The 144179-nt window shown below is 49.0% G+C and overlaps 1 protein-coding gene and 2 pseudogenes across 1 annotated transcript; 2 read left to right on the top strand and 1 right to left on the bottom strand.

The window, feature by feature from the left end:
- The first annotated feature begins 15924 nt into the window (after positions 1 to 15924).
- On the top strand, positions 15925 to 17916 carry LOC149338195 (uncharacterized; annotated as a pseudogene).
- Positions 17917 to 66895: 48979 nt separating this feature from the next.
- LOC149338194 (uncharacterized) lies at positions 66896 to 68055 on the bottom strand (annotated as a pseudogene).
- Positions 68056 to 70993: 2938 nt separating this feature from the next.
- On the top strand, positions 70994 to 132969 carry LOC149338193 (uncharacterized). Its single transcript, XM_089550120.1, has 6 exons — positions 70994 to 71124; positions 72023 to 72104; positions 72662 to 72736; positions 76997 to 77127; positions 82766 to 82874; positions 132690 to 132969. The coding sequence occupies exons 1-6, from the start codon at positions 71109 to 71111 to the stop codon at positions 132967 to 132969; spliced, it is 693 nt and encodes a 230-aa protein (XP_089406246.1). The 5' UTR covers positions 70994 to 71108.
- Positions 132970 to 144179: the final 11210 nt, after the last annotated feature.

The following is a 144179-nucleotide window of genomic DNA, read 5'->3' as shown; positions in this document are numbered from 1 at the left end:
CACTTTGTTCATTGCCCTTGCCATTGTCTGTTTGTGTTCACATTTTACACTCTGATCATTTTAAGGAAAGGAAGCGTTGCAGTGTTTTAGAGCCAGTGTTTTAGAGCGTTGTAGTGTTTTAGAGGGAGCCCTTTGGCGCGCGTTGACATTTTACTCAGATCATTTTAAGGAAAGGAAGCGTTGCAGTGTTTTAGAGGGAGCTCTTTGGCAGAAAGGTTGCCCTTGCCATTGTCTGTTTGTGTTCACTTTGTTCATTGCCCTTGCCATTGTCTGTTTGTGTTCACTTTGTTCATTGCCCTTGCCATTGTCTGTTTGTGTTCACATTTTACACTCTGATCATTTTAAGGAAAGGAAGCGTTGCAGTGTTTTAGAGCCAGTGTTTTAGAGGGAGCCCTTTTCACTTTGTTCATTGCCATTGTCTGTTTGTGTTCACTTTGTTGGCATTGATGTTTTACACTCTGTTGATGTTTTACACTCCGATCATTTTAAGGAAAGGAAGCGCTCATAACTGGCTCCCTGGGTCAGTGCACGCCTGAATCCCACAGGAAATTACTGAGGAGGTTGTGCCAAAATGAATTTGAGGAAAGGAAATTGTTGGAGGAGGTGGTTGTGCTGTGGCACTAGCCTGGAAGAGAGGCCACAGTTGGCACGATTTCAGCGCAAGCACAGACACTGTGAGCATGAGCCATTAAAGGCTTTCACTCTGGAGATAAACAGCGCTTAAAACGGCGTCGTTGCCATAGGCCTGGCTTACTAGCCCCAAACCGAATCGGTTGTTTAGGATTCCGGACACCTTGACCTGCAAAGCAACCGCCAGCACGGGCAGGGTAAACGGCGCGCGAATATAATTTTATTTACCTGAGCTAATTTCACAAACGAATTACGGACTTCTTGCACGTGGTGCTGCCAGGGAATGGACACCTGACTTACTACCCAACGTGCGAGGTACTGTCGTGCTCTTACCTCGCACACAGTTGGCGTTGCTTTGGTTTTGCCTGGCTAGTTATGGGGTTACATCTTCACAGCGGTGCGGCCGGCGTCCCCTCGCTACTCACACCTTTCACAGCTGTACAGAGCAACGCGTTCTTCCACAGCCTGCCTTAGGTGCACCCGCGTGTACGCTGGTGCATTTTTTTTTCATATATGCTTGGGTGTTAAATTCTTGGTGCGCATTTACGTCAGTACCTTCTTGTTGGTTTGGCTGCAACAATTTTCCGAATTTTAAAATCCACTGGTTGGCGGGTATTGATTCTTTTTTTTTTCGGTCCTGACATAGTATATTCGAGATTCTGCAGCACTCTTTTGACGGTTTTGACGAACTGTCGCCAATATGATGTTTTCTTTTTTTTTCGGAACTGAAATTGATGACAGCTAATTTACTGCAACTACTGTTTGTAGCAGCTGCCACATATCTATTTTTTTATGAACTCTAGCAAATATCTTTAGCGCGATTGCAGTCCTTTTAAAGAATTCTGGCCTGTAGGATTGATGATCAATATTTCTGCAGTTTTTGGGCGAGTTGCAAACAAAATTGCTCTCAGTCGCATTTAAATGTGGCCAGTGTGCTTCCAAATTGCCTACAAATTGCTCCATACCTGCTCCAAAATTAGACTTTTGCTGATCCCGTGCCTGCTCCAAAAAGCTGGAGCCTGCTTCCACCCCTGCGGGAAGCATTTTTCAGGAAATAAACATGATTGTGCTCAAGTAAGGTGTTTTTGATGTGCTCTGGAATGAATACGCATACATAGCCAAACAGTCAGCTGCTCAATAACTAGGCAATGACTGCAGTGCAGTAAAATCTCATTAATTTGAAGTCTTTGGGATCACAAGGCGTGCCTTGTGGTGCCATCGGTTTGTGGATAAATCGGGATCGGACATCCTCGCATGGCATTAAAGATATTCGAATTAACTGGCTGCTGCATCGAACTGTGTGTTCAAATTTATATTAGGAATTGCAGTACCGCAGAAATCCGTTGAATTATCCGGGATTTTCAATTAGTAGGTCTAATTATTGGGTTTTACTGTATATTCATTCATTATGCCACGACAAGAATGCCGCACAACAGAAGACAGGACAACACAATTACAACAGCACAGACAACATGAATACGACACAACAGAAAACAGGACAACACAATTACAACACAAGACAGACAACATGTTTACGACACAACAGAAGACAGGACAACCCAAATAAGACAAGACAGACAACATGTTTACGACACAAGACAGACAATAGAAATACGACATGCCAAAATACGACAAGACAAGTTTTTTGTTGTGTTTTTATTGTCTTTTTCGACTGGGACGCCACGTGCCGATAGCTTAGATAAACGGTACAAAGATTAATGGCACCGCCCCCCCCCAACCGTTCAATGAAGCATCAGCTCGATGCTCCAAAAATAAGCTCAGAGAATGAAAACTCAAGCGTCTGTTGGCGTACATATTACGGCCTGAGGCTGCCTCAGGGGCAACACATCCACAACTTTTAAGCGTGGGCCGTTCCGCTAAGATGCAGTAACACCACAGGGGTCGAACGTGTAGCTAGGTTCTCCGACTGGACGAAGAATCTTGTACGAACCGAAGTAGCGGCGCAAAAGTTTCTCACTGACAGGTGAACGGGCACCCACCCTAATACACGCTCACCTGGCTTGTTATCTGTGTGGCGTCGGCAAAGATTGTAGCGTCCAGAGTCGGTGCGCTGTTCGTCCTTGATCCCTATTCAGGCAAGTCTTCTGGTTTCGTTTGCGGGCTGGAGATAGGCGGCGATGTCAATGTTGTCTTCATCGGTGACGTTCGGTAGCATAGCGACAAGCATAGTCCTTCTCTGTCTGGCTTACGCGACCCTAAAAGCTGTCAACTGGGTAGTGTCCTACACAGGGATCTTTCACACAAAGACGAAGTAAGGAAGGATGGCATCCCAGCTCTTGCATTCTGCGTCTACCCACATGGAGAGCACATCAGGGAAGGTTATGCTCAGAGTTTTTAAAGTCCGCTGGCCTGTGTGTGGTAAGCTGTAGTTAGACACTGGCTTACTTGGCTGTGGATCTAAATGGCTTGGATAAACTCTGCCATAAATGCTGTTCCCCCATTGGAGACTAGAATGTATCGAGCACAGTGGCGCGAATGTATCTCTTCGATAAAAAGTTTTGCCCTTTCGGCCACTGTTAAACTAGAATCGTTTTTTCTTGGACGTAGTGGGCCAGGCATTTGGTCGCCACGATTACCCAGTTGCTGGCCGTTGTTAACGTTGGGAAGCGGCCGAGACGATCAATTGCAGTCCGTTGAAAGGGCTTGCTTGGTCGTTCTCAGCTCTTCAACAGTCCGGCTGGCGTGATATGTGGCATCTTTCGGCGTCGACACTCAGGGCAAGTTTTCACGGACCGTGCGACGCCGGCAGACAGTCTCCGCTAGTAGTATTTGTCTTGGATGCGGTGTGAGTGCAACTCCGAGGTTCTCTGCTGCTTCCTTGTCTTCCGAAGGGTACAGAATTTCTTTTTGCAAGCTGTTCGGAACAGCGAGGAGGTACTCGATTTTGCTGAGGGCGAAGCTGTTCACGAAGACCCCATTTCACAGACTGAAAGTGAGAAACCACGTTTTAATGATGCTGGGGCTGAAGAAGTCTTCCGTTCCAGATGCTGGAAGAGACTCATTGGGTTCGATCCGAGTGTTAGTGTTGCATAAAGTCGTTGGTGCTTATTGGCTCCACAAAAAAAAGCATCTTCAGCTTCCTCTTCCAGGGGCCTATCGACAGGGGCTCGAGAGAGGCTGTCGGAATCTGTGTGCTTGCATTCAGATTCGTAGACGACGGTGATGTCACACACCTGGAGGCATAGGGAAGCCAGCACACTGCGTGGCGATCGCTGTTAACATTGAATGGTCCCCCCACAGGTAGGGGCTGAGATTTGATGCAGCCCATATGATGGCGTGGCACTCCTCGGTTGTTGAATAGCTAACTTTGACTTTCGACAGGAAACTGGTGGTGCACAAGACTACATTCTCCAGTCCATCGTTTTCTTTTAGAAATACAGCCACAATGCCCCGCTGCTTGTGTCGCTATGAATTTTCAGTGTGCAGCGTTTTTATCAAAGTTTCCGAGGGTTGGAGAGGACCATAAATGACGCTTAAGTTCCTTTAAGGCTTCCGTTTTCGGTGCATACCATTTACAAAGCGCGTCTGCCTTTGTGATTTGGGTGAGAGGCTCGGAGACGCCCAAAAAATTTTTGAGAAATTGTCGGCAATATGCGCACCGTCCAGGGAGGAATGCACAGCTGCTTTCTGCGGCTCTTAGCGTACTCTGTACTCAGTGCCCAAACTGTCCACACACATATGCAGACACAGAACACTGCCCTACACAGTGCCACGCAGCCTTCCAGTCGCCCGCCTATCCCTTCCCCCCACCCCACCGTGGCCCATCTAGCTCGCCTTCCTGGATCTGAGGCTGCAACGTGGCCTCGTCACTTTGGCCCAGGACGTACTGAACGCCTAATAGGAAAGATGTTCCAATAAAAGTGTCACACCACCACCACCACCATTGGTTACAATGTGGCCTACAAACCCAGACGCTGTCCTTTCTAGGCGAAGTAACATTACTCTGATTTCAAATTTAGCTCAGACGATTTAATTGCCTCTAGCAGCATTTAAAGGCTTTGAAGGAGGTCATCAATGTTCGAGACGAAGAGAACGAAATCATCTAAATGAACTTGAGAAACCTGCCGCTTCAGACCTGCCATTACTACATCCATTAGTCGCTGGAAAGTCGTAGGCACAGAACAGAGCGTAACTGGCAGCAACTTGGACTAAAAGAGATCATCCGGTGGGGTGGATTCTGTATTGTCTCGGCCTCTTTAATCGACTGCGATTTACCAGTGGCCTCTCCTGAGTTCAACTCAAGAGAAATACAGTCGTTGCAGTGGCGGTCCAGTGTATCATCTGTAGAAGTGCTTTTGAAATTATTCAATAAATTATGGCAGTGTGAAAAAATTCCAGAGGAATAGAAAAAGGCCGTGGTTGCGCCTTTCCTCGTATCTGAAAAACCGACAACTTCGGCTGGTAGTTACAGGTCAATGGCACTTACGAGTTGTCTTGCTAAAGCTTTTGAAATCATGATAAATATTAGGTTAATGTTCATTCTTGAATCGCGCAAACTTCTTGATATCCACCAATGTGCATTTGGTAAGAGATGTAGCAATTATCATCTTGTCCGTCTTCACACACAGCATTCATATACAAACAGCACTGCCTCGCAGCACTTTAATGCGTCAGCAATACTACTGTAGGCCCGGCGGTGGCCAGAGTTGACCTTCAACAGCGTTGGTTCAGACGCGCTCCTCCAGATGGCAGCGGCGTTGGCGCCCCGCCGAGCAGTTTGCTGTGTCTACTACAGATGGCACCATTAGGAGGTCCGCCAGTTCTCGGCTTTGAAGGCTGCGTGAGCAGCACAGTCGCGCCGTTCATCAGTGGCATTCGAAGGATGTGGGTTAAGGAATTAGCGTAATTTTTATTCAGACCACATAAATAAAATATAACACCGTGTAGGAAATTGGTCGAGTGTGGGAATCGAACCTGGGTCTCCAGAGTGCAAGACGAGCACGCTAACCACTCCGCCATTCCAGCTTTTTTTTCTTTATTACCGGCTTGGCCGGGCAAACAAAATAAAAATACAATGACATGACAACGAAAGTACTGGTCAGTTTCTACTCCGCCATTCCAGCTTGATGGTTTGCATTGAACAAACGCGCGTCTAGTGAATACGGTGTCTTTGTTCTCTCCCATCTTTCTTCCCGTTACGGCGAGGTTCAGGTGTGCACCGAGATGTGCGAGAAGATACATTTCCTTCCCACAAAATCCAATTTAGCGACGAACAAGGACTCCTTGGCAGCGTGGCGGAATGGTCACGTGAGCAAGTATGGCGGCGCCCTTGCTCCCTCGCTGTAAAGCGTCTTTAAATGGACGCTTGCCTTGGCGTGAATGCTTTGCTAGGCAGTCCACTAAGGAGAAGTGGCAGCAACAGGAAGAAGAGCGAAAGGGACAACGTGCACAAGAGACACCAGAACAGCGTGAAGAACGTCTTGCAAAGCGTCGAGTTAAGGATGCAGCTCGGCGACAACGTCACATCTCGCAGTGGTTCCATGTCATCGGTCACCGATGAATCTCGACACCTGACTGCTCAGGAACGCCGCAATGCTACCAGGCGAAGGCAACGAGCCGAAGAATCACCAGATGAACGAGCGCACGTTTGCTTATGCAACTTACCCGGTTTAACATGAGCAAAACCACTGCGAATTTTTTTAACTCGCAAAAGGCTTATGATACCACCTGGAGTTTTGGGATTGTTCGTAACATCGTGGATGTAGGTATCCGGGGCAGGACGCTGAACTTCTTAAAAGACTTTCTTTCTGACCGTTCATTTCGTGTGCGTCTAGGTTGCAGGCAGTCGAAAAAATTAATTCAAGGAAATACTGTACAGCAGGGGTGTGTTCTCAGTACCTCACTATTTATTGCAATAATGAATTCTATACCGCAGAGACGACGTTGAAATTTCATGCACATCATCCAGCTTATCAGCATGCGAAAGACAGGTACAGCTTACACTACACAAACTAGCGGCTAGGGCCGACCCAAATGGATGTATATTCTCTGCACGAAAAACAGTTTCAGTCCTTTTGTCACTCAAAAGAGGCATGCAGTTTGATCTCACGCTGCACTAGAATGAAATTGTTCTGCAAGTATAACTAGAGCATAAATTCCTAGGTACAACTTTTGACACAAAGCTCACTTTCTTAACCCCCCAAAACACCCTCAAAAAAGAAAGCTTCCCGATCTCTCAAAATCCTGCATCCCCTCAATCGCCTTCGTACCGTTGCATGAAAATTACCGAAGGCACTTTGGAAATTCGAAAGTGGGCTTGGCGAAAACCTTGCGGTGAACCCACCGCCGCTTTCCCGAACCGGTTGGCACGTGGCGGGCTTCCCGCATGTTTGCGGTTTTTATTGTCTTTGGTGACTGCGGTCTCTATTTTGATCGGAGTGTTTTCGGGCGAGCTCTTTGGCGCCCGTTTCGCGGCGTCGCCGTTGTCTTTCGGCGTTCATTGTGTTCATTGGCTTTGTCGTTGACGTTTTACACTCCGATCATTTTAAGGAAAGGAAGCGCTCATAACTGGCTCCCTGGATCAGTGGACGCCTGAATCGCGCTTTTGTGTTGTTGTTGCGGGTTCAAGAGCCGTTGCCTAGCAACCATCGCGGTGGACACCCGACCGCACCGTACAGGAAGGGAGGCAGTGGTAGTGAAAAAAGAAAGGCAAAGAGGAGCCGTAGTGGAGCAAATGAAAATTCTACTTCAGGAAAGGAAATTACGCAGTAGTAGTAGTAGTAGAAAACTTTTATTGAGATCTTTTAAGAGATTCGCGGATTCGAAGCCTCCGTCGTCTTTCGTGGCGCCGGCGACTTGAGGCTTCTCTTCAGCAAGGTTGGGCCCCTAGTCCAGGGCTCCACTGAGTCGCGCTGCATCAGTAGCGTGCCGCACTAAGGCCCTTTGGGCCGCGAGCTCGCTGCTGGTGAGCCGGCTCTCCCATTGCTCCGCACTCGGGAATTCGTGTTGGTGGAATGCTTTATTTCGTTCGCACTCCCATGTGATGTGGTATAGTGTGGGTGTGTCGCCGCACCAGGGGCAGTTTGCTCTGTATTGTGTTGGTGACATCTTGTTATAGATGTACAAGTTGGGGAACGAGTTTGTTTGTAGCCTACGCCAGCCGACTGCTTCCTCCCTCGTGAGGGCTTTGTGTGGTGGTGGGTACTTGAATCTAGTCCCCCTGTATAGTTGTAATGTCTCTGTGTATCCCCCCTCGCATGCTAGTAGCTGAAGCTCCAGAACATCTGACATGCCTGCTCGGTATGTAAGCCCTCGAGCTAGGCTGTCTGCTCTTTCGTTCCCCGCTACGCCTGCGTGGCCTGGGACCCAGATTATGTGTTGTATGGGTGTGTTCTCAGCAGAGGCTGCTGCCCCACTGATTATCCTGAGGGCCATGCCGCTAATTCTGCCCTTCGTATAGTTTTTACACGTGTCTTTCGAGTCTGTTAAGATGTTTAGGGATCGGCCTTTCCTATAGCCTTCTGCTACCGCCAGCGCGACGGCAATTTCCTCGGCCTCCGTTATGCCCACGACCTCCACTGAGGCGCATGTGGCCATGTCTCCTGTGCTATTAACTACCACCGTAGCGGCTAAGCGCTTCCCTGCATGTACGTACATGGAGGCGTCCGTATAGACTGTGTTCTCTGATCGGCCTAGCCTCCTTTCTATCTGCTCGGCCCTTGCTTTTCGTCTGTCCTCGTGTAGGTTAGGATCCATGTTTTTAGGCAGGGGTCCTACACGAAAGGTCTTTCTAAGGTCGTCCGGTACGTCCGCGTATCTGTCTACCAGTCCGCACGTGTTCCGACCCAACCTTCTCAGGAGCGCCCTTCCCGTAGAGGAGCCTCTGAGTCTGATGAGTTGTGCCCCCAATTGAGCCTCGGCAAGCTCATCGAAGGTATTGCTGATTCCGAGTTGGAGTAGCTTCTCGTTTGATGCGTTTCTGGGCAGGTGTAGAGCAATCTTGTATGCCTTCCTGAGAATACAGTCGGCTTGCTCTCGCTCCGCCTTTGTTGTTGCGTGGTAGGGCAAGGAGTACATAACTCTGCTAACGATTAGGCTGTTGACGAGTTTGAGGGTATCTTCTTCTTTCATCCCGTACCTTCTCTGAGAGACTCTACTGATCATTCTGCCAACCTGCTCCGCGGTTCTTCTCAGCAGGCTGATGGTATGGCTGCATTTTCGGCTGCTCTGCAGCCACATGCCGAGGATTCGTACCATGTTCTGTTCTTGTATCAGTTGCCCCTCTAGAACTACTTCCAGCGAGGCTTTGGTAGGATTTCTTCCGATCCTGATGATTTCCGACCTCAGATGTTCGACGGAGAAGTCGGAAATTACGCAGTAACTGTCTCGCATCTCTCGGTGGACGCCTGTCATCCGTTTGCAGATGAAGGGAGGAAGCGTGAGTGAAAGAAGGAACAGAAAGAGGGCTCGTAGGGAAGAAAATGAATTAGAGGAAAGCAAATTACGGAGGAGGTTGCGCCGCTGCGAGGAGGAAAGGCCACAGTTGGCGCATTTCCAGCGTATGAACGGACACTGCGAGCATGGACGGACATCGCGAGCATGCGCCATTAAAGGGTTTCGCCTTAACATACTGAAGGCACTCACGGAAACACTGGGGGTCCGATAGGTTAAGCCTTTTACAGATCTACCAGTCCGTAGTACGGTCCACTTTGGATTATGAATGCATTGTGTATGGGTCTGCAAGACCATCGTCCCTCAAAAAACTGGATCCTCTGCAAAACCTAGGTCTCTGTCTATCAACAGCTGTATACAGAACATCCCCCATAAACAGTCTATATGTAGAAACAATGAGCCATGTCTTGAAAAAAAGAAGAGCAATGCTTACGTCTGCATATGTACTTAAAATAAGATCTTAGTAAAACACTATTGTTACCCTATAGTTACCAAGTGCACATCTAGAAGACTGTTCAATAATAAACCACAATCAACCAGACCTTTGTTATTACGCTTCGAAGATACATATAATGACTGGGAATACAAGATGCTCTACCTAAAATTACCTCGAGACACGAGCCATTGCCGCCATGGTACTGACTTTCCGCTGCTTATGACTTCATGCTAACACATTTTCGTCAAAAATGAACACCACATGAACACCCACTACAAGAATATATGGCTTTCGCTGTAAAATATTCAAGCTACATAGAGTTTAGCAAGGATGGCTCGAAAACAGCGATGTATGTTAGAAGGGCCGTAGCATAGGGCAAATTGGAAAAACTAGTAAAAGTGCCAAGTTATGTATCAATATTTACTCCCGAATGCTATTCTGTGTGTATAGCTGTAGACAAAACAGTACATCAGAACATAGGAAAAAGTATATTATACACCAATTCCCTGAGACTACTCACAGCGCTGCAGTCAAGAAATGCGGTTGGACGCTTACTAGGCAACATCATACGCATCATAGAAAAAGTCACAACACAAGGACATATGATATGATTCTCGTGGGTCCCGAGCCACGTCCGCATAGAAGGTAATGAGAGAGAATACTCAGCAGCAGTACGAGCTCAAAATGGTCAAACCAAAATGTGAACATACCTTTTAAAGACTGCATGAAGTTTATACATAAATTAAAGAACAAGTGGCAAAAAGAGTGGGATAATGAACTAAAGAACTAACAACACTTCATAACGCCCACCTTGGGGGCATGGAAGTCATGCATGCACCAAGAACGTTTCACTGTAGTAATCCTATGTCGCCTTCGCATAGGACATACACACCTGACACACAACTACTTGCTTAAAAATGGAGGCAAACCTATTTGTGAAATATGCGGAAACGAACTTACACCAGCCGCCGCGGTGGCTCAGTGGCTATGGTGCTCGGCTGCTGGCCCGAAAGACGCGGGTTCGATCCCGGCCGCGGCGGCTGAATTTCTTTGGAGGAGAAATTCGAGGCCCGTGTACTGTGCGATGTCAGTGCACGTTAAAGAACCCCAGGTGGTCGAAATTTCCGGAGCCCTCCACTACGGCGTCTCTCATAGCCTTAGTCGCTTTGGGACGTTAAACCCCATAAACCAAACCAAACCAAACTTACACCAAACCACATCTTATCTGCATGTTCAAACCCAGAAAAACTAATAAAGTGTGAAGAAGAAGATGGACCCCTTCTCTGGACGCCGACGAAAAAGGAGCAGTTGTGGAAACAAAATAATGGCTGAGGCTTAGCTAAGGTTAAGTCTAGTCAGATGCGAAGCATATTGATGGCTAGGCTTGGTAATACATGGCTTTCCTTGGTTGAATACTTGGTCATTTTAATACAACCACTAGAAGCCTTCGTCGTGGGGGAAGACAACGGCATGGCTACAGCGGAACGCCGACTAACCCCGAGACGAGCGTTGGGTGAGCGCCTGGATTGCCACGGAAGCCGCGTCCGCCTGCCCGGTGGAGCGAGTGTTTCACCTACACCGAGTGTGAACGCGCGTTCGAAATGCGCGGGAGTGTGACGTCATCATACCACGTGATTCACATGGCGTGCAACCGCAGCGACGGCACAAGTTCGAGCCCCGTATGTCATCTGTCGTGACGTCATTGTGTCACGTGGTGTGACGTCACCATACCACGTGGTCTGCACGGCGTGCAACCCAACGTTTTTAGATCCCTTTCAGTTTGAAAGCTGCGGTGCGCGGATGGTCGCCTTTCCGTTTCCTTCCGTGCGGTGGCGCTCGCCACGCTGTTTGCCCGACCAGCGTGGCCCTTCGCGTCTACGCCATGGTCGCCGCCGCCTGATTTGGAGCAGCCAGCAGATATCAGCATGGAAGATATCAGCTGTCCTGTGCCAGTTGTTGGCAGTGGCGCTTATCTTACAGTATACAAAAGCTTCAAGCAAGGGTGCTTAAAGCATCCCACCAAAAAGATGCTAGAGTTTACCAACATTGTAAACAAAGCAATCCCGATTTCTTTAAAAGAAGGTCCTGTTTTTGAAAGGGACGTTTTTTGGAAGCTGCTAGACGAGCTTGCATTGCAAAACCTTGTTCGGCTTGGATGCGCAGAGCATATGGCCACTTTTACATGCCAAGTGCTGCATTTTGTCATAGTGACACGCGTCCACTTCTAGGCGAGAGACGTGAACCGTCGGCTAGAGAACAGAGAAATATTGTCATTGCAAATAAAAAAGCTCGCCTTCAAGTAGCCATTCCCTCCATGCTTCCGACTTAGTGTGTCTGCATTTAATGCTTGTCTGCGTTCAATGAAATTAACATTCTAATAATGAAAGTGCAGTACGCTGCTCCTGTCTGTGCTATCATTGCAAATAAAAAGCTCTTCTATAGTTATTCCCTCCCTGCATCCAGCTAAGCGTGTCTAAATTTATACTTGTGTTCTCTGAAATTGGAATTCTAAAGGACGTGCAAAATGCTGCTTGCATTTGCGGTGCTTCGTTGATAATATAGCGCGGAATTTCGTGACTGATCTAGAAGCGGACGGAACATCGCTAGTTTTATCCTTTCATTAATGTTTCGTGCATTCTCCCGAAGAAATATTGATAGCTCTACTCCAACATACGCATATCATCAGCGCTAAACGTCGCAAACGTGATGCGATAAAGCGCAATGCAAACGATTGGTTTTTTGCGAACTGGCATCAGCCTGCTCTTTATCTCACCCTTACTAGTCAGGCGAAACAGTTCTTCAACCATGAGACCGAAGTTTCAACGTGACAGCTCCAAAAGTACAGCAAATTTGAGTTCGACGTGTTCGCTCCGAATGTTATCGCGGATGAGAACAGGCTGTCACAGCAACTGCCAAGCGCGAGCGCTCCGGCGCCTCCGGGCCGACAGCGACAGCAGCGCCGCGTGGTGAGTGGAAGCGGACGGGGGCCGCTTTCTCGGGCGCGGCGCGGGGGAGCTTGCAAACTGAAAGGGATCTAAAAACGTTGGTGCAACCGCAGCGACGGGACAAGTTGGAGCCCCGTCTCTCATCTGTCGTGACGTCATTGTGTCACGTGGTGTGACGGCACCATACCACGTGGTCTGCACGGCGTGCAACCGCAGCGACGGCACAAGTTGGAGCCCCGTCTCTCATCTGTCGTGACGTCATTGTGTCACGTGGTGGGACGTCACCATACCACGTGGTCTGCACGGCGTGCAACCGCAGCGACGGCACAAGTTGGAGCCCCGTCTCTCATCTGTCGTGACGTCATTGTGTCACGTGGTGTGCACGGCGTGTAACCGTCACGAAGGGCTTGGGTTACCTATTGTAATATGCTTCCCATAAAAGAAGATTGCTATCGCGATGATCGCGTTGTCCTTGATCGTCCAGCTCCCTCGCCGACCTCGATGCCATCCCCCACGGCCTTCTACTTTTCGTGGAGGTGCGGCCTGATATCCTTGCCTCACGTATGGCAAGACGAACTCGTATCGCTGAAGACAAACACTCACCGGCCGCCCCGATAACCCAGCCGGTTTTCGGCTCTGCCTCCTTACGCCAACGCGACCCTGCGCCCCTCAGCGGGACTGACGACACAGACTGTGACGACTGGCTTGCTTTGTACAAGCGAATGGGTTCATACAATAAGCGGGACGACGCCGCGAAATTAACAAACGTCATCTTTTATTTGACCGGGTTGCCAACAAGTGGTATCTTAATCATGAAGACGATATAATGACATGGAACTCATTCAAGGCTTATCTTACAACCGTGTTTGGTCGTCCTGTTGTACGCAAACTCCGCGCCGAACTATGCCTGCACGATCGATCACAGCGGCTCGGCGAAACATTTACAAGTTACATTGAAGATGTTGTCCATCAATGCAGTCGCATCAACGCACAGATGTCAAAGAAAGACAAGGTAAAACACATCCTGAAGGGCATCGAACATGGCGGGTTTCAAATGTTAACATCCTGGGATTTCACTGTTGTTGCCCAAGTTGTCAACCTTTGCCAGAGCTATGACGAGTTCCGCAAAGCGGAACCACTTTCTGGTCTCTCCTCTACATCTGGGAGCTCTACGCTGCTGCAGCTGCACAAAGACTTCATCCGGGAGGAAGTTGCTCGCCTGATATCGTTACTTCCCACGAACTGCAAGTTGTCCCAAAATTTGGCGCTCCTTCGACATGTCATCGCCGACCGCGCGGAAGAAGTCCTTCCCTCTGTCGCTGTCTCAGCGCCCATGCCTCAGCCCGCACCAGCCCGCACCAGACGCCGCTTCTAGCCGACCTTGCCAGCCTCTCCGTCTTTGACCCTGTGGCGTTTATGCTCGACGTCAGTGACATGACCGCCGAACAACGCAAGAACCCATGGATCGCCTCTCTTACTGACTACCTCTCCAACCATTCGAAGATTACCCCTTCACGCACCGTTCGCCGACAAGCTTCCCACTATGAGATTCGGGATAACCTCCTTTACCGGTGCAGCTGCACTTCAAGTGGACAGAAATGGCTCCTCGTGGTCCCGCACCATCTATGGCCCGAAATATGTAGAGCTTTCCACGGCGGTCACGCCGGAGTTTTCAAGACATACAGTAGAATCCGTCTTCGCTACTATTGACGCGGTATGTACAAGTCAGTTCTTGGGTACGTTCGATCGTGCCTGGCTTGCCAACGCCGCAAACCTGCCTCTCACCGTTCGGCTGGTGAGTTACAGCCTCTCATATGTCCGCTTTGACCACATTGGCATTGACCTCTACGGCTCTCTTCCGAACACGTCTGCCGGCAATCGCTGGGTCATTGTCGCGGTCGACCATCTGACGAGATATGCCTAAACCGCCGCTCTCCCAGCTGCAACCACCCGTGACGTGGCCGGTTTCTTATCGACGAAGTTCATTCTCCGTCATGGTGCTCCTCGCGAATTTCTCAGCGACAGAGGCCGTGCTTTCTTATCTGACGTCCAAGCCCTGCTCGCTCAGTGCAACATCATTCACCGCACTTGGACCGCCTGCCACCCGCAAAAAAACTGAACGATTTAATCGCACCCTCGGTGACATGTTCGCGAAGTGCGTCGGATCCGATCACACCAACTTGGACATTGTGCTTTCTTATATCACGCATGCATACAACACTGCTACGCAATCCAGCGCAGGTTTCTCTCTGTTCTTTTTGCTTTATGGTCGGCATCCATCTGCTTTCTTTGATACTGTGCTCCCCTACAACCCTGATGCATCTCAGTGGCAGTCCTAAGGGGGGAGGGGGCGGAGGGGGCGGTCGCCCCTCCCCCAAAAGCCTTTGCACATCTTTCCGAACGTCCGTTTTCGGGCTCTCAAAGGGCTACATGTGATTTTTGACTTAGAACTGGAAAGCTTTTACTTTTCTGATGTGTCAAGTAGTCGCCTATTTTGTACGTTCACCGTGTTAGCGTCTGTCTTATTTCACACAATTCTACGTTCTAGAGGGTACACGAGTAAAATTCGTAGTTATTGTCGAAGTATCGGGGTCCTGCAGTGGCCCAATCGTTGTCTTGCCTTAGCGCCGGCGCGCCGACGACGGCGGCGGCGGCGGTGGTGCCATTCACCTGTGGTTGGGATGGCCAGCAACCTCGTCGAGGCGGCTGGGAGCCGCCCATTCATGTCTTTATCCCCCCATGGGCGAGCAGGTGGGCTTGACTTTCAGGTTGCTCTTCGCCAGGTAGTGCACGCGTGACGTGTATGCTCCGTGGGTGCTACCTCGGACAGTGTCGCGGACAGTACGCGACAGTACCTTAAGCCGTTCTACGACCCCATTGTATCTTCGTTCTCTTAAGACGCCAGGGTGCCTCCTTTTTCTTTGGGGGGCATTCTGAAGAAGAAAATGGACCCCTTCGCTGGACGCCGACGAAGAAGCAGTTGAAGAAGCCAAGCTCATGCATCGGGCGGTCTCGGTACACGGCGCCGATGAAGTCACCAGACGCATCAATGACAAATACCTGCCCACTACACCCACCGAACAACACGCGCCGTACGGCGGCCTACCCAACGCGAAACTCGATCGTGCCATCGACGTCGAGGAGGTCCGCGCGGCCCTGCACGCCCTCAACAGCCGGTCGGCAGCTGGCCCGGACCTCGTCACGAACAAGGCGCTCAAGAACCTCGACGACGGCTCGATTGAGAACCTCGCAAAATACTTCAACAAGTGCTGGAGAGCGGCCGCGCTACCAAAGCAGTGGAAGACAGCCAAGACTATCCTGATACCCAAGCCGGGAAAGCCACCGGACACGGACAACCTTCGGCCCATCTCGCTCACGTCCTGCGTGGGCAAGGTGCTGGAGCACGTCCTGCTCAACAGGTGGCAAGACTACCTGGAACGAGAAGGGCTCTAGCCGGCCACGGTGATCGGCTTCAGACAGCACCTCAGCACGAAGGACGCGATGCTGGAGCTCAAATGCCAAATCATAGACAATGGCGGCAGCGCCCGCGACAACAAGGCAATCCTGGGTCTCGACCTAAAGAGCGCCTTTGATAATGTGAAACGCTCGGCGATTCTGTCCCAAGTCTCTAAGCTGAACATGGGCGAAAGATCCTAGAACTACATCAACGACTTCCTCACGGACCGGACCGCCGAGCTACGAGCAGGCGACCCACAAACGCAAGAGAAGAAGCTCGGGAGCACCGGAACACCGCAGGGATCGGTCATTTCGCCGATGCTGTTCAACCTGGTAATGATAGGAGTGGCCGAGAAGCTCGCGGACATCGAAGACGTCAGGCACACCATCTACGCGGACGATATCACACTGTGGGTGACCGGCGGCAGCGACGCCCACATCGAGGGCGCTCTGCAAGCCGCCGTCGACGTGATAGAAGACCGCCTGGAAGGCACCGGCTTGAGATGTTCGCCGAGCAAATCGGAGCTCCTCATACTCCCACCTACCAACAATGGCAGATGCAAGACCAGACAACGCGAATGCGAAAAAATCAGAATCGTAACCAAATCCGGCAACGTGATCCCCGAGGTCAGCAAAATCAGGATCCTAGGCATGGTCATCGAAAAGCATGGAAGAAACGGCGAAACCATCGCCCGTCTCACGGCAAAAGCGGCCAACGCTATGCGACTTCTCAAAAGAGTCACTTCCCGGAAGGCTGGCATGAGAGAGGAGAGCCTAATCAGGCTCGTCTAATCCTTCATCATTAGCCACGTCGCGTACGTTGCAGCCTACCACAGATGGCTGCGACACGAACGCAACAAAATTAATGTAATCATCAGGAGAGCGTACAAGGCGGCGCTGGGCCTGTTCGAGTCCACGAGCACGACCCGCCTCTTACAACTCGGGATGCACAACACGCTCGAAGAAATAGCCGAAGCGCAACGGACCTCTCAACTGGAGCGGCTGTCCACGACCAAAGCCGGGAGGAAGATACTGGACGACCTGGGAATAGGACACTCGAACGAGGCGGAGACAAAGCTCCCCGTCCCCGAAGAGCTCCGAGGCCAGACCAGAATGGACCCCATACCCAAGAACATGAACCCCGAGTATAACAAGGGAAGAAGAGCGGCGAGGGCCAAGGCTCTCATCGACCTGCACGCCAACGACGAGCACGCGCGGTACGAGGACGCGGCCGAATACCAACGGAATGCCTTCGCAGCGGTCGTCATAGAGGCGTCGACCGGCGCCACGAAGACGGCAGCGAGCGTGAGAGGCGCCGGAGCGGAACAAGCGGAGGAGGTGGCCATCGCCCTGGCCATCGCCGACACAGACGGTGCTGAGTGACTCGAGATAGGCGGTGCGAAACTTCGCCAAAGGCCAAGTCCGCAGGGAGGCTGAGCGCGTACTACGAGCGACTAAACTGCAAGACAGAAGAGTAAGAATCAAGTGGCTTCCGGCGCACGCAGGCGACGCGTCGGAACGCAGTGCTAACCACAATGAGACGGCACACGCAGCGGCGCGAGCGCTAACCAACCGCGCCCCGGCAACACACCGTCCGACGTGGTTCGGAACCAAGGACCGCATGACCGACTACAGCGAAATCACGAAGGCCTACCGCCTGGCTCGCAGGACTCTCCCACCCCCGCACCCGAGGCTTAGTCGAGCGGAGGCGGTACTACTGAGACAGCTCCAGACCGGATCGCTCTCGAGCCCGGAACTGATGCATCGCATGTACCCCGAGACCTACCCGACCGATACGTGTAGAGTCTGCCGGAGGGAGCCGGCAGACAACACGCACATCTTGTGTGAATGTATCAGAAATCCAAAGGAAGAAAGATCAGGAACAATCCCGCCGCGGCTGGAGGCAGCCGCGAAGAGTAACGACCATGACCAACAGCTATGGGCCGTCAGCAGGTCCTCGGGGCGCTCGAAAGGCAGGGACTCAGCGATCCGGCAACGGCGAGCGGAGACCCGCGCCGAGTAACGGCAGCCTCGTAGACGACGTAGGCCCTCGTCGGGGCGCGCGAGCGCCCAACTGCAGGCACAAATAAAGTTTGCTGCAATCCAATTCAAGCAGTTGTGGGATTGCCATCGCGCAGATCGTGTTGATCTTGATAGCCCCGCTTTCTCGCCGACCACGACACCATCCCTGACGTCCTTCGTCTACAAAATTAGTATTTGAATCAATTTTACAATGAATACATTCCATTTCACCCAGCGGTACTCCTGAGTGACAGTGCAATTGTTGACATATCTTATGTTTAAGTTTTTACAAGAGGATGTTTGTCTTAAACTCTGAACGCCTTACTTTTCTTACATACACATCAGCCAAATCTCACTATGAGAGAAAGCTGGTGACGATGCATTTGGTCATGAAGACGGGCAGGAACGCCGGGAAGGGCTGGTTTTTATTTTGATTAGGCATTGTTAGGCTTGAGACATGGATTCGGCCGTAACAATGCGACTGTTTACAAAGCAAACCTCAAAGAAATGCTGGGAAAGTTTATGTACCAGGTTAGCAAAGGTCTTTCAGTTGCTTTAATGTTTTTGAAGTGAAGAATTTGCTGTTGACAAAATTTTATCTGCGAACACAACAGTGGCTGGGCGTTTCCTATAAAATCTCTGAATTTATTGTATGCACAATAGCGTACAAACTGCCTTAAAAGGTTAATGTCGTTTACGAGCTCGTGTAGACGATCAGTGATTCATAGTCCTTTCTTGTTGGTGAACTCTTGGGGACAAAAATCCCCAGCACACGCGACGTGCAACCAAGAAGTATAGCTTAGTAATGATTTGATGGCTGCAGACCACACTTGCGGGTGAAAGCAGCTCTTCGGCATTTTATCGCGTGCCAGTGAAATCAGCGGAACATTGGCACACTGCGTCTACGTATGCACCGTGATTGGCAGTTGCGTGTCCTGCAGACGTTTTCCCCGATCGCAAAAATTTTTTCACGGAATACAGGATTACTGTAAATGACTTACTCTTTTTTTCCTGTATTTTGTATCTTTGTTCTTTCGTGGTCTGCTCTGGGTGAGAAAAGCACTGTAAAGCTTACTCCACTTGCACCCGTAAATATATATGACGAAATTTGGTAAGAAATACAGCTATTGCGTATTTTGAAGAACTTAGTGAATTCGTGGCAGAGCACGGTTGTCCGAAATGCCGACATCAGTGGTAGCACGGACCACTACCATTAAAACCGACGTGAAGCCGAACCTCCCGTCCAATCGGAAACTCTGCCTGGAGAGCATTATCGAATCTTTCCACGACAGTTCTGCCTTGACCTCCAAGGTTAGGCAGACTCCGCTCACAAAGCACAGCGTTATAGTTGACGCAAACCAGCGACCGTTATGCAAGCTGCCTTATCGGGTCTTTTTCGAAGGAACGTGGTGCCAATCGCCCACGAGTTCAAGAAATGCTCCAGGAGGACGTGATACAGCCGTCGTGAGCCCGTGGGCATCATGTGTTGTTCTAGTGGCGAAAAGAAATGGAATCCTACGGTTCAGTGTTTATTACCGGCGCCTAAACAAAGTCACCAAAAAAGACATGTATCCTCTGCCACGCATTGATGACCCCCTGAATCTGCTATGCCACGCCGCGTACTCACCGTCGCTAGGCTTACGCAGTGGATATTGCCAAATAGAGGTGGACGAACGCTGCGCCTGCTGTACGCCATTTTCTTCGATGAATTTTTTAAAGCGTGCAACCTAGACGCACACGAAATGAACGGTCAGAAAGAAAGTCTTTTAAGCACTTCAGCATCCAGACCCGGATACATACATCCACGATGTCATGAAGAATCCCAAAGGTGCAGGCGGTATATGAGCCTTTTGCGAGTAAAAACAATTCGAAGTGGTTTAGCTCTGGTTAAACCGGTTAAATTGCATAAGCAATGGTGCGCTCGTTCTTCTGGTGATTCTTCGGCGCGTTGCCTTCGTCTGGTAGCATTGTGAGGTTCCTGAGCAGTCAGGAGCTGAGATTCATCGGTGACTGATGACATGGAACCACTCTGTGAGGTGGAACGCTGTCGCCGAGCTGCATCCTTAACACGACGGTTTGCAAGACGTTCTTCACGCTGTTCTGGCGTCTCTTGTGCACGTGGTCGCTTTCTCTCTTCTTCCTGTCGCTGCCACTTCTCCCTAGTGGACTGCATAGTAAAGCATTCACGCCAAAGCAAGCGGGCATTTATAGACGCTTTATAGCGCGGGAGCAAGGGCGCCGCCATATTTGATCACGTGACCATTCCGCGACGCTGCCAGGTTGTCCACAGAACGTCATCGCTCGTTCGGCTGTACACCTTGCTCGTCGCTATATTGGATTTTGAGGGAAGCAAATGTATCTTCTCGCATATCTCGGTGTACACCTGAACCTCGCCGCAACGGGAAGGAATAGCGGACGGTTTGGAGCGAACAAAGGGAATTCCAGCTCGACGGTTTGGAGTGAACAAAGGTCCGTCTAGTGAATACAGTTTCTTCGTTCACTCCAATCTTCCTGCCTTCACTCCAAACCGCCGAGCTGGAATTGCGGAGGGAGAAAGACGAAGACGGCGTTCCGAACGGTCGTGTTTTTGATGCTCTCCGCAGAAATGGATAAATCGGCCCTAGGCCGAGGTACTGTTGCGGGTTCTGTTGCCAGTAATACTTACCGTACTGTTCTTACCCGTCTGCCTGCTGGTAAGCTGGTTTTTAACTCCGTATTTCTGCATGCGGAGCTTGCTGGCCGTCCCTATCGTGCCCAGGACTTTAGAGATGCCTTATGGGGTGTCATTGGCCTCTGTGACATCTGCTCTATCGGACAGTTTCAGATGTCTCACGTATGGATGATAACATGCAAGACAGCGTTAGCGAAAGCTAAGCTCGTGAGCACTCAGGAGTTACAAGTGAAAAACCGCCGTTGTCTAGTGATTGACCCGGAACCGAAGACAGTAAAGCTCAAGATACTGTGGCTCCCAGAACATCTTTAAGATTTTTACATTCGGGACGCCCTTCGCGCTTGCGGAACGATTAGGTTCATCACAGTGGAGCACTGGAGGGTTCTAGAAATGGAGGGCATACGCACCTTGAATCAAGACGTTACCTTGACTCTTGCTGATGGCGTCACTGTCAATGACGTGCCTCACATTTTGATAATTTGCGGTGTACAATGTCTGGTTTTAGTGCCAGGAAGGCCACCAGTGTGTCTCCGTTGCCACAAGGTTGGCCATATACACCGTCATTGCCGCACTCCTCGGTGTGATGAATGCCGGCGTTTCGGCCATACTACAGAGGAGTGCGTAGTGTCGCATGCTGATAAGCTACGCGGTGGCACCCGTGCCATGGACGACGCATTGCAGGAGCACTTCATGGACGCAACAGAAGTTTTTGATGCTGCTGGTGGCACGCCAGCCGTTGCGCCCATTGACTCAGCGACTACTGACCCGCTGTCTGGCCCCGTTCCTGCTGTGCAGCATGAGCCTACCCAACCTTCACAGATGGAGCAGCTGTCTGCAGATGATGAGCGTAGATGCCTGGCGGAGCAGGCTCCAGCTATATGTAGTGTCAGTGATGGCACTCTTGGCGCACGTGCCTGTGCTGTGCGTGGGCTAGAGGAAGACAAGGACGACGGTGTGGCTCCGGCGCCGAATGCCTGCACTGCTACATCTTCTGAGGCTCCTGCCGGATGTGCCTAACAGGTAACAGAGTGCCAACCTGGCACTTCACTCCCCGACGGCAACTGTGATGCCGATGAGCAAATTTTAAGTGTGGCCTCGAAGCGCGGTGTGTCTCCGAGTTCTGCCTCCTCTGAGGAGGACAGTGTCCCCGCCAAGCACAAGTTCCGCCGCCGAAAGTCAAAGAATAAGAAACCTCCTCGGCGCTCCAGATCAAGGAGAAAGGGCGTCAACTCTAGGGAGGTCTCACCTTACGGAGTAATGCCCCGTGGATGCCTGATTGAAGCTCAAGTTAGCCACCATGGCGTCTAACCAGCAGCTGACTGTCGCAACACTCAACATATGTGGACTCCGTTCAAGGCAGAAACAGGTACAGTTACGCCGATTGCTTTGGGGCAATCGGCTACACATTGTCGCTATTCAAGAAACTAAGATAGAAAGTGAAGTGGACACAGAGATAGCCCTGCGACCTTTCCTAACAGGTTACAACGTCTGTGTGTCGCACTCAGTGGATCTTTCGGCAGGTTGCTTTCTTTTCTTAAAGAAGAATCTACCTATTTCTGACTTTAAGTACCAGGTTGACATAGAAGGGCGTCTGATATGTTGTGACTTTCGACTGCATGGCGAGTCGTGGAGGGTTATCAATGTGTATGCTTCAAATAATCCGGTGCAACGAGCAGTTTTTTTTTCATGCAATTGCAACTCTCCTAGGATGTGATCGTTATGTCGTTTTCATGGGTGACTTCAACTGTGTGTGCGACCCACGCGATCGCACAGGTCCTAACCATAACGCCGATAAGAGCTCTGGTATATTATTGTCTATTACCGAAAATGCAGGTTTAATTGATGCCGGATTGTCATCCCCCTTCACATACATGAGAGGAGCCTCACATTCACGCCTTGATCGCATTTACGTTTCCGTAGATCTCCTTAAACGGCACATTTCACGTGATGTCAAGCCTGTTTCTCAGATCATGCTATGGTCATTGCGCGGAGTGGAGAATGCGCCAGTCCCAAATTTCAGCCGCAGTGGGAACTCTGGAAGCTTAATTGCTAGCTTCTAAATGATGAGCATTTCCAGAAGCGAGTGATGACAGCTTTGGAATCTTGCTTGGTCATGGATGTCCCATTATTTGCAGCTTGGGAGATCGGCTCCTTGAAGTCTTATCTTAAGCATGGTGAGGAGAAACGGTTACTTCAGAGTCGTTATAATCTGCATGCGTTTGAATGTGAGGCTCCTGGCTTGTACACAGAGGAAATTGGTGCTGTTAAGTGCAACCTTCAGAAGTTTGATGCAGAACGCTATCGTGCGGCCCGTGTACGATCCCTCAGCAACCATGCTCTGCACTCTGAGCAGCCTACTAGACAGGCCTTGCTAGATGATCGTCGTCATGTGGCTTCCAAGCCAATTTCTGAGCTCTACTGTGGTTGTGCCCTGGTCACAAGTACAGATGTCATAGTTACCGAGTTTGAAAACCACTATAGCTCTCTGTTTGCTGCCACGTCTAGCACTGCTGATGATGATCATATAGCGCGATTGGTGTCCATGATTAACCCACTCAATGAGGATGAGTGCAAGGCGCTAAGTGGCTCTTTAAGCTTCGGTGAATTGCAAGATGCAATTGATCAATTGCCACTTTCGAAAACCCCGGGGCCTGACGGCCTCTCAGGAGAATCTTACAAGGCATTTAAATCCGTTCTAGCCCCTGTCCTGCTCCAAATTTTTGAGACAAGTATTGATGTTGAATTTCTGCCTCAGTCATTTACGAAAAGTCATATTGTATTTATACAAAGACCGAGGATTAGGAAAAACTTCGATTTGTAGATGGCTACAGACCAATCACGCTTTCTAATGTAGATTATACGATTTTTGCTTAAGTACTGTCAAATCGGCTCCAGCTTGCAATGTCTTCCAGAAGAGGGCATATACGGGCTGGTTGGTACATGTTTTACGAATTGGAAAAACAGCGCAATCAAAGACGAGACACAAGAGAAGGACGAAAGGCCTCATCAAGAGAAGGCCTCATCAAACATGTGGCTTGCGGGGACGATCAATACAATCTAACCTACATGTAGCGCGTACGGTGTTGCAGTATTGCAGAGACGCTCAAGAACAATTAGCAATGCTGCAAATTGACCTGGCAAGCGCATTTGATCGAGTGTGCCATTCATTTCTTTTTGCACTTCTAAATCACGTCAATCTCGGTTCAATACTTTCTACTAGCATACGCCTTTGTTACAAATCCTGTACCACGCGCTTGATTATTAATGGCTGTCTCTCGCAACCAGTCCCAATTCAGTCTTCGGTGAAACAAGGGTGCCCACTGTCTCCGCTCCTGTTCGCATTATACTTGGAGCCACTTTGCATAAGTGTTATGAACAGTAGAGCTGTCAATGGTTTCCGAATAATGGGCCACGAACTGAAGGTATTGGCTTATGCAGATGACCTTGCGCTTTTTTGTACTGATAAGCCAAGCATCGATGAGGTTATTCGTTTAACGGAGGACTTTGGTTCGGTGTCAGGAAGTCGGATTAATCGCTCTAAGAGTTGCGGTCTTTGGTTTGGTAGCTGGGGTACGACACCTGCTGAATATGCTGGTATAACATGGACATGCAGGCCACCGAAGTACCTTGGCGTTCCTTTGAGTGCCTATAAGCATAGCGCACATTATTGGAAAGACCGCGTGTCAACTCTTCAGCGCTATGCTCAAACGTTTGTCCCCCATGGCCTCTCAATTTTTGGCAGGGCAACCGCCTGTAATCTGTTTTCGCCACTAAAATATATTATGTATTGCAAATTATTCATTGCGCAAGACTTCCTATCCACCGTTTTCACAGGGTTTTCGCTACTTTTGTGTGGGATTCGTCTTTTGAATCCATGAGGCGTCATAACCTTTTTCGGCCTGTAAGCGCTGGCGGCCTTGGTCTAGTTCACCTGTATGTCCGACAGATAGTGTCACGTTTCATGTTTTTCCGTGACACTACACACCCAATAGTACGTTCATTCCTGCAAACAAATTTAGTTCATGTTTTACCCAACCTCACTGTGTCTTCCAATGTTTCTGACCGTCCGTGTTTGTGGGGCATAATGCAAGAGGTGTATTTGGCTGTCCGTTTCCTACTTGTTCGTTTTTCTCCTGAGTTCCTTTTTTTAGTGCCGAGGAAAAAGTTGTAAAAGGATTTCATTAGTATGCTCTTCCCTCCGCCCATGTACCGCTCTCTGTATTCTGGTTTACCGGGGCATGACGTACTCAAAAGAGTACGCAAGATGCCAGTCTCGCCGTGTACAAAGACCTTTTTCTTTAAGTTACACACCGGTACGTTGCCCGTTAGAAGATGGTTAGAGAAAAGGGGCATTTTTGTGTCTACCGTTAATTTTCGCCTTTGTGATGAACCACATCCCGCATGAGGGACAGACACTGTGAACCTGTTGTGTCTACAAAGGATCACTTCAGTCGAATAGTTGTTCATCTAAGAGACGTGTATGCGCAAACTGAGTACGAACGGGAGTGGCACTCACTATTAGTGATGTACTCTGCATTGCCCCTTTTCTAGTGCATGGGCTTTTCAATATGTATTGTTTAACGCTGTTTTCATTATGGCTTGTATATAGTTCATGTACATAGAACATTACATCACTGTAATAAATACCATGTTGAAGAAAAAAAGGTTGGAATTGCGGAGTGGTTAGCGTGCTCGTCTCGCACTCTGGAGACCCAGGTTCGATTCCCCAACTCGACCAACTTCCTACTGGGTGTTATTTTTTATTTATGTGGTCTGAAGAAAAATTAGGCTTGTTGCTTAACCGACATCATTCGAATGCCACTGCTGCACTGCGCGCCAATACTGCTAACGCCTCCTTCGAAGGCCGGAAGCGGCGTGCCTCCTAGTGGCGCCATCTGTAGTAGACACAGCAAACTGCTCAGCGGCGCGCCGACGGCGCTGCCATCTGGCGGAGCGTGTCTGAAGCAACGCTGTTGAAGGTCGACCGTTGCCACCGCCGGGAGCTACGCGACGGCTCGAAACCTACGGTAGTATTGCTGACGCAGTAAAATGCTGCGAGGCAGTGCTGTTTGTGTCTGAATGCTGTGTGTGAAGACGGACGAGATGATCATTTCTACAATATGCTTTTTTAAATGCACATTAATGGATATCAAGAAGATTGCGCGATTCAAGAATGAACATTAACCTAATATTCAACACACTTTCAAATGCTTTAGCAAGGCAACTTGTGAGTGCTATTTTCGTGTAACTACCAGTCGAAGTTGTCGGTGTATCTGATATGAGGAAGGGCGCAACCACGGCCCTTTTCTACGCCTCTGGAATTTTTTGGGACTGCCATAATTTATTCAAGAATTTCAAAAGCGCTGCTTCTACAGATGATACACTGGACCGGCACTTCAACGACTCTATTTGTGTTGGGTTGAACTCAGGAGAGGCCACTGGTAAATCGAAATCGATTAAAGAGACCGAGACAATACAGAATCCACCCCAACGGATGGTCTCTTTTAGCCCAAGTAGCTGCCAGTTGCGCTCTGTTAAGTGCCAGCGACTTTTATGGCAGAGCTTATCGAAGCCATTTAGAACCACAATCTAGTAAGCCAGTGTCTAACTACAGCTTACCACACACAGGCCAGCGGACTTTAAAAACTCTGAACATACCCTTCCCTGATGTGCTCTCCATGTGGGTAGACGCAGAATGCAAGACCTTGGATGCCATCCTTACTTACTTCATCTTTGTGTGAAAGATCCCTGTGTAGGACACTACCCAGTTGACAGCTTTTAGGGTCGCGTAAGCCAGACAGAGAAGGACTATGCTTGTCGCTATGCTACCGAACGTCACCGATGAAGACAACATTGACATCGCCGCCTATCTCCAGCCCGCAAACGAAACCAGAAGACTTGCCTGAATAGGGATCAAGGACGAACAGCGCACCGACTCTGGACGCTACAATCTTTGCCGACGCCACACAGATAACAAGCCAGGTGAGCGTGTATTAGGGTGGGTGCCCATTCACCTGCGCGGTGTCAGCGAGAAACTTTTGCGCCGCTACTTCGGTTCGTACAAGATTCTTCGTCGAATCGGAGAAGCTAGCTACACGGTCGACCCCTATGGTGTCACTGCATCTTAGCGGAACGGCCCAGCCTAAAAGTTGAGGATGGTGCGCCCCTGAGGCAGCCTCAGGCCGTAATATGTACGCCAACAGACGCTTGAGTTTCATTCTCAGAGCTGTTTTTTGGAGCATCGAGCTGATGCTTCATTGAGGGGTGGGGGGGGGGAGGAGCCATGAATTTTTGTACCGTTTATTAATTCACGATCAAAGCCATCGGCTCGTGGCGTTATTGTTTTTTGATGGCTCTACTCAAGGCGGCAACCCTGGTCAAAAATACATGTACTGTCTGCTGCGAACAAATGGCTTTCACACGAGACAAGGTAAAAATGTGCCTAGATAAAAAAAAGAGGCAGAAAAAGAAATTAATCTGCGACTGGGGGCAGAAATCACGACAGCAGGAACAGATCAGATTTTCATGGTTCTGCGCGAAAGCACTACGCTATCGGCGCATTTTTTTTTTCTTTATTCCCAGTTGCGCCAAGTAGAGAAACACCCCTGGGTTGTCAGTTGGTATGAAAACAAAATATATGTGATTTCTTTTAAATGAGAACTTCCATCGCTTTAGTGACTTCATCACAGAACCCTTCATTCCTGATGGTGTCACGCAGCTTGCGTAGATTGCCAACAAAATAACTGCACACAGGGTCGATACCAAGATCACAATTTCTGACTGTCATTTTTTGCAAATCGCCCAATCAGACATGAACAGATCCCTTAAATTTTTTGGAAACCTAGAATGAGCAAGCACATTGAGGTGGGAGGGTGGGGGGGGGGGGGAGTGGCGTTCAAACTTTGGTTATTTTTTGTGTTTATCGCGTGTTTTCTTGCTTTTTATGTCATTTTCTTCACTCCGTTTCGCGAGACGATACCAAAATACCTCTTGCTTGTTTATGGTCGGCGTCGGTTTTTCTCAGAAGAGAGGACTTTGGGAACCCTAGGGAGACGGGCGAAACGCTGAGGCAAGCAAATAACTTCTGCGTCTGGAGGAGCAAGGTAAAAAGGCAGAACGAGCGGGGAGCCCAAACGAAGAGCATGTAATCATTCATGCTCTTGCTCCCCTCCTAGTGAATAGTTAGATTGTTTCTTGCTTCTTCCAATTAGCGAAAATACAAAAGAAACAACAGTCTACTGTCATCAACAAGGATCTAAATCAGGCATTTTCTACACTCCCTACCGAAAAAATAAGTGCAAGAGATTACTTTTCCTGACAACTGGAAAAAGAGCATCATTTCTGTCAACGAGTTGGCTGCGAAACCAGAGGCACCACCAGCAAAGAAGATGGGAAATTCTCCATCTTCTCAGCAGCACTTCCTTCGATAATTGCACGCAATGCCCTAAGTATTGCGGTCTGAGGGACCACAGGTCCCTTCGATCTACATGGTGCAAAAGTGGGATTAAACCTTTTTTCGGACACTAAAAAACCCAAGGGTTGTGATCATTAGGTTTCCTGTCTTGTAGTCATCCAAGTAGTTACCGTGTAAAAAATTGGTACGTTTGTAATCAGAAATTTTTTCGCTCGCTTTGCGTGATCCATCCATTGTTATACATATGAAGGAAGCCAACAGTCATAGAAAGAAAAAAAAAGCGCAGGACGAGGTTTCTAGTTACTATATGCTTATAATTCTGGCTTTGAGCAGTGAGAATTATAAATTGCAATTTTTTAGGTTTAGAGAAAGTTGATTCAAAATACGATTGCATTACTTCCTAACGCGAAATATCAGCGCAGCTCTTCAGCTGTTTTACTTTTCGAGAGAGTATGGCAAAGAATTCGAATAACATATGTGCGTAAAGGACAAGTTGTTATTTTTCACACATACTCCTCCTTCAAGAAACAATCCGCTAACAGTTCTTGATTGTGATGAGGGAAGCTTTATGGTCGGAGAAATAGATGGGTTTATGCTCGACTTGCCACAAAAATGACCAGTTCTCAATGACGAGGTCTATACAAGTATTCCGCGAGGTTGTCACGGAGAACTTCCACCGGTTGCCGTGCTCCTGCATAAGAAAGAACTGGCAGACAATAAACTAATTACATAGGCAGGCGGTTCGCCACTGGCGAACGGCGGCAGCTATGCGTTTCGGCCAGGGCGGTGCACATATCTAGATCCGCTGCCACCGATCCGGCGCACTGATTGCCGCCACACAGGGGTGGCATTGGAGGAGGAGCGAAGAAACAATTGTGATCGGGAGGTCGCGGGAGGCAGCGCGTGGGCGCTTAGAAACGTTGCGCGGTGAAGCGCTAACAACGACTGACTCATGCCGCTGACGCTGCTAGCGAGTCCATTAAACATGGCTCTGCGTTTCGGCTTGGGATGCACGCACCGTGATCCGCTGATGTCGAGCAGGCGCTTCGCCAAGCGGAGAACACTGCGCGCTGTCGCGCCGTCGCCGCCACGGAGAAAGGGAGCGGGGGGATTCACGCAATGGGAAACGGCGGCGGACACGCATTTCGGCTTGGACGTACGGAAGATGGCGCCAGCAGCGCGCGCAGCTAGAGCAGCGCGCTGCCCCGGCTGCGGAGCTTGTTACGAGGAACAACGAAGACGCTGCGAAACGCAGGAACGGGCGCCAAAGAGCTAAGCTTTAAAATAAGCACATGTCGCTGATGCGATCCAAATCCACAACCTCTGAAGTTCCTGCACTGTGATCCACTAAATACGGTGTTAACAGCTACCCATTATTCTACTCTGGTGGGAATTCCTCTAACGTGTACGCTAACTTAAAAAGTGTTCACAAAGAAAACCTAGCAATACCATCGGACTAATGCGCTGTGAATTAAGAGGGTTTCGCGTGGAACAGGATCAAATCGCGATGGCGGAACGTGCACAAGAAACCTCTTATGCTGTAGTAGATTCGAGACTGCCAGAACTAAGGAAGACGGGACTTGGCAGTACCTTCTTTCAGGTTTCCTGAAAATTCACTTATCTTCATTCCACTTAAGAGACCCGTTCTATGTGCAAACCGTGGCCAAGGTGCCAACCTTGCCCAAGGCCGCATGGTATCGCTTTCAGAACCGACATAGACGATTTATCTTACTCGTTGCCGCATCCGAAACTGATGAAGCATGTCAAGAAATGTGCCAGAGATGAAAACGACGACACTCACTTTCTGAGGGACGGTCGTATTCCACTAGACTGTTTCGTGGCTACTTCAATCGGCAATGCACTTTTCTGTCTTGGGGAGGTGACATGCATCGAGTGGTCCTGTATATGCATTGGCGCAAGTGTAGCACCTGCTTTGAGCAGTCTACATTTCGGCGCAGTAGACAGGGCAATTGAAAAATAACTGAAGGACAGTACTTGAAGCATTTTACGGTACGTGGAAACTACCCGGTGGTACTTAGACTGAGCCTTGCCCGGGAGTTGCAAGTAACCTCATGGCAGTATTTTCAAGCAAAACGCCTGGACAGAGGTTCAACTATGGGACTTCAGATGAAGGCAGTTTGTAGTTTCTGAATTTAACTTGACCACGTGTGTTGGTTTTAAGCACCAATTACTCACAAACCACTTCTTGATTTTGGAGCATGTGCACTAGCCCGCAGCGGCCAACGCGTGCGCCGAGGCACACCAGGTGTGCGTAGTGACGCCACTTGCTTCTCGCGCATGCGCAATATGGTCGAGCAAGCTAGCACGCGAAACGGCGAGACTATGGCCACTGTAGCTCACGCTGCAAAAAATTCGCTTTTTTACGTCGGATTTTTTCGCCCTTGTTTTGCGCATATCGCACTGCATTTCTTATGGTGTACTACGGTTGCCCCGGAGAAATCTTTCTGCATAACGTTACTTCTTTTTTTCAATTCACTTTAAGTAGAACAGCACTACAACTTTCGTCGTCTCCATGCAACAAGAGGCGCGTGGTCTTTTCAACTAGCCGCCGCGGTGGCTCAGTTATAGCGCTCGGCTGCTGACCCGAAAGACGCGAGTTCGATCCCGGCCACGGAAGTCGCATTTCGATGGAGGCCAAATTATACAGGCCCGTGTATTGTGTGTTGTCAGTGGACGTTAAAGAACTCCAGATGGTAGATATTTCCGGAGCTTTCAGTACGGCGTCCTTCATAGCATGAGACGCTCTCGGACGTTGATGAACATAGGGAGCCTCCGCTGACTGCGCCAGATGGTGAAGAAAACTGTTTGGTGTAGCCCTTCATTGCAGCAGCTTCCTTGAAGTCCGCTAACCGGATTTTGTAGCGACACGGCGATTAAGAAAAAGCAAATTCTTGGCTCTCGTGCAGCCATGTTTTCCGCTTTTAGAGCGCAAGTCTGTGGCTCCCGTTTCGACGTTTCGCAGCGTCACCGTCGCTGTCGCCGCTCTTCACTGTAACCAGCAGTCAACACCTCAGTCGCGCTTTGAGCTGCAAAACCAATAGAGCGGGACCTTGGTAAGCAAAGGAAAGGGGCATAACTGCCCTCTTGGAACAGTAGACACCTCAACCCAGCTTTAAGATACGTGCTGTGGTGGCAAATGGGCGCTGCGTGCGTTGACATTGACAACGTTGTGCCCTTTTAGGGAAGGGAAGTGCGCATAACTGGCTCGCTGGGTCAGTGGACGCGTTAATCGCTCTTATAGATACGTGGGGATGGATGGAAACAACTTTCATAAGAGAAACAAAAATCTTCCAGGGTGGTACCCTTATGGTGCAGGCGTTCATGGGCTTCTGCTTCACGTAACTCCGGATCCAGCAGGCATTACTGGCTGGCAGGCTGAGCGCTCCTAAAGCTGCCTCCCAGGAAGATGGAGAGTTATTTTGGATAAGGGGGCACTGCCTGTGGGGAACCACATTTCCAAAGGTAGTGTAACACTGTGCATCTGGGCAAGCCACGGGTGTTACAGTCAGGAGGAAAGCTGGGGTGAACGTGGTGGTGAAAATTAGAAGGCCTAAAGAAACAAAATTATGCAGCTGCATTGCGGGCAGCCTTCAGGCTTGCGGTTGTGGCGTCGAGGCAGTACCTAGTTGCGACGTCCTCTGCCCAGGTCTCCAGCCGAAGTTGGAGATCCGGTTCTGTGCTGTGGGAAGCAGCCTCCCACTGCTCCGGACTGTGTAGGTGCCAAAGGGAAAGGCCAAGTGTGCAGGGCAGGTGAATAGGATATGATCGTCGTCGGCTCTTGGGCGGTCACACACTGTAAAAAAAAATGCTCCACAGTACAGAGAAACCCGCTGGTAATGCGTTGCCGGAGGGTTTTCCGCAACATGAATACAGCGACTCCGTCTGACGGTTGTCACATTCTTGGTAACGGAAGTTACGCTATGGTATGCACGAGAATAAAATCGTTTTTTTGGAACGAATGCTTCTGTTGTGTTTTTATAAAAGGTCCCGTAATGTGTATGCATACTTTCTCCGTTCACTTGGAAGTCATCTGATCTAGAACGGAAATAATCTGCACAGTAATTATGTACTATCGAGAGCAAAAATAACTGACCCCTGCCAGCGCGTGCCGATCCGCGCCAAACTGCATGCGAGCACCGCTTGGTGAAGCGCTCCTAGTGCCAAGACCAGCGCAGTGGCGCGCGCCCATCTCGAGGAGCGGTGCGCATTGCGTGCCACTGTGATCGTCTCAGCATCTGGAGTGCTTCGTCAAGCGGCGCTCGCATGCAGTTTGACACAGATCGGCATGCGCTGGCAGGGTCTGTTATTTTTGCTTTCGATAGTACTTTCAGTAGTACATGCACATGCATCTGTGTATAGCTTCTGCGCAGAATGTTCACTGCAGATATAGCAGTGCAGAGGCCGAGGAAATAAGTATTATGTACAAGACTTTCATGCATATTATGTATTGCACATGTACAAAGAATGCAGCTTAGAATGAAAGAGTGGAAAGTGTTTAATGAGTACAAGTACATACTTTTTATTTTCATGACAAATTGCACACACTGTACTTCTAAACATTGCTGTCGGATTCATCTGAAAAGATAAAAAAATGCTCATTTAGTAGCCGCACAACACCAATTAAAAATTTGACGAATATATTTGACCATCCGCTATTGAACAATTGGCTTTCGTAGAAGCTTGTAAAAGCCATTTACTGAGAACCAAACCAATATGATTCATTGCCTAAAATTCATTTCTCATAACAGTAAACAGTAAAAACCATAGGGCCAGGAAAAAGCAGACAAAATTCGCTTACTCGGACACCACTGTGTGCATGAAAGGCTTTACGGTTGTCTACCATTTTGTGCAAATAGAAAGTAGCTGAGGATGGGTGCCAAATACAATTCGATGCACATGCCTTTCATTACATGGTACTCAATGCACAACTTAGCGAGCAAGGAACATTGGTAACATCTGAAAAAAGCCGGACACTTGCCCACAAGCATGATGATGATTTTTTTACGCTCGAGGGCATCTGAGGCCAAAGAGCACCATGGTACAAGGTATTTTCTTCATCTCAAGGTGGGGCAACGAACCATTTGGCAGGCATTTCACCCTAAGGAAGACGAGCACCAGGTGAAGAGAAAGCTTGTACCCATTGGATTGGTGGTTACCCAGCACTTGCCCACAAGCAATCAGGAAGCATACTTCCCCGAAACCTTATGCTTTCAGACATAGGTTCCATTATGTCAGCATGCGCAAGAAAATGCACTAATCTCTGATGTCAGTGAAAATGTAGACACAGGTACCGGTTGCAGCACACTAAGGTATTCAAACATCTCTGCAGTGTGCCTCACGAGGAACAGATGCTCAAGTTTCCACAAAGGGCTCTTTGCAGAAATTTAACCGAAGGCCGCTGCCATGTTAACCTTTTCAAAATGATTGCCCAGCAAGACGAAGTGTCGTCATGTGTCTGATGTAGAAAAAGGATGAAGGCATGAATCTTTCAGCTTCTTCAACAGCTGTGATGTGTTTGTTACTGCTATTGCTTGGTTTGGTTTGGTTATTGGGGTATAAGGTCCCAAAGCAACTCAGGCTATGAGGGACACCGTAGAGAGGGGCTCCGCAAATTTCGACCACCTGGGGTTCTTTAACGCGCACTGACATCGCACAGCACACGGGCCTCTAGAATTTCGCCTCCATCGAAATTCGGCCGTCGCGGCCGGGATCGAACCCGCGTCTTTTGGTCAGCAGCCGAGCGCCGTAACCACTGAGCCACCATGGCGGGGCTGCTGCTGGTATTGCTTCGCACAGCTTCAGTCTTCTCTTTGACATTTCGTGAAATCATTCCATAGCTGTGAAAGATCTCGCTCGCAAACATTTTGGTTCTAATAGAGGAGCAAAAAAGACCCCTGTCCTAGGCCTTTTTTTGTGACACTAAAGGAAGACTCGCCTTTCAGGATCATTATTACGAAGAGGTCCATGTGGCAACAAACATTGAAACAATTTCTGCAAGGGCTGAGCGTTCTGAAGCCTAAGAATTTCTCCTGAGGCACCCTGTAGATTGAGTGCTCTGAAGCCTAAGAATCTCTCATGAGGCACCCTGTAGATTGAGTGCCCTGAAGCCTAAGAATCTCTCATGAGGTGCCCTGTGGATGTATCAGAACACATCAGTAAGCTGTTACTGGGCCCTGTGAGTGCTCTGTCACTTGACATCAAGGGTATGTACTTTTCCTCGACACATGCAGCGATGATGTATAGGTCGAGCAAAAGCATAAATGATTTCTAAGAAGTGCGCTTCCAGATTGCTTGCGGAGGAAAGCACAAGAGTCTGGCCATGCTCAGCTGTTACCTTTGCTTCTTGCTTGTTGAGTTCTGCAGTGAGTACTACGTAATGGCAGAAGGCATCTGCATCGACTCATGTTTAACATCTGTCTGTGCGACCTCCATCTTGCACGACACGACAGGCAACTCCACCTCCATAATTCCCTTCGTGCACCGAGTGTCAGTGTGTTCTGTCAGCTTCCTGGTCCTGTGTTTTCTATTCTTAAAGTAATAACTGCCTTCATTCCCCACTCCATGAAGCCTGAATGTGCTACACTGGGTTGATCCATGTGTCATGCAGTAACCTGGCCATTTTTTTCATACATCGGAAGCACTCAGGTCGCAAGCCATGCTTACTATATTCAGCAGATAAATGTACGTGTGAGACACATCAACCAATTTTAACAGTGGTATGTCATGCAAGAATATGTAAGTGCTACTCAATTTTTGCTCAAATTTTCAGATACACACCCTTATTCAGAATAAAAACATAATTTGGCTACTGTGCTCTCGTGAGGCCACGTCTCGAGTTTGCATCAGTAAGTTGGAATAGTGCCTCTGTTACCTCTGGCAGTGAAATCCAAAATGTTCAGCAGAAGATTGTACGCATCCTTTGCGATAGATATATTGAGCGCCGTCGTTTCTAAGACTACGACTTTCTTCTAGCAGGACTTGGTATGTCTACTCTTTATGACAGGTGGCTCACGCGTGACATGCATTTTCTACATAAACTTGTGCTCGTATTGAGTGTGAGCAGTTATTGATGTCACTGAGATCTCGTGTGCCTCAGGGAAAAACCACCAAATGCTACGACAGATTTTATCCTGACCTGCATGCCATTTCCCCAATGACTCATTTGCCAATAACACAATTCAACTTTTTATGACGCAAAAACATTTGCTTAATTTGCTGTTTTAATTGTTCATTTCATTATGCTTGTTTTTCTTTACTATTATTACCATAGTATTTGTTATCATTTTTCTGCATTATGTCTGTTCATGTTATGGTGTTTGTATTAGTGTGAACTCGTTTAGGCCAATTGGCTGCTGAGGCACATTTAAAATAAAACATCTACCTATCTATTTAAGCAGAAGCACAGCACCAAGGCACTCACCAACTGTTTGAAGCACTGTGCGCAAGTTCTCCTGCCGACATGAACGCAGGTACTTTGGAATGCACACTGTCCAAGTCTTCATCCTGCCAAGCCGCTCCAACCCTCTGGTAGCAAAATTTTCCTCTAAAAAAAGAGCAATTTTGTTTATGTTAGACTAGTAATATTAAATTTTACTATATACTAGGTACTTCTCATCATTCTACCCGACTAAACCATACCAATGATCGTCATGCTTTGAATTTTGTTGGAGGCAGGACCTCTGTCAAGCTTTCGAGCTTTTAGTCCTGTCTCCTTCTCTAATATAGAGAAAATAAAAGGCTGATTGATTGATTGAAATGTGGTGCAATTAACATGTCAGAAATTCTGATCAAAACAAATCTGACAAAGTTTGTTTAAAAAATCTGGGCACAAGGAAGAAGGAAGCTAGCCAGATAACCTGGATGAATGTTTTCAGTTTCCTGCAAGCATCAGTACCCTTGCACACAAAATGTACAATTTAGTGGGTTTCACATTTCAGAATGGAATTTCATGCTGCAAACATCTAGCTATGCGAAAAAAAATTTAACCTTCCATTCCAGACCAAGGAAAGAAAATTCCTCTGTTTTTTTTTCACAAGCCTCTGCAAGTATACAATTCAGTGAATCTACTTGCAAGTACGTGAACCTACCAGCACGAGACAATGACAAGAAAGGAGACTAAACAGATGCTGACTCGCAACTGAAGGTTATTGAAGTGAACAGGGAGTACATAGAAAAGCCAGACAACACCACAAGCCACACAGTTACAGATAAGCTATACCACAACATGAGTAAAAGATTGCCTTTAACTTTTCTCTCATCTAGATAGTCCAACTCGTTGCATATTAACGCCATGGACAGCACACACAGATTTGTCACCGAGGTAGAAGATGTGTCTAGCCTCGATCATTTTCCGGTTAATCTGCTCCGAATCTATCGCCAAAATGAGTGTTGCCAAAAGGAATGGCTAGCAGCCTTCCCATTCCTTCCGATGTAGAGATAAGTTAGAACCCCTACCAATATCAAAATATCTCTTGCGCTCCCGTAGTCTTACACTCACACACCTTCGAGTTTGACCAACATAAACCCAACCCTAAGATAACAGTATCCGATACACCACAAACATTTTACAAGGCACATATGCTTTTCCCGGATCAAATTCACAAAATTATTCTTAACTATCTTACAGATTGTAGATAACTTATTAGGGGCCAAGAGCACCGTTTCTGCGTCATACCTTCTGACCACATTTTTCAAATTGTGCGACAATCTACGTATGTACAGTAACACAGTCGATCTTTTGGCATCTCGATGGCTGACCCCGGCCGTATACTGCCAATCCCTGTGAAGGGGATTTAGCTTTAACATGCTAAAGGGAAGAATGGCGCAGCATCAAGTAATAAGGACAGCAGAACAGCAAGCACACGCACACGTGCCAACCTTGGAGCAGATACAGAATCCAGGAGCGCATGCTTGACAATCAGCACTGACAGTCAAGGAACTGAGAAAACACTGATTTGAACATTCAAGATTGAATGAGCCCGATCCTTGACTGCCAACGTTGAATGTCAAGCACACGCTCTTGGATTCTGTATCCGCTCCAAGGTTGGCACTAATGTGTGTGTGCTCTCCTGATGTCCTCATTACATGATGATGTGCCATTCTTACCTTTAGCATGTCTGACCAACTTTATCAATCTTATACTCTCAGCTTTAACAATTTATCACACACTCCTGCAATAGCATTATTGGGGAATAATGATTTCGTAAACCTTAAAATCTGCTCTTGGAGACCACTTGTCATGCTGTGAAAGCATCACTTCATCAAAACCGAGCCTAGCCTACATGACGCAATGCTATCTTTCACTTTCTTTGGTTCAGCCAATAGTGAAGTAGCTGCTTAACACTCCTGGGTGAATACCGGCAGCATACATGGTATGTGCAGAACATCAAGGTGAAGCCCAGAAACCGCCGCTTTTTGATGGGACATTTCCTCCAAGGAAAACCTATGACAAAGAAAGGCCTCACTCCTTAAACAACTTGACAATATGTACAGGTCCCACACTATCGCAACCTTTTGTAAAAGACCAGAAAATCATGCGTAGTGAAAGATTTTTAGACCTACCCGACCGATACGTGTAGAGTCTGCCGGAGGGAGCCGGCAGATCACACGCACATCTTGTGGGACTGCATCAGAAATGCAAAGGAAGCAAGATCAGGAACAATCCCGCCGCGGCTGGAGGCAGCTGCGAAGAGCAACGACCATGACCAACAGCTATGGGCCGTCCAGCAGGTCCTCGGGGCGCTCGAAAGGCAGGGACCCAGCGTGCCGGCAACGGCGAGCGGAGACCCGCGCCGAGTAACGGCAGCCTCGTAGACGACGTAGGCCCTCGTCGGGGCGCGCGAGCGCCCAACTGCAGGCACAAATAAAGCTTGCTCCAATCCAATCCAATCCCCCAGCCCATGCAAGTTCTTGGAAATCACTCCGTCCACCCTGCTTAAAAGAATATTACTTAGCACAGGGGCTCAATCGATACATATACTAGACTTTGAACATATGCTGCACAGCCATACTCCACAAACATGCTCTTCAAATAAAAGGAGGTAAGTCTAAAAAGAAAAGACTGATACACACCGGTTCCTAAACACGAGCTCATCATTGTGCTCCGGTATACACATTCACAAGCTTTTCATGAGGTCCTCATACGGGATGGAATAAAATAGTTCTACATCGACCCTAACTGCCAGACAATGCGCTGAATTGCCATTCTTCAGATATTCAACCACGCTGCGGATTGAGTACAAGAAAGGGATCTTCAAGACCAGAAGTAGACAGATGCTTTTGCAAATAACCTGAGAAAAGTTTGCAAGAACCCTTTTCTGAAATTTATCTGAAGAGCATGCAAGTGAATAGCATTTATTTTAAGAGCATGGTTGTATTGTGGTATGTGTTCAAAAATTTGGTATATGTAGTGGTTAGAAGATTGGCTTTGTGCTAAGAGATATTTTAAACAGGGTGGATAGAATGATTGTCAAGAACTTACATGGACTGGGGGAAAAAATCTTTTGCTATGTTGATGATTTTCTGGTCTTTTACAAAGGTTCTGATAGTTTGGGACCTGAACATATTTTCAAGTTCTTTAAGGAGCAAGGCCTTTGTCTCAGGTTTACCTTGGAGCAAATGTCGCCCCAAAAAGAGCTGTGGTTTCTAGAACTTACCTTGATAATCTGCACACACCATGTGCGCTGGTGATATTCACCCAGGAGTGTTAAGCTGCTACTTGGATACTGGTTGGCTATTCCAAGCTAGTGAAAGATAGCACTGCACTGTCAAGCCCGCGCTCAGAATTGATGAAGTCATGCTTTCACAACATGACGACTAGTTTCCAAGAGCACATTTTAGGTTAACGAACGCAGGATTTCCTAACCATATTAGTGCAAGAGCATATAATAAATTGTTAAAGAAGCCAAAAGCTTTTCACGGCGACCAGCGCAATCAGGCCGGGGCCAGCCAGCGAGATGCCAAAAGACTGTTGTGTTACCGTAGTTACATACATTGTTGCACAATTCGGAAAATGCGGCCAGAAAGTATGATGGAAAAGCGATTTTCTTAGCTCCTAATAAGTTGTTTAAGACATGTAAAATTGTTAAGAATAATTCTGTGAATGTGGCTCGAGAAAAGTACACATGTGGAGTGAAATCTATATGTACTTTTTAAAATGAACATGGTATCAGATACTGTATCTTGTGGTCAGGTATATATAGGTCAAACTGGAAGGTTTATCAATGCAAGATTACAGGGGCACAAGAGGGTAGCGGTTCTAACTTGGCTGTATATTGCGAGGGATGTGAAGGCTGCTACCCTTTCCTTTTGGCAGCATACATTTTGGCAGTAAATTCAGAGAAGATTAAATGGGAGATTATTGAGGGCAGACACACCTTACGACTCGGTGACGAATGTGCAAGCGCGTTATCGATCACGTTAACACACAACGAGTTGGACTATCTCGATCAGGGGAATGTTCAGGGCGATTTTTGACTCATGTTGTCATGTATGCTTATTTGTAATTGTGTGGTTTGTGGTGTTGCTTGGCTTCTTCATGTATTCCCTATTCACTTCAATAAACTTTGGTCGGGACTCAGCGACTGTGATGTCTCCTTTCTCGTCTTGTCTTTCGCACTGGTAGATTCGCCATGATGGCTCACCTCTGCAGAAATCCAAGACGACATTTTCCTCTCCACACTTGAGGTTCAGTACATAAGGCGAACGCTAGTCATCTGCAAAGAAAACTTCATGGCTCCATTAACACCGCCTCCTGCTTACAAGACACAGAGCGGCACTTATTGTAGATTCTACCTGCAATACAGAAAGCAAAGTTTTAGTTTGAGTGGACTAAACTTGGAAAGAAGCACAAAATATCTACAGCCAAATGGCCGAACTGAAAGAAATAGAGGGTAGTGCAACAGTGAATATACTGATATATTGCACGCAAGATATATGCATGATATATTGTGATATTCAACACTGCTACCATTGGCTTAGCCAACTATTTATGCATGACAAAAATGCAGTATCACAAAAATACTGATACAGTACTATTAGTGTCAATATTAGCAGTGCAGGTTCGATGAAAAAAAAAGGGGGCCTAGTGCTAGCTGCCATTCCCACAGGAGGCTTGTGACCAATCGCCAGTGTAAAGGAAAGAGGAATGACTGAAAAGAGAGAGAGCCAGTAGGAAGGAAGACAGGCATAAAAGGACTTAGGATACAATAGGCAGGCAAGGTTATTTAGACAGTAGCCACAAAAGAAACATTAACACCCAAGTAAAGATGTACAAGACCAACCATACCATTGTGCAGAGTGGATAACTTGTTAACCTCATTTAGCCCCAAAATATAGTTTCATATATACTTGTGCTATAAAGTGATTATAATTATTAATAGCATAACTAACCGAGTGAAACCAAAACAGGGATCAAGGGCGGTGAATTAGCCCTAGGAGTGATGCTTAATTGTGCCTTTCTAGTGGGACACTGAAGGATCATTCAGTTGAACATCAGGTCTCTGAGACTAATATAGTCGAGCCCGGATATACTGATTTCTAAGGGGATCGTAAAATAGTTCGATATAGCGAAAAGTCAATATACAGATTGAGGCATAAACTGCACTCAAGATTATGAAAAATTGTGGCATACCGATCACAGCAGTCATGTACCACAAAGTCCGGGCGCGCAACGTGAAATGGCTTTATTTCATGAAAAAAAAAAGTTTCTAATTTTCAACTGCTTTTTGCTGTTAGTAATGAAACTGAAAATGCCAATGTTGATCTTTTCGACACTGTTCAGGTGCAAAAGCCCTCTTTCTTTCATTTTGCCGCAACAGCGCCGAATGGGGCTGAATGCTAACGCCAGTTCAGCGGCTGTGCATAGGCGCATCTCTTCTGGAACACAGTTGTCCTCGTCATCGATGGAATCGCCTTCTTGCGCGAAAACTGGACAGAAATACAGCAGCATAGTGGCGTGACTGACACACAACAGGCTTCGGTGACAGTGCATGACCATGATCTGAAATCTTACACAACAGACTTGTGACGCTACAGCGGCTAAGTCCTTGATAGTAGTATTTCACAGCCATGTAAATGCTCGTGCGCGACAGGTGGGAGCACTTTACTGCGAAGCAACAGTAAACCTTTCCTACTAGTCTAGTCAAAAGTGCGCCTCATCGCGACTTCCATCAAACTTTTTTGCTCCCAGTACAACAAAGCAAGTACACAGGGGATTCGAATTGCAATGATGCGACGTGTTAGGCTATCATGTCATCATCTTGACATAAACAATGCATATGGTCTTCGTTGCAGACTGCCAATCATCCTCGAGAAGGCAAAGATGCTTATAAAAAAAGAACAAAGCAAGAAGCTCGCAAACCTCACAGTGAACATGGAAGTAGCAGAACCATCTAACCTAGCCAATAGTTTGCAGCTAAGCAGCGGAAGAAGATATGTTAAGGCCGGGACTGAGCAAACAGAAAATCATGGAGGAAACCTAAAAGCAGCAACAAGATATGAGAGTGGAATTGCCTTGATGTTCATTGTCAATACCTAGTGCTCGAAGTAAAGGAAACCGCGGTATAATAAATACAACAGTTCATATTATGCTTTGAGCAAATGCAGTGGGAATGGAACAGACTAGAGACTTGTCTTATAACGTTTGCACTGTTTACTTTGCACCAGAGGAAAATAAATTTGTGTGCAGTTCACCTACTGCTTGCCACTGTCCTAGAAGGAATGAATCCAGGTCTCGAAAAGTCTACAGGGAGAATACTGATGCTGCATGTGCATTTCTCTCTAGACTCATCGTTTATTCCTTCCCTTAGGTTCAGGAGTCCACCAAGAGAAGTGAGACAGTAACTGCCCCATTTCCTTTCCTCAAAAGCCAATTTCATTACATTTCTATGAACTGACCTGAAATGTGTATAAGTTAGTTACCAATTTTATTAGTGCATAATTACGTACTGTAATTCTTACAAGGATATTATATGTTACCATTTTTTAATGCCTAATTACATACCGTAATTTTTGCAAGGAAAATGAGGTTGATTAACAGAAAAAGAAAAAGTCTGGAATGATACCTTTGGTAACTTGGCACCTGGACAAACAGCTGACCCACTTGGCGTCCCCAGGGGCTCTGCTGCGAGGTGACCCTAGCAACAGTAGCCGGTTGTCCAGATCCAAAGGAACCACGCGAATGATTACCGAAAGTTTAAGGACAGCAGATGCATGAACACAAAACAGCTCTTCAACACTGTTGAGGTGGGATGAACGGTTCCGAAACTCTGGACTATACCTGATAATAAACAAATTATTAGAAGACCATCTCGAGCGCAGAATGATCTCAAAGCACATTCGACACGCACTACCAACATGGACAGCTTGACGCTGACCGACCAATGTTACTTCAAATAGAGACAGAAAGCGCATGCATGTTGTGCTGATGCTACCGTGAACATAACATGCGACGAGACACAGGGTTACAATACAAACAAAAAACCGCTTTCAAAATTTGAGAACAAATTGCTCACCTTCTCACAAGTTCACCAAACCGGAGACGATGCCATGTGGCTGCCGCCAGTCACTCGCGATGCACAGAAACAATAAAAATGCCATGCCGCTGACTTTCCTTGAGCAATTTTCAGTCGATTAAACTTCAAACTGTTCGCACCGACCACCGTTCACCTCACCAAGCACGTGTGCACGGAGGAAGTACAATTCATGCGGGCAAGTCAGCCCCGCCAAACGCCGGGCACGACGCCATTTGCAGAGCTATGGTGCAGATCTTGCAGAGCTGCACGTGAAATTCATAGCGTCATTCGCGTATTCGCGTCCATGCTCACATCGCTGACGCCGCAAAAGCGCACCACCTTGAAAACATATCAGATGTATTTAACTTTACCATAGTTTTTTTAGCTTACAACTTGAATGGTTTTACATGTTAAAATTTTATTTTCGTTTCATGAGCGTTGTTAGTTGTTACCACCAGACCGCAGTGCAGCTCGGCCATGACTTAGCCATGACGAGTCGAAGCGCTAGCCAAGCCCGCAGTCGGAACCATGCGCGGAGTATGTGTGGTGTTGAGTGGACATGCGCTTTAGAACGGTTTTTGTTTTTCCGTGTTTGCTGCGTGCGGCCTGCGCGTGTATTGTCGTTACTGTGTGTGTATGTGTGCGGCTCGTACGCCGCATTGGAGTGTACTACAACCGCTTGCCGTCCTATGCGGCATCGATGCATAGTAAAACGACCGTGCAGAATGTGCGTTACAATGCCAGTGGCCCTGCACGAAAGAGGAGACTTGAAGCCGGCGGAAAAGCTGCTCACCCTCGTGGGACTGCAAGAGTCTGGCAAGGAACAGTCGACACGCGTTTCGGTGGATGATTGCGTTTATCAAGCTAAAAAATTCAGCACTGGCCAATACCACTGATGAGCTGCTGCTGCGTCATGATAAACACCTGTCTAATATTTATTACAAGCTTGTTGGATGTGAACGTGGCCATGAGTGGTAATCGTCGAGCAGCGGCCCTCAGGAAGTGGAACCAGTCTATACCTGTAGACGATTACTGTTTGCCCGCGCCTTGGCGCCTCGCTTCCAACCGCATGCGTTGGCGTTATTTTCATCTGAATTTCACGCGTAGTTGAACTGTCGCAAATATTGCAGCCGCATCTTTCAAATGTGCCGTGTGAAGAGTACCCTTTTCCATATTTTTTTTGAGGGAAGGGGTGGGGGGAATGAGCGGCTGCTCAAATGTCATTCTTTATTATTTTGAGCTTATTTTTCAAACATGTGCCAGGTTCTCTCTTGCCTCTTGGTTGCATGTAAGCTACGCATTTACTGGGCAGAAATTTCTTTGCTGTTGTAATCTCACAGGGTTAATGATTCTCATTGTATTGTGGTGACACATCATTGTGTACTGTGCGATTTCAGTGCACGTTAAAGAACCCCAGGTGGTCGAAATTTCCGGAGCCCTCCACTACGGCGTCTCTCATAGCCTTAGTTGCTTTGCGGCGTTAAACCCTATAAACCAAACCAAACCAAACATCATTGTATACACTCCTTGCAGAATATCTAAGGGGGTAATAAATTACTGAGCAGACAGTATGCCCTGTGATAAATGCGAGGAACATTACTGATTTACTTCACACTTAGCATGTTCTGTTGTCGTTAGTGGTTACGTATGCCTTTGTGCCTGCTGCTTTCCAGTGTAGGGGCGAGAGGTATGTCAAGCTTCACTTAGCAGCTTTTTTTCCCTCCACTCTCTCCTGGACAACATGGTAAAATAAACTGAACATAATGCATGCTTGCTGAGATTTAGCTTAGACTACAATTCATTTATTTACTCTCAGGGCCTATCGACGCCAGAGAGAGGAGTGGGTGGCTAACAAAAATACATGTGTAATAGGAAGATTAGTTTATATGATTATACACAGCATACTTGAAGGCGTCGGATGCAGTGATGGACATTACGAAGGCAGAGGAGATGTGACAGTTGGAAACGTGGAAAAGTACAGATCTGCGTGAGCTTGCACAGGACTTAAGGTGAACACTAGAAAAAAATTAAGAAGGTGCAGAGGACTGAGGCCAGAGTTAAAACTAATTTAACAAAGAAAAGCACCTCCCAGCAAGCCAAATTAAGCCATGCAAGCAGTTACGTGAACGCAGAACATGGAAAATAAAACTTTTTGGACGGAAGAAAAGCCAAGGCACATTGCTCATTGTGACGTTGCTTAAAAAGTTGGTGTCTACTTGCGCACCTTCATATCTGGTCCTTCCACACCTAGCAACTGAAATGCCATAAAGAAGGAGCATCTCCAATCACTCTAATTGCATGGGAGGTACACATCTCCAGATGTCAGAGGCTTGGTGAATCATTTTACAGTCTAGATAGTTTGGTAGATATAAACATTACCGCATGTAAGAGGCATGTGGTAGCCTTGCAGGGGGTGTATTTTGTAAGTCTTACAGCATGTTGTGCAATACTGGCATGTTTCATTATTTACATTGCAGTAGTATGTTAGCACAGGCGAGGAAGTTTGTAACTGAGCAGGAAAAAACAATATTCATGCCATGTCATAGCCACATTCTTAGTACCATATAAAACATAGTGCTTATAAGGAACTCCTCTTTTTTTGTCAGCTTTTTCTTTCTGAGCACTGGTTTTTTTGCAAGTTAGGAGGGTTCTACAGTCTTCTGTGGCTGTCGACTGGCCCACATGTTTTTCAAAGCTGCAGAGTTCATGATGGGTCGTGTCAGTGCAAGCTAAATAAAAGGTGGATAGGAAATTCATGCTTCCAGAGTACATTCCAGAAAAAACAGCTATTATTTCCTACTCAGGATGAGGGAACAGCACCGACGGTGCACATCCTCCTTGTCACTGCAGCAATTATGGCTGCTCACTGCTTTTTGGCAGCGTTTCAATTATCCGCAGGAAGACCAGGCATGAATGGCCGGCAATAGGTACCTAATAAATTAAACATTGCAATGAGTAATATTTTGTTGTGCCTGTGCTTTTGTTATCCGTGAAGGAGTTAGCGTTTTTGATTGATGGTTGTGTAGTAAAGATGTGACTGCTACATTGCACTGCGTTCACAAATTTGTTTGCCCATTCTTTTGGCTTTCGGTTAGTTTCCTTATCAAACGGCAGACGGAAATTCGGCTTTCAACTTGTGCACTTTCATCATGTTTGTAATGTATTTTCAGCTGGTGTTCAGTTTCAATTTGGAGAAGTTGTCTAACCATTGTCTGTGTCTAAATGTAGCAATCCCTCAACGTTGAAGCAACATTATGCGTCACTTGGGTCTAATTTGATTATCACCCCCCCCCCCCTCGGATCTTCACTGCTGACACGACCAAGCATGGTGCATGAATGACGCTTTATTCAAGAAGGCGAGCAGTTATATAGGCAAGCGGTTAGATAAAAGAAACGGGCGCGGCTTCTCTCCGGCTAGGCGCGTGTGCATGACTTGCACTACGTCACATCTCCCCTCTCTCTTTTTTTTTCGTCGAAACAAGCAGAGTTTCAGAACTCAGGCGCCGGGTATCTTCGTGGTGGTTGGCGCTTCTGTTCACTCCTGCGGAGTTGTGTAGATTCGGATGTCCCTGTAGTGCCTGGGGCTCCCACAGCTGGCAGCTGCGCGGGAGTCTCGTGGACTGGAGACGAGGGAGGAGGAGCCGGATTGAGGTGTTCTCTTGTGCGCTGAAACTGTTGACCCTCTTCCGTTTTGACGATGTAGGCACGAGGAGTCTCAGCCCGCTGTACGACCGTGACAGGGGACCATGATCTTCAGGGCACGTTGTACATAGTTGCGGTCGAGCCAGTGCGAAGCTCTGGAAGAGGCCGTGCACCTCTGTTGTAGAAGCAGCGTTGCTTGCTCCTGATGTCTTCTAGCCTTCGTCGCACGGTCTTGGGTGGCACTGTTTGTGGCTGTAGGTGGCTGGTTGGTACAGGAAGCAGCGTTCTTCTCTGTCGGGCCATGAGCTTCTGCACAGGGGAATTCAGAGAATAGTCCCGAGGTGAATTTCGACACTCAAGCAATGCGGCACAAAACTGAGTGCTGCCGAAACGGAACCGCCTTAAAAGCTTCTTAGCTTCCTGTACTGCGCTTTCTGCCATTCCATTCGAGCGGGGATAGTACGAACTAGACCGGACGTGTTGCAGGCCAATCTTATCGGCGTAATCCTTGAACTGTTGGCTACTGAAGGGTGGTCCGTTGTCTGTGCAAAGTCGCCTTGGGAAGCCATGTGTTGCGAAGATGTCATTGCATGCTGCAATAACCTTGTTGGCTGACGGCGCCTGCACAAGCCTGATTTCAAAAAAGAAAGAGTAGAAGTCAACAACAACTAAGTACTCGGCACCGTTGTGATGACAAATATCAGCTCCTACTGACTCCCAGGGCAGAGTTGGTATCTCGTGACTTAACAGCGGTAGTCGCGCATATCTTGATTTGTACTTTTGGCATGTTTGACAGCGTTGAGCGACTTCCTCAATATCGCTGTTTATACTTGGCCAAAAGACAACGGTTCGGGCGCGTGCCTTCATTTTTTCTGCTCCTGTGTGAGCAGCATGAAGAGAAGCCAGTACCTCACTGCGCAGTCTGGCAGGAATGATAAGGGGATTGCTCCGGAACACAAGGCCGGATTCAGTATGCAGCTCGTCGCGGAAGCTCCAGTAGCTGCGTAGCCCTGGAGTGACGTCAGCCTTGTCAATGGGCCACGCTGTGCTTGCATACTGGCGAAGTTTCACCATGCTTGAGTCACGGTCCGTCTCCCGCAGAACTTGGTCCAGGCGCCTGTCTGAAGCTTGAATACAAGCGATAATGTTAACGTGGAAATGCGCGCAGTGTTTCACGAGCTGTGCTTTATTAGGGAAACGTGATAACGCGTCAGCGATGAACAGTTGTTCTCCCGGAGTATACTTGACAATTATATGGTATTTTTGTAGGTTTAGACGCATACGCTGCAGGCGGAGAGGGCACTGGCATAATGGCTTCTTGAAAATCATTTCGAGCGGCTTGTGATCAGATTCCACAATGACTTCTGGCTGCCTGAAAACGTAGTCCTTGAATTTTTCACAGCCGTGGACGATTGCTAGCATCTCTTTATCTGCGCGTACCTCTGCTGCGCTTCTGTCAGTGAGCGAGATGAGTAAGCTAAGGGGTGTCCATCCTGCATTATCACAGCGCCAATTCCGGTTTGGCTGGCGTCTACAGATAGGGTGATTGGTTTGCCCTTCTGGTAATATGCCAATATGGGAGCCGTTGCTAGTGCTTCGTGCAGTGCTTCAAAGCTTTTTTGAAGTCTGTCTTCCCAAACCAATGCGGCATTCTTTTTCAAAAGTTCTCGGAGCGATGCTGTGAGCGTTGACATATTAGGAATGAAGCGGAAAACGAAGTTCACCATACCCAAGAATGTCTGTAGCTCTTTCCGGTTGCAAGGGGCCTGCACGTGGAAAATATCTTCCAGTCTCCCTGGATCCAGGCTCAACCCGTCGCACGTCAACACGTGGCCTAGGTACTTGACGGATTCCTGCAAGAAGTTACACTTTTTTTTTGTTCAATTTCAAGTTGTGCTCCGGACATCTTGTCAGCACATTGACAAGATTTGCGTCATGCTCTTCTTTAGTGCGACCCCAGATTAGAATGTCGTCCATTACGACTGCTGTGCCAGTGAGACCTTCTAGTACTTTGTGCATGGCGCGCTGAAATATTTGGCGCGCTCAAACTAGCATGGCGAATAAGCTGAGCATCTCTAATGAGATTAACCCCATCTAGCCTAGCCGGACAGAAGCCGACCCCACTTCTGACACCATGTGGACACGACGAAGCATGGAGCATGAATGATGCTTTATTCAAGAAGGCGAGCGGTTATATATGCAAGCGGTTAGATAACAGAAATGGGGGCGGCTTCTGTTCGGCTAGGCGCGTGTGCATGACTTGCACTACGTCACATTCACCTTTGCATATGGGCCTAATCTCATTAGAGATGCTCAGCTTATTCTCCATCGTGGTGGAGCAGCGCAAAGGACGGGACACAAGAATCAAAAAAAGACGTACACAGGCGCTGACTATCAACTGAATTTTTATTGCGAAATACAGAGAATATATAGCGATCATGAGGCGGTGGAACATAGATAAAAGGTTGCTCGGTCACCGGAATCCAGAAGACAGTCACGTCATTAGATAAAGTATGTTGGTGAATTTGGTGGCGGTGAAAGACGATAAAGAGAAGCGGAGGGTGTATAGGGCCAAGGCGCGAAATAACGGATGATCGGTAATGAAAGATGAGGTCGCCCAAAAGGGGCTAAAAGCTATAGACAATCAATAACAGAAATGATGGCATTAAAAACATAAAAATCGTTAAGAACATTTAAAAAAACACTTTAGAAACATTAATACCTGGTAGGCTGGGAGGTATGAAGGGCCGGCAATCAACAAACACATTAAGGCCTTTTAATTTTTAATTTTTATTCGCCATGCTACTTTGTGGACATTGTTGAACAAGAGTAAACCACACAGATCAGAAATGGGACGTCATGTGGCGCCTAGTCCAGGGGCCAACAGTTACGGCGAGTAATACGTTTCAGATAATGCATAATACGGCCAGCACCTTCACGAATGTGTTACGGATGACCCCTCCATTTTAGATGCAACAGAGCAAGCGTTTGTTCTGTCATGGAGAGTTTGTACGCAACATTCAAGGAATATTTTTGCAGTGCAGAAACGGCAAGCCGGCGAGTACGCTTCGGGGTGAAGGAGGGCCAGACGTGCGCGGATGAGAAAGGTGTGGGCCTGAAGGTGGCGCTACAAGCGTCATTGGTGCTAGGAAAGAGATTTGTGTGGAGGGGGCAATGCTGGACGAGAGAGGCGGTAATATTCCTACGCGCCTAACGCGCCGCGCGGCCTCCGCGCAGAGTCTAAACCGACGACCAAGAGACGGTGGGCTCTCGAGACGCACTTCCTCTGATCTGTGTCCTGGAACCTGGCTCTACAGCTAAAAGAAGGCTCCCGATCTTAGGGTCTTCCCGACGCCTACCTTCACGGCTCCCCTGGTCATGACACTGGTGGAGGTGCGACCGATGTTCCCTACTCCTGCGAACGACTCGACGCGCCCGCCTCTTGTGACCACCCCTGTCCATCCTGCCAGTCGGAGGATCCGACGCCTGTCCCCCGAGGCCCTGCCTTTCTTGGCGCGCCTTCGACTACCATTCCACTCATGGCGAGGCCAATGCCCACCCTGTCTACCAGTGTGCCTGCAGCCGGCCCCACCTATCTCACCCTTTAGACCCCACGAACGCCTGAGCCCTTTCACGGTGACCTGTTCGAAGATGCCGAGGTCTGGTTGGCTCACTACGGCCGGGTGCTACCTTTAACTGCTGGGACGACGCTACTAAGCTAGTAATGTGTAATTCAACCTTGAATACTCTGCACGCACGTTGTTCGAGAACCGCGAGGCTACCTTCTCTACGTGGCCGGACTTTCGACGGCAGCTTGTGACGTCAGCTCTTGACAGCGACCGCCGGGAGAGCGCAGAGTGTACCCTGTCCTCACCAATTCAGCTTCCCAATCAGTGTGTTGCAATGTAGGTTGAGGACGTGACGTGTCTTTGCCATCGCGCCAATCCGGCGATGCCTAAAGAAAAAGGTGCGGCACCTGATGAGCGGCGTAGAAGACCAGCTCTTTTCCGGCCTGGTGTGAAACCAGCCCAACACCGTCGCGGAGTTTCTGGCCGAGGCCTTGCACAAGTAGAACTTTCTGCGGCAGAGAACCAATCAGTACGCCCGGCAACTGCGTCCGGCGTCGACGCTGTCAACGTTGAACCGGTTCGAGCATGATTCCAGGACGAATAGGGACTCCCTTCGCGAACTCATCTATTCCATGCTCCGTGATAAGCTGTAGCACCTTCAAGCAACCTTTGCCCCTCGCGTCGATTCCGTCACCAGCGTCATCCGCGAAGTCCGGCAGGCGCTCAGGGCACAAGACGCTGCAGTTTTGCCGGCGCCGCAACCGACCCGATAGGATCCCGCGCCGCACCCAACTCCTGTCCAGCCAGTCACGTACCCGGACGTCGTGCGCCGCGCGTCCCCATCTCCTAGGCCTTCGCCTTACACCCCTCCAGTGATCGCGGCGCACTTTGCTCAACCAGCTCTTTACTGGGAGGATCAGCGCCAGGCACCGCGGAAGGCTGACCTCTGGCGCACTCCGGATCAGCGACCGCTCTGCTACCACTGTGGTGAGGCCGGCCATCTCTACCGGCGGTGTCCCTATCGCGAAATGGGACTACGCGGATTTGCTATCGACAGCCCCCGTCCACGACCAGGAGAACGCCCTCAGGACAGCGCCGAGTATGTCTTCCGCCAGCGTAGGGCCCCGTCTCCTCCGCGACGCGAGTCGCGATCGCCTTCTCCACGCCGGTCTCCGCCCTCTGGGTCCCGTTTCGCCTCAGGACAACGTGGTTCCTCGAGCCCTCATCGGGAAAATTAGCTCCGGCGGCCTTTGGAGGCGAGGCCGCTGAACGCCGATCCGCCGCAAAGCTTCTACCGCCGCTCCAACCGAATCGCCTCGACGTCGCACGCCGCATCACCGAACAGTTTTCCCCAACGCGCCTTTCGAATCGCCACGATGCCGCAACCCCAATCGCCGACCAGCTTCCGCGGTCGCACCAACCCAATCGCCCCGACGTGAAACGCCGCATCGTCGAAGAGTTTCCCCCGACCCGCTTGCTGAATCGCCCCGACGACGCAACTCCAGTCGCCGACCAGCTTCCGCCGCCGCACCAACTGAGTCATCCACAAGAGCCGTCGACGGGTGGCGCTGATGGCAGGGCCTCCTTGGATATCCCTGTTTTCGTCGACACGAAGGAGGTCAGCGCGTTTTTCGATATGGGCGCAGATTACTCTATCCTTAGCGGACGGCTCGCGACAGCCCTGCAAAAAGTGACGACACCCTCGGAACGTCCCGACATACGTACGGCCGGTGGACATGTTGCGGCACCGCTCGGTATGTGTGCGGCCCGGGTTACGGTTCGAGGCTGCACATTCGTCGCCACTTTTCTTGTCCTGCGCGAATGTTCTCGCGTTGTCATCCTTGGCATCGACTTTCTTCGCGAGCACGGTGCTATCATACACCTCCCGAATCGCTTCGCGACGTTTTCTACCGCAATGGCCACAGAAGAACCTGCGCACCAGAGTTCTCTGTCCGCTCTGCGAGTCGCCGACGATAACGTTGCGGTGCCACTGCGTGCCAGCATTCTCGTTAGAGAGACCTGTGACGAACCACATCGGGGACTCCGGGTTGTCGAGCCTAATGTTTCCCTCGTACTCACTGAGGGGGTTGCGGTGGCACGAGGCCTTGGATGCCTTCATAACGGTTGAACAGAGGTCGTTGTTACCAACTTCTGCAATGAGCATCGACAACTGTTCCGTGGCACAGCAATCTCTTGCATCGACCATGTTCAGGAAGTGGCCGAATACTTTGCTTGCGAGGAGGGCACACCTGGAGCTGGCGCCGAAATGGTCAACCACGTCGACAAAAATCCATGCCTTCCACCCGCTGAAAAGAGGCAACTACAGGACCTCTTGCGGTAGTTTGGTGCGCGTTTCAGGTCGTCGTCTAAAGTGCGACATATGTCGATAGTTAAACACCGCATTATGGCGCATGAAGGAGCCCGACCCATCCATCAGCAGCCCTATCACGTGTCCCCTCGGGAGCGAGGTACTATCCTAACACAGGTCAAAGAGATGCTCACAGACGGCATCATCCAACCGTCAAGCAGTTCGTGGTCGTCTCCTGAGGTCCTCGTGAAGAAGAAACTTGGAACACTACGATTCTCCTTCGACTACAGGAAACTTAATAGTGTTACCAAGAAAGACGTGTATCCGCTGCCGCGTACTGACGACTCCCTCGACCGACCTCGTCAAGCCAAGTACTTTTCTTCGGTCGACCTCAGGAGTGGTTATTGGCAGATAGAAGTTGATGAGATGGACCGTGAGAAATCCGCCTTCATCAAACCGGACGGGCTGTACGAATTTCGCGTCCTCCCATTCGGGTTCTGCTGTGCTCCTGCCACATTCCAGTGAATGCTGCACACCGTCCTAACAGGTCTGAAGTGGCAGACCTGTCTTGTTTATTTTGACATTGTCATCATTTTTTCTGCAACGTTCACGGAACATCTGCACCGCCTCAGGATTGTCCTCGAAGCCGTTAGATCCGCCAACCTCTCCCTCAAACCAGAAAAATGCCACTTTGGGTTCACCGTATTGAAGTTTCTCGGGCACGTAATTAGTGCTGACGAAATCCAAGCTGACCCAAAGAAGCTTGCTCCGTTGCTGCCTTTCAGGTCCCCGCCCACAAAAAACAGTTAGACGTTTTCTGGGCCAGTGCTCGTGCTATCGTCGCTGCATTAGAAACTTCGCCCATCTCGCCAGCCCTCTGAGGCTCCTAACCCGTGATGACGCGTCATTTTGCTGCGGCAACGAACAGCAGACTGCCTTCGACGAGTTACGACGCCGACTCCAATCGCCGATCATCCTGGCACATTTCCATCAAGATGCCGACACGGAGGTACACACGGATGCGAGCAATGTTGGTCTTGGCGCCGTTCTAGTTCGGCGGCAAAACGGCCTCCACAAAGTAATTTCCAACGCCAGCCGCGCACTGTCGCGCGCTGGGCTGAACTACTCCACCACTGAAAAAGAATGGCGGTAGTCTGGACAGCCGCTAAGTTCCGCCCATACTTGTATGGCAGACCGTTTTGCATCTTCACCGACAACCACTCGCTGTGCTGGCTGAAAAATTTTATAGGACCGTTGCGGCCGCCTACCATGTTGGGCATTACGCCTGCAGGAATTCGAATTCACCGTCACCTATAAGTCAGGCCGAAAACACACAGACGCTGATAGCTTGTCGCGCGCTCCCATCGAATCTCCTCCACAAGACACCACCGACGATGATAGCGTCCTTGGAGCGGTCAGCACGACTGATCTCGTTTCCAGACAGTGTGCCGACGCCGAGCTGCGTCTGCTCATCGAACATCTCGAAGGTGGGCGCCCTAATATACCACGATACCTAGCTCGTGGACTATCATCGTTCTGCCTGCGGAGAGGGGTTCTTTATAAAAAGAACTCTACTTCCAGTCCGACAACTTACCTGCTGGTCCTACCGTCTGTACAGGATGAGGTCCTCCTTGCCTGCCATGACGAACCGACTTCCGGCCACCTTGGTGTTACACGCACCTTATCCCGACTCCGGCAGAACTATTACTGGCCCAACCTAACTTCAAGTGTCAAGCGTTATGTCCAGAAAGGCCGGCAATGCCAGCGGCGGACAAAATTCGCTCTCAAGCCTCCCGGACTGGTTCAGTGCATCGAGCCGCCACAAATACCATTCTACACAGTCGGCATGAACCTTCTGGGGCCGTTTCCTCTCCCGTCGACCAGCCACAAGTAGATCGTAGTCGCCACAGACTACCTGACCCGCTACACTGAAATGAATGCCCTTGCGCGAGCTATTGCCGCCAAAGTTGCCCACTTCTCTATGCACGACATCGTGCTCAGACACAGCGCCCCATCGGTCATCATTACTGATCGAGGCAAGGCGTTTATAGCCCGGCTCCTAAGTGATATGTTAACGTTTAGCCATACTGCTCACCGACCAACAACAGCGTATCATCCCCAAATTAATGGTCTAACGAAACGGTTCAGTGAAACATTGGCGGACATGATCTCGATGTACGTCGGCGTTGAACACAAAACCTGGGATGAGGTCTTGCCGTACGTAAGCTTCGTATATAATACCGCGACGGAGGAAACCACCCAGTGTACTACATTCTGTCTCGTCTATGGCAGGGAGGTCCGCATGATGTTAAACGCCGTTTTCCAGTATGGCGACGCGGAGCCCCCCTCTGAAGCAGGCCACTTCGTGGAACAAGCAGGGCGGGCCCGTCAGCTCGCCCGCTTGCACATCAAGCACCAGCAATCCGCCGATGCGCGACACTATAACATTCGGCACAGGGACGTGCACTACGAGCCGGGTGACCCGGTGTAGGTATGGACACCCGTCCGCAGCAGGGGGTTGTGCGAAAAGTTGATAAATAGGTATTTTGGCCAGTAGTGAGCCCTGCGTCGCCTGAACAGCGTCAGTTGGCGGCATATTATGGCCATGTACTGACCACACTCTGTCACGCAGGTCTATTGCATCGTTTGCCTTCGGTGTCCCCTCAAGATCAAGTTTGTCCTGATAGTGATCGCAGCGAGCATCCCTTCGCCCGCTCTGGCGCATCAAGAAGTGTCAGCGTAATCGAGGGGGCCGTTCCCAAACGTGGCTTGGTTGGCTTCCGCTAGGGGCGCTACATCGATCATCTCGGCCTTCAAAAAGCCTCGGAATCCGGACAGTCGTTGCAGTTGGCGGCATATTATGGCCATGTACTGACCACACGCAGGTGAGCGTTGAGAACCGTTGTGCATTTTTTTTTCTATATTTCTGCCGCCAGCTGCAAACTTTGTAGTGTTTTATCATGTCAGAGGGAAAGTGTGCTCATTGCTTAATGCCCTTTGTTGCTGATTGTAGGTATCTGATATGTTGTAGTTGTTCTGGCCATTATCATTTGGGTCAGGACTGCACTGGAGTTGCAGATACTACTTACTCTTCTATGGGAGCAAAACGTGATAAATGGCGGTGCAAGCAGTGCCGCGTTGGTACTTCTTAGGCTGATTCCGCCAGCTCATCTGAGCAATTGGCTGCTATCAACGAAAGGCTTGAGGTATTGCTGTCGATCAAAGAACGTGTAGACTCTATTTCCATGTTAGACCTAAAACTGGATGAACTTCTTTCATTGAAACCTGAAGTAGAATTTCTGAAATCTGTGGTGAATGAACTTCAGTCATCCCTTGATAGTCTTTCTAAAAACTATGACTCGCTTCTGGCTCGTTCTCTGGCTCGAGATGAGACCATTGCTGAGCTGACCACTCAGGTGGAGTCCCTAGAAACATGTGTCACATCTCAGGCCTCAACTATCATGAAACTACAGTCCGACTTAAATGAATCTGAACAATACAGCAGGTTGTCCAACCCAGAGATACATCGCCTTCCCACAAACCCGGATGAGAACCTGATGTAAGTCCTGAAGGATTTGAGTGTTGAGCTTGCAATTGATTCCTTCTCACAGGATCAGGTGGTGGCTGTGCATAGGCTTGCCCCTCGTAGAAACGGTCCTGCTCCCGTTCTAGTAAGATTTTCAGCCGTCATCATTCGAGATAAGTGGTTGCTTGCTCGGTCAAAACTCCGATCCTTGGACCAAAGCAATGAACACTCCAAGTTGTTCTTCGCCGAGAATCTTTCAAAAAGCAACAGAGAACTTTTTTGGGCTACACGTACTGCTGCCAAGGAAAAGGCCTACGATTTTGTGTGGGTTAAGAACGGTCACATTTACTTGCGTAAGAGGGAAGGGGGTCCATCCATTCGTGTCAGGCATTTGTCGGACTTATCGGTGTTGACGTAGGCTATCTTAATCGCCTCCTTTCTTCTCATGTCTTCTGGTTTGCTTTCATTTCGTGATTTTTCGGCTCTTCGTGACGCATTCCTTGCTACTACTGAAAGTTGTTTTACTGTTCTTCATGTGAACATTCGAAGTCTTCGGAAGCACTGGGACGAATTTTGCTTTATAGTCAGTGTATTGAATGATTCCATTGATGTTTTCGTTTTGACCGAGATTATCATTTCGCATAACCATTCGCAACAATTTTCAATTTTGGGATTCTCTAGCTTTTTCTACACTCGTGACTCTGGGCTAGGAAGCGGTATAGCGATTTTTGTCAAGGATAGTTGGGTTTCGACAACAACTTCTATCTCTTTCACTACTGCGGAATCATTAGCTGTCTGTATTCATAAGGGACATTTTGACATAACTGTGATTGCTTTTTATCGTCCACCGAAGCAAAATATTGCCTATTTCATCGATGAGCTGAGTAAAACTAACTTTTCACAGGGTCGTATTTGCATGATTGGTGACATCAATATTGACCTTCTGAAAACTAAAAAGCAATTGGTTGTCGATTATTTAAACACTCTTGCCGATGCCGGCATTGATGCCACAATCAACCTTCCCACACGTGTTTAAATGTTTGGTAGTAAATTAGTATCGTCTTGCCTTGACCACGTGAACGTTAGTCTTGTACACAATGAATCCTGTTCATTTATCGTTGAACAAAAATTGGCGGACCATTTTTTCGTTGGCTGTCGTGTCTTTCCACAAGCTGGGATAAGGGCTATGAGGCAAGATAAATTGGACACAATCGAAGTCATTGACCGACTTCGACTTGACTCCGCAATTCAAAAATATGACTGGGATCTGTTCCTAACTTGCGCATCCGAAAACGCGCTTTATGATTCATTTGTTGAAACCTTCACGCTGTTGTTGGAGTCGTGTAAAAAAACTATATCCATAAATCAAAGAAAGTCTGGTCTTCCGTGGCTTAACAACTTCGTTTTATCGGCTATTGCAGAAAGGGAAATGGCTTGGGCCTGTTGTAGGCGCTCGCCGAAGAACACTCAATTGAGGGCACTGTACAGGGCTGCCCGAAACATGGCTAATGCTGTACTCCGATCAAAAAGACGTCAGTATTTCCAAGCAAGGTTTGTGGCGTTGAAAGGGAAGCCAGATAAGTCCTGGGATGTTGTTAATCGCTTACATGGCTGTGCACCTAGGAATGTAGCTGATTCCATTTCCCGTAACTTTGGGGCATTATCTCTGACACTTGCTGATGAATTCAATTCTTTTTTTCTGCTCCCGGTCTGACTGCGCATTCAAAAGTTCCCAGTCAACCATCTCGTAGCATGCAATCTGTGCTTGAATCAGCATTTCTGCCACCTTGCACTGAAGTTGATCTACTTTGCAGTCTTTCTAGCTTGAGCAGGCGAAAGTCTCCAGGGTGGGACGGTATCTCAGTCGATACACTGTTCAGAAATTTTGAACGAGTAAAGCATGTTCTGCTCGCGATTATCAATGGTATAATCGCCACCCAAATAGTACCTGAGGGCTTGAAGAGGGTGGTGGTTATCCCTATCTATAAGAATGGAGTAAAAAATAAAGTTGAAAATTATCGTGGTATTTCGATCCTACCATGCATTGCGCTTGTTTTAGAAAAACACATTTCGACGGTGATGTTAAGTTTTCTCGAAGCTTATGACGTGTGCGCTGGCAATCAGTTCGGGTTTATTAAGGGTCGTGGTACGCTGAACGCACTTGATGAACTATGTGATCTACTAAACAGCTGCACTGAAGAAAATGAATTTGCCTGTGCTTTATTTTTCGATGTGTCCAAGGCGTTTGACACGGTTAATCATGTTGTGTTGTCAGACAAACTCCACAATTATGGGTTCAGGGGTCCTTTTCGGTCACTTCTTGTTCACTATCTTTCCAATCGTTCACAGCTCGTTGCATTAGGTAAATTTAGCAGTGGCCTGCTGCAGATTAAATCCGGCGTCCCTCAAGGATCTATACTTGCACCTATTTTATTTAATTTATATGTCAATGACTTGAGCTCTGTCTGCAAACTGTGCCGTGTTTTTCAATATGCTGATGATACACTCTTATTTGCTAGACAGTGACTTTATGACAGCATTATCTCTAATCCAACACGACAGCGAGCTACTTATGGAATGGTTCTGCAATAACTTAATTAATGTTAACAATAAAAAAACTCAATTAGTATTTTTTCAAAATTATTTAAAGAGAATTCCTAATGATTTCTCTTCGTTTGCACAAACCAAATTGTGCCCCGTGCAAATGCCCTTCAATCATACCTGTGTCAACGGTGAAATATTTAGGTGTATTCTTTGATTCTGACATGTCTTGGAATACTCATTTGTCGTTCGTTTGTTCTCAGCTTCGCAAAATTGCATGTTTGCTGCACTCTATAAAGTCCCTTTGCCCTATGTATGTACGCAAGCAAATTGTATACGCCTTAGCCTACAGTGTATTACGTTATGGTATTTGCTGCTTTTATTTCTGCTCCGCCTTTTGGCGAAAGAAGGTTAATAGCACACTGAAATCCATCCTCAAATCAGTTTTATATGGTAAGGCACGAAATGAAGGTAGTAGTGTTTTTGATCTGTTACACATGCCTGACTTCTCTCACCTTTTTTCCGAATCAGTAGTGTTTAAGCATATCTGGACAAGCGATTTTTGTACACAATATATTCCGGTAAAAGATCTAAGAACTCGTGATCGTTTTCTCGTCCCTAGAGTCCGAACTCGATACGGCTAACGTCTGCGAAAACGTTATGTTCCTTCTGTGCTCAACCGGTTACCTAAAGAAATGTTTTCTGCTAACTCCAAAAAAATAGTGAAAGCTTTTCTTCAGAAACTTCGTTGTTAGTTCCAGCATTCTGTTATGATTCTTTGATTTTACGTGTTCTTTATTTTTCCGTGTGTTACATTTTTTACTCCGCTCTTTGAATTTATTTTACTTTTCTTATCCCCCACTTTTTCTTTCTGTTTTTTGGCACTTTGTGTGTTCGGTGCATGAGTTGTGTGCCGTCTGCTGCCGGGCGCTGCCACTCAAGCCTTCTAAGGCTTTGGCAGGCCCGCATTTGTATTGGAATGAATGAATAAAAATATTATTATTATTATTATTATTAACTACGAAGTTGTGCCCCATGAAGCTATGATAGTCGGCCTTCAGGGTCAACGGCCTGAAATCGTGCATGTAGTGCGCTTAAAGCAGTACCGCTTGACGGAGCGCTGTGTTCACGCTCTGTTTAGTACCGTTATCACCTTACCCCATGTCCAAACTTGAATCTCCCCACATCTGAACAGTCCGCATTGTGACAACTGTGCCTCGATAGAAACTGTGGAACATATCTTGCGTGAGTGCCCTGCGTATGCTAACGAGCGTGCGTACTATGAGCATTGCATGCAGAAGCTCTGCCCAGTGCCCCTAACAATGGACAAAGTTTTAGGTCCCTTAGCCTGCCTGAGGCAACAGAGACCTGCAATGAACTTTCTATTTACAAATTTAAAAGACATTGGACATCGCGATAAGCTTTAAATTCACTTGCACGTTACCTTCATGCAGTGAACTTCGTCAGCCTATTTGTCGGACTAAGCACTCCATCATTCCATAGGTTACATCAATACTCGCTATTGCATCCTTAGTACCCATTTCGTGGCCGCATTTTATCTTGTTTTTTTTTTACCTCTCCCACACTGCTCCCCTTCTGCCTTTATCTCCCAAATTCCCCTCCCTACGCAGAGTAGCATGCCAGCGATTTTTAAACGCCGGCTAAATTCTCTGTATTTCATTAAAGAGTCTCTCTCTCTCAACTAGCGCGAAATGTAGTGTTCACGTCACCCCTATTTTTTTGCACCTGCCTCTCTCCCTGTAAATATCCCACTCTACATCAAAACGATTTTTCGTTTCGCGAGGGGAAATAATACCAGGCGCCTAAGGTGCAAGGCGGCCTCCGCGCTGAGTCGAAAACGACAACAAAGTGGCGGTGGGCTGTCGAGGCGTGCTTCCTCTCTTCTGTGTCTTGCAACCTGGCTCTACAATTAAAAAAAGGCTTTGGTTCTTCCCGACGCCTACCTTCACGGCTCCTCTGGTCGTGACAATATAAAGTAATATCGTGGTACGCGAGGAGCGCGTAGCGCGGATTCATTCCCGGCGGGGGTAAGGCGGGGGGGGGGGGGGGGGCGGCCTCGCTCGGTCGGTCAAGTCGCGAGCTATATAATCAGCCGCTTCGTTGCCAGGATGGGCCGCGTGCGCGGGCATCCAGGTAATTTGGATGCCGCAAAAGGGGATGGTGTCTGAAGGTTGGATATCTATGGTCAGGGGTGCCACCCGTGCAATTGCGTAGTTGTAAACCGCAGACATGGAGCCACTGCAAATGCAAACGGCGGAGGTCTGCGTAATGTCAAGGGCAATAGCTGCCTCTTCGGCGTCTACAGAGGTCGAATAGTAGACTGAGACACTAAGAATGGTTTGGAGGGAGTTTTCAGTGACTTCAAGGGTGTGGGCTGGGTAGCGGTTGTACGAGGCTGCATACACATAAGCCGCGCCAGTTATCCGTCAGTACTCACGCCAGACCGCGGAGGCTCGCGCTGCTCTGCGGGAGAGGTGGGGTTCAGGATGCAAATTTTTAGGGAGAGGATGAATGCTTTGGAGGGAGGACATGTGGGAAGAGATGAGCAGTGAGGTGGGAAGGGGGATAAGAGGGGAGAGCTTAACCAGGACGGGTGCGTGAGAGACGGAGGACCTGCGCCGTATGTTGGGCCTCTGTTAACACTCTAAGGGAGTTGTGGACGCCGATAGACATTAGCCGAGCTGTCGAGGTATGTATGGGAAGAAATAGGGCCGACTTATACGCCTGGCGAATGAGGCTGTTCACTTTATCTTCCTCGGTGTCAGAAAGGAAGACATAAGCAAGTGAATAGATGAAGAGGCCTAGAGTGAAGGCCAGAACCAAGCTTCCGAGGTCGTGTTCGCGCATGCTGTTACGGCGGTTGGCAATGCGGCCTAGGAGGCGGATGATCGGGTGTACAGAGTTTTCTGAGTCTAATGATGAGGGTGGTGTGCTTGCCATTAGACTGAAGAAATACTGCTAGGATGCGGAGGGTAGAGACAAGAGGAATTAGTGTGCCGTCCAGGTGAACGGTTAGAGGAGCAGGCGACGTGGGAGCCATCCACCGAGGTAGACGGAGCAGAAGCTCCGATTTGGAGGAGTAGCAGCTCATCCCGATAGCCCGGGCGTGAGTCACCACCGCGTCCACGCCTGCCTGGAGAGTGGCGATGATGTCATCGCCGCAGAAAGCGTGAGATGGAGCGAGAATAGTGCGCAGAGGACGTGCCAGTGGGAAGAGGGTTTTGTTCAAAAGAAGCAGGGACAAGACAGAACCTTGGTGGGTGCACTTGTTGCCAAGGGAGAAAGAAGGAAAACAAGGTGGGCCGTAGGAGGTTTCGACTGTGCAGTGGGCGAGCAAGGCGGTGATTTAAACATGAACATGGGGTCCGACATGGAGGGAGGAGAGAGCGTATAATATGGCAGTGTGATTTACGTTGTGGGACCTTTTGTTCCGGCGCCAGGAGAGGTCAAGTGCGTTTGTGGTGGGAGGGGTGCAGGACATCATCGGAAAGCTAGAGGATGACATCCTGGGTGGACAATTGGGGAAGTAAGCCGAAGATGGAGTCGGGCTACATGTCTTGGCCATCATGATTAGTCTGCAGGCGGGCCACGACGTGCTCGAACAGCTTGCCGAAACAAGACGTGAGAGAGATGGGGCAGATATGTTCTAGGGCAATAGGTTTGCCGGGTTTGGGCATGAGAGAGACACGTGCATGGGTCCACGAGGAGGGAGAGTGCCAGTCTGCCAATGTGTATTGATAGGGTAAGTAAGAGCTTCGAGGATGGTTGTATCTCGGTTTCAGAGGACTTTTATTTATTTATTTGTTTCAGTACCCTCAAGGCCCGAGGGCATTACAGAGGGGAGTGGGGTACAATAGACAAAATGACAAAAGAATAGCAGTCACAAGTAACACTGAATGTGAACAAAAATATGGCTCGCGCACATCAGTAGGTTACAGCAAATACAAACATACAAATTAACAGTCATTTAATACGAAATACGAGCAAATAATAAAAGTAAGCATACCACGCAAACAAAAAAAAACACGAGGAAGTTGTTGAAAATGGCAGGAAAACACTGGTGCACACATTCTGTCATGCCCTTAAACAGCAGAATTTGTGAAGGGGAAAAAAGACCAGGTCTGTTTGAACTACCACATAAGCTGAAAAGAATAAACGGCAGGGCGCAAGAATTACATGTACTATGTTAACATCAAGTTAGTTAAAGCCGATTTAAACACAGAATGGTCACTTATTTCGACGACCGATCGGGGAAGGTGATTCCATTGTGCCGATGTGCTGGGGATGAATGAGTTGTAAAAGTGGTTTGTTTGGTATGAAAGAATACCAACTTTATGACGACGATCGATCCGAGCTGAAACGTAGCAAGGTGGCGTTATAAATTTTCTCTTATGGATGGGGTTATCATAGTAAATCTTATGGAATAGACAAAGGCGGGATATATTTTTACGTTGCGACAGTAGTGGGAGTGATAAGGTTGATTTCATGGCTCTGACGCTAGAGTTACGGTGATAATTCGAGAGAATGAAACGGGCCGCACGGTTCTGTATAGATTCGAGTTGGTATATTAGTGTCTCTTGATAGAGGTCCCAGATAGATGCAGCATATTCTAGGTTACTACGAACCAACGACTTGTAGAGAAGCAGTTTTACGGAGCTAGAAGAAAGATTAATGTTACGGCGTATGTAGCCCAGCATGTGGTTAGCGTTATTGCTTACATGGTCTATGTGTACTTTCCAAGAAAGATTATAGGAAATGAAGACACCTAAATATTTAAAAAAAGCACAGACTCAAGGCTGCAATTATTAAGATGATATGAAGGCAATGTGGTGTTACGACGAGGAACCCGCATGTACTCCCGATCAAAACGCACGACAGAATTTACTGTCGCGTATCTGTCGCGCGACAAACTTTTGTGTCGCGCGACAAGCTCTCTTGTAGTGCATTGTGTCGTGCGACAGGAGCTCGTGTCGTGGGTTCTTTCGCGCGACAAAGGTGTTTGTAGTGGGTTCTGCCGCACGACAGTCATCATTCCTGTATTTTGTAGTGCGCAGAAGGTGCCTGTCGCAGGATTTGTCGCGCGACAGGTTTCTGTCGCAGGTGCTGTCGTGCGACAGAGAGAGTCGTGCCGCGCGACAGGGCCTGCGTGCCTGGACAGAGTTGCCTGTCGCGGGTTTAGTCGCGCGACACTACAGCCTGTCGAGGTATCTGTCTTGCGACAGATACCTGTCGTGGGACTGTCTTGCGACAGATACCTGTCGCGGGTTCTGTCTTGGGACAAATATCTGTCGAGGCAAGTGTCGTGTTTCAGATTGCAGTCGATGGTAATTGTGGTTTTCTACAGAAATCTCGAAATTCTGTAGCGCCATCGTGTGATAGGGATAGGCAGACATTCACCAATTTCGTGTTAAATCGCTTCCACTTTGGCGAGCCACGAAGACGATGCGAGTTGCTTTGATCGATTGGCGACGATCATCGAGGGAATTAAATGAAGTGTTAATTCACAAACGCGACTCGAGTTTGCAACTCGCTTCCCTAGACCTAGCTACCGGCCGCACGAAAATTGGCGGGGAGGAGAGGTGCCGCTCGCAATCAATCTTCCCTTCAGTTCGCACATGACAGTGTGAGCGAAAGAAGACCATGCTCAAGAGAAAGCATATGCACCAGCGAGAATGCTAGCGGCGCCTGTTAATGAGGCAGTGCTTGCGGTAGTGGCATGCTGCGAGCCACGCGAGCGTCTTCATTCCAGTCGGCGCGAGCGTGACGAATGGCGCTACCGAAGGTCAGTGTCCTCGTGGCTGCTGTGACCTGTGCGTCTCGCAGTGTAACATACTGTACCCACTACCACTTCACTTCACTTCACTTCACTTTATTTTCCTTAAAGACCCTTTTCCAGGGTGTTACATAAGGGGTGGGGTTTACAAAATGCAGGAATCAACAGTGCTTGAAAATGGCAGCAATATTATGAATATGGCAGCAATATTATGGGGAAGGCCGTTCCAGTCAGCTGCTGCACGAGAAAAAAATGAGTTGGCAGAAACAGTGGTACGGCCACGTGGACGCAAAACTTGAAGAGAATGACCGATGCGATGGGACCTGCGTTGTGGAAGTGCGCAAATGTATGGTTCTTGTTTTAGTGGTGAATAAAAGAACTTGTGAAACAGGACAAGACTGGCTATGCGACGGCGACTAGAAAGATTAGCTAGACCTGACTGAGATTTGAGGGATGATATGCTCACGTCGTACGAGTATGAGGAGTGAATGAATCTGATAGCCCTGTTTTGAACAGCTTCGATAGCGTGTGTTAAATATTCTTGATGAGGGCTCCAGATGTGTGACGCGTATTCAAGTTTAGTTCTAACGAATGAGATGTACGCTTGTAGTCTTACGTGTTGTGTGGCTTCCCGTAGGTGACGTTTTAAGAAACCTAGTGTTTTATTAGCAGATGATATCAGGTTAGTCACGTGCAAACGCCAAGATAAATCATTGGAAATGGTGACTCCTAAGTATTTATATGACTGGACGAGGTCAACTGGGGAATTGCAGACTGTGTATTTGAAAACAAGAGGATTTCGACGGCGGTGAAAGGACATGCACTTGCATTTGTTAGAGTTGAGCATCATCATCCACTGGGAGCACCAGTCTTGCACATGGCGCAGGTCTGCCTGAAGGGATTCTTGGTCAGAATGGTTAGTCACTGAGCGATAAATGACGCAATCATCGGCGAACAAGTGGATGTGACAAGAGACATGCTGGGGTAAATGATTAATGTATATTAGGAATAACAAAGGACCGAGAACAGAACCCTGTGGGACGCCAGAGGTTACTGGAAGCGGGTTAGAAAGTTGGTTATTAATGACGACGGACTGAGAGCGATGCGTGAGGAAAGCTTTAATCCATGCAATTATGTTCGGATGTCGGTTCAACTGGGAGAGTTTAAGAAGCAAGCGTTGATGAGGTACTTTGTCGAATGCCTTAGCGAAATCTAGGAAAATGGAGTCAGTTTGTAGGTTGGTATCAAGGTTGGCGTGAATATCATGTAGAAAAATGGCTAGTTGAGTTTCGCAGGAGAACCCCTTGCGAAATCCATGCTGTGATGGATGGAAGAAATTATTTGAATCCAAAAATTGCATGATTTGAGAGTAAATGACATGTTCCATGATTTTGCACGGTACACTTGTTAATGAAATGGGGCGATAATTAAGAGGTGAATCAGTACTACCTGATTTGTGGACGGGAACGACCTTCCCCACTTCCCAGTCGTCTGGAATGGTACCTTCGGAGAGTGATTGCGAGAACAATGAACAAAAAATGCTGCAACAGACTGATTTAGTGTTTTTCAGGACCTTTGAATTGATTTCATCTATGCCGGAGGCCGAGGAATTGTTAATTTTGTCGATTATGCACGAAATTCCATTACTGTTGAAGGTTATCGCGTCCATGCCTGTGGTGATTATAAGAGGCAATCTAAAACACGGTGCTTCGGATTCGTTAGTAAAAACGGAAGAAAACGCAGTGTTAAACGCGTTTGCACATTCGATATCGGTCATCCTTTCACCAGAATTGTTAGTGAGGGTTGGAAGACGTGCTTCCTTCGGGTTTATCAATTTCCAGAACTTCTTGGGGTTATCGGTTATCATTTTTGGCAGATCAACTTCGTAAAATGAACGCTTCGCACTTCTAATCGCCGCCAAGTACGTGTGTTCGGTTTCGTAGTATTTATCCCAAGCCTGCTGGCTTGCTTGACGCTTAGCTGTACGAAATGCGCGTTTTTTCTTATTTTCAAGCTTTTTAAGAGCTTTTGTAAACCAGGGTTTTTGATTATTTTTCCGAAAACTTCGTGTCGAAATATATTTATTGATCAATTCAGAAAACTTATGTTTCAATAGCACCCAGTTGTCGTTTACACTTCTACTATGAAGATCCGTTTGAAACGTCGATAGAAAGTTAGTTAGTTCGGTGTTAATTGCGTCATAGTTTCCTTTATTGTAGAGGCTAATAGTTTTCTGAGTAGTTTGTCTTATTACAGGTGAGAAGTTATAACTGGTATGGATTACTTTATGATCGCTGATTTCCCTGAGATACGTAATGAATTCTAGGCTGTCTGGATTGGTGGTCAGTATAAGGTCGAGTGTGTTAGCCGTTTCCCCTGCGACACGTGTTGGTTCGGAGATTAGTTGGGTTAAATTAAAATTAAGGCAAACGTCTATAAATTCTTTTGACTCTTCTTGACTGGCTATAGGCTGAGACTGGTTATGCCAGTCGATATTGGGGTAGTTGAAATCCCCAAACAGGAGGATGTGTGCTTTAGGGTGCTTGGAAACCATGTTATTTAAAATATTGTGAAGTTTGCGAGGAAAGTCAGGACTGCTGCGAGGTGGTCTATAACACACACCAATTAATATTGTCAATGGGGATGCCCGGCACATGATCCATAGAATTTCTAAGTCTGAAGTGACTTTAATGCTAGAACAAGATAACTGCTCATGGACTGCAATCAGAACTCCTCCCCCCCGAGCATCTTTGCGATCAGCGCGAAAAAGACGAAAATGAGGCAGGTCGAACAATATCTCGGAATCTGTGAGGTCGTTATTCAACCATGTTTCAGTTAGAACGAGCAGATTGCTGCCTGATGATGTTACACGATTTGACACGACATCACGTTTCGGCAGGAAGCTGCGAATGTTAGTAAAGATTACCGATAATGGAAAGTTGGCACGAGGAGTAGCCCGGGAAGATCGCGATGACCGGGAAGGATTAGTTGATTGTTACGATATCTCTTGTACGGACTGAGATGATTCATAAAAATATAGCGTTTTGGGCCAATATGCATCGTTTTGAACCTCAGGGAAAAAGACGCAGACTTTGCCTTGGCAAAAGCCACAAGGTGTTTTCGGCAATTTTGGACAGGACGTGAAAAGTCCTCACCGACGCTATAACCGGTATCCTCTAATTTCGGACCTTTTGAAAGAACTGATTCCTTAGTTTTGAAGGATATAAATTTAACGATGACCGGGCGTTGCCGGTCTTCAGAGTGGCGTCCGAGGCGATGGGCACGTTCTATATCATTTGCACTTAGCTGGGTGTCGAGGTGTTCGGAGCAGTGACGAATTATTAGGTCCTCGGACTGCGAGTATGTTTCAGAAGGGTTAGTGTCAGGCAAACCATAGAAGATTAGGTTGTTGCGTCGGGAGCGATTTTCCGCGTCGTCAAGGCGATCCTCTAGTACACCAACTAGGCGAGCAGTCTCGGTTGCTGTGGTCTGCATTGCCTCTAGATCTGAACGGAGTGTGGGTAGATTTTCACAGTGGGTTTCTAGAGCACTGAGGCGTACGGTCAAATTAGACATTTTCTGGTCCATTGAGAGCAATTGACCCTTAAGCCCCTGCACTTCATTCACTAACTCTGCCTGGCTAGAAGACACCTTCTTTAGTTCGCTAAGGATAGTGTCGAGCTTATCGGGACCAGGGTTGCTCTCAATGTCACCGCACAGCAGCAGAAGAGACCGAACAACATTAAAGCACTCGACACTGATAACAAGGCAACACTGGGGGCTCGGGAGCTGTACCAAAAAGTAATTGCTAGTTTTCTTTGAAAATAAACTCAGATGGTTACCAACCTGCATGGCGAAGACGGGTGGATTAGACTGTGTTGTGGCGCAGCCACCGAGCCCACAGAGTGCTGGCGTCGGTTGTTGCTCTTTTATAAACTGTCCGTAGAATGTCGCTGACGATAGGGCTTTCCAGTCGTGTCCGAGGGTCCAGTTTGCTTGAGTCAGTAGCACAGGTGCGGGGGCGTCAGTAGGTGCAGCGCAGAATGTTCCACCATTTGCACTGCGCATGGGTGCACTTTCGTTTGCTGTCATCCAGGAACCGCAGAAGGCTGCAGGGAGCATGACGCAGATGATCATCGGCGAGAAAACCTGCATGGCGAAGACGGGTGGATTAGACCGTGTTGTGGCACAGCCACCGAGCCCACCGGAGTCCACATGCGGAGAAAAGGCTAAGGTCACAAATACGCGTCGCTTAACGACACGTAATAGAGTAACCTGATGGCGAAAAAGCTGGAAGATTACTCGCAGTAATTGTCCTGCTATCACAAAGGCAGCATGTATGTTACGCACGCATGACCTGTTGCCTGTATAAATGATCAAGGCGACTCCCATATCAAGTTTCCACGTTTCAGTTTTTAGCCGCGCATGCTGCAAGATCATCATAAAATATGAAAAAAATATATATGTTTTTACGACTTCGCTTATTGCTTCCACTGAAAACTTCATGACTGTGACACAACCATCTCGCTAAATATAGAGAACAGCGTACGAAGCCTAAGGCCCAGTACAGCCTTGAGCGTCTTTGAACACGGACGCCTAAAAATGGCGCGTGCGTGGACCGTTGCGTCGCGCCTTCGCTGTAATTTCCCGGAGGAACAAGAACCCGAATATTTGTCAGTCGACGTGGCGTTACCCCGCGGCGCCAAGGATTGGGTGGCGAGTTCTGCGACATGAAGTCGCGCCGCAAGAATTCGGTCAGTGAGTGACTTCCCCATGAGGATGTATTTGTTCGGGGCTCACCCTCCGTGACCAAGGGACTTAATTAACTCGCGCGAACTCTGTGACTGGATCCCTACTGTAAACGTGCGTTTAATGCCCATTCACAATTGCAATAGCAAAGGGCATGCGACCAGCAGTCGCTTGCGATCGGGCAGCAGCTCCACGACACTTCCTCATACCTACAAGAGTGACCTGCAGCTCGCCTGCTCGTTTGAATCTCACGTGAAATGAGAAGTCTTGGAACTGACGTCAGTCGATCGCGCGCCTTGGTTCAGTCTCCTGCGCCCTCGCGCTTCGTCCTCTAGAGTGTTCTGGTCCCTCACGCTCGGTCCACTAAAGTGTTCCTTACTATTAACAGTGTGCTATGACAACCTGAGCGAAGAGTAGAATGTCGGGGTGGTTTTGACGTGCGCCACTGCCATGCAAGCGTAAGGGCGCTCTTCTCGGGACCGGCATGCCAGCCTGGATGCCGGCGTCAGAAAAATTCACTGGTATTTTTTGTTCACGTCCATGGGATAGAGTATCGTTAGCCAATATCGAGTTGTTGGTAGAAGCGATAACAGCAAAACAAATTTTCTCCCACAGCCGCTTCTGCTGCCCATTGCAGCTCGCCTGGCCTCTGCTAGCTCAGCTCCTGAAGGGGTCGCAGAAACCGAGCTTATTTCACTATGACGCGGCGCTCACAGTAAAACGGTGGCGAGGGTAGCACCTCAGTGCTAGCCAGTTCCGAATCGCACTCAGCTTAGGCGTCGATGTGCAATCGGCTAAGCTTAGCGACGACAAGGGTAGCTAGAGAGCAGCGCGCAGTTCGTCGGCCGGCGGGGCGGCGTCGTTGCCGAACGCTCGGCTCGCTCAATGATTGGCTCAGTAGCTTGCGAACTGAGCAGGCAAGGCTGGAAAATCGAGCAGCGAGCGTCTGTCCTGCGACTGAGCGAGACTTTATTCTCACGTTTGCAGCATAGGTGAACAAATTTAGCACACATATATGCATCGAATATCTGCATGCTGCCTTACGGCGTTTATTAAGCTCGTCCTCGACGTCACCGTTAGCGCGGAAACCGCGCATATCTTTAATTCACTACGAGGCATGGTTCACAGTACAACGTACGGTGAAGAGAGTAGCACCTCAGCGCTAGCCAGTTCGAAAGCACTCTCAGCTCTAGCATCGATATGAAACCTGCTAGGCTTTTTAGCGACGAATACGACATCCAGGGAGCAGCGCAAACTTCGTCGCTCGGCGCGCTCGCGGGCAGTGTCATTGCTGAAAGCTCGGCTCCCTCAATGCTCAGCAACATGCGACTTGGGCTCGCAAGGCTGGAAAACTGAGCAGCTAGCGGCTGGACTGCGACTGAGCCCTCGTTTGCAGCACGGGTAAACAACTTTTAGCGCACATACGCTTGGAATACCGGCTTCGTTGCGGCCACCTTAAGGTGATTCTTACGCTCGTCATCGACGCCATCGTCACCGCTCGTGACGCACTGGCTGAGAACTACAATTCGAGTGCGTGCTAAAACAAGCTGTTCGTATTTCTCGGAACAATCTGAACTCGAAAACACAGTTGCTTCTATCGGCTTCCATGTGGGCTCTTGCTCAATTGTGAAAGTACACGCGCGAACAAGATGCGGCGAGTGCGAGCCGCTGTTGCGTATCAGCTAAAGTGTGACGCAACTATCGGCGTAGTTTCGTAAAGCAGTTGATATCAAAGTAATCCGCTTGTACGGGTCACAGTTAAGCTCTCAGTTTCATGTAAATCTCCGTCGAGCATGCCCGCGTCAGTCAAAGTAATGCATCGCAGCTGCTCTCAGTCCTACCGCTCACGTCCAACATATCCTTGATATGCACCAGCTTGAGATACGGTGCATTTCTTTGCCCTTTTTGTCGCAATTAGGAGATTTTAGCTGGCAGCAAACGAAATTTCATTCCGTCAACAGCGTCGTCTGCGCCGTAGTCTGCTCCGTCGTCTCCTAGGACATCCGGGGCACCCTGGGTGATGGGATCACAGGATCGCAGCTTCTACAAACGTCAAGTCAACAAAAGTATTTAAAAGCGCTTTAGTGTTCACACTTAATAAAAAAAATCAAGATTATTTTTGTTCTAAACATAATTTAAATATTAGTAGTAAAAAAGCGCATTTTAGTTGCAGTTTTTCAACGACGCAAAAACAAGGGCAAAGCCGCTTCCGCCGGCGCCATGGCATGCGTGCGTTGTTACACGTTTTGTGTTATTTTGCTTTTCAATGGCATTGTTTGAGTGTTTGTGCGGCGGACATTTGTGAAGAACAGAAGCGTGTTTTGGAAGCCAACGACGAGTATCACGCCCAGTCAACATCGGTGTGTTTGGACGGGCAAAGCCATGAAGAAAGGCAGCGCTACGACGCCTTGTCACCTGGAAAGGCAATGAAGACGACGGCGTGGTTTTACTAAGCCTGGATGAGCTGCATGATCGGTGAGTCCCGTCAACGCTTCTCTATTACTGATCTGTATTCGCACGCGTTATTAGTGTGCGGCTATATAGGGATGGCAGTGGAGAGACAGTCTGCGTGCAGTTGCCTCAGCTATAATGCGTTGCCAGAAAAGCATGGGCGTATAGCCTGCGTGATAAGTGTTGCTTCATAGTCTATGTCGGCGTTTAGTACTCAGGTGCCGTGGTAAATAAGAATGCCACCAGAGATCACAACAGAGTTATGCGGTCGCTTGCTAGCGCTGCGAAAAACTACAGAGAATGTTTACTACATTCAACTGGCATTCAACTGCGTAGAAGACGACGATGAGTGCCGCGGGTGAGAGCGTTTTTGCTTGGCCAGCTGAGAACAGGCTAGGGAACTGACAACGGGCGATTTTGCTCGCGGCTGGTACCCATCGGATGGATTTGTGCTATTTAGAAGATGATGATGAGCGGCAGTGCTGCGCGATGAAGCACTCGCGCTAGGCGACTGCGAACAGACGACGGATGATTTTGCTCGGTGTTGGTGCTCATCGGATCAGTGCTTACTTCTTAATATTCGTCTTGCAAATTTTTTCGAAGACAGTGATCGCATGTGGAGGGCTGGCGCATATTTACTAGTCATTTGTAAACTTTTTATCTGTGCTTCCCCATTGGAACAGAATTTGGCAATATTATGTCAGTTAGGTCGTTCTTGTGTCTTCCCTGAACTGTAGGCGTCCATGCTTCCTCTCCTTCAGGGCACTGAACTGTTGGGGATGGAACTGTACACTTATTAGGAATTTCAAGCTTTTTGCTGTATGCCTCGCTTATGCGGCCCGCTTTTAGGTCGTTCGCAGTTGTTGGTGGTTTGTTATTCATTTTTACTTTCTTTTATTTATTCCTGGTTGACTGCCGGCAGCAGTTCTCCGCGCTCGGAACTGTTCCCAGGCACGGAACCCTACCCACAGACCTCCCTGCACCTCACTCACCAGTGTTCTTCGGTATTTTTTTTTCTCTTGCGCCTACTTGCATTGCCACTCGACAAATGTTTTGCTGTTTTTATTTGTGTGCAGATTTGTTAAATGCACTACTAATTTTCGTATCATGCTCAGTTGTGACGGGAGATATCGGGCTCCTTGCTATTTGCCTTTTCCATTCTCTCTTCTCATTTATGCAAGGTAAACTGGTGGACTGGTTGCTACGTTCAATTTAAGAATACATTAGACGCTGGTGCAAGGCACCCTAATAGTAATTAACTAAAGCCTGCGCATGCTATATTCGAATAGTTGGGCTCTTTCATCATGCATAAAAATGGTATTCCAGCCAGCTCATCTTTCAGTGTGGTTATGACAGTCATGTATTTGTGCTCAAAGAATGTGTATAGGTGTTTCACATACAATCTCCTTATTTATTTTGTCATGGGCCATCTCATTGCTTTTTGTGTTCCTATATTAATACCTTATTTTAGTTTCTGAAGCAGTCGACAGTTTGTTTTGTCGTCATTCATGGCATTGACACTGGCACTGACAGCTGTTGGTCGGGACGTATTTATCTGCAGTTGCCAGCTGCCAGCATCTACTGGGCCATGCGTGCTTCCTGCCTTCAGCTGTGCCATCCCTCCAAGCCATTCATGGTAATTATCTTTTTCAGTTATGCATACCTTACATGCCTGTTTTGAAAAATATGTTCAACATAGGCTCACTGCTGTGTTTAAAAATGCATGCAGAACTATACATGCACTTTACAGCAGTACCTCAGCTTATAATTACATGAACTGAAAATTTGTACGAAATATAGCCGCTCATGTAGCTCTTGACACTGCGCTGCTATTATAATGGAGTTGAGCCTGCTTCAGGTGCAGTGACTATTCCACACCTGTTGCTTGTTATGCATGTGTGTCCTCTAAAAGGGCCGAAATGTTCGTTTATCTTTTTAAAAACATTGTGCTGTACAATAATACTTTAATTGTATTTCTTGCTTGTACACTGAAATGTCAGTCTGTAAAGTAACATTGTATGATGACACCAAATCTTGCGTGGCATAGCATCCTTGCAGCGTACTTGGCAAGCTCCTGTCAGCGCAGATGTATTGCTGGTTTATTGCTGTGGCATGTGGTTATACTGCACAGTTTGTACCTCTGCGTTCTTGAAACTATTCTTGAAAAATTTTAAATTGGTTTTTGAGGCAAGGAAGTGACAGAGTAACTGTCTGACATCTTGATAGGCACCTGAACCATGATGTAAGGGAAGGGATAAAGGAGGGAGTTAAGAAAAGAGGTGCCGTAGCAGAGGGCTGCAGAATAATTTTGGCCATCTGGGGATCTTTAACCTGCACTGACATCAAACAGCACGCTGTTTAGCCTGTGTTCACTTGGGCCCGCATAAAAAAAAAACGAGCAAACCTTCTTAGAACTAACATTTCATTGCACCAGCTACTTTTGTAGTTTTGACTGCAGTGACCTGAAATCAACGGTTGTTTGCTTTGCACAACCCACATGCCCTGAACAAGATGTGATGATGCTAGACGAGGTGACCCTCTCTGCATAGCAGCGGGTTGGTTCAGGAAATGCTAAGACTCATGGAGAACCGCTCAGTTATATTTGATTTCATGTTATTGTAGTATTAGTGGTGAGTTGTAGTATAAGTGATGAATTCTTGTAAATGATTGAGGACGGCAATACTCAGTGTGGAAATAAGAGCTAAATCAAAACTTAATAATCAGGAAAGAGGCCATTTTATGTAATGCAGTAAGGTACTGGAAGTCTTAACATAATACACCTCGGCCAGGTCATGTACAGATATAGAGCATTTGAAAGAAATGGTTGGCAGAATAAGAAAGGGGTTTATTGCCGTAGGCATGCACTCAGAAGTTACGAGCAGCACCTTGCAGTATGCTCAAAAAGAAATTTTTAAACTGATTTGCCTTTGCTAAGCTGTCGGGCAAAGTGGGGTACACAATAAAAGGCCTAAAATTGAGAACAGTGCGGTGAACCACTCAGGAAAATAATAGGGTTAATATGATAAGAGATTGGGAGAGAACTGAGTTGGTTGGAAATAAATGCGAATTAAAATCTGAGCGGGAATCATAAATGGACATAGGCAGGACATACATTTTTTAAAGAAGCTTACTATCATTTTGGATAGTGTAGTGGTTACTCACAGCCGGAAATTGTGCTCTTCTTGCCTTCATTTTGTGGACATATGCTTTGTGTCTTATGTCCCTTGGCCTGCCATAGGCAGCATATGCTCATAATAAATTTTTATCTGTCTAATTATGTCGCATCGGGAGAATTGAACTATATAACCTCATCAATGCACACCCTCTCTGAAGTGAACTTTGTCAACCCCGTCAGTCACCACATTGATGCATGTTGCCCCAAATGGGAGCCGTCATGGGGCTGAGTGGTTATTGTGCTTTGCTGCTGACCCGGAAGAGGCAGGTTCGATTCCAGCTGTACTAGTCTCATTTCAATGGAGACGAAATCCTAGAGGCCCAGGTACCGTGTGATGTCAGCACACCTAAAGAATTTTCCAGTCCTCTACAATAGCACCCTCTATAGCCTGCGCCGCTTTGTGGCATTAAACCCTTTAAAACCAAGTAAAGTAATGGATACGTCATTTCCAAAAATTGTTTAAATTTATTATTTTCTAAACGTTAACAATTTTCTGCACCTGTTTTCTTTCGTCTTTCCCTCTTATTTCCTTCCTCATGCTGAGTAACAGGTCAGTGATTTTAAGTTCCAGCTAAATATTTTGTTCATTTCATTAGAAAACTTCCTCTGTCTCTCTCTATTGCTTTGCTGTTTGTATCTGCAGTGTAGTATTATGCAGAAATATTGCAAGCTTAGATCCAAGAGATGTGGCCTGGATTTTAAGTTCTATAGTCAATCACACTGACATTACTTATTACGCTATCGACGCTTTCTTTTCGCATGTGCTACCTGGTACAGAACTGATGTGACCTACAGCGGTAAATATCGTTTGAATGTGCATAAATTGAATAGGAAGGCAAATGGGAAAGGAAGGCAAATTTCCCATTTGCCTATGTAAATAGATTGGGCAATCGTCATGTGCTCACAAAGCTCATAAACTTTGTTTCCAAAACTTTCTGTAAAAGGCACTGACTCACTGAAATACACTGCAGTTACTTTTGCCTAATCCTGATATTATTTACTGAAGATTGGTTTGAGGGAAAGTCCGCTGAGCACGAATGAGTGCACGGCAGCTTGTCTTTGTCCAAAGTATTTAGAGAATAATGAATTTTGTTACCTGGCAAAGATAAAGCAAGGATGGCAGTGTTTTGTAATGTCCACTGGGAATTCTTCCAAAGCCCAGTATGCATGTAATTCCTTTCTTTCTGTGCAACATAAAACGTCTTCCCTTTACACTCATGGTTGAAACAAAATGCTGAATACTTCACAACTCAAAAAATGAAGGCCAATATGCCGCTCTACAAAATATCAGGCTGCAGCGGTTGTTGCGAGGCAAATTCACCATGTTGTCATCATCATCAGCCTGACTACACCGACTGCAGGGCAAAAGCCTCTCCCATGTCTCTCCAATTAACCCTGTCCTTCGCCAGCTGCAGCCACCGTATCCCCACAAACTTCTTAATCTCATCCGCCCGCCTAACTTTCTGCTGCCCCCTGCTACGCTTGCCTTCTCTTGGAATCCACTCCATTACTCTTAAGGACCACTGGTTATTTTGCCTTTGCATTACATCTCTTGCCCAAGCCCATTTCTTCCTCTTCATTTCGGCTACGATATCAATAACCCACGTTTTTTTCACACCTATTTGTCAGGCTCCGCATTTTTTTCTCACCTATTCGTCAAGCTGCAAGCCACTTGCACGCTCTACAAACCTATTTAAAGTACAATATCCAGCAGTTTTGCCATGGAGTGTGTAGTGCTAAAACAAAAAATAATACAAGTAATAGCTGATGATTTGCTAGAGCAACAGAATTCCAAGAGTTTGAGAAGGGCAGTGGGAGAACTAGCAAGGCGGGATAGCAAAATCCGACAAGCAGCGGACAGGGTTCCTGCAACTTGTAGAGGAAAGGCAAATTGGAGACTTATGGAAGGGGCTGTAGTCTTAAGTGCACCTATCTGGGCTTGTGATGCAGTGTATAGGGCCCTTTGTTTTTGAGTAAAACTGGTTTCTCCTGATTGTTGCATTCCAGAAAGATTCATCAAGATTTGGTTAAACCCAATTTTCGCGTGCAAATGTGCCTGTAAGAAAGTGTAGATTGATAATGCATGAAGCTAAAGAACCAGTGGAGAGTAGTGGATATGTCTCGTATTTCTTCGTAGCTATATTGTTTAAACAGTGCTGGCTATTTTAATTCCTTTTTAATGCTTATTGCTCGTCGAGTTGCATAAAATGTTAGGATAAATTGAAAACTGCAGGTAGATTTAATTACAATTATACCCGTATTTATGAAGCTCTGTTCGAAGAGAGGTCCACATTTTGTGTGCACGCTTTGAATTTGATTATTTTCACACTGCAAAATGGAGGACAGCTCTGCTGTGCGAGTTTTTTGCAATGAAGCGAGAGCAAGTGGTGTGGAATGCTTGTTACTGTGTCACCCTGCCAATATTTCTAGAGCCCCTGGGACCACTGAGCTTGTGAGTATCTATGACTCAAAAGCTGGGAGCTGATTGCCCGTTCCGAGGTTGTCTGTATTAACAAGCATTTGACACCATAGAACAAGATGCAGTCAGGCTGGGACTGTGCAGTATGTCAGTGTTAACGAGGTCGTGATAAACGAGGTTTACTCTGCGAAGCTAGTGTGAAATAATAATGGTTCTTATGGAAAATATCGTTTTTTCTTAGTCATTGCAGCAATGCAAGCATATCAAATCTGATATCTCTCACTCATTCCTCTATGTTTCAGTTTCAAGGGACCAAGAGTTGCGTGGAAGTCGTGCAAGCCACAAAGTTGCGTGTGGCTTGAGCCAGCAACCAGGAGCAGGCTGGGAATTTGCGAATTGCCAGTGGTATTCGCTCAGTCAAGCAGGCTTTACTGTAAGTACAGTGTTTTCGGCATAGCATTTCTTTGGGAAGTATGCATTGAGCTTGAATAGGACAAGCTGTCGGTCTAGTTGGTGCTGATCCTTTGTGGTTGACAGTGCTTAGAAACACAGACTGGGGTAAGAAAGAAAAAATATGAGGGCACACGTGCTGACTACAGATTTATTCCAGAATCACCGAAACACTGCATATATAACCAAGACGCAGGCGCCAACAGGTGGCAATTATATGCACTCGTGGCAACAATAAGTGATATGACCAATAGTGGGAAAACAACACAAAATAGAAACAGAAAACCAGACTATAGAGCAGGGAAGGATGAAACCATAACAAGGTTAAAGGAATAGTTTTAAGCAAGCCATTTTTAAGACCACCAGCACGTGAAACAGTGGAACGGTTTGACCAAAATTTTCAAGTACTGGTCTGATAACACGGAACTAAAACACTACACGCAAACACAGATCAAGGGCAGTGAAATAAAAGTAAAATTGCAAGAAAAAACATGCGGTGAAAAGAAAATGGTGATTGGGCAAGCAAACAAGAATTGGTCTACAAAGGTGAAGTGAGCTAAAAACTGAAAGAATAAAAGGGGAATAAATGCACATGAGCAACAAAGGTGAAGCCAAGAATTAACATGGCTAAAGGAGGAAGATGAGCTACTGTAAAAACGAGAGAGATAAAATATCAAAAGATGAAATTCAATGAGTATGAAAGATAAAAGCAAACAAAAACGCGAAAATAGAGGAGTTGGCAGAAAAGTAAAGGCATGCCAGATGTTTATAAAACCAGGGCTAGGTCAAACAGATCCTGAAGAAAGGCAATCTTTTTTTACGAGGGTGTTCTTGCCCATTAATCCTGGAGTCTCCAAATCCCGGCGGCTCCCACCAGTTCATCATGCCAGCTTATTCTGGTGCTTTTTAACACAGTGGCACTTTTTCGAACATGGGTGGCATGGTGCTTTTTTCAGTAAGTTTTGGCAATGGACTTGCAGATTTAGATGGACATGGTTGTAGGCCAGTTGGTAGGAAATCGTGAGGAGCAAAACCGCAAAACAGGATGGGACAAAGGGAGGCGAAACACAAGGTGGTACGACAACTGAACATTTATTGAAGAAATGAGTGCTCATATGGATCAGTTGCATATGTAATCTGCAAACAATCGTTGCAAAAACAACCTAAGGAGGGAAACAGAAATTCTAATTCTTTCTGAAAGATGGACACAGAAGGCATGCTAACACACTTATTTGGCTTCGACCTCAGGATGGCAACAGCCTTGAGAATTTCTTTCCAACTGGCCCTTTATTCATCCAATAATAATGTGCAGTTCAGTTTAGGATAAGTCTTTACAACTGCGACAGTGAACGGGCAGGCAAGGTCGTCCGGGCCTACCCAAGGAATGCTAATACTCTTGCAAGGGACTGTCTCACCATCTACTAATTTGGCCGGTAGAAAATCGACCACAGCTGAGAGGAATCGTGTACACCACCCCCGTTGCACATGGCACGAGGCATTCAAAAAAGTACTGCCAACGGGCATGTTGTACGAGATTCCCCTCAGCTGTGGCCAGGTTTATATCGTCCAAAGTGGTAGATGTTTACACATTTGTTTGCAAGAGCATGCGTGTTCCTTGAGTAGACCCGGAGGCGTTTGCCGTGCCACTCACCGTCTCATTTGTAGACTGCTATCCCAAACTGAACTGCACACAGATTATTGGATGAAGAAAGGAGCAGTTGGAAAGCGAAATTTTTGAGGCTGTTGCCATCTTGAGGTCGGAGCCAGATAAGTGTGTCAGCACGCATACTATGTTCATTTTTCAGGAAAATTAGCGTTTCTGTCTGTGTTTCCCCCGGTTGTTTTTGTTTCGTTTTTGAGCAGGTGCTTGTCATATTTGCTCAGCTCCATGGTTGCAATTGAATTTTTTTGCCTCTTTACGATTGTTTGCAGATTACACACGCGACTTGTCTATATAAGCACTGCTGTTCTTCAATAAATTTTCAGTTGTCAGTACGGCCTTGTGTTGTCACCTGCCTCTGTGCGATACAGTTTTGCGGTTTTGCTCTTCACGACTGGCAGATTCCTGAGAGATGTACCCGATAAATCAATATTATGCTCCCTTATCCTTTCATTGATGCCAATGTATACCTTGCGGCAAGAAAAAGGGATTGATGAAACGCCCTCCGCGCATGGCGCTAAGGGTTTTCTGTGCCGCGTGGTGCAGCGTCTTTTTTTTTTCTTTTATGATTCCACAACTGCAATAGGTGCTAGGGGGTCAGAAAAGGCAATGTCTACTGCTGCTTTCTCTCCGACTTTCTTATGGTTCTGTGAAATTTACCTTTAGAAAATTCAAGATATAGAGTATATGCTTTTTTTGCTGCCGCCCCCCCCCCCCATCACCTATCGCACCTCTAGGATCGTCAATGAAAAAGAAAAAAGAAACAGGCTGCACCGCATTGCACAGAAACCCTTAGCGGCATGCGCAAGAAGTGCTTGCTCAATCCCTTATTCTGGCTGCAAGGTATACGTTGGCATCAATGGAAGGCTAAGAGAGCATTACACTGATTTATCGGGTACATCTCTTAGGTACCTGCAAGTCCACTGCTGATAATGGGACGCAAAAAAGCCATGCTGCCCAAAGTTCAAAAAAGCCACTGTGTTAATAGAGCCCCGGAATAAGCTGAAGGAATGCAATGGTGGAAGCCGTGGAGATTTTCAGGCTCCGGGGTGAATGTAAAGAACACGCTTGGATCACTCGGAGGACTGCCTTTCTTTGTGGACGTACTTCATCTAGCCCTGGTTCTACATGTGTGTTACATGCCTTGCCTCTTCCGCCAACTTCCCTCTTTTCGTGTTTTTCCTTGATTTTTGCCTTCATACTGGTTATTGAATTTCACTTTTTTTTACATTTTATCTCTCGGCTTCACTGTACGTCATCTTCCACTTTTAACCATCTTAACTGTTGGCTTCACTTTTGTGGCTCATGCGCATTTTTATTCCCCTTTTATCCTTTTATTTTTAGCACACTTCACCTTCGCTTGTTGCTCAATTCTTGTTTGCTTACCCAATCACCATTTTGCTTCTATTGCGTGTTTTTTCTTGCCATTTCTCCTTCATTTTTTTTTCACTGCGCATGGTCTGTGTTTGTGCGTAAGGTTTTTTAGTTCCATTTTATCAGACCAGTTCTTAAATATTCTTTCGGTCAAACCTATCCACTGTTGGCAGTCTTTTAAAAATGACTTGCTTATAAATTTTTCTCTCACCTTGTTCTGGTTTTATCCTGTGCTGTGTCCTCTGGTTTTTGCTTCTAGCTTTTGTTGTTTTTCCAGTATTTCTCATACCACTTGTTACCACGAGTGCATAAATCGCTGCGTGTTGGTGCCTGTGTTGTGGGTATTTATGCAGTATGTCGGCAGTTCTGGAAAAAGTTTAGGTTCAGTGCCTGTGCCATCGTCTTTTTGTTTCTGTCCCTTGTCTCTATGTCTGAGTACTGTCAACCACAATCAGTGCATTGAGCTGACTGCTCTGCAGCTACCCATGTGTTTGCAATGAAGTGGCTTCAAGAATAATGAAGTACACAATAAAATTGATTGCTTAAAATTTCTGGTATGTTTTTTAGGAAAACATTTGGCATTTAGAAAGCATTTGGCATTTAAAGCGCTAAGAGTGCTCTGAAAACCTAAAAAAATTGTGCTTCTTGGGGCCTTTCCTCAAATTTCACATCACCGTGTAGCGTGATGCCAGACATTCAAGTTGTTACCCACTTATTGGCTGCCACCTTCTTTGGGAGGCAGTCTCATGGGGTTTGGGAGACAATCTGATTTCTGTGCGTTGGCCTGAAGTGCAAGCTTTTGGATGTGGGGAGCAGGTTCACGGTGCCAACTTTTGGCTGTAACTACAGTTTGGCCATGACTGTTAGTCCTTTTTTGTGATGCAGTGTCATTTATGTAATGCATAATTTGATGATGAAGCAGTCTCAGGGGTTGCGGTGCTCACCTGTTGATTTCAAAGACCCAGGATCGATCCTGGCCACGGCAGTCGCATTCTGATGGAGACAAAATGCTGGAAGCCTGTGTACTGTGCGATGTCAGTGCACATGAAAGAACCCCATGTGGATGAAATTATCAGAGCCCTTCACTATGGCATCCATCATAGCCTGAGTCACTTGGGACATTAAACCCCATAAACCCAAACCTATTTTGGTACTTCTCAGCTTCGCCACTGGCCTCTGCAGGCCAGCAAAACCTCCCACAAGTTGACGAACGGCAGTTTTTTACACCATTCGTGGCAGTTTTTCATGCCATTCGTAAATGCCTACATAGACGCTACATCATTGGTGGCAAAGGTTGCCAGATGTGCAAGCGTTTCCGGTAGTTTTTCTCTGTTGCTTTCGTCACGCAGCTTGCAAAAGATGTTTTACTAGGCTAATAAACGGTGAGGTTCTTTGTGTTCTTAAGGTGGTGCAGCGTGATAAAACAGACACCTAATAGCCGTGCCATGCTTTTTGTAGCCAAAGGCAATTTTTCGCCTTATTCTCACCTTCCTTTGCCGTTCATGCTTCCTCGAGGGACGGCGGTTGGAAGAAGATCTCTAGAGCAGCTCCTCGTCTGTAGAAATGCCGAGTGGCATTCTTCAATCCTAACTGCCTAACTGGAAGAGCAGTTGTTTTCTCCACTCCACAGAGTGGAGACGGAGTGTCGAGTTGAGGCGCACTTCTGAATTCGGCGGTTAGCCTTTCATAGGCAGCAGAGATGCCCAATAAACTTTATTTGCTGCTAATCTTCCAGATAAACTCTAAAACCTCCTCATTCCTCATCAATGCACACTCTGTGTAAGGAACTTTGTCACTCCATTTGTCACCACTTTCATGTATGCCATCCCAAATTCAGGGGCTGTATAATTTTTGAAATTTTGTTGAAATTGCGTGAAAACCTTTGCAATTTCATGGACCTCTCCTGTTTTTCCCCCAAGTCCCAAACCTACGCAGAGTGCAAGTGGCTTTTTAAACTCCAGCTAAATTTTGTTATTCATCAAAGGGCTTTTCTCTCTACTGCTTTGCTGGCTGTATCTGAAGTATAATATTATGCACCAGTGTGTGAAGCTTTGTTCCCAGAGCTATTAGCCCGAGGTAGTAACTTTAGAGCATTGCGTTGCGTTCTGAGCCTGGTTGCATTTTGAGCCTCAGAGTTGTGCTGATTCCATGGGTAGAACCCAAGATGGCAGCCTCCAATGCAGCAGTGTATCCCAGTAGTTGCCATGGGAGCCGAGGTGATTACATAATGGAATAAAATAATAGCAGGTGGCAGTGTGATGCTCGAGCACCACAGCTCGAAACTAAACTGTATCGATCAGTATATGTATATCTGTCTGGCAGGCATTAAAGTCTGGCTGCTTAGTCTCGACATTCATGTAAAATTTGTGGGTGAACCGTTTGGCATGGATGTACCAGATGGTGTCATACGATTCAGCCTGCCGTGCAGCATAAACTTATAGTTAAGTTAGAGCCTATCTCGCAGCACGGATTCGAACTGACAATATATGTTAGGTGTATGAATGCTCGTTATTCGATCACTGCCTCAGCATCTGCTCATTTTTTATATTCAACCACACTAACATTACTTATTACCCCATCTGTGCAGATTCCTTCTGGCACTATTTGAAGCTGAAGGGTTGCTCGGCTGAGGATCTCCAAAAGCGCCACAAGAAGGTCCCACGCTACCTGGCACAGAAGTGCTGTGGCATGCGGAGGTAAATAGCTGTTCAAGTCAATAGTCTCTTGTTATATGCATGAATAGATTGGGTAAGCTCACGTGCTTACAAAACTCGAAAACCTGACTGTATTTCCTAACTGTCTGTATGGTACACTTAGGCACTGGAATAACCTGCAAATCTCACTGGAATTTGCCTACTATAGTGAGATACTGCTTTACCCAAGTTCTGCTTAAGGGTAGTCGACTACTCAGATGACGCACAGAGGAATATATTTATGAACCAGACTGTTAACAGCACTTATGGACCACATTAGCAGACAGATAAAAGCAAGGATTGGTGGTGTTTTGTAGTGTTCACGGGGCATTATTGAAGATAGCATCCTTGTCATTATTTTCTTGTCATCTAAAGTAAACGATCTTTCCTTTGCGCTCATGTTTTGAGACTGTTCTGAGACCGCGCGCAGCCAGTCTTTTCAGCGTGGAACAGGCGGCTTTAGACAAGGCAGGCGAGCGCTCTGTTCCTGCACGTTATGTGGATGTCGGATCAATCTCGAAAAAATTATATGAACGACGCGCCGGGAATATGACTACTCCAACTGTTCGGAGATGTGCAGCGCACAGTATACGGCCATGCCAGCGACATGTCTTTCTGTTAAAACTTTGTCTAGAACCGCTGTCACTACGCAGAAGCAGGTAGCAGTATCTGTACTAAGAATTCATATCTTAAAGGAAAAAAGAAAGCGCAATGTTCACCTTTGGCTCGATTTCTGCAGTGATGTGCGTTCTGCCGGCGGACAGTACACCGCTTGCTTGGTGTTGTAGGCCTAACCTGTGCTTTACTCAAGCTGTAGCGGGAAGCGCTTTTGAACTAGCCACCAGCGATCACAGAAATGTCTACTCTTTTTACCGCCTCTACAATAACTTTATGGTGGTATGAACGTGCAGTTGAATTCCCCAACGTCTTCGTAAGTGAAGCGCGCAGAAAAACGGGCCAGGCGGACCGCCTCGCACTGATAGCTGCGGGTTGCATGCACGGACTCAGTCTGAGCCGTCGGCAGAACCGTCAATACAGGCCATGGTACAGTTGGGCACACGTTGCATGCACGTCTACGTCTTGATTTCTATATGGAAACAGCTTGGTTGACGTCACTTCTGTCAATAAAGTGCTCTGCATGCCAATGTCTCTCCCATTCCGGACGGTTCCCGCCAGCCATTGTATGAAGCGGGGTGTGCATATTCAATTGTATAATTGAGGCTTTTAATGCATTATTCTTATGGGTTTACGTCGGGCCCGTGCCAATTTGATGTTAAATGTGGATCGTTGCATGAAAGGGGAATGCATAATCAAGATTCCACTGTATGACTTCTGTAACATTTGCATGCATTTGTTGTGTATGCATACTATATATATCACTGTTCTTTTTCTTCACCTAGGACAGTCTGAACAAGAGAGACCTGCTGAAGGAAAATTCTGTATGTATGTAAATAAATAGTCAATTTGCTCCAAGTGAGGTGGTTTTGTGCCTGGCTGTACTGCAGGAATGTATGGAATGTTCAGAGTCAGACTGCTGCTCTGTAGCTGCATATTAATTGACAAATAAAGCGTACTTGGTAATGACTACAGGAATACAACACACTACACAATTGCACTACAGAAGGCAGACTACAGAGATACGACACTACAGAATTACGTCACTACAGAAGACAGACTACAGAGATACGACACTACAGAATTACGTCACTACAGAAGACAGACTACAGAAATACTACACTACAGAATACAGACTACAGAAATACTACACTACAGAAGACAGACTACGGAAATACGACACTACAGACTACAGAAGATAGACTACACAAATACTACATGCCCAAAATACGACAGACTACAGAAGTTTTCTGTCGTAAATTCCTGTAGTGCGTTTTGACTGGGCTTGCACTTTTTGTGTTTAGTTCCATGTTCCATTTGTTAGTCCATTCAAGAGCATGATCAATATCCGATTGAAGAAGAGCTATATCAGTCACTGTTAATTTCGCGGTATATGACGCAGTCATCAGCAAAAAGATTTATTGTTGAAAATAGATTGCCAGGTAAGTAATTGATATATATATAAAAAAGCAGAGGCCCTAGAACAGAGCCTTGTGGCACTCCAGATCCAACTGGAGAAGTGCAAGAAGAAGCATTATTAGCGGTAGCAAATTGTGAACGATTAGTGAGAAACGAATGCAGCCACCCAAGAACGTTAGGGTCGAGGTTAAGTTTAGTAAGTTTAAAAAAAGCAGTTGATGAGAGACCGTGTCAAACGCCTTTGAGAAATCGAAGAATATGCAGTCGACTACGGAACCCCTGTCGAGGAATGAGTTTAGATGAAGGGTGAAGGTTAAAAGCTGTGTTTCGCAAGAAAACCACTTCCGAAATCCATGTTTACTGTCAGTAAAAAATGCATTAAAATCAAGGAATGATGCAAGGTGAGAGTAAATAACATGATCCATAATTTTACACGAAATGCTGGTAAGTGAGATGGGTCGATAATTATGCGGGGAATGTTGATCACCAGATTTATGCAAGGGAATCGCCTTCCCGACCTTCCAGTCATCAGGTATGCATGCTGTTTCAAGAGATTGCTGAAATAGGTTAGGGAGTATTATTGCGCTGTACACTTTGGTTTAATCAAGAACTTAGAACTAATGTTATCAACACCACATGATGAAGAAACCTTTTGTTTTTCGATTATTTTTTCCACTCCAGCAGGATCAAAAATAATAGAATCCATCGGTAAAAAGTCAGCACTGTTATATGAAGGGGTTACCGAACACTGATTTTTGGAAAAAGCTGAAACCAATACACTGTTTAGAACATTTGCACATTCATTAAGATGAATTAGTTGGTCACTGGAGTCTTTAAGGCTCATGGATGAATTGTCTTTTTTGTTAACTACGCTCCAAAATTGCCAAGGGTTATTTATCAAAAGGGAAGGTAATGTGTCATTGAAAAACAAATCTTTGGCATCCTTCAGTGCACTTTTATATTCAAGGGCCGCGGCCTGATAAGCAGTCGAACGTTCTTGGGAACCGGTTAGTTTAGCAGAGCGGAACATGCGTTTTTTCTTATTACAGAGCCGTTAGTTATGCGGTCAGCCCTCGGGCCGAGGTGGTGCCAAGCTTGAGTAGTGCCGCACGAACCTCGCCCAGGGAGATGTCCGCATGAAGGTGGCAGTTTGTGGAGCCGGATTAAGTGGGAAGAGAAGCAGAGGGCCGCTTTAGGGGTGGCGGTTCCGGAGGGCCGCCAGAAATTCAGTATCAAAGAGTGGGGAGGAGAGAAGGAGGTGGGAGATGTCCTTGCGTTGGGAGGACTTAGTTTGCGCAGGGTCTAGCAGCACCCTGAGAAGCGACTGCGTGTCGCCGAGGCCCAGACTGCCGGCCATGCGATTGCAGGTCTGGCCCCACTGCTGCCGAAGAAGAGAGGAACAGTGCTCCTCCATGTCCGACGCCAGCTGGGCCAAACAAAGACGCGGGTAGCGATGGTGTTTCTGGGCTGTCAGCGGCAGTGGACCGCGAGATAAGTCTCCAAAATTGCAGCAGCCGGCTGTGTGCCTAGTGGAGTGTGGTGATACAGGGAGTGTGGATGTGGCATTCCGGACATTGGCCAATACGGTCTCAGTCCAGACCGAGAGATCAGTCACATGATCAAAAAAGCGCTGAGACGAGGAAAAAAGAGACAAGAGGACAAAAGGACCGGCGCTGACTATCAAGTGAAAGTTTATTAGATAAAACACGCAATATATCATCATCATCATCAGCCTGACTACACCCATTGCAAGGCAAAGGCCTCTCCCATGTCTCTCCAATCAACCCTGTCCTTTGCTAGTTGCCGCCACTGTATCCCCGCAAACTTCTTTCTCCATCGCAATATATACTCCATCGGAAAACAAGAGCCCATGGCAACACCAAAAGCCGCAGTGATACATAATTCACCTGAACGAAGATACTTTAGTGCACAGTCATGAACTGTTACAGAGGGGGTGCTCACGCACGAGTCAGTGTTCTTGTGGATATGAAACACTTCACTGATTTTCCTTGTTAGTTTATCGTTGTGTTTGCACAGGATCCTAGTTTCATAAAAAATTGGGGTACATGATGCTTCAGAAGAATCAGGTTGGTTATTCCCGGGACAGTTCCTGTAAAGCAGAGCTAAATTTTACGACGGAGCTCCTTTCAAACAAGTGTAGTGGTCTCTTATGCGGGTGTTCAAGCACCTTCCTGTTTGACATATATAGCTGTTTCCGCACGTGAACGGCACTTCATCCACAACCCCTTCAGCACAAGCGACAAAGCTCAGCTCATGCTTAACGTGGCAACCTTTAATGTTTTTCTTCGTTTCATTTCCTCTTCCTTGGCTTTTCTGTCTACACCTGCGCAAAATTTTCCGAGCTTGTTTGGTGCAGAAAAAAGAACATCAATGCCATATCTGCTGCCTACTTTCTTCAAACGGTGCGACAGTTGGTGAATGCACGATAGAACAACGAATTTCTGTTTTTCCTTTTTTGAAGGTTCCTATGGTTCTTGCCTTTTGAGGTTTTTAATTATCTTACGGCAAGCAATTACTAAGACACCATCTGGAAAGCCCGCACATCTTAGCCTTTGAATATACTAATTAAACCTTTTACTGATAGCATGCACGCATGACTTGGCAGTGGCAGCACCTAGGCAAGGAACTGCTATGGCATATTTAACAACCTTCGAATGAGCCGAACGAAAACTGAGCGAAGGCTTCTCTGATATCTGAAGGAAGGACCAGCACACGTGATCTTTCTTCGTTGCCAGTATGGAATCCAAAAACTGTAGCTCATTCCCGTGCGGTTTTTTAAAGGTGAATGTTAGGCGGTGTCTCCTTTCGTATCCACATTTTTCGTACCCCCATCCACTACCCCCTTTTTAATGAAACCAGTATCCTGCAAATACACAAAGATAAACTAACAAGTGGAATCAGTGATGCGTTTTACATCCACAAAAACAATGACTAGTGCGTGAGCACCCCCTCTGTAGCAGTTGATGAGGGTGCGCTGAAGTAACTTGGTTCAGGCGATGGATGTCTCACTGTGGCTTTTGGTGTTGCCATGCGCTCCTTGTTGCATACTGCGTGTTGCATCTAACTAACTTTCAGTTGGATAGTCAGCGTTGGTCCTGTTGTCTTCTTCTTTCTTTGTTCCACAACTCAGCGCTGTTTTTTTCCCAGCAGTATGTACCAACTATCTCAACTATCCGTTTTAGGGATAGGATCAGAAGAGGAAGTAGAGATACGAGTGGAGCGGATGCGGTCCCCAAAAACCATTTGGGTAAGACGAGCAGAGGCACGAGCAAGACAGGGGAGAGGGAAAAGAGGTGCTAAGGATGCAGTGATCGCTACAGAGAGACACCACAGTCAGCGTCTCACCACATTCGAACCTCAGGGCAGTTTCGTCATCGGATCCCCCTATAAAGGCTGCATGCATCCACGATCGGCTCAGAGGGCACGGAAGCGTTCATCGGAACATGCCACATTTTGCATGGCTCGTTGTACAGGTGCTTCATCTTCTCCGGCCGCTGTCATGTTCTGCGCACCCGGCTTCCACGGAGCAGGCGCCGCAGAACCTTCTATCAAGAAATGCTTGGGAAACAGCAACTTCTTACTGACGGTTATCCGGACTACAACAAGACAGTCAGCGTCTCACCGCATTGGAACCACAGGGCAGTGACGTCATCGGAGCCCCCTATAAAGGCTGCATGCATCCACGATGGGCTCAGAGGGCACGGCAGCGTTTATCGGAACATGTCACATATTGCATGGCTCGTTGTACAGGTGCTTCTTCTTCTCCGGCCGCTGTCATGTTCTGCGCACCCGGCTTCCACGGAGCAGGCGCCGCAGGACCTTCTATCAAGAAGTGCTTGGGAAAGAGCAACTTCTTCTGACGGTTATCCGGACTACAACAAGACAGTCAGCGTATCACCGCATTGAAACCTCAGGGCAGTGACGTCATCGGATCACTCTATAAAGGCTGCATGCATCCACGATGGGCTCAGAGGGCACGGCAGCGTTTATCGGAACATGCAACATATTGCATAGCTCGTTGTACAGGTGCTTCTTCTTCTCCGGCCGCTATCATGTTCTGCGCACCCGGCTTCCACGGAGCAGGCGCCGCAGGATATTCTATCAAGAAGTGCTTGGGAAAGAGCAACTTCTTCTGACGGTTATCCGGACTACAACAAGACAGTCAGCGTATCACCGCATTGAAACCTCAGGGCAGTGACGTCATCGGATCACCCTATAAAGGCTGCATGCATCCACGATGGGCTCAGAGGGCACGGCAGCGTTTATCGGAACATGTCACATATTGCATGGCTCGTTGTACAGGTGCTTCTTCTTCTCCGGCAGCTATCATGTTCTGCGCAAGAGGCTTCCACGGAGCAGGCGCCGCAGGACCTTCTATCAAGAAGTGCTTTGGAAAGAGCAACTTCTTCTGACGGTTATCCGGACTACAACAAGACAGTCAGCGTATCACCGCATTGAAACCTCAGGGCAGTAACGTCATCGGATCACCCTATAAAGGCTGCATGCATCCACGATGGGCTCAGAGGGCACGGCAGCGTTTATCGGAACATGTCACATATTGCATGGCTCGTTGTACAGGTGGTTCTTCTTCTCCGGCCGCTATCATGTTCTGCGCACTCGGCTTCCACGGAGCAGGCGCCGCAGTACCTTCTATCAAGAAATGCTTGGGAAACAACAACTTCTTCTGACGGTTATCCGGACTACAACAAGACAGTCAGCGTCTCATTGCATGGAACCACAGGGCAGTGATGTCATCGGATCCCCCTATAAAGGCTGCATGCATTCACGATGGGCTCAGAGGGCACGGAAGCGTTCATCGGAACATGTCACATTTTGCATGGCTCCTTGTACAGGTGCTTCGTCTTCTCCGGCCGCTGTCATGTTCTGCGCACCCGGCTTCCACGGAGCAGGCGCCGCAGGACCTTCTATCAAGAAATGCTTGGGAAAGAGCAACTTCTTCTGACGGTTATCCGGACTGCAACAAGACAGTCAGCGTCTCACCACATTGAAACCTCAGGGCAGTGACGTCATCGGATCACCCTATTGCCATGTATCATTGTAGTGTTTGCTCAAGGCTGCAGGAAAGGGTTGTTATCACTTTTGTTCGTGACGCGAGAAGCGACCACACTAATCTCGATTGATCGCAGCCATGAAAGGCTGCATCTAGGTTTTTCCAGATTTCTGTAGATGATCTTGTCTTGTTATCTGGAAGTTTCCTTGCCGGCTTTAAATTGAGCGATGCCGCAAGCGGCGGACATTCGTAGTTTGACGACCGACGAGCACGCTTGTTGCTGCCCGAGCTCGTCCAGAACCAGCGAAGTTTTTTCGGCGCTGGCTTGCTGAGAAGTTTTGACAAGTGCAGGCGGGCCTCGGATCCACTGCGACCCCGAGGATCCGCAACCAGCCTCCCAGCCCAGGCGCCGTGCCTTTGCCGGTGCTCGGGCAACTTCCTGGCCTTCAAGCAGCAGCCCAGTCGGCCGCCCGTGACGTCATGGGAGGCCCGGGACCTGCTGCCCCTCCGGTGTTCCGTGCGCCGCCCCCAAAGGCGCACTGTTTTTCGTTCACAGTTACATCCGACGCGACAGCTGACGACATCGTCGACGGCATCGAGTTGGTTGTCGGCCCGAAAGGGCTAGAGAGCCTCCAGCACCATGAAGGCATGAAGTTCTGCGTCGCCATGGCCTCGGCTGCGGCGGCGGAGAAGATGCTCGTGGAAGGCGCCTTCAACGCGAACGGCACTTCCGTCCCAGTAGCCTGCGTGGGTCCTGCCGTGGTCCACGTGACGGCTTTTCGTGTGCCGCTGTTCGTGGGAGACGCGGCGCTGGCAGCGGCACTGAGCTCTTTCGGCAAGGTGCTGGACATCACCCACCCCGTCCTCAAGGGCCGTCGTCACGTCGCCAACGGGACGCGCGTGGTCCGGATCGAGATGAAGCAGGCGGTGCCGAACTTCTTGACCGTCCAGGGCCACCGCGTCATGTTTGACTACCGAGGCGTCCGGAAGGTATGTTCCCGCTGCGGGCAGGACGGCCACATCGGCGCGGCGTGTCGAACGCCGCGGTGCGCTCGCTGCGAGGTGTTCGGCCACGACACGGCCGGATGCGGAGCGGCTTGCAGGCGCTGCGGTGGAAGCCACGCCACAGCGGACTGCCTGCGGCCACGGTCCTATGCGGCGGCCGCCGCCTCGAGGAAGGAACCGAGTAAGGACAACGTGGCCGCAGAAACGCGGAGCCCACCAACCGTCCGGACGCCTGTTGCCGACGAGCACCCAACGACCAGCCGCCCGAGGGAGCCCGAACCCGCCCCCGCGACGGAGGTGCCCGTGAAGGAGCAGCTCGAGGGGACGCCTTCAAACGAGGTGGAGCCGTTCGGTGCTGTTTTCGCGGAACCCTTGCCGCCGCTACCCCGCACAGCTTCCTTCAACACCGAGAGCAGCAGCGGCGATGAGTCGAGCGTGGCGTCGGGCGACCTGGTGGACGTACCGGACAAAGTCACGCCGCTTCGCCTGACAGGCGACTTGACGTGCGGCCAGGTGTCAGGAACGACGACTCCTGGAGGTGCGGACGACGCGCGCTTCCCGTCACCAGCCAGCCACACCCTCCCATCGGCGACCCTGGCGTCGGCATCGGCTTCAGCTGCGAGCGTCGCCAAGACCACGCAGTAACCGGTGAGCGAGGCCACAAGCGTCGACGGCCCCGAAAACATGGACTTTTCCCGACCAGACTTCAAACGTGCCCACCCCCAATCATCGGAATCCGAAGGGACTGTTAACGAACGTTCTAGCAAAAAAGTGCCGCGCGCGCCAAGCGCCGCCCATGGCAGCGCTCTTTAGGTTGTATGCTATGCCGTCGGTGCTCTTGGCAGTCATGGCGGTTGTGCATCTCCTCTCCCTGAATGTTCGGGGATTTCAATCCGTAGACAGACAGAGAGAGGTGATGCACTTTGCCAGAGCTAGGGGCGTCGACATCCTGTTTTTACAGGAATGCAACTTCCGTACTTCACTTGATGTGCTGAATTTCACCACCCGGTTTTCTGTTTTTGCTTATTTTTCGTTGACTGATTTTCATGTGTGCGGTGTTGGTGTCGTTTTTGTAAACCCCTGCCTGCGCGCGGGTGCTCATTGCACTTTCGGGCTGGACGGCCGCACTCTTGCGGTCGACTTCACACTAAACCAGCGGCGGGTACGTGCGTTGGTTGTATATGCGCCAGCACGGCGGACTAATAGTTCTGATTTTTTTGAGCGCCTCGACTCATTCCTCCTTGATCCCTACCCCACTTTCATCGTCGGTGACTTCAATTGTGTACTTAACATCGACCGTGACGTCCGCGGACAGGGTCACGGTCGCCGTTATTGCGGTGCCACCGCGCTCCGCGATCTCGTGACTCAGTTCCGCTTGTCTGACGCGTGGGTGCAGCTTCACGGGGATGCCTTTGGAGCGACGTTTGAGAGAGCACAGTCAGCGAGTCGGATAGACAAATTCTATTTTCCACCAGAGCTCGCTTCTTTTGTCGTTAGCTGCGAAGTTCTCGCGTTCCCTGCAGGCACGCCGGTGATTTCCGATCTCCACCCCTTGTCAGTCAGGCTCGACTTTGGTGAGGACACCCCACGTACTGTTACGTGGCGCATGGACACGAGCCTACTGGCGGACCCGGAAAGCGTGGCGTCGCTGCGTACGGCGTTGGCAGCATCGTGCAGGAGCTTCGTTGCGACTGATTCATGGGACACACTCAAGGCTCGTTGGCAAGCAACCCTGGTGGCGGCCGGTCAAGACCGCAGACGCCGGGTAACTCATGCACTGAATGACACCCTCAAGCGCATCCGTATAGTGCAAAGGGGAGCACCCTTAACCTTTGCCATGAGCGATTACCTGAGTCTACTTAAAGCACGTTACCACGTGTTGCTCTGCCAGTCATCACGGGCAGCTAGTCGTGCACACCAGCTCGGGCGGCCGATATCAGACCCGGCTGTGCTACGACACGTACGCGCAGGCACGGCAGAGGAATTCGCTCCCGCTACTGTGCCTTTCGTGACACTCCCAGACGGCACCCAAAGCAAAACCACGGCCGATATCTGCACGATCTTCGCAAGCCACTTTTCGAACCTGTTCTCTACGGACAGTTGGCTACATCTTCAAGATGGTTATGACGGGCTTCTACAAAGTTTTTTTGGAAACTTGCCACGAGTAGCTGAAGAGTTGCATGAAAACCTTTGCGCACCAGCCACAAGCCAAGAGCTGCACGCCATCCTGCAGAGTATGAATGCAGCCTCTGCCCCCGGTCCAGACGGCATTCCAACAAGTTTTTATTCAAACTTTTTTTACGAGATCCAAGGAGCGCTCCTGAAGATGGTCAACGGCTTCCTCGCGGATGGGTTACGTCCAAACTCTTTCCGCGAATGTCGCATCATACTCATTCCGAAAGCGGGCGGTGACCCCTCCGACCCGCAAGCATGGCGGCCCATAAGCCTCTTAAACGCAGATTACAAAATAGTCACATCTTTACTGAACACAAGAATGCGGACGATCCTACCTCACCTAATCCACCGGGCTCAAACCAGCAGCGTGCCTGACCGCTCTGTGTTTGATGCATTGGCACTCACTAGAGATCTGTTCACATTTGCCAGCAGGACGGGCTTCAGCGGGTGCTTTGTTTCACTAGACCAGGCGAAAGCATTCGATCGGGTGGAACACTCGTATCTGTTCGGAGTCCTTGAAGCCTTCGGATTCCCTCCGCAAATTGTCAGCAGGCTGCGCTTACTTTACGCAGACCTGAATGCTCGTCTCTCCGTAAACGGCCACCAGAGCGCTCCCTTCTCAGTCACCAGGGGCATAAGGCAAGGATGCCCTCTCTCCCCCAACATTCTTCGTGTTGTGCCTGGATCCACTCATCCGGCGCATTAACGACAGCCCATTTATACGCGGCTTCCCTCTGCCTGGCCAGGGCCAAATCAAGGTATCGGCCTACGCCGATGACGTGTCGCTTTTCCTCAAGGACGAGGATAGCTACGCCGCTTTTTCGCGGCTGTTTCTCGAGTACAGCGAGATATCTGGGGCCCTATTGAACAGGGGAAAAAGCAAGGCACTAAGGTTTGGCACCTTCACACCGAACCTTGCGGGCGAGGTGGAGTGGGTGCAGGGAGTGAAAGTCCTGGGAGTAGTATTCCTCTCCAGCGGAGAAGTAGCCCGCGAAACCTGGACTAACCTCCGCACGAACGCTGAGAAACGCCTCTCGGTGGCGTCAACTTTCCGCCTTTCAATGGCAGAGCGCTGCTATATAGTTAAGTCCACAATCCTAGCCGCATGTTTTTTTGTCGCCCGCGTCGCAAACCCACCGCGCACGTTTGCGCGCAGGCTAACCTCGGCCTGTGGCTCTTTCGTTTGGGCGGGCAAAACCGAACTTGTGTCACGAATGTTCATGCGCCTTCCATCGTACATGGGTGGGTTTGGTATACCTTGTATCCGCACCATGTGCAATGTGCTCGCCTTGCGAGGAGTACGAGATCTTGTACGCAACCCAGACTATCCCGGGAGAACACTCCTAACATATTTTCTGGGTACAGCGCGTAACGTGTTTTTTTCACAACACGTGGTTGGCCCTACAGCCGAGCAGCCGCCGGCATTTTTCGTTAATGTGCGTCGCACACTGACGTCGTTGACTGCCAGCATGCCCGATCTGGATGTTGATGAAACCCCACCCTCCAGAATGTGTGAAGCACTAACGGTCGCTGCGCTGACCCGCGAACAACTCCAGAAAACGAGACGGGCACGCTGGCGCCAACTGACCTCAGCTACGCTTCCTGCAGATGTCAGGGACTTCGGCTGGCTGCGAGGCTGGCGGGTCCTGCCCACAAGAGACCGCCTTGCGGCGTGGGGCGTGGCGCCCTCCGCCCGATGCCCGCAGTGCGGTCTGCTTGAAACTTTGCAGCACGCAATGTTTGAGTGTGTAGTTGCGCGCACTTTTTGGACATTAGTGTCACGCATGTTTTTAACCCGCCTGGAAGCGCGCACTAGTTCTCCCGAAGTGTTTCAAAATATGCTCTTGTGTGTCGGCATGTTCGTTTTGTGGCGGCAGCGTGGAGTGGCATCCTTAAATGGGCGTCCGCAAAGAACAATGTTCCCAATGTTGCAGCGCCTGCGCACGCGCCTCTTTGAACAAGCATGCATGGACGCTCTGTCAATGAGCGAGGCTGAGTTCTTGCGCAAATGGTCGACATACTTTATCGTCCTGCGCGGCGGTCGAGTATCGGCATTTTTACTGCATTACTGACATGCTCAGTGCTGCGTCACTGCGCATGTGCTTGAATGATCAGAGAATTAAGTTCATCTGTTTTGTTGTATTTTCTATGCTATGACAGATAAAATAAACTTCTCTTTCTACGCCTCCGCCGAGCGATTCAGTTCTTCTGAGGGCGCAAGTCAGCCCAAATAAAGAGCTTCGTTTCCAAGTCTTGTTGGTGTCCTACTGACCGCTGGACTGCCGTCACTACAACGTGACATCTGGTGGAGGTGCTGGGTAGCCTTCCATGTACCGGACACCCCCTACAAGCCGTGACGCCAGCCCTCTGAGTCATCAACCGCAGGACCTCAGTCCAGTCCACCGCGCTAGTCGACGCCTGCAAGGGGACGCACCAGAGTTCGGGAATCTGCCGGACCCTACCCGGAAGCGGAAGCCAGCCGCAACGTCTACCATGAGCTTGCCCCAGACGACGACTCCAATCATTCTTCACCAGCCCCGGGTGCCACCAACCTTCGATGCTTCGCCTGGCGCCGACCCCGAAGAATGGCTGGAGCAGTTCGACTGTGTGGCTATCTTCAACAACTGGGACAATGCCACAAAACTTAGGTACGTCTTCTTCGCCTTGGAGGGACCAGCAAAAGCCTGGTTTGAGAATGAGGAAGCTAACCTCACGAACTGGGAAACCTTCAAGGAGAAGCTTCTAAAGACCTTCACGAACGTCGTGCGAAAGGAGAGAGCCCAGCAGCTGCTACTGTCTCGCATACAACACCCAAACGAGACCGTTGCTGTGTACACTGAGGAAATGAAGCGTCTCTTCCGGCGTGCCGACGCGAGCATGAAGGAAGAAGAGAAGGTGAAGTTGCTTATGCGAGGAGTTAAAGAGCAACTATTTGCCGGCCTCGTTCGCAACCCACCGAAAACCGTCGCGGAATTCGTACAAGAGGCATCCACAATGGAGAAAACTCTTGACGCCCGAGCCCGCCAGTATGACCGCCAGCAGCGCTTTTTGTCAGGAAGCTGCATGGACACCGTTAACAATGATAACCTACGAGAGGTTATCCGTCAAGTTGTGCGAGAAGAGCTCCGACGATTGCTCCCAACGGGAACGCAGCCGCAGCTCTCATCGCTCGCTGACGTCGTCCGGGACCAGGTTCAACAGGCCTTGGGTGTGACGCCGACACCCACGCAGCCTCTGCAGCCCCCAGCCATGACTTACGCCGCAGCTGTGCGCCGTCCTGCAGCCTTGAGCAAATACTACAATGATACGTGGCACTATAAAGGCTGCATGCATCCACGATGGGCTCAGAGGGCACGGCAGCGCTCATCGGAACATGTCACATTTTGCATGGTTCGTTGAACAGGCGCTTCGTCTTCTCCGGCCGCTGTCATGTTCTGCGCATCCGGCTTCCACGGAGCAGGCGCCGCAGAACCTTCTATCAAGAAATGCTTGGGAAACAGCAACTTCCTACTGACGGTTATCCGGACTACAACATAACAGTCAGCGTCTCACCGCATTGGAACCACAGGGCAGTGACGTCATCGGATCCCCCTATAAAGGCTGCATGCATCCACGATAGGCTCAGAGGGCACGGCAGTGCTCATCGGAACATGTCACATTTTGCATGGTTCGTTGAACAGGCGCTTCGTCTTCTCCGGCCGCTGTCATGTTCTGCGCACCCGGCTTCCACGGAGCAGGCGCTGCAGGACCTTCTATCAAGAAATGCTTGGGAAAGAGCAACTTCTTCTGACGGTTATCCGGACTACAACAAGACAGTCAGCGTCTCACCGCATTGAAACCTCAGGGCAGTGACGTCATCGGATCACCCTATAAAGGCTGCATGCATCCACGATGGGCTCAGAGGGCACGGCAGCGCTCATCGGAACATGCCACATTTTGCATGGTTCGTTGAACAGGCGCTTCGTCTTCTCCGGCCGCTGTCATGTTCTGCGCATCCGGCTTCCACGGAACACGCGCCGCAGAACCTTCTATCAAGAAATGCTTGGGAAACAGCAACTTCTTACTGACGGTTATCCGGACTACAACATAGCAGTCAGCGTCTCACCGCATTGGAACCACAGGGCAGTGACGTCATCGGATCCCCCTATAAAGGCTGCATGCATCCACGATGGGCTCAGAGGGCACGGCAGCGCTCATCGGAACATGTCACATTTTGCATGGCTCGTTGTAAAGGTGCTTCGTCTTCTCCGGCCGCTGTCATGTTCTGCGCACCCGACTTCCACGGAGCAGGCGCCGCAGGACCTTCTATCAAGAAATGCTTGGGAAAGAGCAACTTCTTCTGACGGTTATCCGGACTACAACAAGACAGTCAGCGTCTCACCGCATTGAAACCTCAGGGCAGTCACGTCATCGGATCCCCCTATGAAGGCTGCATGCATTCACGATGGGCTCAGAGGGCACGGCAGCGTTCATCGGAACATGTCACATTTTGCATGGCTCGTTGTACAGGTCAGTTTTCACAATTCATACCATTGTTTACGTACCAGTTGCTATGGTCTTGTGATGCTGCCGTGCCCTCGGACGTGCGTAAGCATTCTGTATGATTGGTGGTCTGTGTTCTTACTTTTATTATGTGGTGATGTGGAAATAAATCCCGGTCCTGGCAGTGATAATGAGCCAACACTGAACACAATCTTGGCAGAATTAAAGGGTCTGAAACTTGCTGATTTAAAGCGCGACGCTACCCTTGCAGAAATTAACGAAAAGCTGTCCAAACTGTACGAAGTGTTTACGATATCCAAGGCAAACGAAGAAAATATACTAAAGCTCGAAGAAACAGTTCAGAGCTTACAGAGTGTTGTGGCTGCAGAGGAAAAACAACTGGTAGATTTTGAGGACCACAGCCGCAGGAATAACTTAGTAGTGTTCGGAGTAAAGGAAGATGCTAATGAAACCCGGTCTGATCTCGAAAAAAAAATTCTTCAAGACGTTTGTATAGACAAACTACGAGTGAATATTGATTCTCTGGAACGTATACACAGAATTGGCAAAAAACGCGATGATCAACCAAGGCCTGTTATTCTTCTGCTCTACAACTATAACGAAAAAATAGCCGTACTTACGAATGGCCACAAACTCAAAGATTCCGGAGTGTCAATATCTGACGACTGCTCGCAGGCAACTTTAAACATTAGGAAATGGCTTTGGCAATCCGATAAGAGCGAAAAACGCCCCGGCGACAAAATAAAGCTCGTCTACAACAAACTGCATGTCAATGCTAACATTGCTGCACAAAGCAGCCTCCACGTCCCAAGATTGACGAACAGATACCACTACACGCGCTGCGGAAAAATCACTTCGACTAATATGTTTGAATGCGCGAAGTTTGTGCAACAAGCAAGATCGACTCGAACACTTATTACTCTCCTATGATCCACACGTGGCGATTGTATCTGAAACTTGGCTTCATGCCGACATTCCTGATAGCTGCGCCGTACCGCCTTCATACACATGCTAAAGAAAGGACCGCGCCCCTAGGGGTGGTGGAAAATGCGATTCTCGTGAAAGCTGGATTGTCTTCTATCCTTTTGCCCGATGTTTCCACTTATCATGAAAGCGTTCCATGTAGGCTGATGTTCTCCGGCAACCAAATAACTATTGTTGGAATCTGTAGGCCTCCTGGGGCGGGACCAGAATATCACTAGAATTATATGATCACCTAGAAAAGTATTTAAATCAGAATATTATAATTACAGGTGACTTTAATCCTCCCCGCATTGACTGGGGCACTATGAAGTTTAGTGCCTCCGATGCAAGCAGTTCAGAAGTACTACTTGATACATTGTTGGCGTATAATCTAGTCCAGACTATACACTCTCCTACACGCGTAACTAGTTCAGCTTCATCAATTCTAGACCTCATTTTATGTTCCACAGGCATAAAAAATTGCATTAATGAAGTTTACGAGGGCATTTCTGATCACAAACTAGTCTATTTTACCTGCATGCTCCCTCGTCAAATAGGAAAGTGCATGCGAAAATCACATACTGTGAAGCATTTTGTCGCGGCAGACAACCCACGTATTATGCATTATCTGGAAGATGCCCTCTCATCGTTTTTTGAGGACGACGTAAATGCTTTGTGGGCGAGGTTTAAATACCTCTGCGATTACTGCATACGAAACTTTGTACCGGAAAAAATAAAGAAACTAGGGAGGACAAACCCTTGGTTAACTCGAGATCTAATACAATTAAAACGAAAAATCAAGCGCTGCAGGAAGAAAAAGAATAAAAATGCGTCAGTAATCACAGAATTAACCGCCTCCCTCAAGCATGGATTGCAAAAAGCAAAAGGCAGGTATTTTTCCTAGACACTTGGTAGTTTTGCAACGGAAAATTCTCGGAAATTCTGGCAGTACCCGTCGAATAAGGAAAATAAAAAGAGCAAGTAACGGTTGACAGGGTAGTTGTCACAGACAAAAAGGAAATGGCAGACAGGTTCAACCTTTACTTTCAGAGCGTTTCTTCAAGACCTGATGCGAGGATTGATAACGCGTCAGTTAGCGAAGGCGCAAGCTACATTACCATCTCTTTGGAAAGTGTTACCAAACTTCTTTAGTGATTTGATCCAAAAAAATCAGCAGGTCCTGATAATATTCCCGGAGCATTCTTAAAAAGGTATGCAGAAATTCTGGCTAGATTTCTCGTCGTAATCTTCCAAAAATCTGTAGAGTCAGGCGTCGTACCCTATGACTGGCGTGTTGCGCGTGTTGTACCCATATTAAAGAAAGGAAATCCATCGGAAATCAATAATTACCGCCCAATATCTCTCACCTCTAATCCTTGCAAATTAATCGAGCATATCATACTCAAATACTTCAACAGATTTTTAGACACGAATGAAACAATTAGCAACAGGCAACATGGCTTCTGGCACCGTTTTTCCACTACTACACAACTAATTGATACCGTACATAACCTAGCAAGAACTCTCGACAGTGGCGGTCAGGTGGATATAATTTTTATGGATTTCTCCAAGGCGTTTGATAGGGTTCCTCACTCTAAATTAATAACTAAAATGAAAGAAATAGGCATCCCTTCCCATTTCATCGCTTGGATTATGTCATATTTACAAAATAGAAAACAATATGTCGAAATTGATGGCAACTGCTCCCGCTTCCTAGATGTTCATTCAGGTGTTCCTCAGGGCTTTGTCTTGGGGCCTGGTTTATTTAATATTTATATTAACGACATGTTAGGCATTCTGGAACTAAGCACGTCGGCCAGGTTATTCGCCGATGACTGCATTATTTTCAAAAGCATTAATTCTGTATCCGATCAACTTGTACTAAATTCGAACTTGCAGCTTCTTGCAGACTGGTGTCACAAGTGGGACATGAGAATTAATTATGACAAAACCGTTTATTTATGTGCTACGAATAAGATCCAGAAAATGAAATTTACGTATGCCATTAGAGACAACAGAATTAGTCAAGTGGAAGAATATAGATACCTGGGCGTGACTTTAACATCTGATCTTAAATGGTCATCCCATTTCTCCAACATCTGTTCGTCTGCAAGAAAAAAGCTAGGCTTTTTAAAACATAAATTAGGCAATTTTTCAAGCATACTTAGACTTCAAGCGTACAAATCAATTGTTAGACCTACTCTTGAATACGCCAGCATAGTATGGGACCCACACACCAAAGCCAACATAGAAAAATTCGAGAAAATCCAGAGATTAGCAGTAAGGTTCATGTATAACCGGTATAAGCGAAGGCACTCTCCATCCGTCATGTTACATCAGGCATCCCTTAAGCCATTAGCTGGAAGAAGAAAGGCTGCCCGGCTGCGTTTTTTTCACTCTTTGTATCTTCAGAAGCTAGGCATTCAGTCACAGGGCTACTTCGAAAAGGACACAACGAGACCTTCGAGACAAACATAGTCATAGCATCTGGCCAATATTTGCCCGCACGAATCTCTACAAATACTTATTTTTCCCCAAAACAATATCGAATGGAATTCTCGGCCTAATGATTCACCTCTCCTGCCTTCAACCATTTGAGAGCCCACATATCTGAGTGTATGGTTGGAAATGATGATTATTCATTAGCAGTGCATAGTGTGCTCCCTTGTCTATGTGCCTGTGTTTGGGGCATGTACATTCACATGCAGGGAAGCGTCCTCGGACCTCTCCTCTTTTTAATATATATCAATGACATTATTAACGTTATAACTACCCCTGTTGAAATTAGATTATTTGCAGATGACTGCGTTTTATTTCACCAAATTACTTGCCAAGATGATCAAGTTTTACTAAACTCCAATCTTCAGGACATACATACATGGTGTAATAAATGGGACATGAAGCTAAATTTAGAGAAAACAGTATGCATGACGATAACTAACAAAAAGGCTTCCTTCTCATTTCCTTACAATATTTCATCTCACCTTCTGACCGAAGTGAGCGAGTACAAGTATCTAGGAGTTACAATAACAAAAAACCTTAGCTGGAATAAACATGTATCAAACGTATGCTCCTCAGCATTTCGTAAACTCTGCTTTCTTAGACATAAACTAAAACTTGCCCCACCTGAACTTAAAAAATTAACCTACTTTTCGATAATAAGACCATCACTAGAATATGCGTGCACCGTCTGGGATCCCTACACTAAACGTAACATCGAGGCCCTTGAAATGATTCAACGCAAAGCCGTCCGTTTTATTTTTTCAAAGTATCGTGTAACTGACTCACCAACGACCCTCATGCGAACTCACGGTATTGAAACATTACAGCTGCGGCGGAAAATTCAAAGACTGAAACTACTTTTCTTACTAAAAAACCATAAACTGTCTATGAATGCAGACCCCTTCCTCAAACCTAACACTACGCGCCAAACACGAAATCATCATACACAATCATTAACCCCTTACAGTGCTAGGATTAACGCCTTTAAATACTCATTTTTTCCACGCACCATTGAGGAGTGGAACAGGTGTCCGCCAGATCTCTTAACCAGAGCTGATTCTTTTGACTCTATGTTTTCTTCACAGCATTTAATTTGAGAGCCATTTATTTCTACGTTTACTTTTTGTATTTTGCATCTGAGCCTTGTATTTATTGCTGTATTTTGTGTTACAACTTGTATTTAACATTTTTCATTTTTGCTAAACCTGTTCTTTTTTGCACATATTATGTATTCGCCCCTCCTGCTTGGGCCTACTGTAGGCCTGCAGTATGTTATAAATAAATAAATAAATAAATAAATAGTGTATTTGCTTTGTAAGCTAGTTTCATTTTGTTATTATATATTCTTGTCCTGATTTCTGACTTCACCATTGTTGCTGATTCTAAGGCATAGTATTTACTAACAAATGTATGTACCCTCTCCTGCTTGGACCGATTCGGTTTGCAGTATTCTGTAAATAAATAAATCCATGTCGAATCGGTAACATTTTTGGCGAGGGCAAGGTCTGGATTGATGTCTTGATAGAACCTTGATCCGATCTTGGTGGGGCAAGCGAAGTAATTAAGGACAGAAAGGCATTGCTTGTGGATGAAAGTCAAAAGTGAGTGAGCGTTGAGGGTTTTCTAGGACTAGACCGAGCTGGTATTTGGTGCATTAAAATCTCCTAGATTGAGCAGGGCGTTGCGGCCAGCGCGGGTGAGCGCTCTGCAGAGGACGAGGAGGAGAGGGTTGAAGGGCCTTTGGGGGGCTGTACACATTGAGAACGAAGAGGCTTCACTCAGTGCGACGGCTGGGAAGGATTTCAAGGAGGAGATGGAAATAATCCGAAACGTCCAGCTGATGCTGGACGGCACTAAGTTTGCGGTGCACCACTCCGGGAACTAGGGGTTCCTGGACTGCTACGACGCAGGGGAGAGTGTCAGAATGGATGTTCTGGAGCTGGAGTTGCAGGGTGCTCTGCTTGCCGCGGAGCCCCCGACAGGTCCACTGGCAGAGATCAAGGTGCTTGGGGTGCCTGGCCATGATGGATTCTGAGGTCCTCAGACGGAGTTAGAGGGTGACCTCAGTCGCGCTCTGGCCGGCTTCTAGGGCCTGTTAAGGACGCGGTAGCAGCATCCCACCGCTGCCACCAGTTTGTTAGGGACGAGGTAGCATGGTCGTGTGCCGGAGAGTGAATGAGGGACGTCTGAGACGAGGCTGCTGGGAAAAGACAATAAAGAGGAATTTATACTGGAATATTTACAAGTGAGCTGCAGGAACGCGGCATCACGACAGCTCAACACAAGACCATGATGACAAAGAGCTCTTCGGCCGTGCCGCTGCCGGCTTTTTTAAGAGTTCTCTTCCCTAGGGTCCCTAGATGGGGGCCGGGTTTCACTGGCACCAATCACAGACACAGACGCACTCACTCGCTCCCGAGAGATCACGCCGTCGTCACGCGCTGGGAGAGGGGAACGATGCCAACCACGTAGCGTAGACGCCGAAATGTCCATGAGCGGCGTTCGCGCGCATTTCGAACGCGCGTTCACACTCGGTGTACGGGAAACGCTCGCTCAACCGGGCAGACGGACGCGGCTTCCGTGGCAATCCAGGCGCTCACCCAACGCGCGTCTCGGGGTTTGTCGGCGTTTCGCTGCTGCCATGTCGTTGTCTTCCCCACGACGAAGGCGAGTCGTAACAGACTGCCCCACCGGGGGAAGGAGATCCCGATGGACAGGGGACAGCATCCGCTGTCCGGAGGGATGTCGCTTGAGGCTGGTCTCAACCGGAGTCAGTTGTCTCTCGGCGGTTCTGGAGCTCAGCGCACCCCGAAGTCTTCCTTCGCATGTGCAGGTTCCCAAAGGGCACTGCAAAGTGACTCGTGCTCCGCTAGCGTTAGAACCACGCCGAAAACCCAACCGCTCAGTTCGCAAGCACGACACAATCCCCACTAAGCGATGCCAGGCTCTTTCCCTCTTACCAAGCCAATTAATTCCTGGGAGTGGTCCAGCAGCACTCAGAAAACTCCCACAGATCGGCACATTACACCACAAAGCGCATCTCAAATATAAAACAATAAAAAAAACCAATCAGTTCAAAATCCTGCATCAGGAAGAAAAACCACCAGTAAACTGCAACTATGATGCTGATTCTTGCGCAAGGGACCTCAACTTAAGCTATCGGCATTACCTTTGAGACTCCCCTTTTTGTGATGTATTCCGGTTCGTAATGACCCCGATAATTACGAACGCGCTTGTTTCCCCTTAATTTTCTGCTAAACTTTTTTTTTTTATCAGAAGAAACGCTTTCAATGTAAACAGCGCGTCGGAAACCTATTCCTGCTCAAAACTTTTTTTCTGCAAAACTTTTTGTCTGCAGGAATGGTTTAAAACAGCAGAGACATCCTCGGAATCCGCTGCTAACGAGCCGCGCCGCGGCTCAAAGGGGTCGCCTAATCTTCAACCGCGCCCTGCGCGGACGCACACCAACAGTGGCTTTAACAGCAGACAATCGACAAAAATCAACTGCTCTTCGACACCTGCGAGCCTCAGACGCCGTGCAACTACGATTTGTTCCGCGCCGCGGCCGCGCGTCATCAACACCCGAGCAGCGTCTGAACATTTGAATGCGAGGGGTTGACGGTCGCGTATGAAAGAAACGCCCACGAGAACTCCTTTCTCGATTCAGCAATGTTCTTCGACTGGAGCCCGTATTGCGGCTTTCTTTCATGCGGTAGCTGGGCGTGCTTCTCTGCGACCCGCTGTGAGGTTCCCCCGTCCTGCAAGAACTACCGCGGGGTCGCCGCGATGGGTCAGGTGGCTTCCGCTTTGTCTGAACGCGTCTAGTTACCCTGGCCCTTTTTCGGCGCCTGTCGCGTCTGGAGTACTTGGTTGACTCGCAGTAAATCTCCTTACAACAAAGCGTCGTCTCCAAACTTCGGCTGCTATTGTTCGCCGGCCGCTTCGAAGAAATGTCTCCCATGATTCCCTCATTGGGCCGGCCGGTGAGCTCACTATTCTCTTCCTGAGAGAAAACGCCAGCCTCACTTTTCAAAATAGCCTCGGCCTCCGAGTTCGAGACGGACGCTTCTTTCTTAGCACTGACAGTGCTCGCAAACAAAGCAGGTCGCTCGGCTTTGTTTTCGATGGGAATCCTGCAACTCACAGCTTGCTCTTGATTCCCATTAAACTCGGCCTTCACACAACTTTCATCATGACTTTCCTCAAATAACCCAAGGACTACTTTTCCCTGGTCACTGAGACCTTCGGCGTCTTTCTCCTGGGTATCATCCTCTCGACCGCAGTAATCCGCCTCCGTCCCGGAAAGTGCATGCTTCTCTGGGCTCAAAACCAACGCATTGCCCCTTTCCTTATTTTTAGCAGTGCCTACATTATCCCCCGAGCCCTCACGGCTGGCGGATCTGCACTCTTCCACGTTGCTAGCATTAGTGCCTACATTATCGCCCGAGCCCTCACGGCTGGCGGATCTGCACTCTTCCTCATTGCTAGCCTTAGTGCCTATATTATCCTCCGAGCCCTCATGGCTGGCGGATCTGCACTCTTCCTCATTGCTAGCCTTAGTGCCTACATTATCGCCCGAGCCCTCACGGCTGGCGGATCTGCACTCTTCCTCATTGCTAGCCTTAGTGCCTATATTATCCTCCGAGCCCTCATGGCTGGCGGATCTGCACTCTTCCTCATTGCTAGCCTTAGTGTCTACATTATCCCCCGAGCCCTCGCGGCTTGTGGATCTGCACTCTTCGCTAGCTTTTCGACCGAACTCCTCGGTCCTCGCTGCCGAAGTGGCCTTTCTTTCCTGGACCAAACCTGTCCTATGCCGCCACTTCTGCACAGCACTCGTGTCATCCGGCGACTGAGCGGAGCTTCTAACTCGGTCCCTGACACTATCGCGGTGTAGCTTACCACCGTCAATTTGGCCCTCCAAATCTGCCTCCACGGGAATTCGAAAGTATCGGAGGAGCGCACTTTTGGTTATCGCATAGTTGTGGGCATCCTCGTCAGACAACCTCGCCCAAACATTACAAGGTTCACATGGGAGGAATCCCATCAACACAATTGGCCAATAATCCTGGTCAAGCTGCTCCTCCTTGCAAATTCTCTCAAAATTTTCCAGAAAAGTTCCGAAATTTTCGCCTTTTCTCAAAAAACTTAAGCGAGATCGCGTTCTCATACTTCTGATCGTGTTAAGTTCGCGCGTGAGTTCCAGCATCTCTCTTTCTTATTCCTGTTGCCGCTGCTCTCTTTCGCGTTCCTGTTCTCGCAGCTGTCTTTCGCGTTCCTGTTTTTCTTTACGTTCGAGTTCCTCTTGTTCTCTTTTTGCCAATTCCCTCTCCTCAATGGTCTCAAGGCATTCCGCAAGCTCGTCATCTTCAGCCTCTAAGGCAAGAATAGCCTTCAGCAGTTCTGGTTTTCTGAGTTTGTCTGATACCTCCAGGCCCAACTCTTTCGCAAGCTCCAGTAACTTTGGTTTGCGCAGCGTCTTCAAATCCATGGCTGCTCCTAGTGCTGCCTTCTCTACTGCCCACTATTGTCTTGCTGCAACTAACCCAGCAGCAACGATAACCCAATTACCAGCTCTGTTCCTGACACTAAGAAAAGCCTGGCAAAACTCAGCAGAAGAAAGTCCCGCACTCACCAAACCTCGCAGCCAAGAATCCAGCGTAGTCGTTCCGCTGCAGGCAACCAGTCATCACAAAGGGCTGTTGCACTGCCCCCGACTCGCCGTTCTGCTGCTCAGCGTCTCGTTGTCCGCAACTCTCCGCTGGCGTCCGATGTTTCGCGTCCCGCCGCTGCCAACCAGTTTGTTAAGGACGAGGTAGCAGCATCCCACCGCTGCCACCAGTTTGTTAAGGACGAGGTAGCAGCATCCCACCGCTGCCACCAGTTTGTTAGGGACGAGGTAGCATGGTCGTGTGCCGGAGAGTGAATGAGGGACGTCTGAGACGAGGCTGCTGGGAAAAGACAATAAAGAGGAATTTATACTGGAATATTTACAAGTGAGCTGCAGGAACGCGGCATCGCGACAGCTCAACACAAGACCATGATGACAAAGAGCTCTTCGGCCGTGCCGCTGCCGGCTTTTTTAAGAGTTCTCTTCCCTAGGGTCCCTAGATGGGGGCCGGGTTTCACTGGCACCAATCACAGACACAGACGCACTCACTCGCTCCCGAGAGATCACGCCGTCGTCACGCGCTGGGAGAGGGGAACGATGCCAACCACGTAGCGTAGACGCCGAAATGTCCATGAGCGGCGTTCGCGCGCATTTCGAACGCGCGTTCACACTCGGTGTACGGGAAACGCTCGCTCAACCGGGCAGACGGACGCGGCTTCCGTGGCAATCCAGGCGCTCACCCAACGCGCGTCTCGGGGTTTGTCGGCGTTTCGCTGCTGCCATGTCGTTGTCTTCCCCACGACGAAGGCGAGTCGTAACAGGCCGCGACCCTAGTGTATGGGGTGGTAAGGTGAGATTCAATGGCAGCCACGCGACTATCGATACTGGCGACGATACGCTGCTCAAACGCCTCCAAGAAGGACGGTGTGTGGCGGATCACGTCATGCTCGGGCGCAACGGCATCCGAGAAGAGGGATCAGCGTTTTTGCGGGGGGCAGCGCGTGGGAGAGGAGGCACACGAATGCACAGACGAGGGTGCCGTCTTAATCGGCTCCTCAGCTGGTGCTGGCAGAGGCGGCGGTTGTAGGGGCGCGCGAGCTGATGCAGACGTAGAAGGAGCAGGAGCGGGGAGGACGGATGTGCTAGCGCGGCTGGCAGCTGACGCCACAGCTCCCGAATTTAGAGCTGCTCGGCAGTGATAGTGCCCTCTAGGGCAGTGATTTCGGGGTCCGCCGTGTGGGGCTGCATGCGATTTCCAGCTTACCGGTGATGCGGTGTTGGTGGCGGGGGCAGTGGATGCGTCGGACTTCGGCAGAAGCGGGAAGGAGACGGAGTGGTGGCGGCTTGCAGCCCGGACATCGCGGGAGGCAGAGCTTGGGCGGTAGCGGGAAGACCGGGAGTTCTTGAGGATGGGTCCGGTTGGAGCCGTTGGGTGAGGTTGGGGCTTGGAGGTGCCTAAGGGTGACGACGTGCCCTTCCGGCCGAATCGGTGCCTGCACAAGCCCGAGCCCGTGATGTGGGCTCCCTCGCGCAATATGCAACAAGATACGCAGGTCGCGGGTTGACTTCCTTGTGGGACTGGCCGCAGCGGTGGTAGAGGACAGACTTGGGCTTCCTACAGACGCGCGCGCGTTGGCCTGGAGCCAAGCACTTCGTGCAGGCCTCAGATTTAGGGCGGAACGGGTGCCGTCGGTAGTTTCCGCAGTTGAAGAAGAGGCTGCAGGGGAGGACGGTGGTGCCGACCAAGGTGATCAGATTTAGAGTGCCCCATCTGGCGCGCGTCGGCGGTGGCGTGAGGGTGTTGACATTCACTGATTGGAGGTCTTGGAGTATTTCGTCCTGAGTTTGGGAGTCCACGACATTTGTGTATGATGCTGCAGCAGTATTGTTTGGTGCGGCTATGTAGGCACGCAGTGGGTAAAAAATTTGAGATAAGCGGAGTTAGGTGACCCGGAGGCAGAGACGAGCGCGCGGCTCAGATGGGCGGCTGACAGTCCATTAATTGTTGCAAGGATTGATCCGTACACGTTCGGAGGTATGCGCGATTGCGTACTCGATGCTGGCAAGGGAACAGAGGATTTGAAGCAGGGCTCGTTGGTGGTAGTGCGGAGGTCAAGCTCCCCTTCCGGTCTTCCAAAGGTTTCGAAGTCATCCGCTGGAAGGCGAGGGAGGGGAGCACGACGGCGTAGAGCGGCAGTACCGGCTAGGTGGTGGTTGTGTACGGCGAGGTAGAAGTCGTGGATGCGTTCGAGACAGGCGGTGGCGAGAAGAGACGCTGGGCTGATGTGCCGCGGCTTCACGGTGTGCCTTCACGGCACGTACCTAGTGTGAGTCGGCTGTAAGCTCGGCAGCGGTGAAAGAGACGCCTTCAACTTTGTAGGCCATGTTGGCCCCTTGGAGGTGTGCGGACGGTAGTGGCGCAGGCGGCGAAGCCGAGCCGCGATGGCCGAAGGTGTGGCGAAAGGCGCAGCAGTGCGTTGCGGGCTAGGCTTAGTGAGTCGGCGGCATCAAGCAGCAGAAAAATGGACTAAAATAGTCAGAACTGGACGTAATCGCTTTCTGAAGGTCCAAACGAATCTTCTTATCTTCACGGATGCGCCGGTGAAGAGTCGCAAATGAAGAACGAAGAAACCCTACGAAATGGAGTCAAAACACACAGAGCACATGCAAGGCACGTCTATTAAGCTCCGTGTGCGAGTCGCGTCTTCAAAGGTGGAGTGAAAGCTTTAGAAACGGCAGGTGAAATAAAGCGGCCTCTCTTGAATTGTCTCCATGTGTCGCTGGATAAGGGCGCCGAGGTACTGTGGGGTGGTTTGCTTTATTTTTTTTGCCGTTTAACTTCCCAAACCGACTAAGGCAAAGAGGGACGCCGTAGTGAAGGGCTCCGAAAATTGCGACCACCTGGGGTTCTTTAACGTGCCCTCACACCGCTTAGCACACGGACCTCTAGAATTTTGCCTGTATCGAGATTCGTCTGCCGCGGCCTTGATAGAACCTGCGTCTTTCGGGACAGCAGCCGAGCGCCATAACCACTGAGCCAGTGCGACGGTGGCTCAGTGGTTGTGGCGCTCGGTGGCAATGTCATGCGGCTCAGTTTGCAAAAGTTAGTGATTTGTTGAAACGTAGAAAAGACCGATGGGGCAGCGTGGGGTGATGAGAGAGAGATGCGAGCTGCATGCGTTAGCGCTGACAAGGGAGACCGATCTCTCGCGATCGACCATTAATTGCCACCTGCCACGGCGGCAGGGTGGATGTGGACTTCAATTCAGATATGAAGACAAGTAGGAATTTCTTCAAACTTATTCGGGAGAACTTCCCGTTCCTCTCGCTCGTAACGCCTGCCACGGCTGTGACAACCACTTGAAATATTAGCATAGACATCACCTTTGAAAACCAGACATTGTGCAGCAAGTCGAGCTTATACGTATTCATCTATTGCTTCGACCACAAAGCTTGCTTTATGACAATCAAAAACTGTTAGTGGGATGTTTCTTGACGAAGGAATGTGTCTGAAAAAAAAAATTTGTCTGTGATTGTACATACGTGTCTTGCTCGAATTCTTTCCTTCAATCTATCGAAAAGTTGAGACAGCTGATGAGCGGCGTTCAAATTTCGCAATAGGAAGTAACGTAATCGTCGGCAATTATTTTTGCCACTTTATCGCACATTGATAACGCAACTTCTACAAGTGCAGATAATAGGCACCGTCCGAAACGACCCAGCCCTTGATCCTATAAGAAAAAGAAACCAATGAAATCGCCCTGAACCTTTCAACCAACGAACAAGAACAGGCTTACTCAAATGAGCCGGCAGCTTAAGTGTTTCAAAACGCGACGCTTTCCTAGCGAAGTGATAGAGCGCTCCAGAGAACAAAAGAAAAGCAAGAAACCTCAAGGACCGTCACATTATTGGCACGCCTTTCCGCAAATTGTTTTTCAAGCTTTCTTGTGTCGCGTCACCACCGCCTCCCCGGTTTCTCGTGGGTCCATTCGCAACAAAAAAAACTACTTATCACCAGCTTTTCGGTCTGCCTTTCTTCCTTCCCCTAGGGCTCCTCCTTGTCTCTGTCCTGTCCCTCCCAGCCCTCTTCCTCGAAATGGCGAGGAGGTGCTCACTCTACAACCCACTACCAAAAATTTTAAGCCACATTCCCCCCACCCTCCCATCGGAAGCTTCCATGAAGTGGTTAGAAGGCTTTAATTCTACTATTTGTTAGCTGTATCCGGCTACTACGCGTTGTTGTCATGCAGGAATACTCCTCCGCTTTTCCCTCGTTGCTTTGGTACAGGTCTTCCTTCTCTCCTCTGGTTTGGTTGAGCATGAGGCTACAAAGGAAGCCGCGAAAACACGCGCTGACACTCCTTGTTCACTTTGAGCCATACAGTGGTTTGTGCATTTCGGAACTTTTCCTTAATCAGTCAACGATCGAAGATGACAACGCCATCCTACGCGTACGTCGACTGGAAGGATGGTGTAACCCTATCGTCCCTGTCTCAGTGATGAACTTCGCTCCACAAGACGTGAGTGCTGAACAATAACATTTAGTGACGTTTGAGAGGTGAATGGCACGGTGGGGAAGATGGATTTTTGTCGGTGACGTTGTAAAGCCAGCACATAAGTACACCCTTCAGATCATTCTCTTCTATAACTACTGCCTCCGCCTCGGCTATATGCTTGCAGCGAACAGGACTTTCGGAGCGTTCAGCGTGTTTTTTCAACAAACGATTTGTAGGTTTTACTGCGCAGACGGACAAATTACCGCAAAATTTTCTGTTAGATCCATACGAAAATTTCTCGTCCTTCATGGTAACTTGACTAGAATTAGTTGAAGGTTTCTTTTCATTCTTTACAGAGGCGTATGGTGTATACGTGCGAGAACAATCAGTGAGAAGCGTCCTCAGGGGCAGCTGCTAAATGCTGCGGAATGTGCCCTAAATGAAGGAGGGTAAGCACGCACACTGGAATCTTCGACGCTAGAATTTATAGCAGCAACCTCTTTATACATCACTGGCAGAACAATGTTGCGATATAGATTTGCAAAACATTATTGATTTAAATACCAAGTGGGCGAAGTACAATCAAAATTCCGAGCATTGCCCATGCACAGGGCCTGGCGTAAAGGGAAGCCCAACTTGTCCCTGTCTCCTCGTTCGTCTCGCCTCATTTTGTGTGCACTATTTTTTCTAAGTAATGTGGCGTACTACTTCCGCTCCGTGAGATTCTCGGTCGCAACTTCTCCTCCTTTTCCTCCTTTTCTCCTTATCTTTCTTCTTTCTCAGCAATACTTATTCACAATAATATTACCGATCACGATCGTCCATCACAATTATCGATAACCAATCATCAATAATTTTCTAGATTACAGTGCACGGCACACTACGGCACTTCATACACATTCGCACAATTGTTTGCAGTAAAATGAAGCACCATAATACCGCCTATTCATTCCGCGGAATTTCTAACGCACAATTACCATAATATTATTTCTTTTATTGCTCTAACATCCGAACACATCCCAAACACAGGTTACCACAACACGTTTACTGGGTTGCCCTGAAACACGCTTGAACCAACGAGCACTTCGTGGCCTGCAGGCAATTAAGAACAAAAAAGAACCCTTGTGGCATATGCCTTTCGTGCCCGCCTGACGTAGTGGGGCTGGGTTCAGGCCCAAATGCCGGGCATTTTCTTTTTCTATTTTCTGGCTACAGCAATTGTGGGATTTTTTTTTCGACAGCCGCTGGGCGACGCAGGGATCGCAGCAGAAAGAGCCCCTTGCGCTGTCGCGTAATACGTGCGACGGTCCAACAGACCTCTCCCGGACTGCTTTAAAGCTCCTGTTTATAGCCCGATGGGCAATAGATGGCGTGCAGCGAGTGGCCTATAATGAGAAGAAGAATGAACGCGACGCATAGCAATCGGCCTCTAGAGAAGAAATATGGTGGGGGAGCGATTCTCCCAAGGAAAACCGGTTGAGAAGCGAAAGTGAATGGTTTTGCCTGCTGGCCTGGCGTGGGTTACCTATGTGGGCATGACAGGAGTTACCCCATGGGGTCCTGGCATTGAATGCCCACCGAGTCAACTGTCCCCCAAGCCAATCATACAGCCCAAATTTACAGGATACCAATTTCTTTACACAACCGCAAAGCGCAATCTAAAAGATGAGGAAGGCGTGTATACTTGCAGAAAAACAAAATTAGAGCTCTAGAATCACTTAAACCTATGCTTGCACATATAATTAGTATTACAGGAATTAACAGACGAATACCTCAAAAAATGTGAACCTAATATACGCAGTTGTGGCTAGCCAGTGCATGTCATAGCATATTGTAGAATCTTGAAGCCTCAGGATATTTCAATGCGCAAGCTAAACTGTCGTGTGTGCTCTTTCTGTAAAGGTAACCGAATGAGTAGTCTATATACTGTGACGAAGGAAATCGGTTTATTTACATATTGAACGGGGATATGGGAGCAAGCAGTGAAACGTTGAACGGCCAGCGTCGAGCCAGTCCCAGTCTCGAGTACGCGCCCCTTCGTCGTCCTCTTCTCCTTCGCTGGGCCCTTCGTCTTCCTTCTTGACTTGCTCCGCAGCGCGGACGGGCGTAAGTTGCGTAGCGACCCGGCATAAGTTCCGTAACACTTCTCCCCGGGCAGACGAAGCTTGGCCCCGAGCGAGTTAAGACCTAGGATTGCAGCGCTTCAGTCAAGTCACGTGAGCGACCTCTGTCTTTCGTGAGCGGCGATTCGCCGAGGTCACTTTCGCGATAACATAGATGACTTCACTCAGCCGACTGATAACGACGAAGGGCCCGGCGTACTTCCAAAGGAATTTCTGGTACAGGCCCCGACGACGTAATGGCGTCCAAAGCCGAACGAGATCTCCGGGTGCGTAGGTCACTGCCATATGCGCATCGTCATACCCAGCCTTGGCGCGGTCTTGAGTTGTGATGATTCGCAGACGAGCAAGTCGACGGGCTTCCTCAGCGCGGCAGAGGTGTTGCGAAGAGGGTGATGTCCTCATGTCCGGAGAATGGCACAATAGTGTCCAAGAAAGTCCGCGGGAGGCGTGCATAGAGCAGGAAGAAAGGGGAGAATCCCGTGACCTCGTGTTTCGCTGTGTTATAGGCGTTCGTAACAAATCGCAGCACGGCGTCCCAATTCTTGTGGCCTGGTGCTACGTACATGGGCATCATGTTGATGAGAGTCCGGTTGGCGCGCTGTGTCAACCCATTCGTCTGGGGATGGTAGGGCGTAGAATGGCGGTATTCATGAGCCGCACAGCCGGAGAAGTGCCTCTGCAACGTCGGCAGCGAACTGTCGGCCGCGGTCACTGATGACTACACGAGGCGGACCGTGGCGAAGAACGACGTGGGAAAGCAAGAATTCTGACACGTCTGCTGCTTTGGGGGAAACAAGCGCAGCAGTATCCACATAGCGGGTCAAGAAGTCCACGGCTACGATAATCCAGCAGTGGCCTGCACACGACTTCGGAAACGGGCCGACCAAGTCAATTCCGATTATCTCAAAAGGTACGCTCGGTGGCCTTAGGGGTTGCAGAAGACCGGCCGGTGGTTTGTTGCACCGCTTCAGCCGTTGGCAGGGAGCACACCTCGCTACGTGGAGCTGTGTCCTTGTATACATTCTTGGCCAGTAAAAACGTTGTCGGGTTCGAGCAAGGGTGCGAGCAAGCCCCAGGTGCACGGAGGCGATGTCATCATGCATGGCATGTAAGAAGGCACCGCGAAGAGAAGTCGGGACGACAAGCAGCAGACGGGCGCCGTCAGCTGAGTAGTTCTTTTCATAAAGTTGGCCGTCCCGGACAACGAAGGGTGTAGTAGTTACAGCCGTGTGAGCCTTGGCAAAGAGCGCACTCAAAGCTGGATCTTGGCGTTGTTGTTGTTGGAACGTGACACGATCCGGAAATGTCTCGGTCAAAGAGGCTAGGCAGCCATCCAGGTCGTCCTCACCGACTGCCGTTGAAGGAAGAGGGAAACGCGATAAACAGTCAGCGTCAGCGTGGCGACGGCCACTCTTATAGGACACAGGAAAGTCGTATTCTTGAAGACGTAGGCCCAGCGAGCTAACCGACCTGAAAATTCGCGTAGGCCAACCAGCCAACATAGGGAGTGATGGTCGGTGATCACAATGAAGTGGCGTCCATAGAGGTAGGGTCGAAACTTGGCGACTGCGAAAACGACGGCGAGATATTCCATTTCTGTGAACGTATAATTGCGTTCGGCTTTCGTTAATCTGCGGCTGCGTAGGCAACAACGTGTTCGGCGTCATTCTGAAGCTGGACGAGCACCGCACCGACGCCGACGCCGCTAGCGTCGGTGTCAACTTCCGTAGGAGCCGCGGGATCGAAATGACGCAAAACAGGGCCAGAAGTTAGCACGAACTTCAGTTGCTGGAATAATGACGCACATTCTGGGGACCACACAAACTGAGCGTCTTTGTCCAGGAGGCAAGTCAGGGGAGGGGCAATTTGGGCAAATCCTTGGATAAATGGACGAAAATACGAGCACAGGACCAAAAAGCTCCTTAAATGCCTTACATTTTGAGGTTCCGGAAAGTCACGCACAGCAGCAATCTTTTGCGGGTCCGGCCGAATCCAGTTCTGATTGACGAGGAATCCCAGCACCAGGGTTTGTCGCTCGCCGAAGTGACACCTTTTAGAATTTAAAATTATTCTAGCTTGTTGAATGCAGTCTAGCACGAGTCCAAGACGTTCGTTATGCTCACGAAATGTCGTCCCATAAATGATGACCTCGTCCAGGTAACACATGCATACCTCCCACTTTAGGCCACGCAAGATTGTGTCTATAAATATTTCAAACGTCGCTGGGGTATTGCACAATCCAAAGGGCATCACATTGAATTCGTAGCGGCCGTCAGGAATCTCAAATGCTGTCTTTTCCCGGTCCGCCGGATGCGTCGGTATCTGCCAATAGCCAGACCGTAAATCCGCCGACGAGAAATAGGATGCGGATTGTAGGCAGTCCACGGCGTCATCGATGCGCGGCAGAGGGTAGACGTCCTTCTTTGTGATGGCATTTAGACGCCGATAATCAACACAAAACCTCCATGAGTTGTCTTTTTTCCGCACCAAGATGACAGGGTTAGGCCAAGGCCTTGCTGACACCTCTCTCCAGCATACCTCCGACTTACTCGCTGATTACTCGCCGATCCGCTGGGGCACACAATATGGCTTCTGCCTGACTGCGTCACCGGTGTTTATCTGGTGGTGCATACGCAATCCCTGCGGAGCAGGCAAATCAGCTTTGTGAGCAAAATCGAACACGGATACGTGGTGAGTCATGACTTCATGTAAGACACGCTGCTCGGATGTAGAGAAAGATTTGTTTATCATGCGGTTAATATCGGCGTGATAGTCGAGTTCTGTCCCCTGGTGCGGGAGAGGAGACACGGACCGGATATCCAGGGTTTCATAGTCGCCAAATGTCGCCAACTTGAGGCTGGAAGGTATACAAACGGGCTCCGACGAAATATTTACCGTCCACACATGGGCGCAAACATCGACGGCCTCAACAATCGCACGGGGCAAAAGAAGATTTTTGTTGACGGCGTTGTTATGGTTGGGTTCTACGAGCAAAGGACGGATGCCTGATCGGTCGGCAGAGCAGCGTACGGGCACAAACATTGCCGCCTGAGCTAGTAACAGTACATCTTTGGCTGCACACAATACGTCGTTAACAAGGGCGGCTGAATCTTCAACTAAACAAGAGAGAATATTCCACCGAAGGATAATTTCGCCAGCGGCACAGTCGAGCATCGATCCACACTCACGCAGAAAGTCAGTACCGAGAATAATGTCATGCGTGGCTCCTTCAAAAACCGTGAACTCGACCCTAAACGTTTCCCCAGCAATGGCGACCGGCACACAGCTGAGTCCCACAGGTCGCAAATGTTCGCCCCACTCTGCGCGAAAACTGGCGCTGCGCTCCAAAGCAAACATAACCGTTGGCTCGAACCGATTTTTAAACACAAATCATTACAGACACTGCGGCACTGGTGTCCACCAAAGCGAGAATATTTACACCATTTACACTAACTGGCACTTTGTTTTCAACATCACAGCAGGCGGAGGAATTGGCGAAGCTGAACGTTCTGCGACCTCCCCTCTATCGGCTGCTCCCGCTAGTTCCCGGTGGGGGTGAAGATGAGCGCTGCCGTTGAGATTGAGACCGGCCCCGTCGCTGCGGTGGTGGAGTGAAGCTACGGTCAGAAGCGGGAGAGTCACTCCGGAAGGCGCCAGGGCGAAGTGGCGAGGGGAGGTTGAACCCATGCAGCATTTCCCCGGGCACCGGTCGACCGATTCGACACAGTGTTCTCCTGGAAACTGGATGGTTGATTCCACGCAGTGTTATCCCGGAAATTGGACGAAGATCGTGTCCAGGAGCGTGAAGGATGCGGTCGCCGGCGTTGGCAAAACCTCGCGATGTGTCCGCGGCGGCCGCAATGATAGCATTTCGGCGACTCACGAAAACCGTAGGTATCGACGGGAGCGGGCGGTGCTCGGGAGTCGGAGGCAGCTGCAGGACGCACGTTGGGTGTACGCGGTACGGGTGTACCCCGGGTGTACGGGCGCTCGGAGACACGATCGTAACTGTGGGAGTACCGCTGATGGTCAGCAGCCTAGGTCCACGAGGCTTGGAGATCGGAAAGCGGTGGTTGGACTGCGCATTCGTGGTAGACAGGTGGTGGTGGTACGCCGACGCCTTGCAACTGCTTGCTCAACTCGTCGGCGACAATCCTGCGGACGAGAGTGGTAAGATCGTCATGGGTAGAATAGTCGACGCTAGCAACAGTGGTAACATTAGCAAGGCGCCAGAACTTCGGTGCAATTCGCCGCATTTTCAACGCCTCGAACGTGCGTCAATGCTGAATAACGTCAGACGTGCTGGTGAGGGTGTCCTTGGCGATCAGAAAATTATACACTTTTTTAGCAATTCTTTTCAAAATGTGGCCAACCTTGTCCTCCTCGGTCATGCATCTCTTCACAATTCGACAGAGCAGCAAGACTTCCTCGATGTATGTCGTACAGGTTTCTCCAGGCAACTGTGCTCGTTGAGATAGGGTGTTCTCTGCCTTGCGTTTCTTTGTAAGGGAGTCGCCGAAGCACTTTGCGATCTCCTCTACGAACTTAGCCCAGGTGGAGAAGGATCCTTCGTGGTTCTCGAACTCCAGTACTACGGTACCGGTGAGATAAAAAACCACGTTGACGAGCGGCATGGTTGGGTCCCAGCTGTTGTACTTGCTGAGCCGTTGGTAGTGTTTGAGCCAATCTTCAACGTTATCGTCGACGCCGCCGGAAAACGTTCTAGGCTCACGCTGAGGCCAGGAATTGGTCGATGCTTGGTGTTCACGGCCTGCGTTCGAAACAGTACCAACCCTACCCGAAGAATGACCGTGTCCGTCTTGGCTCGCCATGTCGGGTTGGTCAAGGGGTAGCCCAGTCTCAAGCGCTTGCTCCTCGGAAGTTCTGCAGGGACCAAAACGACTTACCCGGTTCCTCCACCAAGCTGTGACGAAGGAATGCTCTCCTTCTGCTCTCCTAATAGTGACGAAGGGAATGGGTTTATTTACAGGATGAACGGATATGGTGGAGCAAACAGTGAAACGGTGAACGACCAGCGTCCAGCCACTCCGAGTCTCGAATACGCGCCCCTTCGTCGTCCTCTTCTCTTTCGCTGCGCCCTTCGTTTCCTGCTTCACATGCTCCGCAACGCGGACGGGCGTAAGTTGCGTAGCGACCCGGCATGAGTTCCGTAACAATATATTCGAAATAATTACTGGTTTATTAGAAGGCTACTATTCTCATGCAATATACGCCTTTCGAAGGCCCTCAAAAAAGAGCAAGAAACGCAGATGGCCGAGTGAAAGCTGCCACTCAGGCGGAAAGAACGCCCACAGAGTCAATAGTCTGTCAAGACATTCGCATAGTGCAAAACTAAGGAATTTCAATTCCTCTGCCCAGCGGCAACGCGCGGTCTGAAATATGAAGTGAAGGTTGCTAGCACAAAATGAACACTAGAGCCATACAGTCACCATCAAACATCAAGGCTCAGAAATATCAGTTTGGTAGCAATTAACACATAATACCTTACAATACGTGAACCAAATTGCATGATTGCGAAAACAAGGTGCGAATAGAATGGAAATGGTGTTAAAAGCAAACCAAATTGCTTTTAGAGAGAAACTTTCTACCTCCTCACATTAAACTGATATGAGACATCTGATTCAAGCAGTTACTGGTACCACTAGGAACACTAGCAGCAACACGGCAGGCAACGCTAGTATAAAATCCCTTATTCTGCGACCTAAATGCACGACTGCAGTTATCACCTATGCAATTCTCTCGCTGCGTCCACGAAATTTTACCTCTCCATTTGACCATATTGTCACGTTTTAGTGACGGCAGTCCAGCGGTCAGGAAGACACCAGAAATACTTGCAAACGAAGCTCTTTATTAGGGCTGACTTGCTCCCGCAAAAGAACTGAATCACTCGGTGGCGGCGTAAGCAACAAGGGTGCTCGTCAATAGTCGATCTACGAATGGCCGCTGCTCGCGGCATCGTTCAATTTAAAGCCCGCAAGGAAACTTCGAGAGAGCAGGACAAGGTCATCTACAGTAATCTGGAAAAACCTAGATGCAGCCTTTCATGGCTCCGATCAATCGAGATTTGACTGGTCGCTTCTCGCGTCACGAACAAAAATGATAACAGCCCTTTCCTGCAGCCTTGAGTGTGAACGAACAAACACTACGATGATACGTGGCATTACCCCCCTTCCAGAGAAGCATCGTCTCGATACTTTAAAATGAAAATAAACACGGAGAATGCGAACTTCGAGTCCTTTAGCGTTCGTAATAAGGTTTAAGGGCAGCGGTAAAAGCTTCAAGTCCGGCTGTGTCGTCGTCGTAGTTGTCGTCGTCGTCGTCGTCGTAGTTGTCGTCGTCGTCGTAGTTGTCGTCGTCGTCGCAGTTGTCGTCGTCGTCGCAGTTGTCGTCGTCGTCGCAGTTGTCGTCGTCGTCGCAGTTGTCGTCGTCGTCGCAGTTGTCGTCGTCGTCGTAGTTGTCGTCGTCGTAGGGGTCGTCGTCCTAGGAGTCGGCGTCGTAGGGGCCGTCGTTGTAGGGGCCGTCGTCGTAGGGGCCGTCGTCGTAGGGCTCGTCGTCGTAGGGCTCGTCGTCGTAGTTGAGGCATAGTCTTGTGATTTCGTCGATGGACGGTCTTAGTTCTTGCGCTCAGAAGCAACCTCACCTCCAGAGGCTGCTTTATTCAGTTTAACCTTCGGCGGCCGGGGGAGCGTCCACGCCCTGCGTAGCCTCGGCTAGGAGATACATAGCGCGGTGACGATGGCCACGGAGAACGAGATAGGCGGCTCGGCGATGAGTATTCTTCCCGACGCAAGAACTCTTCGATTGCGGTTGGTCGCAGGCCAGGTCGGGGTCGTGGGGCGTCGTAAGAAAATCCTCGGATGCCCATTCTCCTGTATGCGCAGTACCGGAGAATGTCACCGGCTTCTCCGCAGTGGAAGCATAGTTGGCGGCGCTGGTCGGGTGTTCTCCACTCGTCGCATTTCCTAGGCCGTGTGCGACGCTCGTAGGCCGGGAGGGTTGGGGCGAGAGGGCGGCGGTCCAGTGCAGCTGTATGAGGGCGATAGGGGCTTGGGTCCTGTCGTCGAGGTACAGGACGACACACTGCTGCGGCGTAAGTCACGGCTGGGGGCTCCATAGGCTGCGTGGTGGTCGGCGTCACACCCAACCCCTGTTGAACTTCGTCCCGGATTACGTCAGTACGTGATGTAACCTGCGGCTGCGTTCCATTTGGCAGCAATCGTCGGAGCTCTTCTCGTACAACTTGGCGTATAACCGCCCGCAGGTTATCGTTGTTAGCGGAATCCAGGCAGTTTGCTGAAAAAACGCGCTGCTGGCGCTCATACTGGCGGGCTCGGGCGTCAAGAGTTTTTTCCATCGTGGAGGCCTCTTCTATGAATTCCGCCACGCTTTTCGGTGGGTTCCGTACGAGGCCGGCAAAGACTTGTTCTTTAACTCCTCGCATAAGCAGGTTGACCTTTTCTTCTTCCTTCATGCTCGAATCGGCACGCCGGAAGAGACGCTTCATCTCCTCAGTGTACACTGCAACGGTCTCCTTTGGGTGTTGTATGCGAGACTGTAGCAGCTGCTGGGCTCTCTCCTTTCTCACGACGTTTGTGAAAGTCTTGAGAAGCTGCTCTTTGAAGGTTTCCCAATTCGCGAGGCTGGCTTCCTGATCCTCAAACCAGACTCTTGCTGGTCCCTCCAGGGCAAAGAAGACGTACCTAAATTTCATAGCATCGTCCCAGTTGTTAAAGACAGCCACACGGTCGAACTGCTCCAGCCATTCTTCGGGGTCGTCGCCAGGCGAGGCGTCGAAGGTTGGTGGCACCCGGGGCTGCAGCAGAATGATTGGAGTCGTCGTCTGGGGCAAGCTCATGGTAGACGTTGCGGCTGGCTTCCGCTTCCGGGTAGGGCCCGGCAGATTCCCGAACTCTGGTGCGTCCCCTTGCAGGCGTCGGCTAGCGCGGTGGACTGGACTCACTTCCTGTGGTTGATGACTCAGAGGGCTGGCGTCACGGCTTGTAGGTTGTGTCCGGTACATGGAAGGCTACCCGGCACCTCCACCAGATGTCACGTTTTAGTGACGGCAGTCCAGCGGTCAGGAAGACACCAGAAATACTTGCAAACGACGCTCTTTATTAGGGCTGACTTGCTCCCGCAAAAGAACTGAATCACTCGGTGGCGGCGTAAGCAACAAGCGTGCTCGTCAATCGTCGATCTACGAATGGCCGCTGCTCGCGGCATCGTTAAATTTATAGCCCACAAGGAAACTTCGAGAGAGCAGGACAAGGTCATCTACAGTAATCTGGAAAATCCTAGGTGCAGCCTTTCATGGCTGCGGTCAATCGAGATTAGACTGGTCGCTTCTCGCGTCACGAACAAAAATGATAACAGCCCTTTCCTGCAGCCTTGAGCGTGAACGAACAAACACTACAATGATACGTGGCAATATAACTACAGAAATCCAGAAAGTCAATGACAATCAAATAAATTGTACCTTCTAAAAGGCTTTGATGTTACGCCGCCTGTATTTACAGTTTCCAGCAAGCTGAGTGTTTATATTCCTCGGTTATCGTCATAGTACATGTACTCCATTTTCAAGAAGTCACACACGCTCCCACCCACTGCTGTCTACGATAAGCACAACGATGCGACGATTTCATCAAAAAGAGGCAGCACGCCGAAACAAGGAACAGAGCTAGGAAACCTGATCATATGAAAAGGGCTGACACGAGCTGCTCGGTAGAGATGCAATAATTAACAAGGCAGAAAGTGGTGATATGAAACCGGGGAGAGGAGAATACAAATGACTGCACTGATTAAAAACTGAATGATTTGTTGCTGCAGGATGGCCGAAGGAAATTAACAGAAGAAAAGAAATGCTCCAGCAAGCGCAAAGAGAAATTTATGAAAAAAAAAGAAACAGTTTAAAGAAGGGACAAAGCGAGAAGACGAGTCACACGCACGATGACTGGACTAACAACTGTGCTTCTTTAGAGGAGACTGTCTCAAAGGAAAAGATGGCAGAGCATACGCCGCTCCGTCATCAAAAATCTGCATTGTAACGATAAGCCTTGCTCTAGCGCGGTTGCAAAACGAAGCCTAATTGCTTCGACATAAGGGAGATAGGCTGATGCGATCACTGCCTTGCATACTAATGAGAAACGCATCCAGGATTTCCCGCTCGACTTTTTCTTTGCCTCTGCCAACGATACTGACATTAGAAAACAGCGAGTAGCAGCCATAGTCCTGGCAATGTCGAGGCAAGTTAGTATCGTCCGTAAGGAACAGAGAGTGTTGGTGCTCTCTCAGTCTGTCTTTAATACACCGGCCTGTTTGGCCAATGTCCGCTTGTTTGCAGGTCGGCGAAATCATGTATACCGAACCTATGGCACAAGTGACGTAGCGCTTCTTGACGCTGCGTCGAACGGGCCGGACGTTAATTGCTGCCAAGTGCAACACGTGACCAATGGCGTGAAATCTTGCAGGGAGCAGAAAATCTTTATTGTCGCCCTGTCTTCCAGCAACCTTTTTGATGTACGGGATATTTTATGCACATAGGGCATCACTTCAATTTCTTTTTTTAACTGTCTTTGGATCAACCCCTTTGACGTCTCGAACCTTAATCTTTTGCAACACCAATTCTGCCATCGCCCTCAAATGTTCTATCGGAAAAGCTGCCGCCTCCAAAGGTTCGTACTGGTAGTCGAAGCTTGCCTTCATGCTGTGGTGGCAACTCTTTTCAGGTGCATTACGGAAGCAGTTCGTAGCTATCATTCTCCTAGATTTTGGAGTGAGCCGATGAGTACGGTAAAACGGACTACTTAGTTCTATGCATGAAACAACAGCAAACATGGTCATTGTCACGAAATGTTAGTTGAAGTTCTAAACCTCTAATCGAGTGGTTAGTCGCTAGTTCATACGCAAAACAAACGGCACTCGAGCATGCTTTAAAAGCTGTCAATGTCCGGTTTACAACCAAGCGCATTGAGTCAGTGAGTGAAAGATTCAAAAGAGTCAGGAAATCATCAACATATCAAAATATTTTCATCCAGCGTTTGTAAAAAAAAAGCACCTTGCAATGTGTTGTGAAACTTTGCAAAAATATCTGGTAGAATGCTGGTGCTAAGCTTACCCCGATACATATTCCTTTTTTCTGTACGTATACACATCATCCTTAAAATCAGTACAGTGAAAGAAAGATAAATTACCACCTCAAGGAACGCATCCACAGAAACGCCACATTCATTTTGAAAGTCAACTTGGCCCTGCTGTTCAATCAGTTCACGCACCGCAACAATTAGATAACCATGAGGGATGCTGTAAAACAAGTCCGCAATGTCAACGGAAAGCGCACTGCTGGCTGCAGGGATGCCTTTGTCGAGAACTTCGGCCACTGCAGCCGCACTCGCAACAGAGTAAAGGTCTTGAACAGTAATGGAATTAGTTATTTTAGATTGTGCTTTACTGTTGCGTAAACAAACTCGTATGCTGTAAATTTCGGATGTGCGATTGACTTGGTGGACAATTGACTCGGTGGGCATTCAATGCCAGATCCCCATAAGGATACCCCTGCCAGGCCCACATAGCTAACCCACGCAAGGCCAGCAGGCAAAACCATACACTTTCGCTTCTCAACCGGTTTTCCTTGGCAGAATCGCTCCCCCACCCCATTTCTTCTCTAGAGGCCGATTGCTATGCGTCGCATTCATTCTTCTTCTGATTATATGCCCATCGGTGCGCGCCATATATTGCCCATCGGGCTATAAAAAGGAGCTTTAAAGCAGTCCGGGAGAGGTCTGTTGGACCGTCGCATATATTACGCGCCAGTGGAAGCAGCTCGTTCTGCTGCAATCCCTGCGTTGCCAGGGGCAGTCGAAAAAGAAACTCCCAATTGCTGTAGCCAGAAAATAGAAAAAAAAATGCCGGGAATTTCGGCCTGTACCCAGCCCCACTACGTCAGCGGGCACGAAAGGCATATGCCACAAGGGTTCTTTTTTGTTCTTAATTGCCTGCAGGCCACGAAGGCCTCGTTGGTTCAAGCGTGTTTCAGGGGAACCCAGTAAACGTGTTGTGGTAACCTGTGTTTGCGATCTGTTCTAATCTTAGACCAATGAAAAAAAAATAATATTATTGTAATTGTGCGTTAGAAATTCCGCGGAATGAATAGGCGGTGTTATAGTGCTTCATCTTACTGAAAACAATTGTGCGCATGTGTATGAAGTGCCGTAGTGTGCCGTGCACTGTAACCTAGAAAATGATTGATGATTGATTATCGATAATTGTGATCGACGATCTTGATCGGTATTATGATTGTGAAGTAGTAATGCTAAGAAAGAAGAAAGAAAAGGAGGAAAAGGAGAAGAAGTTGCGACCGAGAATCTCACGGAGCGGAAGCTGCACGTCACATTACTTAGAAAAAATAGTGCACACAAAATGTGGCGAGACGAACGAGGAGACAGGGAGAAGTTGGGCTTCCCTTTGCGCCTGGCCCTGTGCATGGGCAATGCTCAGCATTGTGATTGCACTTCACCCACTTGGTATTTAAATCAATAATGTTTTGCAAATCTGTATCGCAACATTGTTCCACCACTGATGTCTAAAGAGGTTGCTGCTACAAATTTTAGCTTCGAAGATTCCAGTGTGCATGCTCACCCTCCTTCATTTAGGGCACATTCCGCAGTATTGAGCCGCTGGCCGAGGACGCTTCTCGCTGATCGCTCTCGCACGTATACGCCATATGCCTGCATAAAGAAAAAAAAACAAACCTTTCAAATAATTCTGGTCAAGTTATTTAAAGCACGGGCAATTTTTGTACGCAGCTAACAGAAAATTTTGCGGTATTTTGTGCGTCTACGCTGTAAAATCTACAAATGGTTTGTTGAATCAACACGCTGAACTCTTGGAAAGTTTCTGTTCACTCCAAGCATATAGCCGAGGCGGAGACAGTAGTTAGGAAGGGAAAACTTTATTTACACTAATGGTTTTTCCTGCGGTTTGGGGGCATCTTCAGAGACGTCTTGGTTCTACCCCCAGGAGCCTTCTCTGTCGAAGTCGCCCGCCTCTAATCATTGGTCGGTTGCCCTCATTCCAAGGCTCCGCTGGCCACTGCCGCCCGTTGAGCTCGCTGCACCAGACCTTGTTGGTCTTCAGAGCGGTCGCTGGACAGCAGAGTCTTCCAATGCTCCGCACTCGGATTTTGTGTTTTGGGGACCACGTGTATGTTTTGGCAGGCCCATGTGATGTGGTATAGAGTAGGTTTTTCGTCGCACCAGGGACATTTGTCCGTGTATATCGTAGGGTGCATTTTGTTTAGTATATGTAGGTTTGGGAAAGAGCCTGTTTGTAATTGTCTCCAAGTGACAGCTTCCTCTCTGCTGAGAGATTTGTGCGGTGGGGGATATCCCATTCTTCTCCCTCTATAGTTTTGTAGTATGGCCGAATATTCCCTGGGGGCTGGCGCGAGTTCGGCGGTCTCGTCGGATGCTCGGAAAGTAATGTATCCTCGAGCTATCCTGTCGGCCTCTTCGTTCCCTGCCACCCCCGTGTGCCCCGGTACCCACACAATTTTGTGTGGGATCTTGTCGTTTTGTTCTTCCTGGTTTTTAATTCTGTCGCTCGCTGCGAGGAGTATACGGAGCGCGTGACGACCTATCCTGCCATTCATGTAATTTCGGCAGGCTGTTTGAGAGCCCGTGAGTATTGTTAGTGACCGCCCGGTTCTATAGCCCTCCGCCACCGCTAGAGCAACGGCTGCTTCCTCGGACTCTGCGGCTGTGCAGCCTCGGAGAGACGCGCTGGTCATTTCGCGTAAAGACGAATCGACCACCGCCGCTACAGCGATTTTGGTATCTCCTCCTCTCCAAGACGCGTCTGTATACACGGTCGTGGCTTGAGGAGCGTATGTTTTCTCAATGAATTCGGCCCTCGCTTTTCTTCTGCCTCGATCGAGGTTGGGATCCATGTTTTATGGTATTGGAGCTACCTTGAGGGTCTTGCGAAGCTCGTCGGGGATCGTTGCCGTCCTCGACATTTCTCGCATCTGCTCGCGGTATCCGAGCCTCTGCAGGAGCGCTCTTCCTGCCGTTGTTTGCAACAGCCTGAGTTTTTGCGACTCAAGCTGCGCCTCTCGTAGCTCCTCAAAGGTGTTGTGTAATCCCAGAGCCATGAGTTATAGAAGAGAATGATCTGAAGGGTATACTTACGTGCTAGCTTTACAACGTCACCGTCAAAAAATCCCTCTTCCCCACCGTGCCATTCACCGCTCAAACGTCACTAAATGTTATTGTTCACCACTCACGTCTTGTGGAGCGAAGTTCATCACTGAGACAGTGACGATAGGGTTACACCATCCTTCCCTCTCGACGTACGCGTAGGATGGCGTTGTCATCTTCGATCGTTGAGTGATTAAGGAAAAGCGCCGAAATGAACAAAACACTGTATGCCTCAAAGTGAACAAGGACCAGCGAGTGTCAGAGCGTGTTTTCGCGGCTTCCTTTTTAGCCTCACACTCAACCAAACCAGAGGAGAGAAGAAAGACCTGTACCAAAGCAACGAGGGAAAAGCGGAGGAGTACTTATGCATGAAAACAACGCGTAGTAGCCGGATAAGCTAACAAATAGTAAAATCAAAGCGTTCTAGCCACTTCCTGGAAGCTTCCCATGGGAGGGTGGGCGGGAGGTTGGCTTAAAATATTCGGTAGTGGGTTTCAGAGTGAGCACCTCCTCGCCATTTCGAGGAAGGGGGCTGGGAGGGGCAGGACAGAGACAAGGAGGAGCCCTAGGGGAAGGAAGAAAGGCAGACCGAAAAACCGGGATAAAGCAGGTTTTTCTTTGCGAACGGACCCAGGAAAAATCTGGAATGGGGTGGTGACACGAAAGAAGAAAGCTTGAAAAGCAATTTCCGCAAAGGCTGCCATTCATGCGACGCTCCTTGAGGTTTCGTGCTTTGTTTTGTTCTCTGAGCGCTGTATCTCTTCGGTAGCCAAACGCCACCCTTTGGAACATTTAAGCTGCGCGCCGCCGCGGTGGCTCAGCGGCTATGGTGCTCGGCTGCTGGCCCAAAAGACGCGGGTTAGATCCCGGCCGCGGCGGCTAGAATTTCTTTGGGGGAGAAATTCTAGAGGCCCGTGTACTGTGCGATGTCAGTGCACGTTAAAGAACCCCAGGTGGTCGAAATTTCCGGAGCCCTCCACTACGGCGTCTCTCATAGCCTGAGTCGCTTTGGGACGTTAAACCCCATAAACTAAGCTAAACTAAACTAAACATTTAACCTGCCGGCTCCGTTGAGTAAGCCTGTTCTTGTTCGTTGGTAGAAAGGTTCAGGGCGACGTGATTAGTACCTCTTTCCTACAGGGTGAAGGGCGGGGTTGTTTCAGACGGTGCGTATTTCTGCACTTGGAGAAATTTCGTTATCAATGTTGGATCAAGTGGCAAAAATTGCCAACGATTACGTTACTTCCTATTGTGAAATTTGAGCGCAGCTCATCAGCTGCTTCACCTTTTCGATAGATTGAGGGAAAGAATTCGAGCAAGACATACATGCACAATCACAGACAACTTGTTATTTTTCACAAACATAGCTTCTTCAAGATACACCCCACAAATAGTTCTTAATTGTTTTTAAGGAAGCTTTGTTGTCGGAGAAATAGGTGAATATAAGCTCGACGTGCTGCACCAATGTCTGGATTTCAAAGACGAGGTCTATGCAGTTCTTTCGCGAGGTTTTCAAAGATCGATAGGAACACGAAGTTCTCCCGAATAAGTGGGAAGACATTCCTGCTTGTCTACATATCTACACTGAAGTCCCATCAACCCTGCCGCCCTGGCTGGTGGCAGTTAATGATTGATCGCGATAGATCGCTCACCGTTGTCAGCGCTAACGCATGCAGCTCGCATCTGTCTCTCATCACCCCACGTAGCCCCATTGATCCTTTCTACATTTCAACAAATTACTAACACCTACAAACTGAGCCGCATGACATTGCCACCGCAGCGGCTGCTCAGTAGTTATGGCGCTCGGATGCTGACCCTAAAGACGAGGGTTCGATCATGGCCACGGCGTTCGCATTTCGATGCAGGTAAAATTCCTGAGCTCCGTGTTCTATGCAAAGTCAGTGCACGTTAAAGAACCCCAGGGGGTCAAAATTTCCAGAGCTCTTCACTAAGGCGTCCCTCATAACCTCAGTCGGTTTTTGAAGTTAAACGCCAATCAACCAAATTAAATCGAACCACCCCACAGTACCTTGTCGCCCTTATTCAGCGCCACATGGAGACAATTCAAGAGAGGATGCTTTATTTTACCTAGCGTTTCTCATGCTTTCACTCCACCTTTGGAGACGATACTTGTACGTGGAGCTTAATGGACGTGCCTCGTATCTGCTCTGTGCTTTTTGACTCCATTTCATCGGATTTCTTTATTGTTTATTTGCGACTCTTCACCAGCGAATTCGTGAATATAAGAAGATCTGTTTGACGCTTCGGAGACCGATTACGTCCAGTTCTGACTACTTTAGTCCATTTTTCTTCTGCTCGATGCCGCCGACCCACTAAATGTAGCACGCGACGCACTGCTGTGCTTTTCGCCACACCTTCGGCCATCGCGGCGCGGCTTCGCCGCCTGCGCCGGTGCCGTTCGGAGGTCTCCAAGCAGCCAACATGGGCTACAAAGTTGACGGCGTTTCTATCACCCCTGCCGAGCTTGCAGCCGACTCACACTGGGTATGCGCCGTGGAGGCGCACCGTGCAGCCGCGGCACACCAGCCCAGCGTCTCTTCTCGCCACTGCCTGCCTCGAACGCATCCACGACATCTACCCCGCCACCCACCACCACCACCTGGCCGGACTCCCACTCTATGTTGTCATGCTTCCCTCCCTCACCTTCCAGCGGAGGACTTCGAAATCTTCTTCATACCTGGAGGGGAGCTTGACCTCCCCACTACCACCAACGAGTCCTGCTTCGAATCCTCTGTTCCCTTGCCAGCATCGAGTACGCCCCACCCGTACCGCCGACCGTGTACGGCTCAAACCGTAATACAATTTATTCACTGTCAGCCCCCATCTGAGATGAGCGCTCGTCTCTACCTCCAGGTCTCCTAACTCCGCTTGGGTCAAATTTTTTACTCACTGCCTGACTACATAGCCGCACCCAGCAACGCTCTCTGCGGCATCATATACAAATTCCGTGGACTCCCAAATTCACGACGAAATACTCCAAGACCTCCAATCAGTGAATGTCAAGACCCCCTACGCCATCGCCGGCGCTCGCCAGATGGGGCACTCTAAATCTCATTACCTTCGTCTGTACCACCGCCCTCCTCACCAGCCGCGTCTTCAGCTGCAGGATCTACCGATGCCAGCCGTTCCGCCCTAAAGCTGAGGCCTGCACAAACTGCTCGGCTACAGGACAACGCGCGCACGTCTGTTCGAAGCACAAGTCTGCCCTCTACCACCGCTGCGGCCAGTCCCACAAGTCAGTTGAACCACCTACCTGCGTCTCTTCTTGCATATTGTGTGAGGGGGCCGACATCACGGGCTCGGGCTTGTGCAGGCAGCCATTCGACCAGAAGAGCCCGTCGTCACCCTTAGGCGCCTCCAAGCCCCAACCTCCAACTAGGGCTCCAACCGGACCCATCCTCAAAAACTCCCGGTCTTCCCACCCCCGCCAACGCTCTGACTCCCGCGATGCCCGGTCTGCAAGCCGCCACTCCGTTTCTTCCCGCCTCAACGAAAGTCCGACGCAGCCACTGCCCTGCCACCAACAACGCATCACCGGTAAGCTAGAAATCGCATGCAGCCCCACACGGCGGACCCCAAAATCACTGCCCTCTAGGCCACTATCACTGCTCAGCAGCTCCAAACTCAGGAGATGTGGTGTCAGCTGCAAGCCACGCTAGCGCGTGCGTGCTCCCCGCTCCAGCTCCTTCTACGTCTGCGTTAGCTCCCGCGCCCCTACAACCGGCGCCGCTGCCAGCACCAGCTGAGGAGCCGATGAAGACGGCACCCTCGTCTGTGTATTGGTGTGCCTCCTCTCCCACGCGCTGCCCCCCGCAAAAACGCTGATCCCTCTTCTCGGATGCCGTTGCGCCCGAGCATGACGTGATACGCCACTCAGCTTCCTTTGTAGAGGCGTTTTAGCAGCGTATCGTCGCCATTATCGATACTCGCGTGGATGCCATTTAATCTCACCTTACCACTATATACACCAGTGTCGCGTCCCTAGAAGCCCGCCAGAGCGCGACTGAGGTCAGCCTCTAACTTCGTCTCGGATTCTAACTCCGTCTGACGACCTCGGCATCGATCATAGCCAGGCAGGCACCCACCGCACCTTCATCTCTGGCAGTGGAACTGTCGGCGGCTACGGGTTAGGCAGAGCACCCTGCAGCTCTAGCTCCAGAGTATCCCTCCTGACACTCTCCCCTGCGTCCTAGCCCTCCAGGAACCGCTAGCTCCCGGAGGCCCAGCAAAGCATTACAACACTGGAGCACCCCAAACTTACTTCCGTGCTGCACCAGCTGGACGTTTCGGATTGTTCCCATCTCCTCCTAGCATCCTTCCCATCCATCGCACTGAGGCAAGCCTCTTCGTTCTCAATGTGTACAGCCCTCCCAAAGCCCCTTCAACCCATCTCCTCATCTTCCTCTGCAAAGCGCTCACCCGCACTGGCCGCAACTCCCTGCTCAATCCAGTAGATTTCAGTGCACCCAATACCAGCTCTGGCTAGTCCTAGAATACCCCCAACACTCACGCACTTTTCACTTTCATCCAGAACGAATGTCTTTTTGTCCTTAATTACTTCGCTTGCCTCACCAAGATCGAATCGAGTGTCCAACAAGACATCAATCCAGACCTTGCCCTCGCGAAAACTTTACCGATTAGAAATGGAATAATACAGTGGTGTCTCTCTGTAGCGATCACTACATCATCGGCACCTCCTTCCCTCTTCCCTGTCTTGCTCGTACCTCTGCTCGTCTTAGCCGAATAGTTCTTGGGTGCAGCTTCCGATATTATCTTCTGATACTATTAGTGAAACGGAGTGTTGAGCTAGTTGGTACACACTGCTGGGAGAAAAACAGCGCTGAGATGAGGAACGAAGAAAGAAGACAACAGGACCAGCGTTGACTATCAACTGAAAGTTTCTTATAAACAACACGCAGTATATACTCCGTCGACAAACAGGAGCGCATGGAATCACGAAAAGCCACAGTGATACATCCATCACCTGAACCAAATTACTTTAGCTCACTGTCATGAACTGTTATACAAGGCGTGGTCACGCACGAGTCAGTGTTTTTGTGGACATAAGCGCTTCACTGATTCCCCTTGTTATTTTGTATTTGTGTTTGTTCAGGATCCTAGTTTCATTAAAAAGGAGGGTACATGATGGGGGCGCGAAAAATGGGGATACGAAAGCGGCCACGGCCTAACTTTCACTTTTAAAAAACCGCACGGGAATGAGCTACATTTTTTGGATATAAAACTGGCAACGAAGAAAGACCAGGTGTGCTGTTCCTTCCTTCAGAGATCAGAGAAGCCTTTGATCAGTTTTCGTTCGGCTCTTTCGAAGGCTGTTAATGGTGCCATAGCAGTTCCTTGCCTAGGTGCTGCCATTGCCAAGTCATGCGTGCATGCTATCAGTACAAGTTTTAATCAGCAGGCCCAAAGGCTAAGATTTGCGGGCTTTCCAGATGATGTCTTAAGGCTTGCTTGCAGTAAGATAAATAAAAAGGTCAAAAGGCGAGAACCACAGGATCCTTCAAAAAGGAAAAAAAGTAATTCGTTGTTCTACCGCACATTCCCTAAATGTCACACCCTTTGAAGCAAGTAGGCAGCAGATATGGCGCTGATGTTCTTGTTTCTGCACCAAACAAGCTCTGCCAATTGTGCGCCGCTGTAGATAGAAAGGCCAGGGAGGAGGAAAAGAAACGAATAAAAACATTAAAGGTTGCCAGATTAAGCCTGACCTGAGATTTGTCGCTAGCGCTGAAGGGGTTGTGCACGAAGTGGTTTTGCCTTGCGCTCTTGTTTTTCAATGGAGTATATTATATTGCGTGTTGTTTCCAATAAACTTTCAGTTGATAGTCAGCGCCGGTCCTGTTCTCCTCTTCTTTCTTTGCCCCTCGTCTCAGCGCTGTTTTGATCATTTCACCTATCTCTCGGCCTCGACTGAGACCCTATTGGCGGACGTCCGCACTGCCACATCCACACTCCCTGCACCACCACACTCCACTAGGCACACAGCCGTCTGCTGCAACTTTGGGAGGCTTATCACGCTGTCCACCGCCGCTGACAGGCCCAGAAACACCTTCGCCGCCTGCACCTTTGTTTGGCCCAGCTGTCGTCGGACATGTAGGAGCACTGTTCCTCTCTTTTTCAGCGACAGCGGGGCCAGAACTGACTGCGATCGCATGGCCGGCAGTCTGCGCCTGCGCGACACGCGGACGCTTCTCAGGGTGCTGCTAGACCCTATGCAAACTAAAGCCTCCCAACGCAAGGACATCTCCCACCTCCTTCACTCCTCCCCACTCTCTGATACTGAATTTCTGGCGGCCCTCCGGTACCGCTACATCTCCCTGGGCAAGGTTCGTGCGGCGCTACTCAAGCTCGGCACTACCTCGACCCCGGGCGCTGACCGCATCATTAACAAAGTCATGTGAAACCTAGATACAACCTCCCTCGAAGCTCTTACTAACCCTATCAATACACATTGGCAGGCTGGCACTCTTCCCTCCTCGTGGACCCTTGCACATGTCTCTTTCATGACGAAACCCGGCAAACCTATTGCCCTCGAACACCTCCGCCCCATCTCTTTCACGTCTTGTTTCGACAAACCTTTCGAGCACGTCGTGTCCCGCCTGCAGACTTATCAGGATGACCAAGACATGTAGCCCAACTCCATCCTCGGCTTTCGTCCCCAATTGTCCGCCCAAAATGTCATGCTCTAGCTTCACGAGGATGTACTGCACCCCTCCCACCGAAAATGCTCTCGAGGTGTCCTGGCGCCGGACCAAAACGTTCCACAACGTACATCGCACTGCCATATTGGACACTCTCTCCTCCCTCCATGTCGGACCCCATGTCCAAGGTTACATCCCCGCTTTTCTCGCCCACCGCACAGCCGAAACCTGCTTTGGCCCACTCTCTTCTGGCAACAAGCGCACCCATCAAGGTTGTGTCTTTTCACTGCTTATTTTCAACAAAACTTTCTTCGCGCTGGCACGCGCTCTGAGCACTATTCCCGCCATATCTAAAGCATTCTACGCCGATGACATCATCGCCACTCTCCAGGCAGGCGTGGACGCCGCGGTGACTCACGCCCGGGCTATCGGGATGATCTGCTCCCCCTCGAAATCGGAGCTCTTGCTCCGTATACCTTGGTGGATGGCTCCGACGTCGCCTACTCCTCTCACTGGCTACCTGGACGCCGCATTCATTCCTCTTGTCTCTACCATCCGCATCCTAGGAGTATTTCTTCAGTTTGATGGTAAGCACCCTACCCTCATCACTAGACTCACAAACACTGTACACTATACCATCCGCCTCCTACGCCACATTGCCAACCGCCAGCACGGCATGCGCGAAAACGACCTCGGCCGCTTGGTTCAGGCCTTTGCTCTAAGCCGCTTCATCTATTCACTTCCTTGTGTCTTTCTTTCTCACACCCAGGAGGACGAAGTGAACAATCTCATTCTCCAGGCGTATAAGTCGGCCTTATCTCTTCACATACATACCTCGACAGCTCGGCTAATGTCTATCGGCGTCCACAACGGCCTTACAGACTTACAGAGGCGCATAATACGACGCAGGTCCTCTGTCTCTCACGCACCTGTCGGGTTCGCCACTTCTTTGCACCCTTAAGCTCTCCTCTCTTATCCCCCTTCCCACCTCACTGCGCATCTCTTCCCACATGTCCTCCCTCCTAATCATTCATCCCCTCCCTTTGAATATGCATTCTGAACCCCACCTCCCCCGCAGAGCAGCGCGAGCTTCCGCGCTCTGGCGTGAGTACAGACGGATAATTCCCGCGGCTTATGTAGATGCAGCCTCGTACAGCCGCTACCCAGCCCACACCCTTGAAGTCACTGAAAACTCCCTCCAACCCATTCTTTGTGCCTCAGTCTACTCTTCAACCTCTGTAGACGCCGAAGAGGCAGCTATGGACCTTTTCACAAATTCTGCAGCGCCACCAAGCGGCCGCGCAAAGCACTCTGGGAAAACGGAGCGCCGCGGCGCCGCGCTCGCGTCTTTTCGTCCGTCTCTTCGACTGCGCCTGATCACCGGAAAGCCTTTCTCTGCCATCTCGTCGCCATCGCTCTTTCTTAAACCTGTGCTACACTGGAACTTTCGAATGACATCTGAGTAGAATTACATTTGAGAACTGGAATGACATTCGGACTTGACGGACGCGCGCGGTGCTACACGACACTTTTCAAACGTATTCGGAAGCCTCAGCTCGTTTTCAGTGTGCGACGACGACGACGGTCACACTGGTCCGACAACAACAATATATATATCACGCTCAACAGCAGCATGTTATTATAGTGAAATATCTTGGTTACTATGATATGATTGCAGTGGGACAAGTTTTTCAGGCCAACGACACCGACGAATCCGATCGGCAAACGGTCAGCCTTGTCGGCGGCGATGTGAATATGTTCGCGCTTCTAAATAAGCGAAACGAACGGCTATATTTCACACGTGCACACCTGAACACATCCCAGCGATAAGCGCTTGCCAGATTAATTTCCGTCGAGGACGACTCCCTTCCCTTCCACGACGACTAGCCTAGCGGGTCCGCAGGGTTGGATCTGTAATTGCGGCGGTTGTTAAGAGCGAATCACAAGCTTTAGCGAATGAAAATGGTCACTGAGTGTAGTTTTGGCACAGTGACCTGAAATCTACTATTGCTTACATCGCACGGCACGCATATGATGAACGGGAAAACGCCGGTGTGAACCAAACTGCCGAGCCGTGCTTTACGGCCAGCAGCAGTCGTCGCCATCGGTAGCTTGTGGATAACAAGTTAGGCCGTTTCAATTAAAGCTAATGGTCGCCAAACATACTTCTGGATAAAGTAGGTTAAAATAAAGTACTGATCATGTCGGAGGGAGCCGGGACAAGAAGCGAGAAGCGCCGGTCCTGCGCGATGTCTACAGCCCGGCTATCAAGTGTTTCTCAGGCGTGCTATCGCATCATCGCTTCCCACACATTATCGCACTGCGCAAACAAGCACGGCTACAATCGGCAAAAAAGAAAACAGGTTGTTTAATAGAACTAAAGCGCCGGTTGCGTTTTATGTCATGAAAACGAGCACTAGCTGCTCGACGCAGCGATGTAAACAACAGTATGAGTGCACTTGGCTCATTGCTGCACTCCTGAGAAATTTCATGCTGACGCGGTAGATGTTCATTGCTGTAATATTATCTTCAAGCACTCCCTTAGACAGACTAACAGATAACCACCACAGCAGTGCACAGCAACATTTTGCTAAGAGGCAACCAACAACGCGCACGAGAAGACGCACAACGCCTGAACACCGCGGCACAACATAGCAACACGTTTGACAGCAGCCGACGCGGGAGGCGATCGCTCCTTTCTCCCATCATGCTTTGCGCGGATCTGCTAGGGGATGGCGCGGCGCTGCAATTTGTGGAAAGGTCTATTGCCCTAGTCATCACGCAGAGCTAAGCGGAATATATTTTCAGTGACTCCCAGCCTGCGGTTTACAACTACGCAATTGCACGGCTGGCACCCCTGACCAATGGCATTCTACCTTCAGATACCATCCTCTCCCGCCGTAGCCAAATTACCTGGGTTCCCGCGCACGCAGCCCGTCCTGGCAACGAGGCGGCTGATTATATCGCTCGAGACTTGACCGACCGAGCAAGGTCGCCTTCCACCCCCGCCGGGAATAAATCCGCATGACGGGGTACCATGATATTGCTTTATATTGTCACGACCAGAGGAGCCGTGAAGGTAGGCGTCGGGATGAACTGAAGACTGGGAGCCTTCTTTTAATTGTAGAGCCAGGTTCTAGCACACAGAACAGAGCAAGCGCGCCTCCAGAGCCCACCGTCGCTTCGTCGTCGTTTTTGACTCAGCGCGGAGGCCGCGCGGCGCTTTAGGCGCGTGGCATTATTCCTCCCCGCGAAAGGAAACATCGCCTCGATGTAAAATTGGATGTGTACAAGGAGAGAACGAGGAGCAAAAAAAATTGGGGTGAGGTGAACTATACAATTCGGACTAGTTGAGATGCGGGGAGGGTCAGGTTCGCACATGGGGAAAAGGGATAAAGGTACTAAACACAGCGTGAACACAGCGCTCAGTCACGCGAAAAGTACAGCTTTAAGCGCACTACATGCACGTTTCAGGCCGTTGACGCTGAAGGCTGACGATCACAGTTTTATGGGGCACAGCTTCGTAGTTGACGCTGTTCAGGCGGCGTAGGACTCTGTACGGGCCAAAATACCTATTCATAACCTCTTTGCACAACCCCTTGCGGCGCACGGGTGTCCATACCCACACGAGGTCACCCGGCTCGTAGTGCACGTCCCTGTGCCGAATGTTATAGTGTCGGGCATTGGCCGTTTTTTTGGTCCTTGATGTGCAAGCGGGCCAGCTGACGGGCCTCCTTGCTTGTTCCACGAAGTGGCCTGCTTCATGGGAGAGCTCCGCGTCGCCATACGCGAGCATGGCGTCTAACACCATGCGGACCTCCCTGCCATACACGAGAAGGAACGGAGTAAACTGGGTGGTTTCCTGCGTCGCGGTATTATATGCGAAGGCGACGTACGGCAAGACCTCACACCAGGTTTTGTGTTCAATGTCAACGTACATCGAGATCATGTCCGCCAATGTTTTGTTGAGGCATTCCGTTAGACCATTGGTTTGGGGACGATACGCTTTTGTTGGTCGGTGAGCAGTACGGCTAAGCGTTAAGATGTCACGTAAGAGGCGGGCTGTAAACGCCTTGCCTCAGTCAGTAATGGTGACCGATGGGGCGCCGTGCCTAAACACGATGTCATGCATCAAAAAGTGGGCAACTTCGGCGGCGGTACCTCGCGCAAGTGCTTTCGTTTCAGCGTAGCGGGTAAGGTAGTCAGTGCCGAATACGATCCACTTGTGGCCAGTCTACGAGAGAAAGCGGCCCCAGAAGGTCCATGCCGACTTTGTCTAATGGTATTTGAGGCGGCTCAATGCACTGAAGCAGTCCAGGAGGCTTGAGCGCGGGTTTTTCCCCGCCGCCGGCGTTGCCGGCATGTCCGGACATGACTGACACTTGCAGTGAGGTGAGTAATAGTACTGCCGGATTCGGGAGAAGATGCGTGTAACACCAAGGTGGCCGTAAGTCGGTTCATCATGGTAGGCAAGGGGGACCTCATCCCATAGATCAGACGGTATGAAAAGCAGGTAATTTGTCGGACTAGAAGCAGGCCGAGAGATGATAGTCCACTAGCTAGGTATTTTGGTGTTTTACGGTGTCCACCTTCAAGATGTTCGATAAGCAGACGCAGCTCGGTGTCGGCACGCTGTCTGGAAACGAGTTCAGTCGTGCTGACCGCTCCAAGGAAGCTATTCTCGTCGGTGGTGTCTTGTGGAGGAGGTTCGAGGCAGCGCATGACAAGCTATCAGCGTCGGTTTCTTTTTGGCGTGGCTTATTGGTGATGGAGAAATCGAATTCCTGCAGGCGTAATGCCCAACATGCTAGGCGGCCGCAAGGGTCCTTTAAATTTTTCACTCAGCAGAGACAGTGGTGGTCGGTGACGATACAAAACGGTCTGCCATACAAGTATGGGCGGAACTTAGACTACCGCCAAACATTCTTTTTCGATGGTTGAGTAGTTCAACTCAGTGCGCGACATTGCGCGGCTGGCGTAGGCAATTACTTTGTGGAGACGGTTTGCCGCTGAACTTGAACGCGCCTAGACCGACGTTTCTCGCTTCCGTGTGCACCTCCGTGTCGGCATCTTCGTCGAAATGTGCCAGGACGGGTGGCGACTGGAGTCGGCGTCGTAACTCGTCGAAGGCAGTCTGCTGCTCGTTGCCGCAGGGAAATGACGCTTCATCACGGGTTAGGAGCGTCAGAGGGCTGGCGAGCTGGGCGAAGTTTCTAATGAAGCAACGAGAGTAGGAGCACAGGCCCAGGGAACGCCTGGCTGTTTTTTTTTTTTTGTGAAAGGGGACCGATAAGGCAGCAACGGCAGCAAGCTTGTCTGAGTCAGCTCGGGTACCGTCAGCACTAATGACGTGCCCGAGAAACTTACATTCCGTGAACCCAAAGGGACCTTTTTCTGGTTTGAGGGAGAGCTTGGCGGATCGAACGGCTTCGAGGGCAGTTCTGAAGCTGTGCAGATGTTCCGTGAACGTTGCGGGAAAAATGATGACATCCTCAGGATAAACAAGACAGGTCTGCCACTTCAGACCTGTGAGAATGGTGTCCATAATTCTTTGGAATGTGGCAGGAACATAGCAGAGCCCGAACGGGAGAACACGAAATTCTTACTGCCTTCCGATGTGATGAAGGTGGTTTTCTCACAGTCCCTCTCATCAACTTCTATCTGCTAATAACAACTCCTGAGGTCTACCGAAGAGAAGTACTTGGCTTGGCGAAGTCGTTGATAGACGGCTGCGTGTACACGTCTTTCTTGGTCACTCTATTCAGCTTCCTGTAGTCGACCCAGAATTGTAGTATTCCATCTTTCTTTTCACGAGGACGACAGGAGACGCCCACGGGCTGCTTGACGGGTGGATGACGCCGTCTACGAGCATCTCTTTGGCCTGTGTTTGGATACCATCTCGCTCCCGAGGGGACACATGATAGGGCTGCTGATGGACGGGTCGGATTCCTTCATGCGTGGTAATGTGGTGTGTACCTATCGACGTATGTCGTAAATTAGACGACGACGTGAAACACGCACCAAACTCCCGCAAGAGGTCCTGGAGTTGCCTCTTTCCGGCGGGTGGTAGGCCTGTATTTATGTCGACGTTGTTGACCGCTTCGGCCTCAGCTCCAGGTGTGCCCTCGTCGCAAGCAAAACATTCGGCCACTTCCTGAACATGGTTGACGTAAGCAATGGCTGCGCCACGGAAGAGATGTCGATGCTCATTGCAGAAGTTGGCATCAAGGTCCTGTGTCCAACCGTTATGAAGGCATCCAGGGGCTCGTGCTACCGCAACCCCCTTAGTGAGTACGAAGGAGAGATTAGGCTGGACAACCCGGAGTCTCCGATGTGGCTCGTCACAGATCATTCTCGCGAGAATGCTGGCACGTGGTGGAACCGTAACGTTATCGTCGGCTACTGGCAGTGTGGACCGAAAACCCCGGAGCGCAGGTTCTTCCGTAGCCACTGCGGTAGCAAACGTCACCAAGCGATTCGGGAGTTGTGATATAGCACCGTGCTCGCGAAGAAAGTTGGTACCAAGGATGACATCGCGAGAGCATTTGCGCAGAACAAGAAAAGTGGCGACGAATGTGCAGCCTCGAACCGTAACCCGGGCCGAACACATATCGAGCGGTGCCCCAACATTTCCGCCGGCCGTACGTATGTCGGGACCTTGCCAGGGTTCGTCACTTTTTTTCAGGGCCGTCCTCCTTCGTGTCGACGAGAACAGGGATATCCAAAGAGACCCTGGCTTCAGCGAGGCAAGTCGACGGCTGCTGTGGATGACTTGTGGATGACGGCTGTTGTGCCGTCAGGGCGACTCAAGCGGCGGGTTTGGGGAAACTCTTCGAAGATGCGGCGTTCGACATCGGGGCGACTGGGTCGGTGCGATGGCGGAAGCTGGCCGGCGATTGGGGTTGCGTCATCGCGGCAATTCGAAAGGCGCGTCGGGGAAAGATGTTCGGCGATGCGGCGTGCGACGTCGGGGCGATTCGATTGGTGCTGCGGTAGAATCTTTGCAGCGGATCGGCGCTCGGCGGCCTCGCCTCCAAAGGCCGGCGGAGCTAATTTTCCCGAAGAGGGCTCGAGGAACCACGTTGTCCTGAGGCGAAACGGAACCCAGAGGGCGAAGACCAGCGTGGAGAAGGCGATCGCGGCTCGCGTCGCGGAGGAGACGGGGAACTACGCTGCCGGGTGATATACTAGGCGTTCTCCTGAGGGCGCTCTCCTGGTCGAGGACGAGGCTGTCGATAGAAAATCCGCGTAGTCCCCTTTCGCGATAAGGGCACCGTCGGTATAGATGGCCGGCCTCACAACAGTGGTAGCAGAGCGGTCGTTGATCCGGAGTGCGCCAGAAGTCAGTCTTCCGCGGTGCCTGGCACCGATCCGCCCAGTAAGGAGTCGGCTGAACAGAGTGCACCGCGACCACTGGAGGGGTGTAAGGCGAAGGCCCAGGACATGGGGCCGCGCGGCGCACGACGTCCGCCTACTTGACTGGCTGGACAGGAGTCGGGTACGGCGCGGGATCGTACGGGGTCGGTTGCGGCGCCGGCACAACTGCTGCGTCCTGCGCCCTAAGCGCCTGCCGGACTTCGCGGATGACGCTGGTGACAGAATCGACGCGAGGGGCAAAGGTTGCTTGAAGGTGCTACAGCTTATCACGGAGCATGGAATAGATGAGTTCGCGAAGGGAGTCCGGATTCGTCCTGGAATCATGCTCGAACCGGTTCAACGTTGACAGCGTCGACGCCGGACGCAGTTGCCGGGCGTACTGATTGGTTCTCTGCCGCAGAAAGTTCTACTTGTGCAAGGCCTCGGCCAGAAACTCCGCGGCGACGGTGTTGGGCTGGTTTCACACCAGGCCGGAAAAGAGCTAGTCTTCTACGCCGCTCATCAGGTGCCGCACCTTGTTCTTCAGGCATCGCCGGATTGGCGCGATGGCAAAGACACGTCACGTCCTCAACCTACAATGCAACACACTGATTGGGAAGCTGAATTGGTGAGGACAGGGTACTCTGCGCTCTCCCGGCGGTCGCTGTCAAGAGCTGACGTCACAAGCTGCCGTCGAAAGTCCGGCCACGTAGAGAAGGTAGCCTCACGGTTCTCGAACAACGTGCGTGCAGAGTATTCAAGGTTGAATTACACATTACTAGCTTAGTAGCGTCGTCCCAGCAGTTAAAGGTAGCACCCGGCCGTAGTGAGCCTACGGCCGGGTGACAACTGCAGCGTCTTGTGCCCTGAGCGCCTGCCGGGCATCCTCGCGGATGACGCTGGTGACGGAATCGACGCGAGGGGCAAAGGTTGCTTGAAGGTGCTGCAGCTCCTCGCGGACCACGGAACAGATGAGTTCGCGAAGGCAGTCCGGATTCGTCCCGGAATCATGGTCGAACCGGTCCAATGTTTTCAGCGTCGAAGCTGGACGCAGTTACAGGGCGTACAGATTGGATCTCTGTTGCAACAATTTCTCCATGTGCACGGCGTCGGCTAGAAACTCCACGACCGTGTTGGGCGGGTTCCGCACGAGGCGAGATAAGAGCTGGTGTTTTGCACCGCGCATCAGGTGCGGCAGCTTTTTTCTTCAGGCATGTCCGGATCGGAGCAATGGCAAAGACGCGTCACATCCTCAAAGTACATCGCAACACCCTCATTGGGAAGCTGAATTCAAGGGGACCGCTTACGCTCCGCGCTCTCCCGGCGGTCGCTCTTGGCGTACGTAGTCAGGAGCTGACGTCGAAAGTCCGGCCACGTAGAGAAGGTAGCCTCACGGTTCTCGAACCACGTGCGTGCGGAGTCTTGAAGGCTGAAGTACACGTTACGCAGCTTGGTGGCGTCGTCCCAACATGTAAAGGTAGCAACCTGTTCGTAGTGAGCCACCAACAGTCGCAACATCATCATCTACAATAGATCAGATATAATCAAATTTGATTGTCTGCTCCTTTAAATTTAGTGTGATAAAATATAACATTACAGACCATTTCCCTACCTTTCTTATCGCTCCTACAATAGCTCTAAATCTGTCCAAGGACAACACTCACATGTCACCTAGATGAGGCTATGAGGCAACAAAAATTTCTATCCTAGAAGAAGACTTTTCAAGCATCGATTTTGATGACGCCAGCAAAGCATATGATGCATTCAACACGCTGCTGTCATCATGTTGCGTGCAAAAGCAATACAATTCTCGCAGAGCACGGCGCCTTAATTCACCTATTTGTCCGTGGATGACTGAAGAAATACTCTCCATAATCTGACTAAAAGAGCATTGGCATACTAAGTTGATGAAAAATCAAATCAACAATTATTACAAGGAAAAGTACAGCATACGGAATATGTTACTTTCTGTGATGTGGAGGCGAAAAAAACAGTATTATAGCAACCTGGTTAAGAAAGGCCAAGGTAAATCAAAAATATGGCGGATAATCCCTTTCATTACTAGATCCCCCGAGAAATGTAGCATTTTGCCAGAGCTCAGTGCCTTCAACTCTGACCTAGCATGTCTTGCTTCAACGTTCAACCATTTTTTTTCTTAACATAGGTTATGGTATAGCTTCCGCCATGCAAATCAACTCTTGTACTGTTTTGCCAACTCCGTGCTCTAATATTTTTGCTTACACAGAGATAACAGCTGCCGAAATTGTTGCTGTCGTCCGCCAGATGTCGCCTAATAAAGCTATGGGTCATGATGAAATATCGGTGAACATCATTATTTGGACAACATTCATATTTTGTGCCTTCCACTGTAAAGAATATTATTCAGGCTTTTTTATCGGGTATCTATCTGGAAACGCTCAAGATTGGGAGAGTTGTACCAATCTACAAAAACGACAATCCCAATGATGTCGAAAACTAGCGCCCAATTACAATACTGATTTGCATTATTACGCTCTTCGAAAAACTAATAGCTAAGAGAATACTGGATTTTATTGAAAAATATGGCATCTTAGCCAGAGAACACCATGCTTTCCACAGAGGTCACTCTACAGGCACAGTAGTACACGCAGCAACAGAAACAATTAACCAGGCTTTAAATTCAAACAAGATTATTATAGGCATATTCCTTGACATTAGAAAAGCATTCGACGCTGTTAACCATGACATTTTGTAACAGAAACTTGAAAATTATGGATTTCGAGGACAAGCCAGCAGTTTTTTCCGTAGCTACCTAACTAACCGCATGCGATTCGTGCAAATCTCAGATCAAAGATCTCCAATGGGGGAGGTTAGGACAGGAGTTCCGCAAGGGTCAATACTTGGCCTCCTGCTTTTTTCCCTCTTCATAAATGATTTTCCTCGATACATTGAGCATGGACAAGCAGTCATGTATGCAGATGACACAGCTCTACTAATATCTCATCAGTCGGCAGAAAAGGCCGAATCACTTGCAAATAATAGCCTAAAATAGCCTAATAGCCTAATAGCCTAATAATAGTCTAAAAGCAGCAAATTGGTTTAGCACTTACAAACTAGCGCTAAATGTAAAAAAAAAAAACAAAGTTCATTGCTTTCACCTCCCGTCATAAATCTACCCCCGTAGAATGTAGCCTGCATCTCAATGGATTACCCATTGAAAGGGTTTAAAACTATAAATATTTAGGAGTAACTCTTGACGAGAATCTACACTGGGCACCTCACATAGACAACTTGTGCAAAAAGTTAACCTCTGGATGCTATGGACTAATCAAAGCACAAAAACATTTCGACAAGAACACACCACGCATGATATATTTCAGCGTTTTCCATAACCTTTTAATATACTTTATTGAATCCTGGGGTTTCACCTTCGCATCTTACTTAGCAAAAGTTAGCACTCTCCAGAAAAGGGCTGTCAGAATAATATCATCTGCACCGAGAGCAATACCATCGAAACCTCTTTTTGATGAATTAAGCATAATGCCCTTCACCTATGTACGTGAGTACAAAACGGCCATTTTAGTCCACCAGATAATTAGCACGAACTCTCCACATCCTTCTTCCATATTCATCTC

Source organism: Amblyomma mixtum, chromosome 6 (genome assembly GCF_055824585.1).
Source record: "Amblyomma mixtum isolate Tamu chromosome 6, ASM5582458v1, whole genome shotgun sequence".
Lineage (NCBI taxonomy): Eukaryota > Metazoa > Arthropoda > Arachnida > Ixodida > Ixodidae > Amblyomma > Amblyomma mixtum.
This window is presented reverse-complemented; position numbering and strand designations above follow the sequence as displayed.

Bases quoted from the DNA above. Each gene is read 5' to 3' on its own strand.
- LOC149338193 (XM_089550120.1), top strand. The intron at 77,128-82,765 runs GTAAGTACAGTG...CCATCTGTGCAG, and splicing joins TCAGTCAAGCAGGCTTTACT to ATTCCTTCTGGCACTATTTG. The intron at 82,875-132,689 runs GTAAATAGCTGT...TCTCTTTTTCAG, and splicing joins AAGTGCTGTGGCATGCGGAG to CGACAGCGGGGCCAGAACTG.